Source organism: Apteryx mantelli, chromosome 2 (genome assembly GCF_036417845.1).
Source record: "Apteryx mantelli isolate bAptMan1 chromosome 2, bAptMan1.hap1, whole genome shotgun sequence".
Lineage (NCBI taxonomy): Eukaryota > Metazoa > Chordata > Aves > Apterygiformes > Apterygidae > Apteryx > Apteryx mantelli.
Genome location: NC_089979.1, coordinates 120,295,977 through 120,439,156, shown reverse-complemented (window position 1 = coordinate 120,439,156; position 143,180 = coordinate 120,295,977). Strand labels below are relative to the sequence as shown.

The 143,180-nt window shown below is 43.2% G+C and overlaps 5 protein-coding genes and 1 non-coding gene across 10 annotated transcripts; 3 read left to right on the top strand and 3 right to left on the bottom strand.

Moving 5' to 3' along the window:
- The first annotated feature begins 20,510 nt into the window (after positions 1-20,510).
- Positions 20,511-31,521, top strand: LZTFL1 (leucine zipper transcription factor like 1). 2 transcript variants are annotated; one of them, XM_013950720.2, is made up of 10 exons: positions 20,511-20,613; positions 22,310-22,434; positions 22,932-23,126; positions 23,623-23,683; positions 24,536-24,604; positions 26,026-26,091; positions 26,214-26,291; positions 28,987-29,160; positions 29,651-29,754; positions 30,554-31,521. In XM_013950720.2, the coding sequence occupies exons 1-10, from the start codon at positions 20,611-20,613 to the stop codon at positions 30,570-30,572; spliced, it is 894 nt and encodes a 297-aa protein (XP_013806174.2). In that variant the 5' UTR covers positions 20,511-20,610; the 3' UTR covers positions 30,573-31,521. The 2 variants fall into 2 exon arrangements, with proteins under 2 accessions (XP_013806174.2, XP_067148556.1); XM_067292455.1 differs by lacking the exon at positions 20,511-20,613 and adding an exon at positions 20,719-20,723.
- Positions 31,522-38,428: 6,907 nt separating this feature from the next.
- On the top strand, positions 38,429-51,498 carry SLC6A20 (solute carrier family 6 member 20). The gene is made up of 11 exons (XM_067292454.1): positions 38,429-38,549; positions 41,838-41,978; positions 42,434-42,525; positions 43,098-43,325; positions 44,599-44,709; positions 44,923-45,164; positions 45,711-45,873; positions 46,954-47,158; positions 48,405-48,564; positions 49,938-50,103; positions 51,204-51,498. The coding sequence occupies exons 1-11, from the start codon at positions 38,429-38,431 to the stop codon at positions 51,351-51,353; spliced, it is 1,779 nt and encodes a 592-aa protein (XP_067148555.1). The 3' UTR covers positions 51,354-51,498.
- A 1,068-nt stretch (positions 51,499-52,566) lies between these two features.
- SNRPD1 (small nuclear ribonucleoprotein D1 polypeptide) lies at positions 52,567-59,214 on the bottom strand. The gene is made up of 4 exons (XM_067291377.1): positions 59,024-59,214; positions 58,474-58,550; positions 55,229-55,420; positions 52,567-52,743 (listed from the first exon to the last, which is right to left on the bottom strand). Exons 1-4 carry the CDS (start codon positions 59,035-59,037, stop codon positions 52,667-52,669), a joined length of 360 nt encoding a protein of 119 aa, XP_067147478.1. The 5' UTR covers positions 59,038-59,214; the 3' UTR covers positions 52,567-52,666.
- Positions 59,215-60,741: 1,527 nt separating this feature from the next.
- SACM1L (SAC1 like phosphatidylinositide phosphatase) lies at positions 60,742-93,803 on the bottom strand. 4 transcript variants are annotated; one of them, XR_010883453.1, is made up of 21 exons: positions 93,632-93,768; positions 85,766-85,863; positions 84,000-84,074; positions 81,190-81,317; positions 79,791-79,940; positions 77,049-77,108; positions 75,338-75,371; positions 71,960-72,061; positions 71,021-71,106; positions 70,720-70,806; positions 70,187-70,255; positions 70,023-70,102; positions 68,031-68,129; positions 65,587-65,725; positions 65,278-65,347; positions 65,097-65,169; positions 64,539-64,632; positions 64,365-64,457; positions 64,028-64,221; positions 63,616-63,673; positions 62,800-62,827 (listed from the first exon to the last, which is right to left on the bottom strand). XR_010883453.1 is itself a non-coding variant. In XM_067291376.1 (20 exons), exons 1-20 carry the CDS (start codon positions 93,685-93,687, stop codon positions 62,691-62,693), a joined length of 1,788 nt encoding a protein of 595 aa, XP_067147477.1. In that variant the 5' UTR covers positions 93,688-93,803; the 3' UTR covers positions 60,742-62,690. The 4 variants fall into 4 exon arrangements, 3 of the variants coding, with proteins under 3 accessions (XP_067147477.1, XP_067147475.1, XP_067147476.1); XM_067291376.1 differs by lacking the exon at positions 64,028-64,221 and having other exon boundaries at positions 60,742-62,827; positions 93,632-93,803; XM_067291375.1 differs by lacking the exon at positions 62,800-62,827 and having other exon boundaries at positions 63,643-63,673; positions 64,175-64,221.
- Positions 93,804-94,253: 450 nt separating this feature from the next.
- On the top strand, positions 94,254-94,326 carry TRNAR-ACG (transfer RNA arginine (anticodon ACG)). Its single transcript has one exon. It is a non-coding gene; the product is annotated as a tRNA-Arg (tRNA).
- Positions 94,327-95,764: 1,438 nt separating this feature from the next.
- On the bottom strand, positions 95,765-142,248 carry LIMD1 (LIM domain containing 1). Its single transcript, XM_067291372.1, has 8 exons — positions 140,553-142,248; positions 128,447-128,548; positions 113,380-113,447; positions 111,949-112,011; positions 105,944-106,074; positions 104,306-104,357; positions 103,563-103,631; positions 95,765-102,575 (listed from the first exon to the last, which is right to left on the bottom strand). The coding sequence occupies exons 1-8, from the start codon at positions 141,931-141,933 to the stop codon at positions 102,438-102,440; spliced, it is 2,004 nt and encodes a 667-aa protein (XP_067147473.1). The 5' UTR covers positions 141,934-142,248; the 3' UTR covers positions 95,765-102,437.
- Positions 142,249-143,180: the final 932 nt, after the last annotated feature.

The following is a 143,180-nucleotide window of genomic DNA, read 5'->3' as shown; positions in this document are numbered from 1 at the left end:
ATTTTTGATGCGGTGAGCTTGTATTTCAGATGTTCTAGTGAGTATCTGATTTTTTCCTACAGTGAACTTCACAGCACACTGAAAGTTGACAAGCAATAGACTGTCCCTCAAGACAAGGAGGGACAGTTAATTAATCAGAATAAATCTGATCTCTTTCTGCTTATCTTTTGGGAATGATGTGGTTTATGCAATCAGTGCACTAAGTGCATGACTCCTCCTTCTCAGCTACAAGGCAGTGTCAAACTCCATCTGCTGTAATTCGTTTGTTCAAAAATTCCTCAGCGAGTCGAAATCTCCCTTGAGAACCGTAACTGTCAGAGTTACCCTGCGACAGGCATCTCATCTCAGGTACAACAGGGCAAAAATCAGCCGCTGAAACTGAGATGTATCACATACAACTGAGTGGTGAGTGCGGCCAGCAACACGCAGTCATCGCAGTACTGATTCGCTTGATACCGATGTTATTGTAAAATCTTCTCACATGTGCAGAGCCATTTTGGGTCACTGTGGGAGCTTTGCATGTCTCCACAGTGCTTATGTTATTTTTATTTTAACTCTTCAGACCCACCTTAAATTGCAATAGAAAAAAGTCATGGTAACAGGGTGAGTTTAATGGCAAAAGAGCTATTTTTGCAAAAAAGGCAATGTGTAAGCTGGTTTTCTTTCCACTGAAGCTGCATATGGAAAAGAAACAGGGCCGCGCTTTAGGTTACGCAGAGGAGGGAAGCAGGCACTCACCGAGGAAGTCAGTCCGGCTGTCACTCCCGTGGCTGCACCGCTGCACAGGACACTGTTCTTTGCACCGCTGGTTAAGGTTTGGGCTTTTTGTAGGCTGAGGTGGGTGTGGGCTCCCAGGACCCTAGCCTAACTAAACCTGTGACAGCCTGTTTTCTCTGTGGTTTGCATGGTTTAGGTGTCTCAAACACAGATGGCAATCTTCTTTTTTTCTTTTTCTTTTCTTTTTTTTTTTCCTGGTAAACTATTTCGAGAGCAAAGGGGAGACCTCCCCTATTCGAATTTTTCTGCTCACATGCATGGGCTAGCACAGGGCAAATCAGATGCTGCTCCCAGTGTGGCCACATCCCGCTGCAACACGCTTTCACTGGGAAAAAAAATTACAGAACAAGAACGGGGTCCCTCTGGGAGCCAAAGTGTCAGCGGGGGAGGCTGAGACGGGAGCAAGGAGCAGGCCCCCTGGTCCTGCCGCCTCCGAGCTGGCCCGCAGGCATAGCCCCGCAGCTGCTGAACATGGCGATTTAATCCCACTCGCACCACCAACGCCGCGACTCCAGTGGATGTGCCTGGAGTTAGAGGGGCGGCTCTGCATGTACAGGATCGGGCGCAGGACACGCTCTGTCCCTCTACCGCCGGTTGTGGCCACAAGTGCTTGCAGGTCAGCGGAGCTGCTCGGGTCTAGAGGCTGCCGCAGGTCTCAGCCTGGCGCCAGCTGTGAGCCCTGGGGCAGCCCTGAAGCCCACAGCAGGGTCAGGAAATGCACGACCAAACCCTTACTGCACTGAAGCCTCCCCGCACAAGCAGGCTTTGGGATTGCGGTGTGGCTGTGCAATGCCCAAAAACACTAGGTGCCCTCCAAGCAATAGTAAAGCAGAGCAAGATTAACACTGCCATTGTGCTCTTAAGGGTGGTTCTGCCAGGGATGTACAACCACCAAAAAAACCCAGCAGGTCCTTCCCCCAGCAGCCAACTCCACTAAGTCCTTGTTCCAGTGGAGTTACTGCCTTTGGAGGCTTAAATTTGGCTGACCAGAGCCAGGCTACAACTTCTCCATAGTTTAAGCAAAATCAAAGTATGGCACCTTCAAGGTAAAGGGCCAGACTATTCCTGCCACAGAAACTGAGGAGAGAAAGGGCAGGACTGAAGCCAATAACTGCAAGTCTTTGCTGGTGGTACATCTCATGTGACAACCAACTGGAAGAGTGTAGCAGGAAAAATCTTGAAGTGGAAAGCAATGAGAATTTATAATAAATACATTAACTTGCACACTGTATGTCTTCTTCCTGGCAGGCTGACATGCAAATTGCAATGATTTAAATTCGCTTCTCTACAGAAAGCCAAAACATCATGTTTTTTGTGTAAGGACTGGATGCCATTCAGCTGTGACTGATGCTGGTTTGGCTCAAACGTCAACAGAATTTCAAAATCACAGTTCAGGTTCAGTTCTGATTATCAAGAAAACAATGGTTCAGACCAGGTTTTGTGTTGGGTTTGGCTGTCATTTGGCACGACGCTTCAATGCTGGTAGCGTGGTACCATGGCTTCAGGGTTCAGTGTAGCTGAGGGAAAGGAGGCAGAGTTATCTCATACAGTTTCGACATTCAACTGCAAAACCTGCTCTAAGATTTCTGCATATCTTCAATAATTACTTGTCATTCTGAAACTCTTCCTGAAAGGTGTGCAGATTTGTATGAGGTGTCTTTGCCTTGCATATAGTCTCTTATGAAATGGATTATCTTTTTCTATCTTATCTCTAGAACTGCCTCCAGAGTATTTACACCTGATACGATACTACTCTCTGGTTCTTTTATCACATGCTCATTCCCAGAAGAAAGGCACCAAGTGCAGGAAAGATGTTATTACTTTCTACCCATGCTTTAGTTTCTTTCAGTGGTGTTGCGGGGATTTGCCAGCCTTCTGTGAAGCAGAGCTGGTGGTGGAGAGGTGGATATGTACTTCTAGAAGAGGCTGAGGCCACGTTGCCATAAGCCTGTCCCCATTGCTCCTTCACTCCTGCCCACCACACCTAGCACGGGTCGGAGGCGGTGTGCAGGCCCCGGAGCGAGAGCTGGGCACAACTGTCTGTGCAGGCAGATCTTTTCACTACAGCAAATATTCCCCAATTATTGGGGGAAACCCCAAGTATCCTCCACCTCTGACAGGTGCCATCAACCCCCAAACTTTTTTTTCACTGATTTATTCTCCATGTACTTTGTTTGAACGCAGCTGGCCCTGTCCTCTCCAGTCTGCTTTTGATGCTCTCTGGAGAAATAATTTACTTCTCTCTTGGGCACTGTTCCAGAGTAAAGAAACATCCCCAAGCAGGGGTGGGCGACACGCTCTCCAAGGCACCTCCAAGCAACCCAGCCAGCCCTCCCGCGCGCCCCCCTGCTGCACAGGAGCCCTTTGCAGAGGCTGGTCTGGCCGCAGGCATCGAATGGCAACACAGAGCTCCCTGGGGAAGCAAGGAGCCCGGCCCCAAGCAAATCTCCCTCCCGCTCCCCACTGAGGCTCTCAGCTCTGCAGGTGTTTCTCTGTAGCTCCATGAGCACCTCAGTGCAGTCACCCAACCAGGGCAAGAGAGAGGAAAAGCTGGCCATGAGACCCTCCATCTCACCACAGCACTTTCACCCACATAATTTAGCCCCACATCTCTCACTCCCATGAATAATTATGTTAAATCACATATAAAAGATAACAACACTTTTACAACAGGTCCCTCCCTGAACACGGTGGCACCCACCACTCCAAAATGCTGAGAGCATGTTCTTCAGTGAGGAGCAGGAGGGAGATTTGCTCAGGGCCAGGCTCCTCGCTTCCCCAGAGAGCTGTCTTGCCAGAAAACTCCAGGTATTCCTAAATCTATCTTGCATTGTTATTACCAGATATTTTCCCTTTTTAAATGTTTTAACCACTTTCTCTGCTCATCCCATCTTTGAGTGGCAGCAGCGATTTCCAAAAGGGCTCTACTACCAGTGTTACAACTGCAATTGACTTCAAAGCAAAGGGAAAAGCTTACACTACTCTTTGCTGCAGTTCCTACAGAGCTTTGGTTTCCATTTTGCTTTGGTTTAGAGAGTCAGAAGCCTCCTTATTAACTGCTCAGGGGCACAACCCCAGCTCCCTCAGGTCTGTGGAAACCTACTGTAATAAGGCAGGAGGGCATCCTGAAGGAGCTGACTCCGGCTGGGCAAAGCAATTTCTGCTTTTACACCCTCTGCAGAGTAACCCTGGCCACTTCAACCATATCCAGACTCAGCTCTGGGATTAACTGGTTCCTCCAGGCTTTTGACGAAGCACTACAAAAAATCAGCCATCTGCATCCTGAGGATAGCTGCAGTTCCCAGCTGAAACCTAGGGCGAGCATAGCTGTAAAAGCACACGTGTAGCCTCTGGGCTCAGGCACATGTTACTGTGGGCTAGCAAATGACTGCCTGCCAGCTGATCCGTGGTAATGATCCCTAATTCAAGTTCGCTTGGCCCTTAGTGTAAGGCAAGGTAATTCAGAATTAGGAGAACTAAATTAACTGTGGCAGTGTAAAGGCATGCCCATGGACAAATCCTCTGATACAAAGTATCTTGACATCCTGTGATATCTTGTTAATGAATCGTGGCCCTCAGGTTCCGAATTTAAATGACCTTAACTAGATTTAGCTTAATTCTTCTTAGAAGCAAAGTAGTGAGCACAATTTAACCCACCCACTTTGCATAGTCAGTTCCATCTTCCAAAGTGTCCCCAGGCAGACGAACCTCTAGAGTAGAACATGGGTGGTTGTTAATCCTGTTAATTACTTTTCTGCCATATGCCATTTATTAGGTGAGTGTCATTGATAACAATGGCATTTTTGCCCACATCAGTGGGAACAGAAGCAGGATCACAGTGTGAATATTACAAATCTTCTTGACAAATTACTGCCTGAAAAACTGTTCCCTGTTTGCATCCATGCTTAATACAGTCCATGGTTAATTAATTTCAAACCAAAACGAAGACTACAGTGTGGTCAGCTCTTGGGATTCTATCACGCATTGTGCAATAACTTATGATTTCCCTCCAGCTCAAATAATTATGAAATTGAGTCTCTCCTTTCCTTCCAAATATATTTCTTTCATGCTCACTAAGAGAACTTGAAAGTATAAAACTTATAGGTTTAATGCAAGTAGGAAAATAAAATAAACTATCATTTCTTATGCCTTTTTTTTAACATCAGGGTGTTTAATCTAACACACAACTTAGAGATGATTTTTTGAACTCCTCACTTAGTCCATGTACTAATGACAGAGATGTACTTGCTTTGATGCACTAATCAGGTGCTGGAAATATTTTGCCAAAATAGAGCAAAATCTAGGGTTACACCCTCTTCTGCAGCTGACCTAGAAGTTTCGTTTTTTTACAGTGAAAACTGCACTGTGCTTGTACTAAACGTGACTTAAAATATACCCCCTCCGGAAAAAATACTTATTTTCCCCTCCACAAGTAAAAGACAACATTAATCTGCTTCTCTCTGAGCAGGCTGTTTTTGCAGATTTAACAATGCCTTATTTGGCCTGCTTTGGAGAGGATGCGACTGCGATTGGTTTGCTGTCCTCTATGAAGAAGATATTTGCAATCTGTGAGATCAATGTCCTATTGTATGTGACCAAATTATGTCATCTAGGAACAGCAGATATCTGCTGTATGGATTAAAATACATGAGGCAAGTCATAGAAGTGTAGGACTGGAAAGAGGCAAAAAAAACCATCTTGGCCATTCTCTTATTCCCCAAAAGTGAGACAAGACTACTCCTGGTGAGTGTTCTTCTATCTTGTTCTCCATTGAATAGGGTCTTATATCTGAAAGCAGGGAAAGGATGACTATGTAATATCATTCCCATCCTAGATATTCCCAAACACTTGGGAGTTCCCCAAAGCATGGTTTTCAGCATTTCCTATTCCCCCAATAATGCAACTTCAGTCAGATTACTTGTTTGTGCATACTGTGCGCTAAGGTATTGGCCTGGATCACAGAATCTAATCCCAGGATTTACTTCTTTCACCAAAATCCATAATTAATCATTCAGATTAATTATGCCAAGGGAGAGCAAGAGGGAAAGAGATCTAATGAATAATGAGTTGTATTAGGAGTCCGGAGTCCTGGATTCTGTGCTATTCATTGTGCCTTTAATTTTCTGTTTGATCTTAGGAAAGTCTCTTCATTTTCATGTGCCTCAGTTGCCCCTGCCTCTGTAATGCAAGAAGTATACCTTTTCGTCTGAGCACTGTGTCTTGTTCATAGCACACACGCTCCAAACCCAGAGCTGAAAACAGCAGTGACTTTGCAAATGTTTCCTGGGATGTCCATACCAAGCAAACAAAAGGGCATTGTTATTCCCATTTTTCAGCTGGTGTACAGAGTACTGAAAATGATCAAAAATGTTTGTGAGTTCAGACATAAATTTGGAGATGTTTAAGACTTGCTTGATTCTTTTTTAAGGGTACATCGTGTTTTTGTAACCCCTCCCCCTCCAAACCAATTGCAGGGGGAAGTGCACACAGCATGTCTGTAAATCTGATTCTAGATATCACATGCTGAGTCTCTAGAAAACAAGGTATGTGCAACCAGAAATCACCTGCAAACACACTGGTTTGACTCCCTCCCTAATGTCCCATGAGGCTGCTATGATAGACATGAGGTTAGACTCTCCTGGGGACAGCTGAGCTGCCCTGCTCGCAAGGTGCTGTTTCTCTCTCTGCAAGCCAGCATTCGTTTCCAATTTTTACCACAGATGAGGCAAGCACCTTCCCGTCAGGGCCAGCTCAAGGCTTCTCAGCAGGCTAGGTGGAGCTGAGTATTTTCTAACCAAGACTGAGGAGGAAACAACAATAGCAGCAGGCTATCTTAGCCCCACAGTATCTTCCACTCCTTGCCGGCGCTGAGAAAATGTGCTAAGCCAAGGCTGCCCTGTGAAATGGAGGGAGAGGAAAGGATGGGAAGGACAGGCTGTCTTTACCCACTCACTGTTCAGCCAGTGACCTGCATGTCCTTCCTCTACTTGCTCCCCCAGGACACCCTCTGCCCTGTCTGACACAACAACCTTGACACAACCTGACACAAGTCAACCTCAGCACCTTCACCTGCCAACTTCACACACTGCCCAGCTCAGTCCCTCATATGCACTGAATAAGGCAGAGTCTTAGGGGAGGCAGAAATAGAGTATTTCATCCAACTTTGTTCTGAGCTCAGCCAGTACCTTTTTAAATAGAGCAAGTTGAAGATTCAATGCGGAAAGCCATCTCAAAGTGTTACTGAAATGTCCAAAAGAAACCCCTTGGATAGTTCAGAACTGTATTTTCACCAAAAAAAAAAGTCAGTCAAGAAATGTACCCTGACTGAGACTTTCCCTGGGGAAGGTTTTGGTTTAATCTGAGCTTTACTCTGAGCACTGCCATAACATGCAAATATGCAAGAGTAGGTTTGTCCTCCCTCTATTGTATATCAGATCTGGCCAGTGTCACTGTGTCACTGGATCCTAGTTTGTACGGTTGTTTTGTAGGTAATGATCCAGACCTGGTCATATCTTTCAAAGCAAGGCTGTAGAGAGGCATAAATTTTGCAAACAGCTGTGCTATCTCCAGCTGTTGCTCACCACCCCTCTCGCCTCACCATGATTTTACTTCTGGAAGAGCAGTCCCTAATCCATTTCAGGCCAAGACAGCCAGTTTAGATTAAGGTGCAACTGCAGGCAATGTGAGCTAGCTGACTTTTCCTGAAGTTAAAGATCACTTTTACCCTTCTTTATCACTCTTGCCATCCTTACACCATTACGGCTGTGTGGAAATAACACCTGGGCTGTGGCTGTCAACAGACAGCTCTACTATCATCCCCAACCTTCAATGCTGTCACCAGAAAACAATATTTGCCTATGACTTAAAAGTCTCTACCTTCTTTATTTTTGCTTTTTAACACAAAAATGTGGGACTCCTTGGCTGAGAACTAAGTTCTAGAAGCCACTTGATGACTCACTTCTGTTGTTACCACTTTTCCTAACGCTTAGTCAGAACTGTATTCCTCTGCCTCTGCCTGTGCTTTTGACCCCTGAAGAAGTGTTTCCTAGGAGTTCGGACTACTATTATGTCAACAACATTTTTCAGATGAACTTTGTCTGAAAAAATAAGTCAGGTCTCAGAGAAGTCCAATGTGCAGAGACACAGAAAAGCATACATGGTCAGAGACAACTTTGGCGGTGTCAAATGATACAATAGGAGCAGCAAGAGGGACAGATATGGGTGAAATCTCGGTGATCTAACATACAAGTAAAGGCTACCTCTAACTTAATACACACCCTAATCCAAATTGATATTTGGTGTGTCAGAAGGTTGCTAGGGCTCTATTCTGAGGAAAAGCAATTTTGGGGGTTGAGGCCCTAAAAAAGGGTCCAGGGTTAAAGCAGGGAAGACATTGTCCCTCTATCACTCTGGCCCTGATATGTTACCATCAGCATGAGGAGCTTGTTATCCTGGGAAAGAGTCAAAAGAAACCTCTTTTTAGCAAAACAGCCACTTCACCACAGTGCTGGTGGTGCCCTGAGTGAAGAGGTCAGTGCAGTCCTCTTTAGGAGTTACGAAGCATCACAAAACCATTCCTCTTAGCGGGACCGCGGCAAACCTCTTGGAAGATGTGGTGGTGAACAAAATAGTCTGACTGGAGGCTTGTGATAGGATCCCCAAGGAAAGACTCAACCCTGTCTCACTGATCTGCATCTCACAACAGTTTTATGAAGGGTCTTTCAATCAGTACAATACTGAGGTAGATGGAGAATGCCCCATGCAACATTTAAGCTGGGAGCTATTTCCAGGAGAGAAATTGTTTGGCCTGTAAGAGAGAGCATCTAGCAGCAAAGCAGGCACTGCAGTCACCAACACACCACTTTGTAGGATGCTGTGGGTCACAGCACGTCTGTGCTTTCCTGCAGTCAGGAGTATGAATAACCAGAATTATGAGGTGGTTTCTTGTTCACACTCGCAGCCATTTAAGATCTAATATCCAGGAGGGAGAGACATCAAAATACAGATTTGGGATTTTTTTCTGATCTATCCCTTAGAGCAGTTACTTTCACTGGGACAGAATACAGGCCTTTGGTTTTCCTCATTGATAAGCCATATCATTTAGCCTTCATGCAAGACTTTGGGAAGGTGTAGCAGGCAGGGTGTACCTGAAGGGGGCTTTATCCTAAATTTAATGGCCCTGTCACACTGTGAACAATGAGCTACTCATTTTCTGAAGGGCCTCATCTCAACACACTAATGCTCAGACTGTGATACAGTTTGGCAAGGAGCTCATAGAGTCGTCTAGGAAAAGTTATCCTCTAGATTAGAAAATACATCAAAATACAGGACCAAAAGCCTTTTGAACCCCAAAGAGAGAAAAAAAGGAATCACCAGAAAATGCTATTAAAGTAGCTAGTATTATGAATGCAAAGAACAGCATGTTTGCTTCAGCTGGCTGAAACCCGGGGTGTAAATTGGGTCAGCTCATGCTTTACACCCTTGGCTGCTGGCTCCCACTTCCATGCCACAGATGCCCCCTTGTTTCTTTTTCAGAGAAGCTGATGCTATAATCCAGATCACCAAAATAACCCATTATTTTTCTTCTTGTAGTGTTGCTTTTATGAGAGGTCATCACCTTCTCTTCTACCCACAGAAAGAAGTAATTGAAGCGCTTGGGAACTCCCAGATAAAAGGACTGAACAGTATCGAGAGCAAAGTTTGATCCGTGGCTGCAAATGGCTGTAAGGGCCAGCTCATTTTGCAATTCATCACAGGTTCTTCTATATCCTCCGCCTGATACAATAAGCCACGCTGCGGTTACAAAATACAAAGCTTGTGAAACTCCCTGTGTTACAGGAGGGAGAGGATGGGGGTGGGAGGAAGAGCCCCTTAACAGACAAAGTGCTGCTTGCTCTGTTCACACCATGCCACAGAACCCCAGTGTATAAAAATGACATTTTGCTTCACAACACAGAAATCTTACCAAAAGCTTCTCTGCCAGCAGCACCCTGAAAGGTGCGATTGCAACCCAAGGAAACAGGCTTTTCTTCTTAGGGTCCCCATGAATTTGCAGGGCAAGCAGTATGGCTTCCCAGGTACGTCTACACATGTATCTACTTGTGTCCATAAACATTCTTTGGTGTGCAAAAATTAGCTTGCAAATTATAGAGGCAAACCAAAAAGCCAGGTGAGACTGGACTGAGAAGCGAGCTCTCCTTAGGCTATATATGTAGGCTTGTTGCCATTCTTTTTAACATATTTAAGTCAGGCTAAAACGGTATAGTAGGACTGCTTCCATCTAGGAGTGGAATCAAATTTGGCATCCTATGTCAGCCCACCAAACTCACTGTAGTGTCATGGGAGCAATTTGGCCCTCTACACCACAGATGGTTGTGAAGAAGTTTCCAGTGGAAAGCCAGTGAGAAAATGAGCAACATTTTCCCAGTACTAGAAATAAGTGGTACCATTTTGACTTCAATCTTTTAGCAAGCAATACTTTCGCAAAAGGCAAAGCTATTTTGAGCTCTGAAATAGAAAGAGAAATCTACCAAAGAAAACTTGCTGCTTCTCAGCCAGACTGGGTTTTTTTCCTCATATGGAATTATGTGACCACAGAACTATACAGAAAGACTTAAGCCTGAATACGACTTGCAGCAGTGTTGGGCTAAATGCAACACGGTTGATTAAGGCTGGGAAAAGCTCAGCAGATTGCTTCTGCTTGGTTTACAAGAATAGATCATGTCTTCTGGTAGCTTTTCATCATTTGCATTGGCTGTGCTTGTAGCTGAATCAAATATGGAGACAAATGCTTCTGAAAGAATGTACTGTGGGTATTGTTAGGCAAGTGATTAATCGGGGTGGGGGTTGCAGGTTTTTTCTTTTTTCAGCTTGTATTGTTCCACTAAAACTGTTTACTGGCTTTTAAAAAGGAAGCTTAAGGTGGTGATGTGTTTTACAGGTCACAGAACATTAGTGTGGGATGTGGACTGTTCAGAGTGATCTGTGCAGTGCAGCTAGCTACCTCAGAGACCTCTTGTCACGTCCTTTTCCAGCCGATCCTAGTCCAGACCTCTGCACATGCTGACATTGGACAGAGCCAACTGCTGGCATGCGGACAATGTTTCTGCCACCTGCGTGTGAAATTGAGGGTGGTCAGGAATGGCTCAGTTCAGGCTAAATCTCCTAGCAGTAGCTGACCGATAGAGACACAAGCTGTTGAAAGTGCTGTGGCCTGGGGCAGTGTAGATCTGGTCTGAGTGGACTGTATACTTCCAGCACAGAGACAGACAGGCACTGTTCAGTACTAAAACCTCCTGCTCCAATCATTTTTTTACCAGACCCCTCTGCCAACTGGCTTTCTAGTGTTTGTCTGTAGCAGAAGAGCCAGCGCAACCCTTCCCCATTTCCTCCCATCTCCAGGCTAAAGAAGGAATACACCTATCCTACTACTACCAGGTAAAACACAACTCCCAGGAGACTCTTAAGAAGACTACACTCTCCAGCTAAGTATTTTTACAGTATCAATAGAATGCTGTAGCTGTAAATAATATTCCCACAGTTCACAGAAACATTCAGCTTGCTCTGAATGTTTTAAGCTTCTCATCTCAATAGCATTTTATAGCAATGAGATCAGTGGGCAATTTTATATAAGAAAAGCTTTTCCACTTATCAGCTTTAGATTTGCTGCCTCTGATTACATATAGTATCCCCATAGTTCTATATTGTGAATGCTTGATTCATTTTTCTCTACCTTTTGTTATTTAATGTGCCCCTAATATGTTTCATTTATTATTCATTTATTTCTTTATCAAGTGCTCGTTATAGGTAAACGCGACAAATTGACAACCACTCGGGCCGGGTTGCATAAATTCCAATTTATAAAATAATTGAGCAAGTCACAAGCAAAACAGCGCTGGGCGGCCGGGGAGTCTCCTGCTCCACCAACGGCGCGCGCAATCCCCCCGCTCACAGTCCCCTTATATGCCTGTAACTTCTGTGGTTGCGCCGGCTGTTGCTGGGGGGGTCGGGATGAAAGCTGGGGTCTTCCTCTGCGTTGTACGTGGTGCCCTTCAGGTCGCGCGCATACATTTCACAATGCAATATCGCTCTGCTGGCTCAGTACAATCATTGTGGTGATAGCCGGTACTTAGCGCCTAGTTTCATGGTAAAATCACTTCACGAGTTGATAGCCCGTACTTAGTGCCTAGTTTCATGGTAAAATCACTTCCCGAGTTGATGAAACAAATTATCACCTATCACAATCCCCCCTTTTTGTTTTGGTCCTTTTTAATTTGTTCATCAAATCGAACAACAGCCTCCTGTGCCAGGGGGAGCATCTTTCTTTATGAAAATTAATCCACCTCTATCGGTCCCGGACTCCCAGTAACGGACTCCCCAGGTCTTTCCCAAAAACCATCCCGGATCCTCCGGATGGGTGATATTAAATGTTTACAAGTTCCCGGGGGGGTATAGTGGGGATTTCCCCGATACCCCAGCTGGAGATCCTCTTTAGGGGGGGGGGGTACACCCAGAAGGCCCCCATTTTACTGATAAAAACTTATCTAACCCTGCTTCTGGAGTCCAATCAGAGGCTATAGTTTCACATCCCCAATAAGCACAATAATAAGAGTTTGGGTAGTTACAGCCCAGGATTAGAACTAGGACAAAAGTAAAAACCCCATATGATTTAGACATGGTTCAATAGGCACCAACTCACAAAAAGTAGCTGTAAATGTAGGACTCCCAGGTACACTTTGTACTTGGATCACTGTTTGATCCTCCCACCTTATTAATGACCACTTAAAGGGTTGGTGTATATTATGTTCCCCTTTGATTCGTCTTCCAGAGGAGTAGTGGACCCATGGCTTGGCTAACGGATATTTTACGAACCCTTAATGCCTTGGAGGGGCGATCCGTGATGCCAAGTGTCTCTGGGACTTTAAAGAGTCTGGGCCTTACAATTTTGGGTATCCCTGCTTAGGAGGTGGCTTATCGGCCTCAATCCCCACAGTTTCCATACGTCTCTGTCTCCTCTGCCTACTCTTTTGCTCAGAGCAGCAGGGTGTACCGTCTTCTCGACAGCAGCCGTATTCTTCAGGGGAACCTCCTGTATGAGCTTTTTGGATTTTTAAAGGCTTCCCAGTTCTCCAGAGTGACACTCAACATGCGGAACGGTCCACCTACAATTGGTGTTTTCAATTTTGGCCTTATGTGATCGGGGTGGTTGGCGTAGGTACAACCTTTCTCTGGTTGTACCTCTTTAGCAAAAGCTTCCCACCATTCCACCGATCTTTTCTTGAGATCCCTTTTAATGTCAAATAGGTCAATTTTCCATAACAAAGGCGACAACTGCCGCTAGGGAGGTACCCGTACTACCAATGAGTCCACTACTTCTCTTTACAAATCCTATATTTATAACACACGAAGGGATAACAAATACAATGTGAGGTTTTACAAAATGTGGTCTTACTTATCGAGGTTTCTAGGTTTCTTCTTAAAGGTTACTTTTAAATGGTCCGGGTTTCCAAAGGCTTCCCACGATGATTCTGAGATCGGCCCTTTAATTCTGCTGGCATGTGTCCATCCTCGCTCTGCGGTGCGAATAGCAGTGTCTGTGGTAAGCAAAACAAGGAAAGGTCCCTCCCAGTGGGGAGTCAAAGACGAGTCTTTCCAGGTTTTAATTAAAACCTTGTCTCCAGGGTTAACTCGGTGAATGGAACCTGGTAATTGTTCTTTTGTTCATTTCTCTTAAATCTTATGGCATCCCATATAACATTTCAAAAGGGGAGACTCCTGTGTCAGTTCTGGGCTGAGTTCGTATATTCAACAAGGCTAAGGGTAAACACTTGATCCAATTCATCTGGGTTTCTATCATTAGCTTCCTCTTTCTTCCCATATTTTCCCAAATGTATGTACTACTCCATAAGCATATTTAGAGTCGGTGTATATAGTCCCTATTTTGCCTTTTAAAATTTCTAAGGCTCTAAAAACCGCATACAATTCACAAGCCTGGGCCGACCAAGTTTTGTCTAGGGGCCCTGATTCTATTAACTAACCATCATATCTCGGCCCAGTAAATTATATTCAGCTTCGGGAACTAATAAAAAGGATCCCACACTTAATCGAGAGTCTGATTCTATTTTCACATTTTTAATTACTGGGACCTTAAAGGGTTCTCCCTTAGCTCCTATCACTTGTAATTTCTCTGGGGATGGTTTACACCCCCAGGGTACCGTTTGGACAGTAGATCTTTCTGCCCCAGAATCCACAAGGAATTCTACTTCTTGTCGCTGGGGACCCAATTTCAGTTTTATCAAGGGCTCGGTTCCTTTATGAGTCCCCAGCAGATAGAGCCCCTGACCCCCCTAATCTTCTTGGAACATTTGCTCATCCTGCATTCGCTTCCTGCAATTCCTCTTCAGATGCCCTTTCTTCTGGCAATAAAAACACTCAACCTGCCTCAAGTCCCTCGTCACGACTTCTCTGGGTTGTCCTTCTTGGTGAGGTGGCTTTCTTTTAGGTCCGTTATACGACCTAGGGGGTTGCGCCTGGATCCCTCTCTGTCCTTCTCGGACTGCTGCCACCAGAATCTTTGCCTGCCGCCGATGAGTTTCCTCTTCCCTTCGCACATGCACTTTCTGAGCTTCCCTCAGCAATTCGGCCAGTCCTCTATTTTGCCAATCATCTAACTTCTCTAACTTCCTTCCGATATCTGGAAAGGCCTTTGCTACAAACTGTGTTTTCAATAGAGCCTGTCCCACAGGGGTACTGGGGTCTACCCCGGAATAAAGTTGCAGGTTTTTCCTAAGTCTCTCAAGCCATTCTGTTGGTGTCTCGTCCCTTTTTTGTTGTTCCATGAAGGCCTTATTAATATTTTGCCCCCTGGGAACAGATTCCCTGATTCCCTGAACTATTATGGTTCCTAGATCGGACATATGTGTCCGATGCTCAGCATTCTGATTGTCCCAGTCTGGCCGTTGGGTGGGCCATTTGATATCTGCTGCGGGACCTTGTTGGTGCTGTTGATCCCAAATCCGCATCCCGGCCCTACGGATAATTTCCCTTTCTTCCACTGTAAATAATATGCTCAGGATGGATTGTAATTCCTCCCATGTATAAAGGCTAGGACCTAAGAACTGATCTAATTTTTCAGCTACCCCTAAAGGGTCTTCTAATAAATTCCCCATTTCTTTCTTGAAATCCCGTACGTCCCCTGAACTCAGGGGCATGGACACAAATCCCATCCCTGGTTGCGGTCCTCCCATGGGGAGTTCTCGCAAGGGGTACAGCTGATCAGGTCGCCCACCTCCCCTCGTTTGACTCCTCGTGACCCTTCGGGTTTCTTCTGGAGAACTAGGAGGGTCTAGATCCCAGTCCGGGGTCGTTGGGGGGGGCTATGAGGAGGGGCTGGTATTGGGTTTTGAGCTGGAGCTGAGGGAATATAGGGGGGAGGAGAAACGGGAAGTTCCTCCAATATTTTGCTTTTCTTCCTCGAACCCTTCTCTTTCAGGGTAAATATCATGGTCCGAGTATCTGGTCTTATCCATAAACTAGCATACTCACTCTCTTCTAAACTAAAGGGCTCCTTTGAATTCACATATATATTTAGGGCCTGACATATCCAATTTTCGAAAGACCCGTATATTGGCCAATAAAGGGGGTCTCTTCTAATCTGCTTCCCACCCCATACTTGCATGCAGTAATGTACCATTTTCTCTCGACTTTTGCCTTTTTGGGAGGGCCAGTCGTTCCAATACTTAATCATTAATCCTAAAGGGCTATCGGGCGGTATATCTGGTAACCGTACTGTAAAGCCCTCTATGGGATCAGAAGACTTGCTCTTTTTCTGTCCCATCTTCCGGAGCACACACGCACACACGCTCAATCGCTCCCCTAGGTCGTGGCCCACGCCCTCGCGGACAATGGGAACCACACTACTGTAGGGTCTGCACTCGCTTCGTCCCTTGGGGACATCTCACTCAGACGTGCTCCGGGGATCCCACCCCAACCGAACGGAACCACATACATATACTCACTCAGTCCTGAGTCTTCGTTCGGATCTTCGTGCACAAAGTTTATGGGGTACTGCAGTTCTTTTGCTTACTTGTCCTGATTTAGGGTTCGGAAATACAGGTTCTGGTAGGGGAACTACCCACTCAAGGGCCATCCGAAGATGGGGCGCCTCCCCTGAGTCAGAGTCCCGAAACCAGGGAAGCCTGCATCCGAGTCACGGCACCAAATTGTTATAGGTAAACGCGACAAATTGACAACCACTCGGGCCGGGTTGCATAAATTCCAATTTATAAAATAATTGAGCAAGTCACAAGTAAGCAAAACAGCGCTGGGCGGCCGGGGAGTCTCCTGCTCCACCAACGGCGCGCGCAATCCCCCGCTCACAGTCCCCTTATATGCCTGTAACTTCTGTGGTTGCGCCGGCTGTTGCTGGGGGGGTCGGGATGAAAGCTGGGGTCTTCCTCTGCGTTGTACGTGGTGCCCTTCAGGTCGCGCGCATACATTTCACAATGCAATATCGCTCTGCTGGCTCAGTACAATCATTGTGGTGATAGCCGGTACTTAGCGCCTAGTTTCATGGTAAAATCACTTCACGAGTTGATAGCCCGTACTTAGTGCCTAGTTTCATGGTAAAATCACTTCACGAGTTGATGTAACAAATTATCACCTATCACAGCTCTTTTTAAGTCTCTCTTCATATGGAAGCAGTACCATGGTTATAATAATTTTTATTGCCCATGTCTGGATTTCAAGTGTAACTTATTTCAGATGGGCTGACCAAATCTGGATTAGATAGACTAAGCAAGGATACACCAATGTTCTGTATAGCAGAACTAAGGTATTTTCCTTGGTGTTCTCTATTTCCTTTTTAAAAAGTATATATGGTATTTTTTAGCAACTGCTCTACTTCGAGAAGATGTTTCATTGAATCCGTAAGAAGGTCTATAGCTTTTTCTGGAATAATTAAAGCTGCTGTAGAATTACGCATTTTACATTCTTTCTTCTGCTCCTGGTTATCCAGCAATCCTCTCTGAATTCTGTCTCATGTTATGTTGCCCAGCCAAGTTTTGCTTGTTTTTTTCTAAAATTACTCACATTCCTTTATAACAATGAGTAACGGAAGTAATTTCATGTTATGCAGAAAGCTTGCCCCTTTACTTTTCACTCATTCTTCCTGGGTACTAATGAAAGTACTGATGTGTCAGAAATCTTCACTATCTTCTATATTGCAATTGAGAACTTGAAACTTATACAGAAGCAGTTCAAGGCTAATATTAGAAGAATTATCTTAAAAGCAAACAGAACACCAAAGGGACCTAAGTGAGGAACAGACTTACAGCGATGGACTGATATCATATAAATATATTATTGGTTATATGGGTCAGGCTTTGTCAACTCCCAGGAACAACACTAGTGAAAATGCACGTAGCCTGGTGTAAACCATCCATATCCTCACTCTACGCAGCATAGGCTGCCCTTTGGCACCATGTCTATCCACACATCCTAAAGGCGTGGCTGCAAGGTCCTCTGCCCTAAACTCAACTCATATGTAGTAGACACATGATGTGACACTGCTACACAATCCCATAACAGCATGGCCATGTCCTGACTGGGGCATTACCCACCTCCAAGGTTCAGCCTGCCTGACTGCCAGCTGGCTAGCTCTTCTCCTTCCACATCAGGCTGCGGGCACAGGACACATCACCTTGCCTCCTGCTCTCCCTCCATTAGCTCCTCACCATCTGACCAACAGCCTGGACACATTTTCCCAGACAGAGCCTGGAGGCTTGGTGCAAAATAGAGAAATGGATCATGAGAATAAGAGAACAATTTAACTATGATGTGGATTTTCATAGCCAACTGCTAGCCAACTTAAAAGTTGGAAAATAAAAAGTGGAAAATAAAAATGAAGAAAATGTATAGAAGCTGAGAAAGGGAGTTTTAAACTGTGTTTATGTAAGAAGTCATCAGTACAAAAGCTTCTTTAATCAGCATGCTTATTCCTTCTGTTATTCCGAGACAGTGGGCTCTGGCAGTTGCTTTTGCTGCACTCTCTGAGGGCAGCTATATTCCTCTGCTGCCAGCAAGGCACCTATTGCTGAAATAAGCTTGCCATTTCAGCCCAGAACTACAAAGTTATCTGTAGAAATTCCTTTGCAGCACAGAAAGGAAGCCAAACTTCCCAATTATATCAAAATTGTAATATACAAAGGTAGAAATCTCCATAGTAGCACTTTACTATTGATGAATCATAAAATGCTTTGCATATACAAAGTGCTTTTGATCCAAGAATCTCAAAGCATTCTTGTGAATTCAGTGAGTTTCCAAACAACACCTCTCTTGAGTATCTGAACAGAATCATGCCTATTTTACAGATAAAAAAAATGAGGCAGAGTAATTTGTTCAAGCTGGCACAGCAGACAATTAACAGATAAAAGTATATGAGTAAAGATTCCTCACTTTTAGTTTTGAATAGGGGTGTCAACAGCACATGGGAACAGAAACTCTCTGGCACTTTATGTAGTCTTCAGCAGGTATTTATTCTGTAAGTATCTTAATTGCTTGATCATAAAACTAAAACAGATTAAAAGTACAATCACATCAGCAGACCAGTGAATTCATGATTATAATGTATTTTGAAGATAAAACTATTGTAATAATTGCAAAGGGCACTCAGATGAATCTAGTAAATTTTACATGCAACTAACAAGCATTGGTAATAGGCATACTATAAACAAATAGGCTAGATGATATAATATCTAATTTCTACCATGTTTACAAAAAAAAGTAAAAGTTGCATTTTTCACAGCTTCAGTGAAAAGACATTAAAAAAGGTATTATCTAACAGATTATCACCTGTAAATAAAGCCCATTAAAGTTGATTTTTAAAGCCCTAATATAAATAAGAATCTGATCCGACTTCTTTTATGTTTTTTAAAATGTTTCAAACAGTATTAACTTCACACTTCAGTCTCCATGCACATGTTGTTGCTGGGAAAATACAGCATTTGCTTTAAGATTGTATTTTACATCTGGTTTTAAAGATAAATATCACTGGTATTTCTGTTTGCTGATTTGGTTTTGTGTGTTTGCTTTATGGAACACAATCTAAACTAACCTTAGGAGTGTCCAGGTTTCAGTTTTATTAAGCACTAACCAAAATGCATGCATCTGTCCAACACTAAAACACCATAAACACTGTAACACTATAAAGCACTATGCACAAAGATCCTTAACAGTTTCAGGTTCTTTCAAATACGTGCTATTAATCCACAGCTGTCTGAGCAAAGAATTCATTGTGGCATCTATCAGAAGATACTCCAACGCATCTCATTCTTGTTACACCAGAGTGAAATCAGAACATTATGCTAGAGAATCAGAGGTATTAGGCTTCAATGAGATTACTTCAGTAATGTGAACCACATCAGATCAAACCTTCGTAACCTGTCATGCAGTAGCACTGACCACAATAATCTCAGTGCAGAACAGGGCTCTTAAACAAAACTGGTTTACCAATTATCAAGGTCACAAATGCTCACCTGCTTACCTTTGTTATTACAATTTTAAGAGGCCCCCATTCATTTTACTCACTTCCATCCAATTGCCAGCATTTCTGTCCCCAGTATGCTTGCACAGTTGATCTGGCATTCAGCACAGTGGAGGTTATTGATACTAGTTAGAGATGAAATAGAGAGGATGGAGGGTAGAGGCAGTGGCAAAACGGTACACGGCCAAATGGAAGAGCTAGACAGGAGAGAAACTTGGCAACAGGTCAACCTTCTTGCTAACAGCCTCCTGTAGCCAGTTCCCGCTGCCTATGAAGGTTCTGCCCTTCTTAGCTGTGTGCTTTAACCGAGATTAAAATCCTCCTCCAGGAAGATCGAAATGATAACCATTTTCGCAAACCTCATCCCCAAATGTGCTTATTGGGCAAGATAAGCAGCTCTGCCTCAGATTCGTGCGTGCCGGGGACCAAGCTGCTGTTTTCTTCCTTCCGGCAGGAACGTGCCTAGAGCATGGGCCACTGAGCTCCTCGGACACAGCGCTGCCGGCAGAGAGCCCCCAGGGCGCTTGGGGCTCGGGAAGGCTTTCTACCCGGCCAGCCCCCCTGCCCCCCTGCGGTTTGAGACAAATGGAGCAACCTTTATATATTGCTCGCCAAGACAGCAGAACATTGAGGCGATTGACAGCTTAAAGAAAAACAAACAAAAACCACAAAAAACACCAGACGTTGCAAAAAAAAGAAAAAAAAAAACACACTCGCACAGCCTCCCACCCCTGTTTACTCCGGTCTCTGCCTGCCCCCATTTCCAATGGGGTGAACGAAGAGCAGAGGAAAACCAACCCGACCCCCAGCGGCTGCAGACCAGGACCCCGGCAGCCCTGCTCTCCACAGCAGGCAGAAAGGCGCTCGGGCTGCCCGCCGCCCCCCTCGGGAAGGAGTATGTTAAATTCCCCACAGAAGAACCCCCAAACCAGCCCGCGCCGCCCCGCCCCCGGGCACACGCGCCGAGCCGGGCGGCGTGGCGGCGAAGTGCGCATCCGCAGCCGTTGGAGCCGTTGGAGGGCGTGAGTCCCTGCCGTGAAGGGGGGGGGGGGTGTCAACGGCGGTTGCCCTGGGAAACGGCCGCTGCCACCAGCCGAGGCGGAGGGGCGCCAGGGACGCGGCTGCGCAACGCCGAGGGGGAGACCAGCGCGAGGCACGTGAGCGCGTCCCCGCCAATAGGAGCGCAGCGAGGACGCTCGCGAGGCTTCGTTCTCTATGGCAACCGTCACCCCGTAGTCAACCGTTGGCTCCTGTCGCCCCAACCGTCCCCTCGGCACCGGCGAGGGGCCGCCATGGTGAGTAACGGAGCTGCCTTTGGACCGGCAGGTCCTCAGGGCGGAGGGTGGCGCCTCTCCCTTTGCTGGCCTTGCTCCACACGGCGGGCCTCTTCAGCTCGGGACACAGGGTACCGGCGCTGGCGGCCGCCGTCCCGGGTGAAAGTGGGCTCCTCACGACGGCGAGGGACAGAATCCCGCTGAGCAGCGCCGTAGTCCTGAGGAGACCCTCCTTGTTTGTCGCCTCTGGAGCTGGGGCAGGGAGGGCAGCCCGCCTAAGCCCTGTAGGGGGGGTGCAGCCCTTTGTCGTGCAAGGGCCGCTCGGGAGAGTTGCTGCTGCTCGCGGTTCTGGGCGTCTGTCTCATCCCTGCTGGGTTCTGCGGAGACTGGCGGTGTTTGAGCTTTTTGCAGGATCCGATGCCGCAGTTACTTAACTGGAGATCAGCGTAACTGATCTAGAGATCACGAATGGCTTTGGCTTGACTTTATTTATTTATCGGTTTAATTTGCCTTTGTAGCCGCTTTCTGGATTCTGAGGTTTCAGCACTGGTGTTAGCATATTTCTTTCTTTCTTTCCTAACTGTAATGAAGAGAAACTTTTCATCTAAAGAAAACCGAGCAGCAACAGAACATAAATTGGGCTTCTCAGGTGATCTCATTTGCAAGTACTGGGACTTTGTGGGAGATGCCAGATTTGCAGCCACATTGTGAGAGTTTGCTTTATTAACGGCTATTGGCCTTTCCTAGACTGCCTTTAATTTCCAAGAGGTCTGGATTTGTGCTCACATTTTCAGTATTATTCATCCAGGTATTGCAGTATTGCATTTATACTTGAGCTACACTGTGCAGTTGTATTAATAAGGATTAAGCGATCAGATTACTTGTTTTGACTGAGTGGCTGTCTTGCTGCCTCCAGCATCAGCAGTGCTAGCCCAGTACGTTGGAGTCAATAAAATAGACTTCACCTTTGGTTGCACCAGCTTGCCAGGGACTGTGATTATAAACTCCCATTCATGCCTTGTGAAGGTCGTGCCTCTTTGTGACTGATGCTACCTGCACTAGCAAGATTTAATCTAACATAATTTGCCATGCAATACTCCTTCATCTGAAATGCAGACATACATGGAAGTGCTAATTAGCTAGATCTAAAAAAACAATTCTTTCTTAATTTGCCCTAAAAATCTTTGTTTCTGGGCAGTAGGCTGATAAGAAACAAATCTGGGTTATCACTTAAGATTACATGGGAAATCTCATGATTTTACATATAAACTAACAGGGCAACATAACTTACCTTCCTGTGTATTTCTTTTATTGCATCTTTAAAAGATAAATATATAGTTCAGCTGGATTATACACGTGTACATATAATACAAAGAAAACTTTATCCAAGAGCTTCCTCTCCCCTACAGTCCTTCTGATTCTTTATAGCCTTTTCCAGATTGTCTCTGCTGCTGATTTTGTATGACTTTTCTGAGGGTATTGGTTATTTGAGGATTTATTTTGAAGTACTGGTACTTTTAAAGGGGTAGCACTTATGTGAGATATGCAGGGGTTACACATGTGAAAATATGCTTGTTTTCTAACATACTAGTAAACATGATAACCCTTTATAAAAAGCAAGCATGGAAACTAGTTGGAGGGCAAGTCTTTGCAATACTAATGTTCCCTTTCACTTATTTCAATGTGTGAATCTTTATGCTTATCTCCTTGTCTACAGGCAGAGCTAGGCCTTAATGAGCACCACCAGAATGAAGTGATCAACTATATGCGCTTTGCTCGTTCCAAGCGTGGCCTACGTCTAAAAACAGTGGATTCTTGTTTTCAGGACCTTAAGGACAGCAGGTAGCATGAGGAGGATACTGTAGTAAGCTAAAAATTGCAGGGAGCCAGAATTGAGCAAAATATGTTAGTGACAGTTGTAGGTTTAATGCTTGATGGGGTGACTTTCTTCAGACAGTTTATATATTCGTACTGAGCAAGAAAGACCCCATAATTTTTCTGAATATTACAAGTCAAGCCCTTTTAAAACTGTTGTTTAAATCCTTAGGAATTAGCATAGAAATAACAGCATGACATTGATTTACGTCTTACTTCTTATGTCTAAATTTGATACGAGACTCTAAATGGAAGTTATATTTCTGTTTGTAGTGTTTCCAAGATAAAATGTAAATGGATTAACAAAATTACTTGTGGCATTGTCATCTAATAATTATTGATAGCAGATGGTTTTAGAAGGACATTGTGTTATTTATAAGTGATACTTGGTGTAGTGAGGTCTCTTATAACAATGCAGAATTGTTATCTTTATCATATATGGCCTGTGTGACTTTTCTGTTTAGACTTGTTGAGGAGACCTTCACAGTTGATGAGGTGACGGACATGCTGGATGGATTGCAGACTGTTGTACACAGTGAAGTGGAATCAGAACTCATAAATACAGCTTACACCAATGTTTTACTTCTACGCCAGCTCTTTTCACAGGCTGAAAAATGGTACCTTAAGTTACAGACAGACATCTCTGAGTTGGAGAATCGGTAACATATATTGGACTATAGAGAACCTCTTTCAATAATAAGAAAACTTCTGAGTGTTGCTTACTTATATTCTTTTCCTAACCTTAGAAAGTTATTCTTTTCCTATTGTACCAATGATAGATTAGTTTCAAATCTTCTGTCTATAAAGTAGCGAGATAAATGATACTTTCAGATTTGTCATGGAAAATGTTTTATTTGTGAGTAATATTATTACTTAAATTAATCAGTTAAGAGTGAGTGATAGGATTTGATTAATAATTTGATTATAAGTAGCTTATTTAGAGTCTTTGATTTAAATATCTTACAATTTTAATACATATACCGTACTACTGCATGACATTGTCCATTGTGTTTATTGTATTTGCATGGAGTTTCATCCTGTACTTCTAACAAGAATCTTATACTCAATAAGGAGCATAGCATGAGCCTGGTAGAATGTGTTTCATGACATAGCTCATTCAGTAAATGAATGCCTCCCTTTATTTTTCTCTTCAAGAGAATTGTTGGAACAGGTTGCTGATTTTGAAAAGTCAGAATTTACATCTTCAAACAAGAAGGTAGAGTTTTATTTTAAAATATCATAATTAAATGCCATGTGGAGTCAGGAGTGGTGTTTAAAATAATTACTTAGTACTGCCTCTTTGTGTTTTAAGAGAAAAAAGTATTTGCTCAATGTAACCTTTAAAGGTCTTCAAAAAGTAGCAGTTTACAATTCAGCAGCAAGTCTCACACTGACTTGCCTTGGCTATTTCTAGTTTAGGGATTCTGCACGCTCTGGACATGCCTCCTAAGCCTGATCCCAAAGTCAGCCAGACCAGGGATGTGTTGGAGCATCTGCTCCCGGGTTCCCTTCCCCTGGAAGCTGTGGTAAAACGCGCACAGGCTCATGGCCAGGCTTTGTCCCAACATGAAGCTGAGAAGATCCCACAATACAGATATAGCTCTAGCTTATCTTGTATGAATAACATTGAATCTTATTTGTTTTGTAACATAAATGTATATTTAATTAATACAGATAATATTTGAGTACTTAAATTTTAAATTATTTTGAACTAGGTACATTTTTTTGACTTACAATCACTTTTTTTTTTTTCCCCCTAACTCTTCTGTCTTCTAGTAGCTGCAGCATCAGTGGTCTTTTATTAATTTGAATTTTCTGTTTGTGTGCAGTACTTCTGTTTAAACTTTAGCTGAAAGTGAATTATATAATGTGGCTATATATAATTTTAGGGCCAGGCTACCAGTAAAAATGAACTCAGAATAAAAGATCATTCATTTGCTTTCCAAAAGAAAGCAGAATTGACTGCCATTAGTTATTTTACAGCCTGAAAGAATACTTTTCTTCCTCTGAACAATCTGTATCATTCTTTTTTTTTTCTTTTTTTTTTTAACCTTTATCATCACTTTAGCCCAGTGCTGATCTCATTAAGCCGAAACTGGCTCCATTAAATGAAGGTGGGTCAGAGCTGCTAAACAAGGTAAGAATTTGTCTCTTGATGCAGCTGTAATTGATGACTGTTTTGCATATTCAGCTGAACTGGAAAGCTGTACAGTAATATTTGTATAATGTATCTTTCACTATTCAGCAGTGAATGTTATATACAACGGAATGCAAAGTAAAATGCTAATATATTAATAAATATTCTGAAGTACCTTTTATTTACTGTTTGGTTATGGCCTCTAGCATTTATTGCAATATTAAACTCCCTTTTGCAAAGACACTTTGGCTTTTGTAATTTTTTACTTTTCCATTTAATGACTAAAGTTAGTAGAAACTACTATTCAGCTGTGTTTCATGAAGCTGGACTTCCTACAAGGAAGTAAATTAAAATATGTAGCTGGCTGAAATGATTAGGATATCGGGAATTTTCTGTATTGCTTGAAGTCAGTCCTATTAAATTCCATCTTTTGGGGTTTTTTTTGTAGCTTAAATTTCTCCTAAAGAAACAAGAACTTAAGAAAGAACTTGAATTTTACTAAATTTGAAAATGCCTAATTTCCCACTTGTTAAAAATGTTCATAGTTGTAAAACATGTTCTAATACTTAATATTAGCAACAGTTTTTATTACAGATTGAACTTATTTGGCTATTTAAAAATGCCACACATCTTACAATACGTTTTTAAAGCACGAGGAACCAAGAAGCTATTCAATGAAGAGTTGCATTTTCTGTCTTCCAGGCTGCATTACCAAAGGGGCCTGTCAAGAACAGTGTCTCAGTCATGATTGTTATTACCTTTTAAGATAATTAAAACATTCGTACTTCTGTTTTACTTATAGCTCAATGTAATTATTTCTTAAAAGTAAATTCAGAATCTGTTTCACAACAGGTTTAGTTAACTATGTGCATCTGATATCTTTTTGTCTCAAAAATAATTCAAAGTTTAAATAGTAAATTTACCATGACTGGTTTAAAACATGGTTATTTCCTGTGACACAGAACATTATAAGCAGTAGCCTGATATTTCTCTTTTAGGTAGGAACTGTGAATAAATTATTACCTGCCTGTTAATTGAAAATATAAGTGATAAACAGCAATGAGATTTGTATCTCTAACATGCAATTTTGTTATCATGAACCATTATACTGCAAGATGATAAACTTATTGACCCTGATTCAGTAAAACAAATGTTAAATTTAAGTGAGAGGTCTTATAGATTACAGTATAACTGCTCATATATATTTAATTCCTTGCTATCTGAGGCAGAAGATGCAATAACTTGCACGTCAGGCTTATGAAGTCAGTAATCCTTATCAGCAAGGCCATCTTTACAAGCATTTACAAGCATTCTTGCTTTCTTGAACTGTTAGGCTTATTTTCTTACTTGAAATATTTGGAAAACTGAAAATAGCACAAGAGTGTTCACACGCGAACTATTTCTTGTTTATTTACCCAAAGGAAATTGCTAGACTTCAAGAAGAAAATGAAAAATTGAAGACCAGACTCAAGACAATAGAAACACAGGTAAATTCACTGCGAGCTTGGATACTTAATGTTATTTAAATATTAAAACTATTCAAATAAGAATATAATTGTTGTTATTGTCATGTTTTCAATGAAAATATGCTTATGAGGTTTTTTTGCAGGCTACAACTGCACTAGATGAAAAGGCCAAACTAGAGAAGTCACTGAAAGATTTACAGATGATCCAGGGAGATCAAAAGGTAATGTAATTGTCAGGGTTTTTTCCCCAGTATTTATCACTACTATGCCATTAATTGGTCTGTGTGGTATGTTTCCTTTCTGGCAAATATAAAGGTTCAGCTTAGTATTGTCATGTTCCTGCTGACGTTGTCGTGTTTCTGCTGGTCTGTCAGTCAGCAGATAACCTAGTATGTTAGTTTATTTTATGACATATTTTGTGTCACATAGACCATGATAAGATACTATCAGAAAGTATTACTTCAGAGTTCATATTTTCAAGGGCAATATTTATTTTAACAAAGGTAAGTTTACGTCTGTTTCCTCCTTTTTGCTAATAAAACAATGACATCTAATCTGTTTTTTATAGCAACAATAAAACTCTTATTTTTTCCAGCATTTATCACAGTTGCTTGATAAAGACATGCACAAGCCAGACTTGCTTCTTCTTGATTCAGATTTTAAAAACCTAAATGCATGCATGTATGTCCCGATCGTATATTCCTAAACATCAGTTGAAGTTTTGCCACAAACGTCAATGAGCGTGGGTCAGATGGCAAATGTTTAATTTTAAATAATTCTACCCATATCAACGTACTATCAAAAATGGTTCACCAGGTATTTTTACTACACAAAGTTTTGAATCTTTTCTGTAAATGTTGGATTCAGACACGATTAGTTGTTGCTACAGAAAAAAACATTAAAAGGTAGTGCTCCTATAGACTGACATAGGAAAATCTGTTCACGTCACTTTAGTATTTTTCTTTAAGCCTGTACCTTTATTTTGTTAATAATAAGGATTTTCTCAAGTTTATTCATATTTGATTTTTTGTCTTAAATTTAAAATATTTTAGTTCAAACTTTTAGCAAAATTAGAACACTTTAATCCCATTCTTTTGAGAAACTGATGTTTTTAATTCCTGCAGTATTTTCAGATTTGAAGCAAGCTTTCAAGTTCACTATTTCCACTTCAATTTTCATGTTTTAATCATGATTTCTTTTTATTTTGCTTTCTAACTGGGGGTTTATGGTATGTACTTGGCTTTCTTCTCTAATTTTGTCTAGTAACTTTCAAAATCTGTATTCAGTACAGTATTATTTAGGGAATTTATCAGTCATGGCAAATATTTTCTTTAATAATTTAAGGTTTAATAAAATAGATAAAGGTTTAATATTAAAGAGTTGTATTAAATCCTGGATTGTAGTTTGAAAAGACTGGAACCAAATCTCATCCTTCTTTTGGGGTTAAACATGAACTGGCCTGAATGTCAGGGCTGCTGACTATCTGCAGCTTTCACGTCCTAATTTCTTCTCTATAATCTATCACCTTCCTCACTTGCTCTTATATTATTTATTTATGGGCATATATAGGCAGTTAAAACTAGCTAGTAGATATAGTATTGAAATATACCATTTTATTTAATCACTGAATATATTAGTTGTTTGGAGAAAATTCTACATTTCTTCTAGTTTCACTCCACGTTTTTTTAAGATGGATGTTGATAATGTGCATCTGGGTTCATATGATTTTAAGCAGTAGTTTTCAAACTCTTTGGACAAACAAATGGCTGCTAAACTACAACAGTTTTTTTAAGGAACAATTCTTATCTCAGTAATTTCTAATTATTTTTCTTTATAGCTTAAATATGATTCCACAAAACAAATGTGGACCACAGTTTGGGAGGAACTGCTTGATGTATTGGTTTAACTTGAGGATTTAGAATTTTAATGTAGTTTTAACTTGGGGATTTAGAATGTTAATGTAGTTAACTCTTTCAGTGTCACAGTTCAGAACAGACAGTGACCGTTTTTCTAATCTGAAACAAATTATACTCTGTGGTGTTTTTCAGCAGTGCAGTTTTGGACTAGGTATCAAAATTCAAAATAAGCTTTCCTTCTACGTAGGAATACAATTGATAATAGTGCCTACACTCACCACCTCCCACACAGAAAATGAAGCAAAGCTTCCTTAGTTTTAGGGGTTTGTTCTTTTTAAGGTGCTGGTAGTTCAGCCTCATCCTGGGTCATTATGCTTTTGAGAGCCCTTTTGTTTGGGGGAGGGGGGTTGTTTGGGTTTTTTGTTTTTTTTTTGTTTTTTTTTTTGAAAACCACAGAACAGTTACATGAATATAGCAGCCCAGGGCTGATGGTAAAAAGAGGTCAGGTTGTTTCCTCTCACAGTTATGGAAGTTGCCTCACAAGCAACTGTGGAGATGGGTTTTTTTATGTCTCATCAGAAAACAGTGCAACATCAGTGCCTGATTGATAATATGATCCTTAACACTGTCATCCTTTCCTACAATGTATTACACTAATGACTTTTAAAACGGCTGTGATAATGGCTTTAAAAATGTGACATAGATATTCTGATCTTAAACTGTAATATACTATTTCCATATGCTAAATAACTTCTTGTGTTACGCTTCATTACATAGTTTCACCTAATTCTTATAAAGAAGCGAAGAACAAGAACTTGATATCTCAACTTGGCAGAAAAAATGCTCCAATCATCTTTAAAATGCATTTATTAACAATTTTTAAATCTAGAAGTGTATTTTTTTTCAGTATTCTCTAATGTGTGGAATTTCTTACTTTAGTTAGTTAAAGCACTTTTAGGTTGGGTTTTACAATAGTGAAGACATAAGTCATAAAAATTAACACATACCCATTTTATATGGAATTTTGCATTTGACATTTTAAATATTTCTTCTTTTGAAGGCTAATGTAAACCAGGATATAACTGAACTGGAAAATAAAGTGGCAGCTTTGAAATGTCAGTTTGAGAAGACCCTGAATGACTCTACTGCAAATCAAAAATCCTTGGAAGAGAACTTGGTGACAACAAAGCATGACTTGCTTAAGGTTCAAGATCAACTATCCACAGCTGAAAAGGTCAGCTTTTTGTAATGTAAAGATGGGCTCCTTGCTCACTTTTTAACTGATTAAGAATTTAACAAGCATGCACCAGAGTGCAAGGACCACAAGTTTACTAGAGTCACATTGGTGCAAGCATATTTTTGTCTGTGGAAAAACATGGTTATATGTAAAATAGCAAATACACAGCTCACTGCGTGAATATAACTAGATGAATGCTTAAATATTGCCCATTCATATGCATATAATTACAGGAATGCAAACTGTATTCCCAATCTTCAGAAGATTTTTTAGCCTGACTTCCTTAGAAAATAAAGCCTGTCTTTCTGTCTTTCTCTCCTGATAATAACATTTTAATCTATTAGCTGACTTCAGCTAAATTTGAATAGGGAATTGTTAGAGAAACCAGTGTTCTGAAACCTAAGGAGGAAAAAAGTCATCTTTAAAAAGCATATTACCCTAGTTTTAATATATAAGTAAACAATATTTTGGTGTTATTGCTATGTAGGAATTAGAGAAGAAATTTCAGCAAACAGCTGCCTACTGCAACATGAAAGAGATTCTTATAAAGAAGAATGAACAGATAAAGGATCTACGTAAAAAGCTTTCTAAGTAAGTGGTACTGTTCTGACTGTCCAAACAAGATGCATGATCTACTCCCATTTTATTTGTATAACTGTGAAAGTATCTAAAACAGATTCTAAAATTTCCTTTGAAAAGATTTTCTACTAAGCTGTTTCCTGACTTTTGATAGGCCAGTCCTTTTAATGGATGCTAGGTGAATAAGACTGATGTGTGCAACAGCAGCTATTGCCTAGCAAATAATGAGAATATGTAGTATCCTGAAGGGAAGCTCAATATCCATGGTATGGTAGTTAAGACCTCAAATGCTACACACATAGATACAGAAGGGAGAAGTACCTGCTGCTTTGGCATTATCTTATTTCTTACACATTTGTTTATAAGAGTGAGAAGTACCCAGTATGTAAGCAGGGTTAGGCCTGTATTGAGTAATAAAGATACACCCTGGCCCTTAAATTAAGTAGAAGACTATCATTCTGTAAATGGCAAGTGATCTTTGGCAACACTGATTCCTTAGACCTATGCTGTGCGAGGGCAGGGGTGGAAATTCAAAGAGCTGTTTAAACTTTTCTGCCAGTATTCCAGGATTTGTGGGTGGGCTCCTGTTCATTCCCTCATTCTACTGTTTTGTAAACTGGCCAATTGCAAAAGGAGAAAATAGTCTAAAAATTACATATATTTGTCTGTGACCTAAGTCATATAGTGAATGTTGACATGAACATACTGCAAACAGCAGTAATTCTTTGAGTTTTATATTTTCTTTAGAAACAAATTGTCTTTTAGGTATTTTCTACTCTGTTTTGATTTTTTTTTTTTTTTTTATCCTCAGATATGAGCCAGAGGACTAAATTACAAAGAACATCTGATCTATCAGAAGCTGCCATAGAAAGAAAATGTAGACTTGGTGTTATTTTTATAGTATTTTTGTTTTGATTGGTTTACTTTCTGCTTCTAGTGCTTAAAATAACTTTTTATTAATACTAATAAGATGCTGAAACTTCTACCTTACTTCCTTCTAAACTTAAGTCATGGATATTAGTTTCTGTAGTAATGTCTTTAATTGTTATCTTTGCACATTCCCTGAGAAACAGCAAACAGTAGTTTATTGAAGAACTGAGACAATTCTTTACAAAGAATGTTTATTTTTATTAAGAAAAGAAAAAAAGATAAAATAAGTATTAGTTTTTTCTTAGATGTCTCTGAGGTGAAAACTCCAGTTGTTACTTTCATTCACATAGCCATGATGTGGCATTATCTCTGAAAATTACATCAGTGGAAGAAAAGAGCAGGAGGGAAAAAAGACACTAGTTCTGTAGTATTATTATTCACTCTGGATGTCTGATCCCTCAGCAAAATTTGATCAGTAACATTTTGCTAGAGGTTGTTCTTGAGATAATGAGGTAAATATACTGCATAGGGGAAACATCTGGCAGTCTTAAATAAAGCCATTAATTGCAGTTATGCTATTGCCCTTGAATTTATTTGAAACAAATCTGAACATTGGAATTCTGATTCTTCCCAATATTCCTAGTGTTAAGATGACAATCTGAAAAAGCCTAAGTTGCTAATGAAGCAGCTTTCTCAGGAGATAAGTTATTTTAGATGTTTTCACCTCCTTTCCTATTGCAGCCTCACTGAAAAGAGTTTTGTTTTTTTTTCTCTCACATCTTGTACTTGAAATCCTTTGCCCTGGATTCATCTGGCAGCCTATTTATAGTGCTTTTTACTTGTTCATCTTTCCCTGTTGATATGTTGTATATTACTCCAAATAAAACCATTATGTTTTCAAAAATTTCATCTTTAAGGAGCTGTTTCTTTACGGGGAACACTTTATTTAGCTGTTTTCTTATACCTGTAGGAAATAGTGGCAGATCAATAAAGGATATTGCTAGAAATAATACAAACATGTAAATTATAAACTCATGCCAAGGGCTGCACCACATCAACCAGCTGTAAGAAAGCACACCAGTGCTTGGGCTGGGAAAAGGTTTGTGTGTGTGCTGGAGGCTGCAGAAACTGGCATCTACAACAGAAGCTTGTCTCTGGAGCTGCTTGGGACCATTTTTGCTCTCTCTCTCTTTCAAAAGGGCATAGCTGTTAAAATTGTCGTATTTTCTGCAGTCTTTTTTTGTGCTTTTTCCCCCATTAATTAAACAGGATTGGGTTGGATAAAGCTCTGCATCTGTAGCAACTTATTATTGCTGTAGCACGATAGTAGGGCTTTGTGGGATTACATACTCCACATGCAGCATTAAGTTAAATTCATGAAAAGGTTTTGTGTGTGTGTGTGGTTTTTTTTTTTTCCTTTGTCTCTTGTACAGTCACTAAAATATTAAGTTCTGAACACAGATGTATCAAAGAGCTTTCTGGCCTGCATTTGCTCAGAGTCGTTATGCTGACATTAACAGGACTACTTGTCTGGATGAATGTTGCAAGTGTTTTTCACTGTAATGGAACTCACTTTAAGAAGATCAGTTACTATTGTTAAAATGTCAGGTGAACAGTTTAAGAAAGGCAGAGAATCTCATGATTTCTGCTATTTTTCTCTTTTATGACAAATTCTTGGCTTCTGACTTAGCTAGAATATTGAATCTCTGATAGGCCTTCATCATCTGCTTAGACAGCGTTTCAGCAGGGAAGTACACTCTCAACTTCAGCATATGCATAGGTCTCAGTGAAGTAAGTTCATCGTAGAAAGTGGTTACAGACCTTATCAAATGTGTAAGGCCAGTCCTATAGAGAGCTCTAAAGTGCAAAATTTAAACACTGACTTTGACTGATTATCTGTTTTGCAGGTTGCTAGTGAGGAGAATATGAGGTTAGTGTGATGCTCTTCTTGGTTTGTATTGATGAATGGTTACGGTAAATGTGTTTTGATGGAGCTTTTGATAAAAATACATTGTCTCTTTGCCTCTCAAAAAAGATCTGTGGCATTATACGATCGCAATTCTCCTTTTTTTGAGATAGGTACAATATTTAGGAGATAGAGATGACATTTGAATCTCCTGATCACGTGTGGTTTTTTTGTTTTGTTTTTTTTTTAACTGCACTTCTCTCTCTGAAGTGTAAGTTCTAATACAGTATCTACTAGCCTTTGATCATTGGAAGTTCATTACACTGCTCAAATAAGCACCATCCATTTCTTCCACTTGAGCTGTTAACTCTCTAGTTATGCCTGAAGGAAACAGAATTTCTCCATAACTGGCTGATCTGCAGGAATCAAATCTCTTTCAAGCTGTGCTTTTGCTTGCAAAGTGAAGGATATTTTCCTGCAGGAATGAAATCTAGGCAGCTCAGCTTCACTAGTATTGACTCTGACAGCCAAAAAACACCCCTTCACTGTAACAATTACTAGAGTTCAACAGTTGGTCATTAATAGATAAGCCAGTAGTACTGCTGCCTTCTTAATGAGACCATATATTCCCTAATGCTCTTTAACTCTTCAGTCTCTTTTCCTCTTATGAATAATAGCCATTTTCTTTAAATGTCATAAAATGAATACCCAATCCATAACCCTTAGACTGCAAGTGATCCTCTTTCATTTGATAGACCTATGTAAAGACAGCTGGAATTTGGACATTTCCTATATACCTTGACTTCTGGGAATATACAGTCATCTATGACGCACTTACATTTGGATCCAACCAAAAAGTTGTTGAAATTTCTCAGTTCATTTCTTTGCAGCTTCATCAAGGACTACTGTTGGTTTGTGTGTGACACCAAATGCTGTCAAACACAGACAAATGATTCTTACTGCCGCAGGAAACGACACGAATCATTTTGTGGTGCCAGGTGGCTGAAATGATCAAGCTCAAAGTTCAAGCTGCTCTAGGAAGACAGGCCTTTTAAAACTTATTAAGAACAAATTTAATATAATTTGAAGGTAAGTTTGTATGTGAGCAGGTAAGAATTACTGCTGTAAATGTTTTTAACTGGCTTTGAGTAGGGAATGTGCCCAGAGGGATCAACCTATGATTGTTAATTTTGACAATGGCACAGTGAAAGCACTGGCCTAGAATTTCTGCCCTGTTCTGGCCACCTACGAAATTCTCCCCGAAGGCCCTCTGATCTGCTCTCCTTCTCAAATACTCCAGGAAAAAAATCTGCTTTCCAAGTCTTACTACATCCACACAGATGTATCCTGAAACATTAGGCAGCATTTTGGGTAATATTTGGGATCCACTGTCCTGCAAATAAAGGTGGGTAGATGCATGTCAGTCTGTCTTAGCAGTCTTAGTATCTTAATAGATTAATATCTATTGGTATCTTAGTATCTTTCTTTTTTTCTTTTTTTTTTGGTAGGAACCAGTTAATAGTATCTCAGCATATTTGTTACAAGTAGATGGTGGTTGGTATTGAGTAGATTGATGCCATCTTTAACCAGGTGGAGACAGCTGCTAAGTGGATGGGAAAGGAGGTAGAGTAGCCTTTAGACTGCTTCTTTAGCTAATAACCAGGAGCCTGTGGCAATGGCAGGCAGCACTCGCAAGGCATTAGTTCTCTGTTTAGCCCCATTTCAATCCACCAGTAGCCAGGGCTCTGAAAGGGGAGCTCAGGGCTGACAGCTTCTGGTAAGCAGAAGCAGCCCAGAGACAAAGCCTGAACTGGCATCCATTGGCAAGCAGAGGACTGACTGAACAGACCAAGTATCCTTTCACTTTTAGTTATATGCCAGGTTGGGGTTCTTTGGTTTTACACCAGCTGGTTCTGAGGTCTGGGTGAAATAGGTGCGATTCTCTGAGCTGTATTGAGTGCACCTGTGTGGAAGGAGTACCCTAAAAAGGACCACAGCCCAAAGATGACTAGAGCTCTGGTGCTTAAGAAAGGCAAGGAGAGTGAAAAGAGGGACTCTTTCCAGGCATGTTTTCTTAGGGATAAGGCCTCCATAAGGATGCCTTATATTATTAATTGATCACTGGAGATTGAGGTAGTGCAGAACAGTTTTAGGGTCATTAAGGGGCTGAATATAAGAGTTCAGAGTACAGACCTCAGGGGCATCATCTACAGTTTGGAACCAAGTGGCAAGTGGCAGCAATGAGCTAGAAGGAATAACTGCATTCCTGTAATAACTGCCAATAACTGCTTAAAGGAGAAACCATAATCTCCAACTACACATGGAGCAATCACCCTACAGTTGCCATGGCTTATGGGTTGTCTAAGGTCTGGAAATCCATCTGGGTTCTCTCTGTCTCCTAAAGTAAGGAAATATGGAGCTTAAAGCAGTGACTGTGAACAGTAAATCCAAACAGAAAAACACTGTGGCATCTACTACCATACAAGGGGAGCTGGAGCTGCTACCTTGATTGTATATCTGCTTTCCTTGATAGCTTCACTAAACTTTTGTAGGGGCTTTAAAGACTCTTCCATCACTTCCCTTTGGCAATTCAACATGCCAACAGCTGGCATGTTTCTGTCTGGAAGGGAGTGCCTCCAGGAATGGCAGTTACTAAACACTAGAGCTGGCTCCTGCTGACACTTTGTCTCTCTCCCACATGCCTGGCTCATCAAGGAAAGCGCACCACAAGACCTTTTCTTAAATGTAGGGATCATAGCCCTAAAAACTGGATGTAGCTTAATAAAGTCCAGGGTACCTAGTAGAATAATCTAGGAGTTGTCTAGACCAGCCATCCTCCACTGCCGCCTACTACTCCTTCCTCCCTCATTTCCATCTCTTTCAGTGACAGAGTTCTTAAGCTTCTCCCTCACCCTCCAGACGTAGCCCCCAACCTGTTGTTAGGACCCCAGACTCCCTTTCTGATGTGTTTTAAGTAGCTGGGAGAAGTGCTTGGCATCTTACTGTCCAGGTGTCAAGAGACAAGCCCAGGATTTTCAGTTGGTACCTTCACCTAAGTACTTCCAGTTCTACTTGAGTGAGAAATGGGATTCCCTGCTTTGGATACCTACTTCTGGTTAGGTTTACACAGAGCAGTTCTCATTCTGTGCTGTCATTCCCTGGCCTGCTATGGAAAAGATGAACCCCTAGTCTTTCCCACCCACTCTCCCAACCCCACACTCTAGAATTTGGTAAGTAGGGGGGGAAAAATTTCTTCTTAATCCCCATTTAAAATGACCAGTGTAATGGTCCTTGTGTCTGGAAGCTTATCTTTGCCCCTCCACATGAAGCCCAAGTCTTCACCCAACCCAAAGGAAGTGAAATTCTTAAAGGAGATACAAATCTTGAGTTGCATCAGGAAAAGCATATCTGAAGTGTGTGTGTGGAAAGTCTTATAGCAGGGATCACTGGGTGTTAGATGTTTAAATACCTTTAAGGGTATTTAGAGCCCATCTCTTAAGGCGGATGATACCCGGATGACAGGCACTGTACTAGGTGCCTGTGTGCATGACTGCCTTTAAAAAGAGACAGCGATTTATGATCCAGCTGTTTATAAGGCTGACATTTATGAGAGAGATAGTGATTCATTTCACTGCATCTGAACTTCCTGATCTGGCCTGACCTGCTCCAAGTGTACCACACCTCCTTGCCTGCACAGTCTCCCCAGTCCATTAGTAAACAAGTTTGAAATGTAATGGGAAGGAGGTATAGAGCCAAGGAAATGTTTAACTTGATTACACTCATCAGTAGGAGTAATCTATTCACACAGAAGCATGACCATTATCCCAAGTGCTAGCTATGTGCTATCTATTTTTAAGGCTCTCTTGTCTGTGACTTATTAAATGCTGTAAGCTACTTATAAGCATTTTTAATAAATCCCACAGACAGTGATGGATATTTAACTTAATAATTTGCAAAAGTTTTCATGATATGGGACAGTTAACCATATCAGTAGCTTCTCAATATGTATGTCCTTCAGGTTAATAGCATATGGCCCTAAAATTGTCATTGGATTTTTCCTTCCAGCAGAATTCAGGGTTCTCCATGTGACATATTTCCAGGGGTAGCTGGCATGTTGCAGTTCTGCTGGCAAGATGGGAATGGATGTGAGCTCCCTCAAAGTTGTACTATTGGAAGGTCTGGCTACCTGTGATGTTATCGAATGTCAATCTCCATTTCCAGCAGCACTAAAACATTGCCTTGAAGACTGATTTCACTTATACAAGATGCATAAAGCTCTACAATCACCTTTTCCAGCCTGCAAAGCAGGGGCTACCTCTGTCCCACTTTGTGACCTTGCTACTGCGCATGGCTGGTCAGCAAGTCACAGGTGCAGGCAACTGTCTACACCCAGCACGGTGGGGTGGGAGATTGCATGGAGAGCCTCTCAGGGAAATTTAACCAGGAGTTGTTCTGCTGGTCTCAGCAACACTGCCCAACGTATTCAGTAGTTTGGGCTTGTTTCCAAAGATCTTCTGGTAGGGGCTCTCGCTCGTGCATGCTGCTGGACACTCACCTCAGCCCTGCCAGTGTATGACAGGATGTTGGATGCTGGAGCAGCACACGCAGTGCTGGCAGGGAGCAAATCACTGGTGCTGGAGGTGTGAGGCTGACGGCAGCTGAGCGAGTCTCTTCCACAAAAAGGACCTGAAAGGTGCCCAGTCCTGACCTGAAAGGAGCCATAGTTAGACAGAGGAAGGAAGCTGAGTCCTTGGACTCATTAAGTCCCTTTTTGTTGCTACAGACACTGCTGGTAGCCTCCTTCCCTGAGAGACCTGTCTGAAGTGGTTGATGTCAAAATGTGCCTTGGCAGGGGCCCAAGCACACCGAGTTCACATCCATATTTGACATCTTGGTGTGCATTCAGACAACCCAAAGGCCTTCTAGGTCCTTCTGCCTCCACACTGGGCTGCAGACACAGCTTCCTGATGGCCTTAGTATATATTTGATCCCTGAAACTTAAAAATATTTTAAAACAGCAGCTCCTCAAAAAGTTCATCTGCAGCATTGGGGATGAGCATGAAGGTTAAGTGCAGGGAGATGTGGTTATTTGCTGCAAGGTGGGTCAGCCCTCCCTGAGCCCTGCATGCATCACACACATGCACACTGCATGGAGGGCTAAGACTTTGGTCTTGAATGCATGCCTGGTATTTCTGAAGGCTCATACTCGGGTGTTGGACTCAAGGCTGAAGCAGGCTGGGGATGTATACGGGTGATAGGAGCTGTTTTAAGGCCATTTTTGGAATGGGGGAGCATGCTGGGCTGTTGGGGGGGGGGGGGAGCATGGCTGCAGGTTACCACATCAGAGTGGACGTGTCAGGATGCCTGAGGACTGGCTTAGGGCAAGGGATGTTCAAAATACAAGCCAGCTCTGACAACCCCTAAACCCAGTCCTAATGGTGTGGAAACCTCTTCTTTCTGTTACCAAGTCCAAGCTGATGCCTCATTCACAGAAATGCAACTCCTAGAGGAGAGCACCCTGTGTAGAAGGATTTTCTAGTTTCCAAAACCTAACTGTTGCCCCAGTGTTATCTCCTTCCAACATCAAGCCAGCATGTGAGCAGAGAAAAATCCCTAGGTTCACATCCTTCCCAGAAATGCCAGTCAAAACCCAAGCAGCTATTCACCCAAAGTACCAATTTTATAGTTCTGTGTGTGCGTTTCTATAATCTATTTACCAGCATTCCTACTTCAGTATGTGCCTGTTAATAAGATTAGTAATTAAAAAGCTTGATAGGAATTGGCAAGCATACCTCCTCCTTTCCCTCCCCTCCAAGCCAGGTTGGTGTGGCATCTGAGGCAGGGCTTGCAGAGTACCTGCAGGAGGGAAGGCAGGAAGGCTCTGCTGAAATCCGCGCGTGCAAGTAGGAAATGGAGAAATCCCGGCCGCTATGGGACAATCCCTTACAGTTTGTTTTCGCTTGCATTTCTTATGCCGTGGGGCTGGGAAATGTATGGAGGTTTCCATATTTATGTCAGATGTATGGAGGAGGTAAGTGAGGTTTATGTTTCTTGCTTCCCTCTAGGGAGGAGTGTTGCAAGCTTTAAGCCCCAAAGCATGTTGTCCGTGATAACACCCTGTCCACCTACCAGGGTCCAGGGCAGAGCGGGAGGTCAGATTTGTGTCTGTATGTGTCGGGAGGAAAGTTCTTTATACCATGCCGGCAAGAGACATAAAATAAATACACCCAGCTCTAGCTATAAATCTCTCATCTCTTATGTTGCTGTTTTATTTCACATATTCCTCAGCATAAGGTTTTTACCTGACAGCTGCCCCAAAACAGTAACACTCATTTCCCAGAAGTGCGATGAAACAGTGGGAGGACCCACTTGCAAAAGGGCTGGAGGTGGTTGGGGGGGGGTGTAGGTCCATATGGTATTGATTTATTACGTTTTTCCTCCTGTTGAAACACTCTGAAGGCATCAGAAACTAGTTCAGTTTTGTGTAGGTTCACATATGGGGATTTGAATATATTAAGGAGAAGGGGAGATGTTTACACTGATTTATTTAAAAGATTAGCCATAGCCATTCAAGCTGCTGTCATGAATGTATGACTTTTTTATACCAAAAAAATTTTAGGAGGTGATAACTTGGCTGCAAATCTGCCTTGAAGTTGGCTGAAACTCCTTAATTAACAGGAGTTCCACAGCTAAAGCCTCACAGGAAGCTTTGAACATGGGGATTAAATTGGTTTGGGCTCAAAGAGTGCTCTTTGAAAGTCTCTCCCCTGTCCAAACTAGAGAAAAACGATGTCTGTACCATATACCTGCCACTGCCACAGACATTCTTCCTTAGAAATCAAGTCAGTTAACTAGGTTAATTAAAAAAAAAAAAAAAATATCTCTTCTAGTACACAGCTAACATCATTGGCTAATGACCATCTTTTAAAGAATCCTTATAAAGAGCTCCTCCAAGACATCTCAGCTTTATTCTGCTTCTTACGCTGCATCTATTGTCATGATGTTGAATTAAGTGATATGTTTAGCCTCTGCCTCATTTAATTCTTGCCTGCTTCTGCCTTTTCTTCTTTTCAGGAGAAAATACACACCGAGATGTTTAAGTGCTTTTTGCTTGTTTGGTGCAATGGACATTGGCTTGTAGTTTACTTTTAAACCCGCGTGTTGTAGGGATCAGTGCGTGCTGGCTGTGGAGAGGCCAGCTCAGAGCTGGGACCGCATCAGAGCTACCCTGCAGCATCGGGTCAGAAAAACCCAGAGAATACAGTGGGTGAAACCACAATAGAAACTAGATACTACCATGGCTGAAACTTTTTCAGACATTTCAGAGAGCAGAAGTGGTAGTTCAAGGTGCTTCATTTATTGGTGTATATCCTTCTCTGCAGATGCTTCTGAGGGTGAAGACTTCGTGTCTGATACTGAACTCTAGCACAAAGCCTATAACGTAAATGTTTCTGTATGCAATATCTGCAGGCGATTAGTTCACTATCAGTCATTTGTGTCTTGGCAGACATCCTGAAGGACAGCAAAGTCAAACACTGGGGTTTTTTGCATGGTATCTCCTGCCATATTCTTCTTATCAGGCATCATTAGTGTAGTAGATAGTGTGAATATAACCAAATGAATGACTCTGAATATAACCAAAAATGACTGATTACCAAAAATGATTAAAATAAAATGAAAAGCATATTTAAACAGGAATAGTTTCTCCGCTGTTTCTGTACCCCATTAAATTTCTCTGTGGAGAGGCAGCTCTCCCTATTGTGAATCTAAAATTCCTGACAGCAGGCTTTGCTTTTCTATTATCTTTCAAAGCCCTCAGAAAAAGTACTTAATGGCTTTCCAAGGGTCTGCAAAACCCACACTGACAAAACATTGTTTTGGGAGCTTAAAAGCTGGCTATGACAGGCCCAGGGCTTAGGGGGCATGCCAGCAACCGCTCGCTGGCACCCTCCTTGCAGAAAAGCAAAAGCCAGTCCCTGTCCTGCCTGGCAGCGCAGTACAGCCCTTATTGCAGGTAAGTCTAACAAACAAGATATCCACAGACTTTAAAACCTGCTGTCTCTCCATTACCAGCGTATTGCCTCCTTCTCCGCAGCTCTCGCCATGTGGGACCCAGCTGCAGGAGTTCTTAAACCTCCAGCAGCTCCCATTCAGCATAGGAAGTTACCTAACAGGTTAACAAAGGCGTTGTTAATGAAGCTATAGTGGGAGGCAGGAAATTAATTCCCAAAAGAAACCGGATTATTTCTCAGCATTGGTTTGCAGCCCTTGGCCTTGGTTCCTGCGCAGAATGCATTCCTCCGTGGCGCTGCACAGAGCCCTCTGCGAGGAATGTTAATGCCACAGATTAAATCCTAAATAAGAGATATTTACATAAATATTTTTGGAGTGCTGTAAAAAGGGAACTGGGAAAGCCTTCACAAAACCCCAGCTTTTGACTCAGTCAGCAGCTCTTTTAAAGCAAGCCCAAAGTGGAGGACAAGGATTTTTTTCCAGAAGAAATTCAAGCCGAGCTGCATCTTGGCTGTCCAGGGAGGAGGCCATTTCCCTTCCCTCCCCCCGTCCCTCATGGCCCGCCGGGGTCTCTGCTGCTCCGCTTTGTTGGGTTCCTGTGGGTTTCGCATGGCCAGGAAAGCCGGCGGCAGCTGCATGGCTGCTCTCACCTCTCTCGCGGTGCAAAGCCCCCCGGTTTTGTTGCACCGATGAAATCTCAGCCAAGCTAGCCCAGGGTGTTTTGTTTTGTTTTATAAGCCATGCCAGATTTTGATATGTTACTTAATGCTCTATATTCAATGTGGACATTGCTGTTACTTCTTGATTGAACACTTGCGCTCTGCCAGTGAAAAATTTACATGAAGTAAATCTTTCCCTTGGCCTCTTTCTTTCATTAGCTTTTGAAAGCTTTGGCTCGCAGTTAGTTACCCTTTAACAGCCCTGGCCCTGTACATTGCTCACGCCGACTCCCACATCCCTGGGCAGCTCCGCGGCGCCCGGCTCGCCACCAGCACATTTTAACGCAGGAAATCCCAGCGCTGCCAAGGGCCACGGCGATTTCCCTGGCAGGACCAGGGCTGCTGGATGGCCCGTCCGCTTTGCACCTGCTCCCCTGTGGGGTTCACTCAGGGACGACGAGCCCAGGAATCTGGGAAAACCCAAACGAAACCCGGTGAGATGTTGCTTGGGGTTTTGCCATGTCCCGGTGAGCGACCAGCCCCAGCAACCTCCCGGTTTCAGGACGTGGTTTGGCCGCTTTGAGGGCAATACGGCATCTGCACGCTGCAGGTTCACTGAACAGCCTCCTCTTTGCTCTCGCTTGCAGGAGGCTTTTTGATCCCCTATTTCGTCATGTTGATCGTGGAGGGGATGCCGCTGCTGTACCTGGAGCTGGCCGTGGGGCAGCGCATGCGGCGAGGCAGCATCGGTGCTTGGAGAACAATAAGTCCCTACCTCTGCGGGGTCGGTATGTCCTCGGCTGGGTTATTTAAGTGCGCGGGATGGTGGATGATTTTGGGTAGAGCAAGCGCTTTGTTGTTCAGAGGAGGAAACGGCTGGGCTGTGCCTGATCTGAGCTACGTTAGGAAGTTATTAAATTACCCAAATCATCTCCAATTTGCTTACACACATTAAAAAAAAAAAAACAATAAATTGAATATTCAACCTCCGGGGGCTAAAGCATAAAACTCAGTTTGGTCCTGGGAGATGGCATCCCAGCGGCAGGGGTTGCTCCTCACACCAGAGCAGCAGAGGGGCGCAGCACCGGGTGGAAAGGCGTTGCTTCCTGCGGCCCGGCCCAGCCCGGCCGGGCGCCTCCGAGCTTAAAGCCCTTGGAAACCCAAGGGGCAACATCATGGCGTGGGCTGGGGGGGGGGGAGGCCACGCGGGGGTCTCGGCGAGCGCCTCTCTCCTCGCCCGCAGGCGTTGCCAGTGTCGTGGTGTCCTTCTTCCTCTCCATGTACTACAACGTCATCAATGCCTGGGCCTTCTGGTACCTCTTCCACTCCTTCCAGGTGGGTGGCGGGGAGAGGGTCATGCCAGGGGAGAGGGTCGGTCCCAGGGGAGAGGGACGTCCCGGGGGAGAGGGTTAGTCTCAGGAGGGAGAGGCTTGGCAGTCCCAGGGGAGAGGGTCCTCCCACAGGGAAAGGGTCGTCCCGGGGGAGAGGGTCAGTCCTGGGCGGAGAGGGTTAGTCTCAGGGGAGAGAGGCTGGGCAGTCCCAGGGGCAGAGGGCTGACCCCAGGGGAGAGGGTCAGTCCTAGGGGAGAGGGTTGGCCTGGGAGGAGAGGGTTGGCAGTTTTGAGGGAGAGGCTCAGCCCCGGCAGAGAGGGTCAATCCTGGGGGGGGGAGAGGGTTGGCCTTAGGGGAGAGAGGTCAGCCTTGGGGGAGATGGTTGGCGGTGCCAGGGGAGAGGGTCAGCCCTGGGGGAGCAGGTCAGTGCCAAGGCAGAGGATTGGCCCCAGGGGAGTGAGGTCGGCCCCGGGGGAGAGGGTTGGCCCTGGGGCCAGGTGCCGCAGAGCCCGGCTAAGGGAGCCGCCGTCGCCTCCGTTCCCTCCTCCGCGCCGGGCGCCCCGTCGCTGCCGCCAGGACCCGCTGCCGTGGGCCAGCTGCCCGCTGAACAGCAACCACACGGGCTACGAGGCCGAGTGCGAGCGGACGTCGCCCACGCAGTACTTCTGGTACCGGCGGACCCTCAACATCGCACCGTCGCTGGAGGCGAGCGGGGGGCTGCAGTGGGAGCAGGCGCTGTGCCTGACGCTCGCCTGGCTCGTGGTCTACCTCTGCATCCTCCGCGGCACCGAGTCCACCGGCAAGGTGTGCCCCGGCGCGAACGGCTTCGGCTGGCGCCGACAGGGAAAAAGCAAACGGGGAAAGGCAGAGGGCCTCAGGACCCCCTGCCCGGGTGGATAAAAGACATCCCCGTCTTCCATAGCACGCGCTTGGCCCAGAGAGCCCGCTGCCCTTCGACGGTGTTGAGAAGCAGCAGTCTACCAGGGTTATTTTATTCTAAAAAATGGCTATTTGCACAAATAACGTGAACTCCCAGGCCTGCCGGTGAGATCCGTTGTTCCTGCTGGCCGAGAGGAGGCAGCAGGAGCTGCCTCAGCCCTGGGCCTGTGAACACTGGAAGCACCTGGAAAAATTCCCCATGGGGCGCATTAGCGTGCTGGTGCTGGTGCTGGTGCTGGTGCAAGGGCTTACTGCATCTGCCCCTGTGCAGCTACGCCCAGTGTCTCTGCAACCTGGTGGGCAGCTGCTGTGCTGCAACTAAAGGAAGCTCAACTAAAAGAGCAAGTGATACTAATTTTGCAATTAATTAATTAATTTGCATAATTCAGAAGAGCCCTTAAATGCAGCAGCCTGTGCTCATGTGGCTAAACTGCCCTGTGAGCAGCCATCTATTACAGCAGAGCCAAACTGTCTCCACTGAAGCAATGTCAGGAGATGTCTATGCTTTCTTTGCAACAAAAAAAATACAGCTGAGGTCTACTGGGTGTTTTTGCTTTCTTTTTATGCACAACAGAAGTTGGGGGGGGGGGGGGAATCTCCCAGCTGAACCTGCCCTAGGAACAAAGCCAAGGGCTATAAGCCCTTGTCGGGGGCTCCCCGGGCATGTCCCGGCAGGGTCTCGCCCTGGCACCCTGCGCAGTCCGTGCAAGGGTCAGATGAGCTTTGCTTTGAACAGATGGTGAAACTTGACTAATTAATTCTTTACAGACAGTTTCAAACCAATTTTACTCCACTAGATGCTGCTGAATGTAGGTTGTAAATGCTGTGAGCATTTGAAATTATTATTTTTCAAATCAAAGAGAAGACCCTGAGAGCTTTAGCACAGGTTTTTAGTATTAATAAAACTTGTTTCTCTAAAACTGGAATCTAAACTTAAACAGAAATCTTAATTTATCTGAAAATATGTGTTTAAAGGTTAATGTAAGATAGCAAGCAGAATATGCTGATGTTTTAGGCATAGTAAATGAAAACAGAGAGATATAGGTAGAAGACATATAGCTATAGATGCTCTCAGGTATTCTTTACATCAGCGTATAGTCTGACAATTTGTCTTCAGCATCCACCTTGCTTTCTACAGGTTGTCTATGTGACCGCTTCCTTGCCGTACTGCGTTCTTATCATATACCTAATAAGAGGATTAACACTTCATGGGGCTGTGAACGGACTCATTTATATGTTTACACCGAAGGTACAGAAAAACTTAACAAAACTGTCGTAGTTACTGAACGCGTGGGTCTTTAAAAAAATAGCAGTGATGCTGTACATTAAGTTTTCGCAGTGGTAGCTTAGGGCAGGCATCCAAATGCGCCCCTCGCGGCAGGTTGCTGGAAGCCGGGAGCAAGCGGGTGCGTGGGAGCAAGCGGCCGGGCTCGTGGCATCACGGGCCTGCGTGGCTTTGCAGCTGGAGCAGCTGGCGAACCCCAAAGCCTGGATCAGCGCGGCCACGCAGATCTTCTTCTCGCTGGGCCTGGGCTTCGGGAGCCTCATCGCCTTCGCCAGCTACAACGAGCCGAGCAACAACTGCGAGCGGCACGCCATCGTCGTCTCGCTGATCAACAGCGCCACGTCGATATTCGCCAGCATCGTGACTTTCTCCATCTACGGCTTTAAGGCGACGTTTAATTACGAAAGCTGCATAAACAAGTAAGAGCTGGGATTTAACTCGCTTTTTTTCCCCCATAAGCTGTTGCGAGTGAGATAAGCGGAGGGGAGGAGGCAGGTAAATAGATAACAGCAGGCAGCACCGCGAGCAGTGCCCTGCGCCCCGGTATCGCTCTGATAAAGATAATGGTGCTGTTAAAGGCGACGAGGGCTGAGCTGGCTCTCAACACCCAGGTATTGCTGCCAAGGCATGGCAGCGCCTCGCCGGTGCTGGCGGCGCGAAGGTTAGCCGTGGGGGGAGAAATAAAACGCAGCAATGCTCCGAGCCTCCTCCTCCTCCTCCTCCTCCTCCTCTGTGGATATAAGCCATCAATTTGAACAGTTTTGAGCAAAGCTATGGTTGAATCTCTGGCTAAGGCAGTAACGCCTGTCCCTGTCCCCCCCCGCCAAGCGCCATCACTGAACGTGCTCGCTGCCTTGGGCGCTGCTGCCCCGGCGGCGCTCGCCTGCCCCTCGCTGCCCCCAGCGGCGCCTTCTGCCGCCCCCCACCCGCCGAGAGAGGCGTTACGCTCCCTCGCTTTTCCCCAGGGTGATACTGCTGCTGACGAACGCCTTTGACCTGGAAGAGGGCTCTTTAACAGCGGACAACCTCAGCGCCGTGCAGGCCCACCTCGCGGCTGCCCACCCGCACGCGTACGCAGAGCTGCTGCCGCAGCTCAAAAACTGCAGCCTGGAAGCGGAGCTGGACACAGTGAGTTGCTGCGTCGCACCAGCGCTGTGGTGTCGCCCCCCCCTCGCCTTGCCCTCGGCTCCATTCGCGGATCACGCAGCCATGTGGGCTCCTCCTGCACCCCAGGAAACATCTGGCCAGGGCCTGCCGTGCAGACACATTTACACACATCTGGCTGGGTCGGGTGCCGCTGGCTTAGCTGACGACAGGCTTTCCTGGTGCGGGCTGTGCCAGGTGCCCCGCGCTCACAGCTTGCGCTGCTGGTTTGTCCCTGCTGCAGCGAGCCCGGTGGCTGGCGGGGGATTTCGGGAGGGTGGTAGGTGGCTTATTTAGATGAGGAGTAGGATGGGCGCCGCGTGCAAGGGAGAGGTTGCCCCATGGCTGCGTATGCCTGATGCACGCCGGATCTGCCAGTTTGCAGGCGGGTTGGTGGAGCAGCAGTCTGCGCGTTTCACTTCAGCTGCCGCACTGTCCCCGCGTGTCTCCTGACCAAGTCCCCGTGGGGTTTCCACCGGCGAAACTGGGACTCGCTGCAGCCCCCTGCTGTTGAGTCCCCAGAGCGAGTAAAAGGCCGAGATCAGATCCTGCAGCAGCTGGATTACTGAATCCAGCTGCAGGTCAGGGAAGGTCACAGGGGTTTTGGGCCGACGTTTTTGCTACAAGCAAACCTGTGTCGGCTTCTGTATATTTTGAATAAACCAGCAAAGACCTCAGCTTACTCTGTTGTGCTGAACTACCAGAGCATATTTGTTTTCCCATGATGGAGGATCAGTCTCTTATGTCCCTATTCAAGCTGAGGAAAACTTTAGTCCCTGAACAGCCCCACTGAAATCCATAGACCTCCTCGAAGAGCAGGCTCCTAGTCAACAAGAGAAAAAAAAGGTGGCCTTGATTTTGCTAAAACTGTCAGCTATTAATGCCCTGCCAAGCACAAATATTGCAATAAGCAAGAGAGATTGAAATCTCCCCAACTAAAAGGGATTGAAATTAGGAAGAATTTCAGTCTCCTCTGTAGAAATGATTCCTTAGCTTAAAATCATGGGTGATCCAGTGAAGGACTGACCGTAACGCTCTCCTTTGTTCTCTTCTCCTTGCTGGCAGGCTGTGCAGGGGACAGGACTAGCGTTTATAGTCTATTCTGAAGCAATCAAAAACATGGAGGTGTCGCAGCTGTATTCGGTGCTCTACTTCAGCATGCTGTTGATGCTGGGCATAGGGAGCATGCTGGGAAACACGGCCGCTATCCTCACGCCACTGACTGATAGCAAGTTCATTGCCACCCACTTACCCAAGGAGGTGATCTCAGGTGAGCAGGTGCCACTTAGTAACACAGGCCAGGCAAGGTGAGAACATACACGTAAAAGCTCTGGTGTCCCACCATCTTTGAATGTTCCTCTTTGTCCTCAAGCAGAGCAGGGGCTATCTAATATGTTGCCAGAAGTGTTTTCCTGCTCTTGAGAAATGATGTCTGTAGGCAGCAGTTTCCATCGAGAGATCTCAAAGCATTAGGACAAGAGCGGCTATGTATTTACAGGGCTTCCCAGCACACATCAGACTGGTATCTACTGAATCAAATGGCCAAGAGAAATGTCAGGATGTCTGTAGCCAGGGACACTTCTGTTTTGCACTCGCACCAGCTGTTTTACCACTGTTACCAGTATGCAAAATTCAAAGGGTCCTTCATGCAGAGAAAAGAGTGCAGAAAAAGCATTTCGAGTCTTTCTTTGCACCCGTCAGCCAGAGAACAAGGCATGTTCTGTATGGGCACGCGCTTTAGTAAGTGAGTAATTCAGTAATATGCACACGAACCACATGCCCTGAAGCAGCAATAGCTCACAACTTAGTAGCCCAGCAATAGTGGCTAGTGGCTGCGCATACACTTTACAAAGCTCTAGCTAGGACTCAGTTTTCGGGACTGTGTCATGAGGATGTACTATGATGATGCCGCTCTAAGATCATGGGTGTGGTTACCAGTTCAGGGATACACCAGGATATACACAAACACACAGAGCCAGTTCTTTGCCAAGGGGCAAAAAAATAATCTTCCTTCTCCCCAGTGGTTTTGCACCCCTTGCTCCTTGGCTCTTTGGGGAGATCTTTAACAGGAACAAACTATGATGTCATGCATGTTGCCCTGTGGCTAAATACTAAAATACAGTGCTGAAATATGATTTACTGGGTATGTCTCAGACTCTGACCTAACCCCCCAGACCCCACCTGAATGCTGGCTGAGCTACGCAGGGAACTATCACACACAGCAGCAATTCCTTAAACATGGCCGTGAGCGAGATGCGAGATAATTTCCAGGGTTTCAGGGTGTCAGTTGCATGCAGTACTGACACTTAATGCAGAGCTGCTCCAAAGGCCCTTTCTCCAGCCTGGCTGCTTCTACAGCAGCCATTGCGCCAGGATCTTCATTAATAACTGTAACTATTACCCTGGTAGAAAGCAGTAGAAGTCTCACTATCTTTTTAGTCTCAATAATATGACATTTTACATACACGCACTGTCCAGGCATAACGATAGCATCTCTCGCTATTTTATCCATGCAGGCCTTGTGTGTTTAATTAACTGCGTCATTGGCCTGACTTTCACCATGGAGGCCGGAAATTACTGGTTTGACATATTCAATGACTACGCAGCCACCCTCTCGCTGCTGCTTATTGTGCTGGTGGAAACCATTGCGGTGTGTTACGCTTACGGGATAAGAAGGTAAAAGCTTGAAACCTCCTTTCTCCATAGCGTGATTGTAAGCAGGATAGAGGGGATGTGACCATAGGCCAAGACGAGCAGTGCCAAGAGTAAAAATAACCACCTTGGACTAAATTTTTCTCCTATACTATGATATCAGCCAGACGATCAAGGTCACCCCTGGCCTGCAGGCCCTTCCTGGGGTTTTGGGTACATGGGGAGGCAAGGCCCAGGCTGGGTGGCCTGGGCACCTCCTGCCCCAGCAGCAGCTCCCAAGCCTCCCCCCCTGCACTGCAACGCCCTGGCCTCACAGCTCTGCTCCCGTCTTTACATCCAGTAAATGGGTTTACGCCCATGTGAAATTAGGCCCTTTTCCTGACAATGTGGATGCCCCCAAGGGGCACTACCTCCACGGCTCTGAATTTAGAGGTTATCTGTCCTTAATACAGGGGAAAAAGCTGTAGGCTGCTAGCTTTGGTACTGTTATTTCTAATTTGCCCTCCGCAAATACTTTCTCTGCAGGCAGGGAAGCACTAATGAGCTGTACACGCTGTTCCCTGCTCACTCGCTTTCTTGTCTTTGGTCTAAAGAGCATCTTCTGCCAAAACTCTGCTTCTCCTTTCACAGTAATTCAGCACAAGCACAGGAGCACTGCCAGGCTGCTGCCAGCCAGCCTGGTGGCAAGGGTGCTGCCCTTGCGTGTTGCTGCTCTTGCAGTCACCCCAGGTGCCCTCAGGGGAGCAACCACCAGGCCAACGCTTGCGGGTAAAAGCGAGTGCCGGCATCAGGAACAGTTTTACACAGCACAGAGAGGTGTTTGCACTCAGGGCATTTAAAGAAAGGAAGTTTTAATATTTGCTTTGTTAGTCTGCTAACAATGCGCAGGTGCAGCCACCTACGTTGTTATTGCATCCTTGACACATTCAAAGCCTTCAAATCGCGTCCAGGTTTGCTGTGTGATCAGGACTTCCTCAAAGACAGCCCAAAGGCGGTGATGAGACTGCCTCGACTCCGCAAAGACAAGCAGTGTGATTTCTCCATGCCACTGAAGCATAATCTCTTTTCTTTGTCAGCCTACAGAACTAATGCTCTGAACTTATTTAAGGAGAAATCTATGGAGGCTTTTTTCTGCTATATATAATTCTAGCTATAGAATATGTATTTTGGGATCCTGTTGTAAGCCCTGCTATCTTTTCACTCGCTTTCAGCCTCACTGTATGATCCAGGTGAGCCAGTTTTTCAGACAATACCTCTTTCTGCTCACTTCTGGTCAAATACACTCTCTGCCTGCATTATTTAACCCTATAGGTGGATGTAAAGTAACTCACGTCAAGGTACTGATTGAACAAATGGAGCTGTTCTCAAGAATACTTTTTTTTTTTTTTTAAACACAGATTTGAGAAAGATCTTCACATAATGATTGGACATAAGCCAAGCTGGTATTGGAAAATTATGTGGGCTTTTGCTAGTCCTTTGCTAATTATAAGCCTATTTATATTTTACATCACCGACTATATCCTCACAGGAACACTGCAATACCAAGCATGGGATGCCACACAGGTAAAACAGCTTTTTTTTTTTTTTTTTTTTTTTTTTTTTTTTTTTTTAACTTTTACAAAACCCTGCAAGGACACAGAATGTTCCTTCCTAACTACATTGTTCCACCAAACTGTCTTTTCAAAGTTTGCAGCTGGAACTAATGTCATTTTTTAATTCTGTGGTAATGTAAAATAGGGAAAAACCTGACCTTTTTGCAGCAACATGATGGTTCTATAAAATGGACTAATTTCCCTCTAAAATTCTTATAAATTGATGTCTTCAAACAAAAAATGTTATTAGTGTTGATTGAAAAAAATCAAAATATTATCTTAAAAAGTATCCTTTAACCAAAAGCATTTACTTTCAAATAGTAGTATTTTGAATAAAATCAGCGATATTTTAGCACAACAAAACTGCTGCTGGAATAAAGTAAACTGTTTTCATGAACCACTTCTGTTTTCAAAACTTCCAGCTACATTTTTATTCATGGCCAAAATAATTTTGCAAAAGTGCTGAACTGCTTATTTTTTGCAGAGCAATTACTACTGGATAAGTAATTACTAGTTTCATAATCTTTAGTGGAAATGTTTCTTGCATGTAGAAAAAAATAAAAGTACATTGTTTGCATGTCACCACTAATTTGGGTGCCTGTAAATGGCCTGGCTTGACGACTGCGTACCAGCAGGAGCCCACAGGTTCCAGGAAAGGAAGGAGAAGACCTTACAGAGAGGTCAGTGCTGAGTGGTCTCATTAAGGAAAGACAGGCAAGCCAAAATCTGTTCTCTTGGAATAGACCAAAACTTCAGGAAAAAAAGTTCCCAGTATTTGCATCATGTAAATTTACCTAGAGCAAGGTACTGTGTCAACAAGAACAGAGCTACTGTAACAAAGCTTATGCTGGTGAGGTTGGACTGAAAAAAAACTTCAAGGACAGTCATGAGCTGCTCCAGCCCACAAAGCACAAATGTTTCTCGCTTTCTTTTTAAATATGCACACAGAGCTTTGCTAGAGCCCTGCCTGACTGCAGGGCATCAAAACCTGAAGAGGCAACACTGCAGGCCAGGCGGGTTCAGCGGGTCCATGCAAACTCACCTGCGCTAATAGTCTCGTTTCGCCTGCAGGGGCAGCTGGTGACGAAGGATTACCCTGGCTATGCCCTGGCTGTGATTGGGCTGCTGGTGGCAGCATCCACCATGTGCATCCCCCTGGGGGCTCTGGTAACTTTTATCAGCAGGAGGCTGAAGAGGGAAAACATTTCCACAGTTGCATGAACGCAGAGCCCTGGACTCATGAAGACCTTTCCCACAGGGCCAGTGACTGGGCACTTCTGGAAGACCACAGCAACCTGTATTTGTAGCAGCTGATTATAGATTTGAGAACCTCGGGTGCTATATTTACCAAAGTGCTCTTGGGAGGTCCCACAACAGTTCAGAAAAAACAGAAAAAAGCTCTTCTGTAACAGATGAAGCTTTAAGAAGGCCTCTGTAAAGGGGGGGGGGGGGGACAGAACAGCAGCTCACAAAATGCTACTTAGCACAAATTAACCAGCATATTGGCTAATTAGGTAACATTTAGTTGTTCTTTTCCAGCCTGTAGCACGAGCAACGAACTAGGTATGTTCTTTCACTGAAGTACTGGTATCCTTACCCTTCAGAAGAGTCAAACTTAACATGCAGGCTATTTGAAATGACATCTATATTTAATCTTTTGAAGTTTTATGTTGTGAATGTAATAATTCCTTTTCTACAAAAGAAAAATCAGTATCTGAGGTATCTGAGATAAATACAGCCAATATTGTTTCTTTTATATTTGTGCCCAGCAAAGCATTTTATATATAAGCTGCAGAAATTCTCTTATTTCCAAAAGAAGTGAACATCTAATTCCAGTATGTAATTACGTACTGTGCCATTCATTTTTTCAAGGGATGCACTACACACTGGAAGATATCTGTGATATAGCTTAAGAGTATCATGCCACATAATCAGCTTTAGCAAAGTTCTCCTCCAAGGATGTTTTAATTTTAACCATGGAGAGGCAGCAGTCCAGCAGTTCTATAGTACTGATTAATTTCCTTATGTGAATGTTTTATAAAGAAAATAACATGGTAAATTTTTGAGCTTCACTGAATAGAAAACAGCAAAATTCTATCTATGAACTTTAAAGAGGTCACTCTGAAAAACAACATTAAAGACACATTCACAGGATACTGGTTCTTAATATAGTGTCTTAATTATGTAATTAGAAGATGGCAGTTGCCTTATAAAATAGGGATTCATTTCAAACAAACATTATTACAGCACACCAACACAAGTATCCCAGCTTGGGGCAAAGAGCAACAGAGAGTTTTACAGCACTTGGGGGTGGGTAGGATCTTGACAGGGATAACCAACACCAACAAGACATGCTTAGTCTGCAACAGCCTCTAGGAATAAAACATGTCCCCCTCCCCCCCCCTCCAGGCTTACCTAACAAAAGAAAGACAACTTTTTCACATTTCAGTTTATTAAAAATGGACACCGTAAACAAGACCTGTACAAAAACTATCCAAAATTGCCCAGAATTTGGTAACAGTTGTGGTGAAAAGTTATCGTCTTGGACCTCCTCTTCCTCTTCCACGACCTCTGCCTCTCCCACGGCCTCGGCCACGGCCTCTTCCAGCAACTGTGCAAATAAAACAAAAAGGATGAATCAAATGAGACCTAGAAACATTTGAATTTTGACTAAAACATTCTGTATCAAGCACAAACAACATTATGTCTCATCGCATGTAAGCAATAAGTCAGATATGAACTCTGGTAATTCTCAGTATATTCCAGACAGTATTTTCATATTTCGTATTAGATTTTTCAGCATACAACTTCCATGGACAACAGTTTATGTTTGGCTTCACTCAAGATAACAAGGGGATATAGTGGCACAGCTGGCCATTTCCAAATGTTATGATAGTTTGACGGAGTCCTGATTCCTCTTTTCTTTCTTTTGATAGAAGTCTAGTTTTTCAGAAAACAGAAGCAGAATATGTAAGACATTCCTGCACTTGGTCTACTATTCATCACAACACAGCAGGTTTATTACCACAGCTCATATTGTGTGTTTTATTTTTTGTTTGTTTGTTTTTTAGCACACTGGGAAAGGGAGGTGCCCATTTTAATACACTGTAAGATTCTCAAGTGCACTCTCTTTCATTTAGCCATGTGAAATGGCTGCATTTCTAAAGGATCCCAGCACCAAACAGTTCCTACTATTTTCAACAATGCCTCTACCAATTTTGTATACGATTATCCGACCAACATCCTGGCTCTGTGCTCCTTCCTTTTAAATACTACTATTTCATGGCATGGTAAAAGGAAAACAGATTCACAGAATAATTTAGGTTGCAAGGGACTGCTGGAGGTCATATGTTCCATGTGATGATAAAGTGTCATTTTACCCCAAATTCCTAAGGAAATAAGTCCTGTTCCATCAGGTTGCCAGGTCCCTCTAAAAACTTCTGAAATTACTGCTTAATTTCAGACAAACTTGTCAGTGTAGGGTTTGCAAAGGTATCAAGACACTTAAAATTTTGTGGAAGTGGGTGGTTAGGTAAGAGATGCACCCTACCGCCCACATTTAAGAAACAGGCCTTAACAGTTATTCTGTTCCATCTGACAGCATGTAGGTTAGAAACATGGTAAAGAAATGAAGGAGCAGAGAGACAGGACAAAAGTCTCTAAGAATCAAGACTTCATTTGTTTTGCCGATAACAGACTGACCCTTTGTAAAATACACTGAAGTATCAAAAGCCTGACTAAATGATTACAGCATCCACATGCACCAGTAGACAATTATGTCCACTGAGAAGCACCAGCACACTCAGGCCCACTGTGAAAGTGTCACACACCTCTCAGCCAGCATTCCTGCCTCCCATCAACATTTTCATTTGCCAAGGAGAGACCACGCATTAAAACTTTTGACACCCAAAGCATTTACAGATTAAGGTAAAGTGCAATGCAATACAGCTGAGAGAGCTTCAGCACAGTCAAGGTGCAAAAAGCGAGGTTCAGAAAAAAGCAATCCAACCATGTTCCAACTTCACCATGTGGTCGGTTTATTTTTAATGGATGCAAGTGGAGCAAAACCCTTCCAGGAGCTTCATACTCGCTCTCAATGAAGACTGCAGCCACAACAATTTGCGCTTTGGAAAGTACAGACCTGAGGGTGCCTCATACCATTTCAATAAGGTAAACACACTACCTCTGACCAATTATAACGTACACATGGGTCAAAGACTGCAGATCCAAATACTCAAACACCAATTACAGGAGAAATGAAAAGACATTATTTCAGAGCATAATTAAGCTTTCACTTAAAAAAATTATTTAAAAAACACCAAGATCAAGCATTGTGCAAAATTGTTATTGCCTGAACACACACCTACAGATTTCCTGGAGTTTATTAAATGTTAAATTTTAATAGCATGGACTAAAACTGAAGTATTCGCTATACTGTTAGGTTTGTAAGGAAAGGTTTTTGCTCAACAGCCTTTCGAGAAAAACTAAATACAATTCCCGGGAAGACCACATACAGTGGAACACTGGAAAACTACTCATGGGAATACAGTGTAGACTCACTGCGATTCCAAATTCCCTCAAATTCAGTTCTCCTACAGTTTATTTTTACCCACTACCAAGCAATATTTCAGCTAAGTATCCAGCACTGTTCAAGAGGCCATTCTGTACTTTCTTATTAGGCTATATGAAGTTCCCCATACAAAGTGGAGAAACACAGCAGACATTTTGAGAAGAGGAAATGTAAGCCTTTTCGGTGTCACCTCTGAAAATGTGATAGGTTAATATTTCTTCAAGCTTAGAAATATTTGCATTTTTTACACGGACATATGATGAGCTATATACATCATTTCACACGAAAGGAGATCTTACAGATGCTAAGAAGGAGGCAAGGCAGACTTGCAATATCAGTATCAAACCATCAAACAAAGATGAAAGAACTAGCTGCCAAATGCAGAAATTAAGATATTCTAATCAGATGTTTTACAGGATGACTGCAGAGTCAAAGTACTAAAACGCATACACTGACCCAAAGCCAGCCAAAACCATTGTTGCGTAGCGTAGAACAAAGAAAGGGGACTGGGAAATCACAAACTAACCTGCTTCTCTTTTCTTGGATTTGACTTTGGGTTCAACATCCACTAGCAAGGTATCCAGCGGCAAACTGTCTGGCAGAATGAAGTAGCGAATGTTATTCCCTCGAATACTCAGGGTCTCCAGCTGTACAGGCTCTCTGTTCTTCAGCGTCATTTTCACTGCTTTGAGGTGCGTATTCATACTGACATCCACTCCTGAAACAATAAAAGTCTTATTTCAGGGATGAAGGCGTACAAGATGGTCACTTTTGGCACAATGGGCCATTTTTTAAGTATACACCTGCTTCTAGATGTATGCTGTTCATTAACACTCGCTTCTGGATCTATGCCATTCACTAATTAAGCCTCCAAGTGAACATAAACACGTCTTTTGTCTCTTAATTTATGCTGGATCATTCATTAGTAACTGTCCTCAACAACTTACCGTACATTTTTTGATGGAAGATCCATTTACTACTATCTGTACAATACTATCAGAGATCTTCATCTAGATCTAAGACAGGCATAGCAATTTTGTAAATGATTAAAATGGTTCCTTTGAGCAATAAATAAACTACCACTTATTACAGAAGTTCAATACTAGCTTTTTTACTTTAAAAAAAGCAAGAATACCTCTGAGGAGGAAGAAACTGATCATTTCCTCTTTCTGTAAGCTTTGAAGAAGTCCAGCTGTCAAAGCAGCATTCATTTTCTGATAAAATACATCTTATAGTAGTTTACTGTCTTCTTTAAAAGTACATAAAATACATTACGGTAAGGGACAATCATTGCTGTTACTAACTCAGTGCTGAACAGCTGACCCACAACAGCTCTTTGCTCCCCCATGGAACCGTTACTGTATCCACTGTGCACAGTAATATGCACACTCCAAAACAATCTCAGCTGGGTGCATATACTGAGTAACAGCCATAAGAAGTGTCATCATTCAATCCCTATATTAATTTTGTTTTTGAACATCACAAGCCTTGCATGGGATTTGATCTCTAACTACAAAGATCAAAGTGAGATTAATTTTTCCAGAACGAAAAATTTAGACAAAAGATAGAAATTATAATTTACAAATATCCACTAATTCAGTGACGGGGCACCCACACAAGCAAAATTTTTAGTGTATTCAAAGTGTGTGTACAAACAACTCTGTGAGCTGAAAGCAATTATTGTCTCATTTCACAAATATGGAAAGACAAACTGGAAGACAAGTGTTTCACCAAGGCAATAATATAAATGAACACTCGACCAGAACCGGAATCACTGTGCTGTGCCTTTAAAGGTGTTTCATACTTTTATGAATTCAGCCTAACCACCAAAGGAGCTTAGCAGAGCTCCAAAGTTCACAGCAAACGCACTTGTGACCTCCAAGTATTTCTTCTATCCCCCCACACCAATTCTAGATCTAGACTTAAAGAAAACAGTTCTCCAACGTCTGTAACCCACCTGATCCGTCTCCTTATTTGTGTAAGGTATGTGTAACATAAACCCTGCCCCTTCAGCGTGCCTGCTCTGGCCAGCTGATACACTGGGAGGAACAGGAGATTTTGCAGATGTCACAGCAAATATTAACACGGCTTATGCACCAGTGTAAAGGGAAAAGTGTCACTTCAAAAATATGGGTTCCACCCCAAGCTTTTACAGACTCTTAGCAGGACACAAGGCTTTGGTCAATAACTCGGCCTGCAAGAGCACCAAGGTCAGCAGGAGACATTGTTTGCCTCCCACCTAGTTGTGTTTGATAGAGCATGCTGCAATCAGATACCAGGGTGGTGCATTCAGGTACTAACCAAAGCTGATGGACCTGGCTTGCAGAATAATGCCACATTCAACAGTTTTTAACCCTGCCAAATCTAAACAGATTGCTACTGGCCAAAAAAGAACTTCAGCAATTGCCAGAAATACAACTCTGCAAACTGCCAAATTTGAACTTTGCTACAAACAACGTCAGGGCAGAAGAGCTTCTAAAAGCAGTCTGGAGTAGGGGAAGGAAAGGCGACCAAGTTCATCAACTTATCCACAAGAGTTTGCTTTATTAACAACAGCATAACCCACACATATACACCTGACTGTCCCTGAAGTAATTCTAACATGAATATTCTCAGAGCAATACCAGTCTCTGACATTATGAAAGCAAAAAAAAAGTCCACATATATTTAAAAATATGAAAAACTGATATTGATAATGAACCATAAAGGCTTACCCCATAGCTTTCAGTTCAGTGATATAAAGGTGCACACTCATTTTATAATTAGCACAATTTATAGATTATGCCCCTCCCTAGACATTAAAACACAAATTTAGGTGATTACATGATAAACCTCTGACAACAGCTGGGAACCAGATTCTTGACACCAGGATTCCTTTTTGCCCAGTATCCATCATCAAGCTACATGTTTTCAAACCAGTTTCATGAAATTAATGCAAGTTTATGTAAAGATACATTCCTATACCAAGTCACCTTAAACAGAGCAAAGATACACTCAAAAGAAATAATTCTCTTTTAGATTAAAATCATCTACAGCCTATGTGAACATTTAACATTTGCCATTTATCTGTCTACCACAGACAGAAAAAAATCCTCTGTGGGTGGCTCTACTATAAAGTTCTTATATGACTATAGCTTACAACAATTTTACAAATCAAAATCAGATGTACTGAAACGTCTTACAGAGATTTAACTGCATACCACTGCCAGCTTGATATGGTGGTAAAACTAGCTTACCAACATTATCATGCTGCTAAAATTCTGGGAGTAGATCATGCTTACTTCAGATTTGCTAACAAAACAGTTTGCAAAAGTTTACTTCATTTTTCCCTAAGCTTATTTGTAAACAAAGCCCAAGAGACCATCTGACTCAGAGGCTCCCAGCAAGTACTACAATCAATCCACTGTCTCCCAGCAGCGCTTTATGAACAGAAAGTGTATTACAAAAATATATCAACAGCGTAAGTTTGACCACAGGTGAACTGGCCCTGCTACCAGGCCAAAGATGATGATTGTCTGCAGAAAGCTGGCTGGTCAAAGTTCTTCGCTGTATTTCTAGTAGCTCCTGCAAATGTCCGGACTCTTCTGCCAAAAACACACCTGATACTTGTAAAAGGATACAAGCTAGAAGGATCATCATCTGTTTCTACCAGAGAAGGTCCCCACAACAAAGAGTACGAAACAAAAAAGCTCAAACCAAACCACAATTGCCAATTATCAGCAGAAAAGGAACAGCCGATACGCTGCCACAGTCTTTGCCGTCAGGCCATACCTGTGATAGTTCCATGCACCTGTGTCCCATTCTTCAGTTCGATGGTCACAGTCTCATGACTGAGTTTCATTAAAAACCTAGAAATTAAAAAAGGTTTCTTTTTTTACTCCCACATGAAGCCTGAGCACGCAACATCAAAGAATACCCAATATTAGAGAAAACCGAGGCACGTAAGCGCCCGCACCTCTCACGTTTACAAAGAGAACGCTTCCAGATCTCGCGTTTAGTTAACGCAGTGCGCGAGAGCACGATGACACAACCCCCCCCCCCCCCCCCCCCCAAACGGCGGATCCTGCCCCGCGGCCGCAGTGGGCAGACTGGGCGGCTGCTACTTAACCCCGCGCTCGCACCCGCGCGCTGCCCCCGCCGCGTTTCCCCAGCAAGGCCAGGCCTTTCCCCGCAGGACCCCGCCGGGCGTTTAGGCCTCAACGGCCGTCGGGGGAGGGGCGCCCGCGAGGCGACCGTTAGCGCGGGGGCGGCGCCGAGCGCGGCTCTCTTCCCCCCCGCCGCCGCCAGGCCCGGCCGCCTCCATCCGCCTCCATCCGCTCACCTGACGAGCTTCATGGCGGCGGGAGGCAGGCGCTGCGGCCCGGCGGCCTTGCGCGGGGAGCGGCGGCGGCGGCCCCAGCGGGCAGAGGAGACCTGGGGCGGGCGGAGGCCTCCGGCGAGCAGGCCGCGCCGCCACTGGCGCCAGGAAGCGGCAGCCGCCGAGCAGAATGAATGGGCGGAAGCGGCGCCGCGCAGACGCCGGAAGGGGCGGCCCCGCCCCCCAGCAGCGCGAGGGGAGGGCGAGGGGAGGGCGAGGGGAGGGCGAGGGGAGGGCGAGGGGAGGGCGAGGGGAGGGCGAGGGGAGGGCGAGCTTAAAAAAAAACTCACTCTCTATATATGTATTTTTTTGTCATTAAAGTACGCCAGGATAAATAGGGCCAGGTAGAATAACCAATAATAGGACTCCAGTCACAGCTCGGAGTTAGTTTTTCCTTTATGTAGTACCCACTGCCACCATCAAAAAAAAAAAAATCCCTGAGGTAAAAATCGTTGATATAAACAGTTTGTCTCATAAAATGACTGTTTCTGACATATGAGATGACCTAGGCCCTAAGGATCAATTGGGGATGGTGAAAAGCCACCCCCTATCCCCCACCCCTCCGAGATTATGATGGGTGGTGGGATTTGACCACAGGGGAGCAGGGAAAGAGTAAGTGCCTTCCCCCCACCCTTTTTCTTGGATTTCCTTTTTTGCCTAAAAGTTTAATGAGAGGAAGAGAAAAGAAACAAGACACAGGAGAGAGAGCGCATGCACTTAAATATGAAAAGAATCCAAAAAAAAAAGGAAAAAAAAAGGGCTTCAAGTGGAAGTAGATTCACAAACAAATGCTACTGCACTTCATTTCCTATTTGTAATGTAGGGAGTTCTGCAGCTACATTTGCCTTACATTTCAGGCACATATTTCAATATCTTTCCAAGATGTTTCCTAGTAAAGTTGCTCTAAAGTTTAAAGTTTACTCCCCCCCAAAAAGATGACAAAGTTTAAAGAACTATTTGCCCCTTTTTAAACTAATGGCTTCAGGACAAATTTGTTCTACCAGTATAAAATTTTACTAGCAAACATTGTGTATGAATGTGCACATCCAGTCATCTAAATTTTAAATAGGGTCAAGCTCCACTAAATACTAGTCTAGACTATTATTTCCTTAGTAATTCAGAAACAGCCTGTTCAGAGCCTCTGCCTTTAGACAAGTGCATTTCTCAAGGATTTCACAGCTTCCAATAAACCCATGGGTTTGTCTAACATACTGCAACACAAGAATGGAAAAAATACAAGAAAAACCCTGAGGCCTATCTGCAGTAAGGGAGGGAAAAAAGATAGTGACTTGAATTTTCATCTCGAGTGCCTATTACTGTGACTGAAAAAACAACAAAAAAAACCCCCCCACACACATCCAAAATTAGTCTTGTAAGGGAAGAGAGAGGGAAAGCCTTGAAAAGTGAGAAGAGGTGAGGCTTGCAATTAATCCTAAGAAAAACCCACCCACAACAGTTCTCTGAAATTTAAGATACAGAATTGGCAAAGAAGAACAGAACATGATGCTAATGAAAACACTTGGTGTTGGGTGCAAGATCATCAATATTTAAGCACTGAAACAGCAGAATCTTTATATGCTATGAACTGCAACAAAATGGAAGCATCCTTCTTGGTGAGAAATGGTTCTTAAGGAACAACTTGGAAAAAGTCCACTCCGAAACACTAAATGCAATTGACAGTATATAGAAAAGTTGGACATTTTATTGTCATTTATGAGTACACCGTTTGTGATTTTAGAAATACAGACTCTTTGCAAAGCACTGAAATACAGATGCCCTTCGACTTTGAAAACCTACATTATTCTATGTCTTACAACATGTTTATACTAGCAATTCAAGTTTGGTCTTTGTTGCAAGAAGTTCTTCACCAAAGACGCAAATATCTAGTTACAGACTGCAAGACAATTGAAGCAAGTTTCAAATGCCACCTGCCAGTGAGCCATAAACCCCCAGTACTTTAAGATATTTAGTCTATGATGTTCTTATACTTTATATCCATTATGGAGTTCATGTCGGAAAATTTTAAGTTAGAGGATTTTCCAGTTAACTGTTTCAACTGGTATTTCCATTACAGCATCTAAAAGCAAACAGATACTTTGCAATTACTAGTGCTTATGAACAGATTATGTTTAAACAAAACCCAGAGAGGCCTCCAGAAACATTCAAGGTTAAAATGAACAGTTAACAATTGCAAAAATCTGTACATATTTTCAGTTATAACACAACGAAACACTGCAGTATCAGTGTTTTTGTGTTCTAGCTTCAATAGTAACAACTGTGCTAGCCCTAGTATTCTACATGTTTCTCCCTTCTCCCCATTTAAACTTTATAATTGCAATCTGAATATACAGCTGTACTTACAGGAAATATTAAACAATGCACAGCGCCTTAAGCAGGTTTCATGTCTGGTTTTGAACAAACCATATAAAATAAGTGACAAAATAGTTTAAAATTGGTCCTTGATTAGGATTACTTATTTTTATACAGCTTGGAAGCACTAAGTTTAAAGACACACATTTATTGTTAATCAGCACAAATTATTTTGTAGCTTAGTTTTGTTTTGTTTTTAAAGAGTGTGTTACAACATCATGCATGAAAAGCAAGCTATTGCTCCCAAGTGCAAACATGGCGTTTAGCCTAACACTTTCTCCTCAGGTTGTTACTCCTTCTTCCATAAATTATTCTAACATAACCAAAAAAAAATACAGAAGCAGCTGACTAGCAAAACAATATGAAGTTCATCTTTTATCTTGTGACCATTCTTAAAATAGTGGTGTACTTTGGACCTTTAGCATAAGGAGGGTTCAATAAACACTGCAAAGGAGTTTACATTCTTTGATTTCATTTACATCTTTAGAAAGAAGATTCTATATCTTAACTCTCTAACTAATGAATCGTCATCTAAAGACTGCAGTATTGAAACAGTGCAAGACATTTGCAACTTCAGAAGCATCCAAAAACATTGTCCTTTCACCCAAACAATGATTAGTAGAATATTGCATCAGTCCTAGATAACACAGGACGCAAAGCTCATTTTAGAAGAGAAGCATTAGGATTCAACAATCCTTTATATTTAGTGAAAAATACATAAAAATGCACAAAGGACTCCTTAACATGGACTTTAATTACAACAAATATAATCCAGCTGTAAATCTAAGAACAAGTTATTGGCATGAAGCCATATTTGCTCAAAGAACATGATCAGACCCCTCTTTTATTAATACTTCAACATCTGGGTATGTTGACACATGAACAGAATCAGAGCTCTCTCCTGTCAAACTAGAGATCAAAAATTTAGCTGAATCTACCCAGGTGGACTGTGAACTTATCCAGCCCATTTGTAGCTTATAACATTCCAGATATCACAAAGCTGACTTTTATCTTTGAATTATCTTGGTGCGGGTGGAGCCTCCTCCGCTAATGCAATATTCCAAAGACCATTGCAACTAAGACTGTAGAATCAGATCTCAGCTGAAAGCTACCACCACCAAAGACAACATTTACTTTCTCCCTGTGCTGCCAAGGATGAGCATTAAAAAGACCACTATTCGGTGTGGAAAGCAGGTCAGTAGAGACTCCAGCTGTGGCTCAAGGAATCCTCTGTACCAAGCCGCTTTCCACACACACAAATTCAGTCCATCTTCTCTTTCTGGACCAGTTTGGGTGCATCTACAAAATCCTTGCCGTTGTAAAGGATGATAGCAAAAGTTCCAAAGCTTGCACTTCCCCAGAACAGCACATAGGCCAGTGTCTCAGTCCATGTATCACCTGAGAAGAGTTGATAAACAGTTCAGTTTGTTACCTCTCATTACCAATGAGAGTATTCTAGTACAACAGCAAAATAGTCCAAGCCCTCCCACAGAGATCTGCCATCAAATGAAGTTGAAAGCATTTCCGCAGGTACTAGGGGCTTTTGTTAAACCATTTTTATAACTCCTTCCACAGAAGCTGACAAGCCACGGCTATTTGTTCTTAAGCTAGCATTCTGCTGTTTGCCACACAGAACTCCAAGAGCACTTGAAACACACAGCTACAGAGGTCATGGAGTCAAGTACTCCGCTGGCACTCATGTTACAAAATTCAAGGCAAAGGCAAAATGCAAGAACTGCACGATTTGCAACACAGATTTAGATTAAGGGGGACATCTGTCAGAGCAAGTCTATGCCTGCATCTGACTTATCTGGATTGCCTTTCTGCCCAGAATTAGGTAGGCATTTGTAAAGGGATTCATCCAGCCTATAATAAAACTAGATGTCCAACTTAGGTGCAACTGACTCGGTGTTTGGGCAATTAAATCACACCTAAATGACTTCTAAAGTTTTGGCTTTATTTTCTATAGTACCTCAGTTTTTCCACATTAATGATGTAGTGCTGACCCTCAGTCTCCAGAGCCATGCTCAGATACATTTTAGTATGACTGAGAAACAAGCAAATATATACTAAATTGTTTGTTTATTAAATGGCTGTTAGAAACTAACAAAGGAAAAAAGAAAAAAAAAAGAAACCCAACACACAAGCAAGATAATTTTGTGAAGTTACACTAAATAGTGACTTACCAGCCATTAGCAAGCAAATAATGCACATAGAGAAAGCAACCACCATAATAATAGGCAACTAAGGAAAGAAAAAAAGAATAATTACATGATATAATAGAACATACATTACTTAATATCCTTTAAGATTGGTGGTACTGCAAAGCTATTTACTTGTCTTGCAATAAGGTTGTTTCAATTATTGATGAAGTACAAGTGTAAAATTTTGGATGGCTCTAAATTCGTAAAGGTGTGTTCAATAATAAGTTGAGAATTCAAAATTTATCTTCTACTATATTAGAAGAGGGGCGAACTTTTTTTTTTTTAAACACGTATACATGAACCACCAATTAAACCTCTAATATCCCCACCCCATTTCACTGCATGATATACACGGGGGAGGATGGCAAAAAAAATTAAGATTTCTTTATGTTACATTCTACGCTTCTGTATGAAGTATGAGATGAGATCTTCACAAGCTTCTTCTACTAGTCACCATCAATGACTGTTTCCTTCTGCAGAATTTCTCCCTTTCCACTTGATGAAGCAGATTAAAAAAAAAAAGCAAGCTGTTTTTCAATACCTCAAGGACACTCCATTTTCTGTCAAGGGAACAGTCTGGGTTTAGTCCTATAAGCAGGCATCATAGAAACATAACCAGATTATAGGGACACTCCATTATTAAACAGACAATTTCTACTTAGTCTTACTGAAGCAAGTGACTAAAAGGTTACATCTGTTTCTCCAAGCATGAATCAAATCTCCATACTTACAGCTAAGAACTTCCAATCTTTCTTGACATGTAGAGGACTCGCAGGTTCTACTTCATCCACGGAATAATTACCAAGAAAGAGATCAATAGCATCCTGGAAAAAAAGAGAGCAAGAATTACAATGCATAGCAGTGTTTATTAAATATATTTCCCTATAGTTAAAAGCCCAACTTACTTGTCTAAATCCATCAGAAAAGTTATTTTTGTAGTAACGTATTAATGAGTTCCAACCATCCATAATTAAGCCCCACTGAGTTCTTTTCCCAGTTCTGTAAAAAGAAGTTTTGAAAAATATATTTATAATATAATTATAAATTCAAGCAGAATTTCAGATTTAGTCTTTCATTATTCAAAAGTATACTAAGTTTAATGCATACCTGCATGAAAATACAATTATCCAGTGCTGCCTTGGCACTATTACCATACAGACTTAGAACAAACGTTATCTGAAGTTAAAGTTACACTTCTCTCCCTCCCACAACACAAATGTATTTTGAATAGGCCCTACTTTCCTGATTTTATTTCCAGATTGTCTTTTTTTTTTTTTTTTTTAATTACGGTGAATAATAATGCTCTTCTGTAGATTTTAGTCTCACATTTTACCAGCTGAACTGCTGCAAAACTAATTAACAGTCTGAGTCCAAAATAGATCTGTTCAGATACGAAGACTTGAAAGAAATCCCCAAACATGTACAAAAACCCAGAAAGCCTCTACAGGAAAAGTCTGACTTGCCTTGTGTAATCTGTCTTTAAGGCACCAGTTCCAGCATATTGTTTGGCACAAGCATTAGCATTATCAGCCCATGCTGTGAACAGGAAGAATTAAGAAAAGATTAAGGAAGTAATGTACTCTATTTCAAAAGAAAAGGGGGGGAAAAAAAAAAAAGACTGTTTAAACTCTATAAACAGCCTACCATTTTTGTAGATTTTCTCAAAGTCTGCTTGCTCTTCAATTCTCTGTCCAACATGCAGAACACCTAGTCTCTAAAACAGAAAGCATACTGCAGCTCACTAGAAATTCATTAGAAAAATTAAGATTTGCTTTCAAGAAGAGTTATATTCATTGAACTACAATCTGGCCAATGGATTTCAAATAAGACTATGTACTACAGCAACTCAAGTATGCAAGCTCTTACTGAGGCGCTAAATTACATTTCAATTCCAAACAGAAAGCCTCCCTCCTCTTACAAGTTGCTAACCAAACAGCAGAGTCAAATACTGACCTGAAGCTGGGCTTGAAGAGATCGGCGTGCTAACAAGCTCTGAATCACATTAGTCCGATCAAGGCAGTCCATGCAATTACTACGGAATATTCCTTCCTGCTGAGTCACAATTTTACCATCGGAATCAACTAGAAAATAACTAACACATACAATCCATCTAAGTATTTACAGATAACAGTACATATAAAGTGCACATTTTCACAAGTATATGCTCTAGCAGCCAGAAGATGCAGTTCTCTTGAGTGTATGATGAGTTATTTGCCATGTCTTTGAACTATGATGCCTCCCCGAATTCTTTCTCTATCACTCTTTTCCTCAAAGGTACTGAAAAGCAGCATCAGGATGCAAATGTTTAGTTATCTCAAAGCTACTCACTATTTAGATAGCCAGCCAGCCAAATTGAACTACGTGTCACTAGGAAGAAAGGCAGCCTCTCCTGCAACATCAGTGACTTATATTTATGGTTTTCAGCACGGTTATCAAGATCAGAGTGTAGCAGCAGAAGTAACCAGATATATACCTGGTCACCAGCTTCAGTCCAGTCACCCCTATATATAGCCATACAACTTGTTAGTCATGTTTCCTCCAGAAAGGTATTCAAATCTTGTAGGACAATCTGTTATTGTCACTTTTTAATCATTTTTCTCTCTGATATATGAACATCTGGGGGAAACAGATATTCCCCCTGCCCTTGCAACTGCATATGCTCATCACCACCTCAACCTTTTTAATCAGCTAAACCAGGCATTTCTCCAGTGACACTAAAAATAGCTTGAATTTTAAATACTGAGTTGCATGCAAATATTCTGATACCTGAGCTAGTAAAACAAATAGCGAGATCAAGTTATTAGTTGACTATGCAAATGGGACAGAACTGTACTAGTCCTTCTACCATAGCATTAAACTTAAGAGTTCCAGTTGCCTAAAGATTTACAGATCATACTCTAGAATAAATTACTCCATTATGTAGTTACAAACTCTGAATTTGGTCTAGCACATTATCCACTGCCATTGTATAGCATTTTAAAATAAAAAAAAAGTCCTGCTAAGAAGTTGTGCCATATTAGATCAAGAGCCTTACAACAGCATATGCACTTTGATTAAACTTGTGTTAACAGGACCTGGTCTCATTCTTGGAAAATGAGTTTTGTTAAACCATGTTTTATGTGGTTAAATGATTAAAGGAGACAATAACACCAGTGGAAACTTGATTTTCCCTTCTCTCCCAAGTTTTGCCTAGAACTGATATTAGGACAACATGTAGCTGACAAGTGGCAATTTCTGGTTAATAACCTAGCTTATGTGACCAATCTCCTATAATTCCTCTAAAACAAATTAAATTGAATTTAAAAAAAATAAGAAAACCAGCAAGCCAGCTATCCTTTCTGCCATATCTTTTATACTTGGATTCAATCTTTAGCAAATAAGGCTGTTCAACTGTCTCAGGGCTGCAGAGCTCTTTTCAGACTTTCCTGTTCTTATTTAAGTAATGGCCACCCTAAACAAAACAAGGCAAAGTATAGCCAACTTAATCTTGAAAAGGAACCTTTGCTTTTGTATCTTGTTTTGACAAACCTCTAATTTTCATTTCAAGAAAACTTGGTTCTGTTGCAAGTTTACAATGGCAGTAAACAAGTGAGATGGTTCTCAGTATTCATTCCAAGAATAAAGGATCCTTGCCATATAGGAAACCTAAAAACTTATGTCTCCTTCTTTGAAGTGCTCACAAATCAGTTTATCCTTCTGCTTTTGGAATGTTTTGGGGCTCCTTTTGGTGGTGGGGGAGACCGTATTCACTATTCACAAGTAGCAAAGACCAAGAAGTGCTTAAAGCAACTCACAGGACTAAGCAAAAACTTAGGCTGATATGGACATTTAGTCTGCTTTTATATGACATAAACAAACATAGGAATTTGGTTCTTTGTGGATTACTTATGTCAACAAGGACTAACAATTACTGCTAGTGCTAAGGTTTGGCACCACAAACGAATGGGCATTAGAGACCTGAAATTGTTTGGCACCACACTGCAGAACAGTATATTGCCACCAACATATGGAATTACTCTTGGATGAAAAACTATCACCTAAAGAGACATGCAGTTTTTATAGCTTCAGTTGTATGCACACTTCTTTCTTCATCTAAGTTTTTACTGAAAGATTCAAAGTCAGTTCTTGAGTCGCAACATGGGGTTGCTATGATTCTCAGAACCATTTTATTATAACATGAAGAGGGCTCGACATTGCAAGGTTAGAGACCTGGTTGTGGCTGATATTAGCAAGAGATCATAGATATGCAAGTACTAAGGCATACGAATATTTACTTTGTGAAAGATTAAGGGTCCGTTTTAGTGTGCTTTAACTCAAGACAACAGAAGCTGTAAGAAAGTGGTCTCATTTTAATAGTACAGAACTACTTGAGATCTACTGAGCATCAACCATCTTACCTAAATTCATCTTGCTGCTCTGCCAATTGATCCATCAAAATTTGAAGTCGATCCCACCTCATTCGACTGCACTCTTTATGGAAGTCAAATGCTATATATCTATTCGGAAAGAGAAGCATCTTTTAAAACCATAGACATATTGCAGTGAAGGTCTCAAAAAAACCCCCAAAAAACCGCAAAACCCACACAACACACCCACAAAACAAAACAAAAAAACCCCACCACACAAACAACAAAGCAAGCCCCCAGGGAAGAGCAGGCAGTGACAGAGAAATTCTTTTTTTCTTCCTTAGAGAGGGCTTCCAGCAGATATCAGTGGGTTTTCTCAGCGCTCTGTAATTTTCCTGAGATTGCGCACTTAGTGTGCATGGTGACAGCTTTTACATTTCTTTACAAGATGCCACTAGTCTGGGGAAGCAGCCATTCAGTTCCAAGTTATTAATTCTAAGTTCTGGCTAGTATTTTTCTCCCCACCAGAGAAGCACAGAGGGGAAAAAAACACATCCAATTTCATCTCTGCTTTTTCACCAGGATTCTTCCACCCTCCCCTCCTCTGAGTAACTGCATCTTGGACTTGTCAGTTCTCTTTCAGAGAGACTCAGGTGTTAAAATGCAACATTCTTCTCTGGCATGCAGCATAGCTCCGTTTGATGGCTCTCTAGAAACTTGACACAAGTTCTGTTTGAACAACTAAACTACTGTGCCATAAGAAAATCCAACAGCTACTGACAGGGAACAAGATTTTAACAGCCAATTCATTTCTGGTAAAAATTGCTTTAGAAGAATGGTGTCTGATTCAGGTTTTGCAAATACATATGCTCTGCAATTCACAGCAAATGAAGTTCCTGCCCTGAAGTATTTATAACCCAAAAGTTATTATTTGCCAAGCTTTCAAGACTATTTGTCTGAGGAAAGGTGGCATATATGCATTGAAGACCCAAATACCTCATTTAGCCTGGCAGGCAGATGCCATCAAAATTAACCACACACCCCACCCCACTCCCCAAAAACAATAAAGAAAAGGACTTTGGCAGCATTAACAAAAGTGTCAGTCCCATTTTAACATATACAGAGCAGCAAACATCACTTATAAAAAACCCACACCCTAACAGAATTTTAACATCTGTTTCTACTAGATGACTTTATAGCAGTATCAGAGATGCATATAATCCCACAAGCTCTGTGCATCTTTAAGATCTCAATACCAGCCTAGAGGTAAGGGTGGTGAAAGAACTCTCCTCAAAAGTGGTCGTATATTTAAAAAACGACCAACCATACACACCACATGCCTTTATGCTTAAGTGTAGGATTTTGTCCTTGGACACATAGGAGATCAGTAATACTACCATACAGCAAATTCAAGGAAAAGACAAAGAGATATGGATCTGTGGGAGTTTAACCCTCCCTATGGAAATTCGGCAAAGCAAGCACAGATTGGTTGTAAATTGTGTACGACACCCAAGATTCCCATGAAGAGATGGGATTTCTCTTAAGTGCATTCCCCACTCTCTCTTGGCCCAGTTACTCTGAGGCCCACACATTTAAGTTACATGCTTCCCGCCTCTATCTCCAATAGAATTTGCCCACACTTAGCATTCCCTTACAAGTCAGCAGTGAAACCAACCCCTTCTACCAGAAGGTGGTTCTGTGGGGCCCCAATTTCTCTTTCCAAAATACAGAAGATGGCCACAGTTTTCACAGCATACTATTATTCCAGGACTACATGGCATCATCGTGACCCTTGACATCCCTTCTTTATTCTGCCTGGCTCTTCTCTTTGCCCCATATTCTCTTCACAGGCTTACTTCTGTTTAGAATGGAAACTCTAAGGTAGGGGCATTGGTCATATGCAGGTTACTTCATAAAAAATAAAATTCTGAAACAAATCAGGTATTTGTTCAAGGCCCCAAAGCACTGCGATCAGTTTTTGTAGGTCTCAGAGGCAACTCCCAACTTTTAACATAGCAATGTATCATTTCACTTCACACACACCTGACCATTCCATTTGCCATGCTGTTCACCATTTTCGCAAATGTTTGTTCTAGAGGCTTCTCTGAACCCTTCTGGTTCACCTGCAAGGTAAAAAATGGATAGTATTACTTGCAAGCCTGCTTGAGAAAGCTGTTGTTCTTTCAAGAAAAACATATGAAGCATACCAAGTTAACAATCATTTGCTTTCCATAACTAATTATTTGTGAGTCAAAATGTCTTTGGAAACCATCCATCTAGAAAAAGAAAAAAAAAAGAAGGTGTTGACACATTTATGCTACTAGTAAGAACTGTGATTTATGAAAAACCTGTGTAATCATCCTTTTGATGAAATAGCACAGGCACTTTTATAGCCAAGAAAGCGTTTATTGTTCTTTAGTGTGCTAATACATTTCTACTTTTATCCCCAAGTCCATTCAGCTCTCCTTAAACAATCTACATATGCTGAATATTGTGCAGCTACAAAAACCTACTACAAACAAGAACCAGAGAGAAACTACACTCATTCACACTTGGATTTTTTTCAGAATCCAAACTCAAGTCTCAAGGAATACAAGGCTTCTTGTTACTACTGTTTAACAATAAAACTCAATTTAGTACTGCTAACTTTTATTCTTCTGATTACAGATTGTCACCCCTTCACATCCACATGAGCCCACAAATATATTAAATCTCCAAAATGCAATGAACAGTCACATACATGATTTACCGACTTGCTGATCTGTGGCTTTGGTTTATACTTGAGGTTTGGTCTTTGAGACCAGAAAAAAGGAATCGATCCACGGGTCTGCAAGAGAACAAAAATAGCTTAAGACAGTAAGTCTTACAAACAGCACTTGCCAATTAAAAAAATAAAACAGGCTCATTTAGTTGGTATGCTCCCTTTCTGAACATACTCCAACCTGACCAATTGTGGCTCAGCACAGCATTGCAAGGCAAAAGACAGCCAACCAACTAACCAAAGACTTAAGCCAGTCACCAGTTCGTTATACTGATCTTACCTGAACAAATGATGCTTTGCTCCCCTTGTAATGCACAATTTGTTCCGTTTCAACAAAATTAGCTGCATGCCCTTCTGAATCAATACCTAAGTAGGTAAAGGAAAAAGAAAAAAAGAAAAAAGAAAAGAAAACACCTTCTCATTAACCAGCTCACAGACTGGCCGCAGGACAACAACAGGACGTCAGCAAAAGGCTTCCCATCCCTCCTTTCCAAGTACTCAAAGAAAGCAAGAAAATACCACGGAGCTGTCAGAAGATGGTAAATTAAACAAGACTTTGGCAGAAGTTTATCATGATCTGCACCAAATTTAACTTGCTGAAGAAGCACAGTTGTGCTCAGCAAAGACTATAAATTCAAGAACACTTTGATAATTATAGGCCTTGAAATTGAGTTGTTTCAATGCAAAATAAAACAAGTTTTTTGACACTGAAGTACCCACATTTCAGCAGCAATGGTACTGGAGAAACAGACCACTATTGTCAAAAGCGTGCATGCTGGGGCTAATACACACACAAAAAAAGTCAAATCATTTCCTTATTCAGTTCCCAACCTGAAACAATTAGAGAAGACGCTTTCACAGTTTCCTCTCCCCCCAGCCCCAATAAAACTCATAGCTGAATTTACTGCTGGTCCAAAAGGCCTGCTAGACATTTGCGATCAACTCCAATCAAAATCGTAAAGCAATACAAATGCCAGCCAACAAAACCTTTTCACTTCTCTCTAGGAGGAATAAAGAGGAGCCAGTTTAATAAATACCAGAACGTGCTTCAGTTCATCATACAGGTTGCTAGTATTTTCTTTGAAGTGAGGACCTCTTGACACAAACTACTGTTGCAAGTATTTTCTGTTGAAATCATTATATCAGGAACTCCTCTTAAAGATAAGCCACATATATGGATGGAATTTGCATTATTTTTAAATTAAATCAATTTGCTTACCTCTTACATAGTAGCGTACACCAGCTCTGAAACAGCTTCTTCTGGAAACAAGCAGCCAGTCAAAACACTTTCCATTAATAGAACAAGAGTGCATAGTGATAACTGATGAATAATATGCTAAGGAAAAAAAAATCAAGTTTTTCTTAGTTTTTTTTTAAATATATGTAAAAATAAAAAACAAAGAGGTAAAAAAGATCAAAGAACCATATGACCACATTCAAAGAAAACTGTAAACATTTACCACATCAATACAGTTAAGAGAAAACAACTTAATATTAGGATCAGTATGTGCAACACAAAAGACAAGGTACAGGGTCTGTCACTGACCACAAAAATAAAATTGCTACAATTTTGACAAAACAGGACTCTACAGAATATTAATCTGGTTTCAGGCTCCTATGCATTTCTTTAAAAGGACTGATTTCTGAAGTTCTGTTCAGTGCTACATCCATCTCGTTTATAATTTTAATCAAACTACCTTAGTGGCTTCTTGCCCCCACTGCTTTTTATAAAAAGATCACTTTTTTCTCTAGGCTTTCAGAAGAGTGAATATCTTGTACTGTCGAAACTTTGCTCTTAAGCACAACTACATCACATTTATAGATTCCAGGACTAGTAGTAACGCAGACTGGGTTTCAAATCCTTACCCTAAAGGCAAGAACATGCCTGAAGCTGGTTTTGGACCTCTTCTGCATGCTTTCCTTGCTTCCTCAAGGCCTATTATTTGCTTATCTCAAAACACAAACATCTCATATATGCTCCTAAAAGGAATCTCTAATTTCTGTAGATCAAGTTCAGCCTCTGTGTATGCAGCCTCCTTAGAAGTCACCAGTGGTAGCTTTTTATCCAAGTATGCTTTTCTGCTCAGACTAGGTACCCAAAATGGTGGATACACCATAATCTGGGACTAAGTTTAATCAATGAACAAACAGAAGTCATTAACAACTGTTTTCATTTTTTAAACCTTGTTCTGTCCTGCTTAAAATTGCCTTAAACAAAAAAAGGCATTTCTCAAGAATAACTTCTTCAGATAGATTCATAGACTTTCATCCTTTGGCACTAACAGCCTAAACCCACAACTTTTAAATAAGCACAAGATTGAAATGAGTAATTTTGCAAGTTGCAGTATTGGCATGCTGCACTCTGTTCTATTCTTTGGGAAGTCAAGATACTTATTGTCCTATGGTTGGCTACAGAAAATACATTTTGTTTGCTTTTAAGTGGCACATTTTACAGGAAAATCTAGATTCTGCATTTTCTGTCAAGGATTCAAAAGGATATAAAGCTGCTAAGCTACACATGAAAGCATCTAAGCTATGTTAAAGAACCCACTGACCGCGTACATGGAACATCCTGCTTTATTTCTGCATTTGCACCACTGTTTGCAAATAATTCCAAAAACTAAGAATTTGCCAAGGAAAAAATACATGTTAGCCCTACATAATCGAAAGTGTTCTCAGAATTCATAAATTAGGATATTCTGCTTAAATGATTAAAAAGAATCTTAAAGGATTCTTCTGCTTTCCTGGAAAGTTACTGTCAAGGCCGACACCCTTTAACCTAACACACTTGTACAGCCAGTAATTTCCTGTCAGAACGGTTACTGCTAAACTCAGCTGCTTAGCAGCATTCTCCTCAACCTACAGTCTGAGCAGTTTCCTGCAGAATATTTAAGAATAAGATTTTGTAGCTAGACACCACTCTTTAGTTTCCTCCTATGTCAAGGAAGAAAGGAGAGGAGACGAGACCTTCATTTTGGGATCAATCACTAGAATCTCAAGCTCACTAGAATAAGGAAGAATAATGGAAGAAAGGAAAGCTACCAAAAAAGCCCAAACAATTGTAAATATTAGTTTCTTCCCCCTCCTAAGCATTCAACTTCAAGACTGCAAGGCAATAGTTGGAAAACCCATTTTATGGGTCTGTAATCTCTCTCCTAACTTAAATGGCAGCTTGCTATTGACTATTTTCCATGCAAGAAAAAGACTTTCTTTGAAACAAGGGAAGTGTTAAACCTAGTGTAGTCTTTAGTTGGTGAAAGTCTCAGTCATCCAAAAAAGTCCATTATTTCTCATCACTGCAAGACCAGGACCCCAGACCAGATAGTTGAACAAAATATATTTAAGTTTAAAGAGAAGGAAAAAGGAAAAAAAGTTTGATTTTACTGAAATAACTGCCAGTGGCACTACTGCAGTGCTGCTTAGGGCTCTTCAGCTCTAGCAGCTTCATCACTAGAAATCCAGTCTCTTAGAATTCTTGTGAATGAGTTTCTAAGGCACTTGGTTAGTATTTGAATTACAGTAACACATACATTACTCAAACTAATTATTTGTGTAGTGAAATTAGGACAGAGGAAGGTATTAACTGCAGTCTGCCAATTGCAATCCACCCAGCCTCTTCCCCACAAGACTTGCAGAGGCAGGATAAGGATTGGGTTGTTTTGACAGTTCCCTTTTCCCACCTTTACTTGCTTCTCCACCTACTCCCACTGCGCTTTCCATTATACGCGACCACAGGAAGGACTGGAGGTCTGCCAGTGATAATAGCCCTACCAGAACAACTGGTCCAGTCTGCACGCCAGTCCCTGACCATACCTGAGTGGCCTTTGTGATGGAGCAGCTAAGAGTGCCGCGCGAGTTACTCTGACCAGTATTAGCCACCCCTTTTCATACTCCAAATTCAGGAGCACCTGGGAGTGACTTTTCCTCAATCACTACACAAACAGTAATGCTTCCAGGGAGCATTAGACCTACTGACAAGCACACACCCCTTTGCAAAAATAAACTCATGAATGCTTTGCTAAAAATGCTGTTACCCAAAGTGAAGTGTTGGTGTAGCAAAAGCAACTTGCTAGGAGAAGTGTCCAAGGAGCCTTCAGCAGAACTCCTCATCTTTCTATGCATCAACAGGAACATCCACAAGCACTCCTTCAAGTCTTAACTATTCTCCCTTATTTTAAATCCAAAGACCGTGGTAATAATTGTTTGATTTACTTACTTAGTGGTTAGTTAGTACAGGTCACTGTATCTACTTAGAAATTAGAAAATGCTTACTGAGGGTATCCTTATAGCAAGAGGAAAAAAAATAAGGCTGATGTAAGTGTTCGCCATACTCATCTTTGTTTTTACCCCCTTGAAAGAATCATGCAAATCATGTTTATAAGATTAAACAAGTTAAGGCTTAAGAGTAGTAAAACATTCAAATGAGTTAGCATGAAATGTTCATAGCTCACTTGCATGTTTTTCCTATATGTGAACAAACTACAACCTAACTCTGACTATTCTCTGTTATAGTTGCCAATATAGTTTACTCCCATCAGCAAGCTTTTTGCATTAGACTACTAAATTCAGCACTGAGCTTTACAACATAAAAGGATACATCCATGCATCACTGGTGTAGCAAACCTATGGATCTGAAACAAAGACATAGAACAGTACAATTAAAATATTAAACACTAGTAGCCAAAGAAAATATACATAATGTAATTATGGAATTTTTGGGTAGTTTTATATACTTGATATCCTTCTTCGTTTAAGATGCAGTAATTTTCTCAGAGAAAATTAAGTTCTCAACAAAACCAGAGTAGTATATGTAACCCTTATTGGAAGGGAAGGAGAACAGTGAAATTCTGTTATCATTAAGTGACCTTAGCAAAAAACAGGCTGCTTTGTCCTAAACAAGGCATTTATTCTTCTACAAACACACTAATTATAAACCAGTACACATTGAAAACCTTTTGGTATGGATTTGCTGTATCATCTCAACAGTACAATGTAAGCTGAGATAGTAGTTAGCAACACAAGTCTTCAGTAGAAAGAATTCTATGTGAATAATCCTTGAAATGCTTGTTCTACAGTTTCTACCATCCTGCCACAACTGAACAATTTGGTCTTTCAATAAAGCTTAAAATTAAGATTTTGCAATACTAGAAGTCAGAAGTTCCAAATCTGGTCATCTACAACTGTTACTATAGCAAGCTACCTTTAGTCAATATTAGGTCAGGCTTCCCCTCATATATCAGTTATCTCCCTTTTCAGCTTCTATGTTTTGCCTCCTACTACTGTTTTTACTAACCAACCACACTTGACTTTATCTTTGCTCTTCCCACCACTGGTTCTTTATCTCCCCAGCATAGTTTGTGTAGCACCATCCAAACCATCTACTCAGTCAGCCCCAAGGCTTCCTTCCTCCCTCCAGAGCAGGCACAACAGCCCTTTGTTAATTCATATCATCACATTTCAAAACAAAACAAAATAAAAAAAAATCAACACTCTACAATCCAGCATTTTGGAACAGTGCTATCTAATGTAAAAGCATGTCTCCTCAGGTTACTGAGACAGAAATAGAAACTGTGTATAATTCACTTGGATAAATGGGCAGTACCGATAAAGAAAAAAGGTTGCTGTAGTGAGGACAACTTAAAAAGTTTAACATGCTTCTAAAGTCTCTGGTACGAAGGAGCTTAAATCAGCCTGGCCAATGACATACTATACTCGTGGCTCATGGTCATACATTTTGAATTCACTCCATCCAGCAAATATAAGCAAACATTGTATGAGCGTACATTTCAAATAAACCAAAAGAATCTAAAAATCAGTCTCGCTCTTAATATCAGCTCCACAACCTATTCACTAGACAAATGGATTTTAAAATTGCACTCATGGAGAAAGATGATTTGAAACTATTAAGAAGTGACAAACTGAACTCTGCAAATACTAGAGATAAACAAGTAGTTAGACTAAAAAAGCTTGAGAAGCATGTGGCATGCAGTATAACTTCCCCTTGAGTTAATATTTCTCAGCATGGTATCAGCACAGTACCTTCAAATGCAGGCACTTGCAAAGAGTCAGCTTAACCATGTACTATTGAGGGCACTGGAGTATAGTTGGAAGTTGGAAAGCAAAAGGCTGTCACACTGAATCGTTTTTAACTTACACACACAGTACTTTTGCTAATCTAGAAGACGAATAACAAGTTATGCCAGATTCTGGCTGCCTGAAATAAGACAGAGAATTATAGGAGAATGTTGTACACTTTTAGTACCAAGTGTATTCATTGTGTAGCAATATAATCACTGCACAGAGATTACCTCTGGTTGAGCAGCAAATTCTCTAAGAAGATGCCCATTCCACACAAACCGTGGATCTGCCTGCAAGAAAAAAAAAAAAGAAGAAGAAGAGCTCTTAGAGGCTTTAAGCTCTGTTTAATTCAATATAAAGAAAGATTTATAGCACCCACGCACTAACACAAGTCTAGGTGAACAGATGTACTTTAAGATGGAGCACCCTTTCATCTTATCATTCATATAGCCTCAAGTAGAAAGCTAAAAAAGAAATTAAACTGTTAAAAGAAAAAAGGATAATTCCCTCTAATTTTTGAGGGAGCTGCTTGACCTCAGACATGCTAAGCCATTAACAATTCAGCTGCAATATCAGCAGTGCATTCAAGTATCTGCCCTAAGTAAACAAGGCTTGACAAGATTATCAAAAGTTTCAAGAACAATAGCAAGGTAACATTCCTAAAATGGGCAGAAGGTAAAAACGCAAGGAGTTTTGTAAGTAATAATCAACAATTAAGAACTGAAAGTTAAACAATATTCATAGTTGAAGAGGAAAAAGAAGAAGTTCTTTAACAGCAACACAAAACATCCTCTTTAACTTTGCATATTTCCTATTCCCAATTCACCTTAAAAATGCCTTGAGCAAGGATCTGAGCACATTCCAAAGAGCTACCAGGTTAGTCAGAAAGTGACAATCCCTGCAGAGTGCAGTGAAAGCTATGGAGAGGTGGCATAGGTCTCATGACATGAGGCAGGAGGACAAAGCATTCATTCTGAGGAGGAGGTTAATTCAAGCTCAGTGTTGGAGCAGTCCTAAGTACAATCGTCTGCTAGAAGTCAATCACATACTAGATCTTTTAGTAAAACATCCCCCCGCCCCCCCCCCCCCCAAAAAAAAACTGGAATAGAGCTGCCTGTCATATGGATGAGTCTATGCTAACAGAAATATGAACTTTCGTGCCTCATGTCCTGAGGAGCACTTATTACCTTGGATAATGGATTGTCCTAAAAACAGCTTTTAGACCTAGTAGTCTGGGTCTGTTTACATGCTTCTTTATAGGCAAATCATACTGCAAGTAGGATTTGAACTAGTGAAAAAACCTCACATGACACTTTAGTACACTTATAGTAGCACTGTTTCCTTCTACCACACCCATTAAGAACAAACTATAGACGAAATTTCTCTTGTATTGATGGAGATACCCAAAATTACCATCAACCTTTTGTTATGCCATTATACCGCTACCACAGGAACATGAAGTTACATTAAAATGGTTCTAACTAACAAACATCTCTATCTACTTAAAAATGATCCTCCTTTTTACTATGCTTTGCCTTTCAAACAGCACTCTGAAGTGCCACAATTTTAAGGCAAACCAATCCTTCTATGTCAGCAACTGCTCTCCCCAGCAATAGTACTGCAAGTGTGTTTGATAATGCAAAATAGTCCCCCAACAGACTAAAAACAAACAAAAAAACACAAACAACCCACAGCTTAGAAGAAAAACTGCGCTGCCTCCTTAGTTTAGTAAGAGACAAAGTCTTGCGACTTCACTGTCATCTCTTTTGCAAAGGAACAAAGACTGCTGTTCACTTCCAGGGTTTCAATATTTCAGTGTCTAGGCAGTTCAAACCTTGTTCATGTTTCAGTGTTCAGTAATTTACCAGGACAAGGATTCTGGAGCTCTGAAGCATAGGAGAGGTTTTTATTAAGCTGAATTTGAGTTTGGCTGTGTGGTTCTGTTGTCTAAGACATAAGGAACAAGCACAGTTTAGAATGCAACATTTGAGGGCCAAAACCCATAAACCCACAGTTCTGTTCCACATTATTTTGAAAGAGAATATGAACAGACTCAAGAGATTTACTCCACCTCAAGAAAAAGCAGGCCATTCCTGAATTTGGGGGGGGGGGGGGGGGGGGGAAGGGCAGGAGGTTTCTCTCTAGTTCTTGTTGCAATTAGAAATGTTGAATATTCAAGTCAGAGGCAAGATATTTTTTCCTTCCTCTTCAACTTCAACTAAGGCAGACCTTTTAGAAAGGCGTTCTGATCTGCCTGATCTAAAATTTGCAGTCACTTCTAAACAGATTTCTAAAGCTTGTCATTGCTAATAGACTATGAAACTGAGGAAGGGTGGGCTAGTATGCTCAGCCACAATCCCTAACACTTTAGGCAGGGAACTGCAGCACTGAATACATTTCTGTGCTGGAGCATTACAGACCAGCTAGTTCCAACCTTATTCTAAGCACATAAGGAAGCAAACTCGAACAGTAACTTGACTCAGTCTACTTTGCACACTTGCTTGGTTGCTTCCTTTTCTTCTTGCGACCACCTCCTTTTTTCAGAGAACTGCCCCACTACAATTGGATTGACAAGATCACAGAGATGGTATAATTACACAGTTCAGAAACACAATGCTACTTTTATTATAATGATTTGCATCTAAGCAACAAATGTAAATCCATTTCACTAATTTAACTTAATGATTAAAACAGCAAAACCATTTTTAGTTTAATAGAGGACTACAAACTCTTTAGTATACTAAATTGTTACGGATGGTATTAACTGTAAAAAAAGTAGAAGGTTTAAGCTGAAGTGTACTAGGAGCGCAGCTTTCAGCAATATCATTCTAAACCTTGTACGAAGCTTCCTTTAGTTTGTGATCATTTGTTTTGACACCATTTAAACACCAGCTGCATAAACTAAACTTGTACCACAGAGAACTGAACGACAGTGAGTTAGACAAGGATACAAAGCAAAATGAAATCCTTACCCTCTCTAGGAGGCTCATTTCCTGGAACTCTGGGCTGGTGTTAGCTAACCGTTGCAGAGTGTGTGTTAGGTCATACGTTGTTGAGAAGTAAAATCCATCCACACTCAAGACATGACTAATCATTGATAAAAATACCTTATTGTCCTGCAACTGTTGGGAAGAAAAGGGGGGGGGGTGGGAAGAAACAGCTCATTTATTAATGTCAAATTATCTTATTCTTAAAAGCTACCTCTACTTTTTGAAGCGATGATCCGAACTTTGCTAGTACTCTAGAAGCAGATGAGAGTATCCAGAGAACAAGAAAGAAAGCAAGAGACTGCAATTTTAATACCAGTGTACTGATAACTTGTGGCTACCATACTATAACAGAGTTCAGCAAGTATGGTAGACAGCAGAAAACAGTACTCCTGAGATATTTAATCTGAGGTAACTTACTAGAGCTACTGAGATTAAACTGACATTAGTGACTTCCAAGCAAAAAGGAAGCCATCATTTTCCCTGAAAGTCATTCAGTCAAAAAAAAGAGACTGAATGGTAACAAAGGATAAAACTTACTGTCAAGATTATGCCAATAACTAGGAAGTGTTCTGGTTCAAGTTTTGATTAACCTCATTCTTCTGAAAGACCATCAAGATTTGCCTTTAGCTTCACTGGTCAGACACCCTTGCCTGCTCTGTATCAAACCTACAACATACTCGTTTTAAAATAAACTTCATCCTATTCCTCCCACTCAAAATTTAATTTGTCCCTGCTTGGTAAGTATATAATAGAATAATTCCATGAATTAAGCAAGACAGATAACTAAACACCAAAAAGACAGTTTATTGTAGGGGCTATCAGAACAGTAAAGCCATGAGAAAAATTAACAGGAAGAGGGGTAGTGATTTTGTGGACTGGCTCAGGAAGACTGCTCTGTAACAGACTGTGCAGCAGGCAATACTAGAACACCTCTAAAGTACACTAGGCAAGCAAGGCCTTGATTAAGGCCCTCAGAGGAGAAAAGATGGTACTGGATTTCAGGACAAGAACAGAGATACAGCAAGACAGTCTCCTCCCTCCCTCACTGCATCATCCTAAATAGGGGGAAGCATACAACATGCACTTCAAACTCAGTGCGGCCAATATTCTAAGTTGCACGATATTGATCTGTTATTTTGAATGATGTAACTTTTTTTTTTTTAAACACACACATTTATACCTGAATATTATGTCAATTACAGTAGTGTGAACAAATCAGAGAGGAAAATATAGTTCACACCGCTTCTTAACAAAAAAAGACCCCCCCCAAACATAGTTTCATCATCAAATTAGGTCCAACTGTAACAAAGATTAACATAAGAAACCAGAAGAAAAGAAGTCAAGTGAAATCTCCCCACCCTGCAAATCAATCCACTCTTACCTGAATATCAGTTAAATGCAGCATGGTCTTTTTGTAGGAGAGGATGTCAAAGTCTGTAGCTTTCCAGATCACATGACTGAAAATCTCACCTACTTTTTTCTTTTTTGTTATTACAATGAGATATGTGCCTGTAAAACAGAAAGATTAAAGTTAAAAAAATATATATATACACACATATTAAGAAAAGTAGCCTAAAACCATCCCAGAAAACTCAAAATGATAGGAAATGGAGAGGTTTCTTCAAGTTCCATTCTCCATGGGTTTCTAAGGAAAAGAGGTTGAAGGAAAGTAGGTTGCTTAAACGCACAGGAAAAAAGTCCTAAGTGTTGATACTCTTTATGTTGTTTATAGCAATGGTATTTCCGTTTCTTTTCCAGCCCCTGATGCTAAGCCACCCACATCTCTCTATACTCACAGATCATGAACTATTGATAAACACCCCAAGTTTCAGAGAAATTCACAATGTTAGGAAAAAGGGTGTCAGCTGCTGCTACTACAGAGCAGAGACAGTCTAAAAGTCTTTAGGGTTGCTAATATAGAAAGAGGCCAGCGACTTTGGTCCAGTTCAGACAGTACAGAGCAAGTCAGCAACATACACAAGGAAGTATGCTTCAGAATCCAAATGCCCTATTTATCTTATCCTGAAAAAGTATTTGTCCCAATAGGTTCAAAACAGAGTGGGGGGTGTATTCGTTTTTAAATAATTTAGGAGGGGAGGTTTGTTGTTTTCCTGATGCATAAGTAAAAGCAAAAGAAATTAATGAGAGTTCAGTCAAAGTAAATTTACTTTCTTGGGGGGGAGGGGATGACAACACAGACTCATTTCTAAGCCTATCTTATTTCATAGTCAACTTTTGGGAGGGGGTTGTTTGTCTTTTTCAAGAGAGATTACTTTATGAAATTGGACACTGATGGAAAAATCTTGCTACTGACTATCTTCCACACATCTCAAAACCATCAAAAGCTTAAAGAAGTACAAAAGTATCAATCAAGTACACTTATTAGAAGAATACAAATGCTAAGGCAGAAATACTTCACATTGTGTGCAGTTAAGTTAATTTTCCCATTATCTGTATTAACTACTATTTATACTTGGATATATACCAAGTTTTATAGACAGGTCAATCGTTACATTAGGTATCTAGTCCATGCAGTTAGTCAAAGGACATTTGACAACTACAACCTCACTCTCCCCTCCTTCCCCTTTTTTTTAATTTTAAGTTCTGGTTTTGTAGCATTTACTTGGGTAGAATATTCAAGCACTTAAAACTTGAGATGGAAACATGATAAAGCATTCTTAAGTATTGCTCTTTGTTGGTAAGCACAAGCAATCAGACACCTTATAGACAGACAGCACATTATTTCATAAAGATGTTGCACAAATAACTATATTTAATCAGATGTGATTTTTCAATATTGTCTTTTCCTATTTGGGTACATGACACTTGGTTTGAGATTCCAGACACTGAAGATATTACTTCAGCATTTTTTTTTCCTAATACTGTAATAGGAAAACAGTATTCATGCTTTTTAAATATGCTGCTTTACTAGATATGCAACCAGTTTTATCGTTAACAGACAGCAGTGAAATGTTGAGCTAACATTGCTCAGCTCAACATTTACTTAATTGCTATTATCTTTAGTTGACAACTATACATTAAAAAAAATAGTGCAAGGCTTTTGGAGTGGGGGGTTGGGGGAAGGGGGAAGGGGGAGGAAGAGACAGGACACTGAAGAAGTTACATACTTTGGTACTATATTCAGTCACATGAAAGGAAGCCATTACCAAATCTACAAGCTGTGAAAAATCCCAATTCAGAGCAATGCATTTTTAAAACAACCAAGACTTGTCAATTGCTCAAAATAAAGATGTCTGTTACATTGCTTTTGCTCTGCAAGATCTAAAATTCCTGTTTAGGATATGAGCATATAAATTCTGATAATTTAAGACCCTGTCAGAAGTCATTGAATTTAACACAGTGGCACTTTGCTTTAGTTTAGTACATTTCAAAGAGTAACTGAACTTAAATCCTTCCTATGTATGGAGACTTTTATTCAGTATGTATGTTCCTATTGCATCAGTTTCCAGACTACATTAGTCTCAAACTCTAAAGTCTACCCACAGATATCTTTTATTTATTTATATTTAAATAGCAACACTTAGAGTCTAAGAATCCATGACAGTATGTATCAGGTTTATCTGTGGCAGTGCCTACTCATATCCATTTCAAAAATCACTATGAGATTTTTTTAAAAAGCAGACAGCTTGTTCTTACCTTGTTCTGTAACTCCCTAAAAATTTTGAATTGTTCTGGTTTGTCTTTTTTCAAGCGTTGAATTTCCTCCATATTGGGAGAATAGTTCTAACACAGCCATTACTTAAACAGCTGCATCCACTAGTCTATCACCCTGTTCCTCCCAGCTATTTGTGTACCAACATTATTGATCTGAGGTCAAACTTCAAAAAACTATACTTCACTGTTACATCAAATCCTGCAGCTATGATGAACACAGTTAAAGAATAAGTAGATGAAGTTCTTTGCATGCATTTAAAATACATTCTTTAAAACCTAGCAAGCTGACAATTAACCCTACCTTTGAACAGCTACAGGCTTAAGAGGGACATGAACATCCCTGATTAACTATGTTTTGATACCTCCATCCTGTAGCAACCACAAGGAAAGCCCATAAAATGATCATGCTGAACACAGTGCAATCTCAGATGCCCTGCAAAGACTACTTTTGGTTTTAAAGGCTCTTTAGCAACATGCTTTACCTAAGTATTTTTAAAGAGCAGTTGTTTACCTTACCTGCCACCAATCGGATTGTTCCCAAAATGCCATATATAGGCCTTGTAACAGCTGAAGGGGGAATATCTTTCTTAACTGAAAAGCAGGAGAAAAAACAAAACAAAGAAGTGTCAGAATGTTTCTTTCATGACTGTCACAAAACTATTACACTGTGAGTTGGTCAAAGCTTCTTGGTCAAACCCCAGGTTTTGCTAGAGTCACAAATTTTAGAAGTAATGCATCAGAAATTCAAAGCCCGAATGGGGGCAGAGGGAGGGGGAAATGTGGAAGCATTCTAACTCAATTTCTTATCTTGCTTAATCAAAACTATCATCCTATAGAAAAAAAAATCCAAGTTCATTTACATGATAGTCTGGCTGGGGGACTCCTCAGTAATGCACTGTCCTGACAGCATCCAGAAGCTTTTTGTTTTGAAATCAAGACACCAAGGACAACACATCACAAATGCTTGGGCCTCCCACTTTTGATTGCTTCTTAGCCTCAGTCTACTTCTGTTCCAATAACCCAAGTTTGCTTTTCAGCCCATCTTTGCAAAGCTACCAAGCACAGTACAGACATGCTAAAGAATACAATATTCCAAGCAACATACCAAGAGATCCAAACAGTGTCCAAATACCAATTGCAAGTGCTAACATGTTAAATCTTCTTCTATCCACAGACTTCTAGAATAGCAGAAGGGAAACTAATGACAAGTTTAAAAAACGCAGTTGGGCATCTTCCCCAACCTCTAGTTGAATTAGGAGAACAGAGAAAGTTGGGGCTTGATTTTTCCTTTGCTTTAAACACCTCTGTAAAGATACAAAGTTGCCAACCAAGCATATTGATCTAGCAGCTGCAGGTTCATCTGATGAAACACCAGAGATGGGAACAGATGGTAGACTAATAGAAGCCTGGGGATAGTCATCCTTACAGTTTTGAAGGGGCAACTTTGAAGGAGAAATTGAAATACTATACCACAGCACCAAGAATAGCAGTGGGATGAGCACACTGTTCTTATATGAGGTACAGAACAGGTCTGATAGAAGGTCTTTTTATATTAATGTTGCTAGTTTCTAAACAGACAGGAGTACCACAGTAATGCTAAGGTACAAACTCCTGAAGTATCAAGAAGGAATTCATCCTTGCCTGAATTCAAGTCATCATAAGTTCTTTGATTTTTTTTAATGCACTGAATTCATATTCTTTAAAAAGACCTATTAAAAAAAAATTAAAACTTTGAAGACCTCAGTGTCAGCATGATTAGAACTACTTGCACTGACTTCCCAATCCAGATTGGCAACACAGAGCTAACAACTGCCAGTAAGGGTTTTTTTGCTGTTGTTGTTTTAAGGCTTTATGAAAACTCATGTTTCAGTACTAAATTAAAAACAAAACAAAAACACAGCATTGAGACAAGTCAGCAAAAGCTGCAGAAGCCCAGGTTTCAACTTTTCCCATGACTGACCTTGGACTCGCAGCATCAGTCCCAACTAGTTTGGAGAAGTCAGTTTTTACTGTTGTGATAGAGAGTTTTTACCAAAAACAGGCAAGCATAATCCCCCTTGTTACCCACAACATCAATTCCACAGTGAAAAGCATTAAAAATAAAGTCTTTGCCACATAAAATACAAAGCACTGTTTTAAAAACAAACAAACAACAATTCAAGATAACAAGTTATCTCAATACCAATTTAAGCTTTTGAAGATCCTCTGGGACTGCCTGGAGCAAAATAGTAGACCAAGGGACTAAACAGGCCTATCTTGAGAAGTACTGGTGAGGAGAGTACCTGTAAGAGTGACTTCAGTGGAGACTCTATCAATAGCAAGCACATCATCAGCTCCATCATCACAAGCTTCCACATAGAATTTCTCCGGTGTTACATGCCTTTAACAGAATGGATAGGAAAGAAAGGAATTCGTTTAATGACACTGTTACTTTGGATTTATTGCTTTATATTTAGGCTCTGCACCTCCTGTAGATAAAGCAATCAATTTTAAACCTCATTTTGGCTGCAAGAACAAATAAAATTCTCACTGGATTCCTACCCCACAGCCACTGATGCAGACAGTGCATAATAGAACCAATCAAACTGTAATCGGTTACTGCAAAATCCATGGCTTCTTTAATAATCCTAATCCTTGTTTAAAATACTGGAAGAAAGATATGACACTGAGTTCACATACAGACTATTTCCTTTAAAATAAGAGCTATTTAATGATGCAGTGAAGTATACTGGTCCACTGTATAATTCATGTAAACTTGAAACATGTTACTTCATAAATCCAATAATCCAAAACCAAATTATAGCATGGAGGGTTTTTTTTTTTTAAGTAAACTTTAATACATCAGAAATTAAGAATCACATTCCAGATGCAAGTTTAGAAAAAATTGACACTCAAAGTGATGAGAACACCTGCTTCACTTTAGAGAGTGTTCTAACCACTGTAAAAATCCACCAGAAATGACTCAGACAAAAAAACACCCAAAACAGTTAAAGTCACACACAAGTTTATTGAAACATATGCCTCAACATTACCATTCCCCAGCATTGTTAGCTAGGTCTGTCCACATTATCTAATACATTAGACAATCAAACACTGACATCCTGTTCAGACTTCATACCTATCTGTCTTCAGAAAAGCAGTGCAACATTAGCCATAAAATAAAGCAGTTTTCAGAAATGTTCTTAAAAATATGCTGTTTGAGATACTAGCAAGAATCTGGACAAGTCATACTTGTGCAACAATACACTTGTGATACAGAACTGGTTTGTTACTGTACATATGAAATGCTAAACAAAAAACCCCCAAACATTCTTGAACTAATGCTCTCAACTAACCAGTGATTTTCCTCACTTTAAGGCTTGACTAGACTAGGGGTCAAGTAACAGTTTTAGACATGTTATTCTGGAAAATTTTGTACAGGAGAGTAGATATTTTTAGGCTCCTTCTCCTTATATAGATCTTGCATTTTTTAAACATTTTTGTATTTTTCTCTAATTCAGCTCACTGAAGTAGAATCACTGAACAATTTAGGTCAGAAGGGACCTCTGAAAGATCTAGAAGACCTCTTTTAACAGGTCTAGCCTCCTCCCCCCTTCCCCCTCACCCCCAAAAGCAGGGCCAACTTCAAAGCTAAATCCAACTTGAAAGTTAAATCATGTTTCTCAAGGTAGGTTTTGACCTTCCCCAAGGATGAGGATTTTACAACCTCTCTGGGCAACTAGAGAAAAGCCAGAGAAGACCAAGTGTTTAACTGGTGAAAAACAAAACAAAACCATAGAACAATCTATGAGGTATCTGAGGAACAGTTACCCAACTTCTTTATAGGAAGATTAGTCTACCAATCCTAAAATGGACAATACATACCAATGGTATGCACCTTGTACAGCATCCTTCTAGGCACTTCATACATATACATGAAAGATTAAGGAGTCCCTTATCTTCTAAACTAAAAACACTGGAGTAAGAAACAAACATGCAGTTGCTTGAATGCTGAAGCCTTAAAAATACATAATTCTCCTACTTCACTTCCATTGCATCTGGTTTTGATAAAGTGCAGAAATCGGGGTGCCAGTCTACAAAGCTGAAGGAATTTAAACAAGTACTTCTAAGTTGGAATCACAATGAAAAATTGCCTAAATACCACTTCACAACACACCAAGCTGAAAAGCCCCAAATCTTGCAAAAGAGTTAAATCCTTGCTTCAGAAGAATGGAATAGTGCTCTTTAAAGATTTCTCTAGCCCTTGCTTCATTTAGTTACCTAAAAGTTTTCTAAAATAAATTTTAGTTGAAGAAGAGGTCAAGAATGCAGGCAGCTTCAGCTCAAAAGCTGATTGACAGACTTATGAATTACAAAACTAAGCTTGTAGTCTCATTTCAGTTGAGACGACCCTTCCAATGTTAAGTTTGCTTTAATTAAGATGATCACCTCCTATTTCTCTTTCAAGAGGGAAGCTGAACATTCCATGCAAGAAAGCTGTTCTTCATGGATTCCACTCAGAACCGAGTACGTATGCCTATCCCAAGCGTATAAAAATACAACACGTGCTTATTTTACTGAGCTGAGAATAAGATATTAAACTGCTGAAAGAGGGATCATTCACAATGATCAGGAATTTGTGGTCAAAGTGATTCTGTTCTTTTAATGGAATAGGAAACAGATGAAAATCCAAATGCTAGATTATATCAAATACAAAACCACTTCAGAGTTTTCTAGAAGCCTATACTCTCTGTAACTGCTTTTGAAATCAGTTCTCATATACCAAGCTGTACTCAACTTTTGTATAACTTTCATATTTCATATTCAAACCTGCATTCTCCTCAGCTACACTGTTACTGCTGCCTGTAACCAACCAAACATTCAGAATTCTTACCAGTGATACCTTGCTTCCATCACAGCTTAACAGCACACAAAACCTGCACAGAATTTGAGTTCCTCTCATTTAGTTATGTTAAATAAAGAAACCGATCATCATTATCATCGGCTATTTCTCAGTGTTGCTGAAGAGAGAGTGTTAAATGAAGATATCTGACATCAATAGCATAACTTATGATACTCAAGAAAAGGAAAGGCACTGGGAGCGTCACAACCAGCAAATTCGTGTTTCATGTACTACTAAAGGTGACTTGCATTTCACTTAAAAAATTTCTCTCCACTTTAGAAACCTGTGTAGATTCTTGCCAAGAGATAAAGCAACTCATTCAGTAGATTTAATTCTTACAGTTCAAAGCTGAGGAGTAAGTATCTGCAAGTGATTTAAAGAAGAGCTAGAAGGAAATGAAGGTACAGTTAGACATCTGGCATTAGTGTGAACTATATATATCTTTTTTAAAATAGGTTCTTTTTCATTATTTCAGCTTATGTTTCTGAAGAAGCAGTCAAAAGGAGAACCTATATAAAGAGAGTGCACAGAGGCTACAATTAGAAAGTGCTTTCAATAGTCTTGCCTTTAAGAGGCAAAAAGAATATTAAGCAAAATTGCTACTAAAATTAGGCTTTTTAGTTTATTCCTCTAGTTCAAGCACTACCCCTCTTGTGAAATCATTCTGGGCATTGACATAAATGAGTACATCTAGTGCTGTAATAAGACAGGAAAAAGCTAAATGGCTCCACTGAAGTTACAGTCCCTATACTCTCCAAAAATTAGCCAAGCACTGCTTTGCAACATAAACTTCTTGATGCAGGAGGCATTTCTACTGTCCAGCTGAGAGACCATTCTGCACAGGCACCGGGTGGGGGGGAGGGGTAAGCATCTATGATCACTTAGAAACTGAATGCGAGAGTTAACTACTTATCTCTTATTTCTGTAGTAATTTTAGTGGGTCCCAAGTCCTGCTTTGAATACATTTGAAGACATTTCTAGCATTTTTAGTGAGTATGGCATGTCTGTATAACGTAGGTCTTATGTCAAGAGCACCTTCTCCCCAAAACTTTGTGGAAGTTCCTACTAAAACAAAGATGCTTTGAAATTAAAGAAGGGAGTTTCACAGCTTTTGCATTTGGTTTTCTTAGTAGCTATTTGTACTACAAAAGATTCCCTATCCTTCCTCATCAAATTCAGGTTTTTCTATATTCCTGTGCTTCAGTAAAAGTGAACACAGGAGGTCATCCTCTCTCAAAACCCTTGTATTATAACTTATGATTTTCTAACAAAAACGTGTTCTGTTTTGTTTTGTTTTTTTAAACGGCTGTTTTCATGGATCTCTTTTCCTTTTAAATGACTAACCAAAACAGCTAGAGTTATTACATTTAATAATTCAAGTCACAAGATCTCTTTACCAAAAAGAAGAAAAAAAGAAAGAAAAAGTGTTGATTCCTGACATAACTGAAAACCAGGATGGACAAAGAAAAACACTGCTTGCTTAGACCAATTATAAAGTTAGCTTCATTTAAAGTTAAGTGAGATACTCTTTTTAGTTTGTGTATTTGTTTTAAAGTTTCACTTGCTTTAGTTATAAAGTAGCATTGCACATTATGAAGATGAAGCAGAGCTGCATCCCACGCTTTAATTACAAAAAAAAAAATCCTATTTTCAGATACAGCATGAAAGAGAACCCATCATGCTCTAATAGCAACTAAAGATAGTACTTCACTCAATATCACTTAAGGCTTCTAGACCTCAACAGCCAAACCTTACTTCAGTAATTGATTATTTCATCATAAATACTTAACATTACTCTAATGCAGGAAACTCTTAGATGTCAGCCTCTAAACGCTGTAATAAAGCAAACCAAAAACCACATACTGTACTGCACAGCAATGTATTTGCTGAACTCAAGATACCAAAGTGGTCTGGAGTGAGATATAGGAAAGATGTTAGTATATGTACACAGCCCCAACTGTGTGTTAAGTAACAGTGCTAACACCGAGTTTCAACGCTCCAGAGATTCCAGATTTTCTAGGTGAGCAGGTGTTCTAATTTTACATCTGCAATAAATATTACTCCTTGAGCTGAAAGAGCTCAAGGAACTGGAATATTTCCCATGAAGTAATAGTTATTGTAGGGAGGAAAAAGGGATTATAATCCCAGGTTAACTAAAATAAAAATCCTAATGGAAATATCATTTGAAAAAAAAATCATGAAAGGCATACCTTATTAATAAGTATTTCCAGTTACATTTCACTAAGATGGCAAATGATTTACTGCATAAATTATGCCCTCTTCAGCCAAAGGGCCTGACTTCATCATGGCAGGCACTTAGATTAAGCAGAAAAGAGATGCATTGGGGGTCTTTCTAGAAATATTGCCCAAACCCTGAGAACTTGGGGTGTGTGTGTGTGTATATATATGTATATTGCACACTTTTATACTGACCCCCAATTACAGACAGCTGGAAGGCAGTGTGTTTACATTTAGTAGCTACTAATGACTGATCTGTACTTTCTCAGAATGTGTAAGCGTAACAATAGGAGATAGGAGTTAAATTTGAAACACAGCTAGTGTCAGAGGCCCACATGATAGTCAGAAGGCTATGGTATCAGCAAGATAAGGTCTTCTGCACCCAAGTAAGAAATAAAAATAATTTCTAGTGAGCAAAAACAACAGCCAAGTTTCTCTCTATTCTGCAGACAGCTTTGACAATCAATTTTTACCGATTAATTGGATTGGTTAACTTCACTACCATCCACTAGCTCATTAACTATTTGCAATAGTGACATTAATTTTACAATTAGTTAACTTTCTCAGGTAGCTTCAGAAAGAAAGTACAGCAGTGACCTAGATGACACAACTAAGCATAGCAGTTTTCAGGTTAATAATTTTCCTCCAATGTTGGTATAACTCAAGTAGTTACAATGGTAGCATAGATGCTAGACACTAGTATTTTTATTGGTATCATTTGAGCCTGACTGATGACACTGTAGTCAAAATACAAAGGTTTTGCATCGCTATTTTTGATAACATGAGACACAGCAAGATGTTTGCATTTAAAGCTAGAACCTACAATTAGATACAAAATGAGATCCTGGAGAGCACACTAAAATCCGTGAAGCTCTATACAGGACCACTGGACCACCTAGAACAGGCACAGTTAAAAATCTGGGCTTTTCATAGCTGAGAAGAAGAAATCAGTTAAAACAAAACAAGAACTATTACCACTAAAACTCTGAATTGAAGTGCGGCCTAGATTTCTCGAAAGACCATTCTGCCTTGACCTTGCCAAGCTAGTAAGTTTAACTCATCAACCAAGTTATGGTCCTATCTTTTAAAGTGTTTGGTAGGAAGTCTGCAGGCACTACCACAGCTTTTTGCAGTAACAGAAAAATAAAACTGTCAGAACAGAAAATAACTCTATTTTCAAGTTTATAAAAGAACTTCACATTAAATTTTTCTTAACACAGCCTTGTTCTAGAAAGGTCAAAGCCTCCTTTTTAGTTAAGATTAAAGTTTAACTGAGACAATTCTTTACTACCCTGTATCTAAAGGAAAGTTTTTGTTTTTTTTTTTTTTTTTGGTAAAAGCAAAAAAGAATTCTCTGTAAGAAGGACTGCATACTGCTTACTACAAGTCACACAACCTCTGCACTCTCACAACTCACCTTTTCTCCTTTCTGCAGGCAAAAAGATCACAAGTTCAGCTTAAAGAAAGACAGATACGGTTTAAGTGACAAGAAAGAAAAAAGCTTTCTGCCAAATAAGCAAGAATCTCTCAACCATCACTGACTACCTTAGCCTTCAGTAATACTTAATTATGTCTGTAATAATGTCTGTATACCCTTTCATAGCTGCTAATCAAAATAAGGAAAGAAGCCCAGTGATTGTTAAACAGATAACAGCATTATGACAAACTGTTTATACAGATATCTAAAGAGAAATCGATGTGTTTGCTCTGAATCCAAAAACGAGTGTCAAATTACATTTAACACAGCACTAGTGACAGTCAAATCAGGCTTAAAAACCACTCTCCGATACTGATGGCTCCAAATGGCATCAGTAAGTCAATTACAGAGTTTCATGCTACTATTTGGGGGTGAAAAGCACAGGGACACCTTTAGGACACACAAGGACATTTCACCTTTGGCTTAGAATAACCATGAACAACTTGAAGAGTTTCATGCTCAGAGTAACTTTTTCAGGAGTTTGAACCATCCAGTGTGAGGGCTTGTAAGGGAAACGTCTTTTCAGTTTTAACCTAGTATTGTGTTGGTTATGTAATTTCTTTTGCAGTATAAAAAGCACCAAGCAATATCTGGGATATGCAAGTTCAAAGAGTTGAGTTCTCTCCTAAAACCTTTGTTTTTATGAAAAAAGATACACCAGGAGGTTAGAAGAGTTTATGGAAGAGTCATGCTAGGCACTATGCAAGAGAGTCCCAACGGGTATTTATGTTGATGAAATTCTGATTAACTGGCATCAAAATTACTACAAAACACTGATAGGCAAGTATCCTTAAAAACCTTCTGCTGGCAAGTAGCATTGCAACATACAAAGCAATTTTCAAAGCTTTACTCTAAGCATCACACTACTCGATTTTCTAAGAAAGTTAGTTATAAAAACCCAGAACATAGCCTAGGGGTTGCCCCCCCCCCATGCACCACTTCCTCTTTACAGACACAGCAGTTACATCAAAATTTTGAGGGCAGAGAAGCCAATCATTCAGCAACACAACTCTCCTACCAGGACAAGGCAGGCACCGCAGAAGAACTGCGCCCATTAGTCCTTTTGTATATGCAAATGGGAAAGAGAGGCAGACACAGCAACAACTAGAAGCAATTCTAGCTAGACCTACGGCATAAGAAGAAAGACCAGAAGCGATCGGAACTGCATCCACGGCACCCGGAGCCAAAGTCCTCCTCCCTCTCGCCCCCGGGCTGGCGCACGCAGCTGCTCCGGCCCAGCCCTCCGCGCTGACCCGGGAAGCGGGGAGCGAGGCGAGGCGGCGCAGCCCCGCGCAGCCCCCTCGACAGCCCGGCGGGGACGGAGCGGTTCGCCGGGGAAACACCGGCAAGCGGCGGCGAGCCGCGGCCGCCCGGGCGGCTCCACGCTCCGCGCATCGCGGCGGGACCCCGAGGGGCTCCGGCGGGGGGGGGGGGGAGGGGCGGCGCGAGACGCGCCGCTTCAACGGCCGCCGCCTCCCCTCAAGCAGGGCCGGTAACGGCAGGTGACAGAGCCGCGCCGCGCCCCACCCCCCTCCTCAGCAGGTCACTCACAGCTTGAGGCTCGCGTAGGCCGCCGCTGCCGCCGCCGCCGCTGCTGCCGCCGCCATCCGTCCCCCTCCGGCTACCTCCAGCCGTTGCCGGCGCCGCTCCGCGTTTCTCTCGCCCCCTCTGACCCTGCCGCTCCCTCCCTGCCAGACTGACGCGTCCCCCCGGCCTTGAGGGACGGCTCCCTGCACGGGACAAAACTACTCAAGCACATTAAGCGCGAGCGGTCGCGAGAAGGCCGGGCATCGCCTATGGAGGAGGGGGAAGCGCCTGGGCTGACTTGCCAGCTCCGCCATTGGTTGGGCGCCCGCGCTCGGACCCCGCCCCCACGGCGCCGCGGGGCACGACGGCACGGCGGAACGGTGACGCGCAACCCGGACCGAGAGGGGAGGGGATTTCAAACGAAGCCGAAGGTGATTGGCCAGAGCGGAGGCGGGGGGGGGGGAAACTACTGCTAAACCCCGCCCCCAAAGGAATGGCTGGGTAGGCGTGTTGGCGGAGAGGTTCGAGCGGGCGTTGGATTGGCTGCCCTCCGTTGGCCCCGCCTCTAGCTCCACCCCCACACCAGTGCGCTGCGGGCGGAGAGAGACAGTAAAGAGGGTGCGAGAAAACAAAGTGTTGCGGAGCAGGGCCAGTGGCGCAATGGATAACGCGTCTGACTACGGATCAGAAGATTCTAGGTTCGACTCCTGGCTGGCTCGGCTGCTCACTTCCATTTTTCTCAGTTTCCCCTCTTGCTTATCCCCTTTCCAGAGTCCGAATGAATAGTGTTCCCTGTATCTCCTCCAGCGTCCCCCCAGAGCTGACAGCACCTTCCACACCATTTTCGTGCACAAACGCCACCTTGCCACCATGCCCTCTGCACCAGCCTCCCCCACGAGGGAGGTCTGCCAGGGTGCCAAATGCAAAAGCCTCAAGAAGCCCCTCTGATCTCCGTGTTTGCTCAGGACTGCACGAGCTTGCGCTCTTCTCCCACTGCACCCCAGCTTTGTGGTACTCTGGGGTACTTTGGGGGTTTCTGCTGGTGACAGTCACAGAATTTCATGGGAGGGACGGATTCAAGGACTAGCCCCAACTGCCCCAAATTTTCCCCGGGTTCGCCTGCCACGCCATGACGCGCACTGTTCTCAGCAGCCCCAAGCACCCAGGGAAGGGGCTGCCGCAGGGGGGCTCGTCTCTATCTGTGCCCAAGCGGCCCTGGCACCCCACTGCTGCCCCCAGCCCACTCCCATCCTCAGCCTGGCCAGGCAGGTGCTGAGGGGTGGGAGCAGCCCCTTCCCAGGTCCCCTTTCCTGCCTCGCTGCCCTTTCTGGGATACCACTGGTGTGCCCAGACATGGCATCAACACAGCCCATCCCTCTGCAAGCCCAGGTCTCTCTCTATATATATTTCCCCGTTTCTTGCAGTTTATTGTGTCCTTGACATCATCCTGCCGTGAGCTTGGCTGCCTGGGAAGAGGAGTGCTGGCCTCTGTCACCCCATGCCTTTGGCTTGCTCCAGTTTGCTCCATAGATCTAGGATGCAGGGAGGAAAAAAAGATGCTCATTACCCTTCACCCCTTCCCTGTTTGTCCCCACCGAGCTAGGACCAGAGCAGTGGGAACCGAGCAGCTATTTCTATCCTCTGCCGAAGATTCAAGGGCTAACCGCCCTCGTGGGGCGGATGCTGGATGAGGCAAACCGGCTGGGGGTTCAGTATGGCAGTGCTTGCGCTTGCAGCCAGCTTTGCACAACGAAAGGTATGGCGATTTTGCAAATGCTTCAGGGCAGGGCTTCAAAAAAATTTTTGACCTGAACGGGGAGGGGCAGCTCTAAAGTGTAATTAAAGGTAATCCTATAGAGAGGTTTTTTGCTTTATTTGAGCTGACAGCTCTGTGCTTCATGCTGCTGTGGTGCTGCTCAGCCTTTCCCACCAGCATTGCCCAGAAAATGCCCCCATACAGCATCGTCCCCCTGCCCATGTCACTGCTCTGCAGCGGGACCTGCCCCAGGGCCCTCCGCAGTGGGTCCAAGGAGCCGGCACTGCTGCTCGTGGCTTGCCTGCTCCTCCGGGAAGGCTGTCCCCCGAGGGTGGTAAGGACACCGGAGACGACTGAGGTAGTCATCATCACTTGAGGAAAGACTTTACACTCAGAACCGCTTTACTGTATTGTCTTTAATCACAGAAATCACAGCAGGCCAGGTGCATTGCCATCGCTACAGGCTGTCATTCTTTATAAATATTTAAGAACACAGGAGAAAAGAGGGTTGTATTCACATGTGGCTATGGTTAGTTACACCAGCAGAAATTCTAAAATACTCTTTTCCAGAGTCGAGTTCTTAAGGAAACAACAAATAAAAATTAGTACCATTGAGTATTGTTAGTCGGCTCTGGGTGTGCTTTCCGGACGCAGAAAGCCACAGCTTGCAGGTTCGTGCGTGCCTGAGCCCCCGCGTGACCGCATAGCGCAGACCTGCTGCGCTGGGGACAAGGGTCAGCGTTGTCACTGTCTGCAAACCGCAGCCTGGTTATCCATTCACCAGGGCACTGGGACTGCGAGCAACACCAGGGCTGCAGGGCATCCCTATCATCTGCCTTCACATGACTCTACCTCACACTTATTCACAGGGGTGTAATTTCTTCCCATCTCTCGTCACGCCTTAGCAGGCCAACGCAAACTTCTGGCTGCCCTGTAAGAAAGCAGGGCGAGGGGTTTTATCGCTGAGGAACCCTGAATTTGCTTCTCTTTGAACACAGTGAGCGGCTCTGGGATGGGTCTCACCGGTCACCACAAGAAGCCTGCCCTATTGGCTTCATTAAGTACACGTAATACCACTGTATAGCTAGAACTGACGATTAGCAGGATGCAGGAACAGAAAAGAAAAATGAATGTACAAGATGCTCTGTAATGAGAGAAGCAAAATCCCTCTGGTCTTCTCTCAGTGACTCGGTCTTAGAAGAAAAGGAGGAAGGGACATGTATTTGACCACATCTCTTCCCAGGCCATGGGTGCTCACTTCAGAGAGATTTCAGAGCCACAAAGCCAGACCACTGTCAGCCAGGGGTGACTTTTTCTCACTTTCATTCACAAAACGCATCTAAAACGACTTCATGTCAGCACAGTAGCATCTCAGTGGCAGAGAAGGCAGCTCAGCCGCACGCAGCATGTGTCACACATCTACAATCACCTCCTTCCTCTCTTTGCCCTAAAATCACTGTATTTTTTAAATCATATCATTCTTTCCCTAAGTGCCCCCACTGTTTTAACACATAAGTGTTTATTGAACAAAAAGTCATCAGTCCGTTTTAGTGATGATTTCACAGTAACTATTACACTGCAGCAGATTTATCCCCACGTATATCTTGTCTGTAATAAAACCAGCTCCGACCTTGATCCAGCGCTGACTTGCGCACATATTTACTTTCATCTATGTGCACGGCTTGATTGGCTTCAATGGGGCTGCTCATGCACTTGAAGTGAAACGCAGAGAGTCCTGCATGTGATTTTCTTAGCAAGAGGAGCAATCCCAGAGTGCAGAACTGCTGCTAAATTGACCAAGAACGGGCTGTTATTCAGGTAATTTCAAAGATCGAGTCAACATGTTCAAGCAAAGATGTACGTGTAATTTTTCTTTAAGCAAGGACCCAGTTTTGCTGTTGCTGAAATAATAAAGTGACAAAATTTCCAGGGAAGTGCTGAAGTGCAAAACAGGGACTAAATTTGTTAAATTAAGAAGAAAGAGCCTCCAATTCTCCCCCAGGGCTGGAAACTCATAGGAGGGAGAGGCAGAGGTCTCACCAGCTATTAGAAACAGACCCAAAAGACAGTAAATACTGAAATTGATTGAATGCTGATGCCAAATATTTGCCTGGTGCTAAAATCAGCACAAGAAAAAAGGACAGGAAAATATTTACTCTCTTCTCTTGACAGCCAAAGAGACTCCTTTCTTTCAAACAGCTAACCTAACCCTTACCAGTTTAGCTTCTCCCTTTCAAGTCTGCCATAACAAACCTGACTGCTGATGTAACTCCAGAGTTTCCAGACCCAGGAGCTATTCACTTTGTAAAAAAATACTGGCAAAAATCATTTAAACACTGAAAGACTGGGAAAACATTTAAAACCCCCCCAAATGACTTAGAAACTGAAGAGCTGTAAGACCCTTGGCTCATCAAACACTCCTCCCCTAGGTGTTTTAAGAAGCTACTGTGTTTAACATCAAAGCAGTTTTGTGAAAATGTTGTGACCCCAGCCACTTTGTATACTTGAAAATACACAAAAAAATCTGCTTCTCGTATAGCTGGAGTTTTTCTTCTGGCTTTTAAAGCAAAAACCCCTATTTAAATGAGCTCCCATATTCTAAGCAACAGAAATTTTATATCATGATCTGAGCCAAAAATCTATTAAACTCTGGTTCCTGAAAGCAAGCTTCAGGGAACTCATTTCAGTAACTATTTGCACATGAGTTACTAATTACCACCACAGTGGGACTTCCAAGCATCCCTTACCCTAAAACAACTCAAAAGAGCAAGCTGGTTTAGGAATTAAAGACTAGACTAACTTTTCAGAGCAGCTGACAGTTTTTCATATCTCAATAAATAAAAGACAACAAGGTTCATGTGAATAGCAGAAAGCAACCTGTATAAGGTAGGTGATGGGCAGAATTTGACACACATTTCCTGAAGTTCTTCTGTAGAAGCAGCTTTAAACTGGAACTGTTCGGAATTGCCCAGTTAAGCCTTCATCTTACTCTCTGGCCAAAATGAGCATGGCAGAAACCCCAGCAGTCTCTGAAGCTGAACATGAGAAGGGCTGGCTCTGGCTTGACACTTCACAGCGCTGAGAAGTGGGAGCGGGCTCACTCACAGCCTTGCACGTTCCCCTTCACAGTCACCTCCACATTTGTAAGGGAATAAGTCAGTTAGGGATAGAAAACAGACATCAGATATTAAAGCAGATGAGGAGCCACCTGTCTGCAAAGGACAGGAATAATGAGCTTAAATTAATTCAAACTCCCAAAGATAAAAGCTGTACAAGTTAAAACACACAGGCAAGGTGACGCATAGGTGAGCAAAGCAGTATATGCTTTAGCTTAAAAATGATGAACTCAAACACTCCATTTTCAAGAGCTCCACACTGTCATTTCCAGCTCTTAGTAAATATACCGAAAGGAGAGCATTTGCACTGCCTTAATAATTTATCCAGGACATCAAAACTGAAAGTAGGACAGCCCTTCATTTCCTCAGTGCTGAGGAATACAGTTTGGCTGATAGGAGTAATAAGACACCGTGTGAAAACAGAGGCCACACTTTCCATTGATTCAAAGGAGTCTCCTGCAAGACAGCTCTGAGCAAACTGGCTAGTTGAGGCTTTCCACAAAGGAAAAAGCTCAGCCTCCCTCTCCCCTTTCTTTCCTGCTTATTTGGGTGGGGGGAGTCTGTAAGAGTGAAACAGTAGTCTAAACCCCCAATGTTAAAAGCTGGTATCTAGAGATTAAGCAGTGCTGTACTTGGATGTCACTGGAAAGTTTTCCATGCGCATTCATAAACTATTATGAGTACACTTCTTGTAAGAGCATTTCTCTTTTAGCCCTGTTGTTGCTCCTACATTAGACATTGCCCTAAAGCAATGGAGATCATCTTGTTTAAAAGAGCATCAGTCCTGTTAGTGTTTTCCAGTATTCCCCAAATGAAGGCCAGAACACATGTGCATACAGGGTGCTCTCAAAGAGCTAGCAAAAGCTTTAGCCATGTAGTAGCCAACCTTTCAAGGACAGAACAACCCACCAAGACTGGTGTTTCAAGCTCGCTTCCAGAAGCCACTTTCATATCATACTCATGCGTTGTCTTTGCTGCCAAAGAAAGTTCAGGGAGGAACCATCTACCAAGGATTAGCTGAATTATTTACTAGGTAACATTCAGCTGGCGTTATTTCCCACCTCAGCACCTTGAGACAGTCCTAAGATCACAGTCAGGTCTTAAACCCCTCCTGGGCCTAGCTGCAGACGCAGGAGACAAGCGCTAGGTCCTCACTCAGGTGTCATGCTGAGATGAGCGCACTCAGCACCTTGCACAATCGGCCCTGTGTATCTTGTTGCACCTGATTCATGCTGCCTAGATATAGCACCCATTATATGCTATGTCAGGTCCCGTCCTTTTGCTATTCATCATATGGAGGCCCAATTAAAGGCTATAGGGAGCTCACACATTTGGGTGAATTCTACCTCCTCTGAAGTCATGAGTAAAACCCTCCATAGTTACATGTGCCTCAGAGCCATGTATACTGCAGAGGGATATTCCCCTCCATGTGACTGCTAACTCCTGATCCTCAGTAGTGTTTTGCGGGGTTGCAAGTCACATGCAGAAGCAGCATTTCAGAGCCAAGCTACACCAAAGTCAACGCTCTTGCCTGTTTGCCCTTCAGTAACGCCATCTGGCCTCGTGCCAGCGTCGCCATCCCAAAAAGCGGCAGAAACAGGGGCAGAGGTGCTCACAGATGGAGGGGGCAGCAGACTAGATCATCTGCTGACCTGACCAAACTGCACACCAAAACCACTGAACTTGGGAGTCCTGAGCAGTTTTAGGCCAAAGCAGGGTGTTTGCATTTCAGTCACAACAAGCTGACACAGACATGCAGAAGGCTGCTAGCAGGCCACTGTCCCCCATCCATTCTAAAGCAGATGCTTGTGCCTCTGTTCAAGTCTTAGCATAGCAACTCGCCCCACACAAAACAGAGAGCCGTGACATTTATTAGCGTCACAAGAGACAGGCTGCTTGTAGCACCTTGCACTTGCAGTAAGGAGAAGGCAAAAGGTTTGCTGAGGTGGCTGGAAATGCCATTAGTTTGGCAAGGAAAAGGCAAGCTACTGCTTATTGGGTCAAAATGCCTTATCATAACAGATGTAAAAAACAAGGCCGAGTCCGGGCCCTGCTCCAGCTGAGAGAGGATGAAGCAACTCACAGGGCATGCTTTGCAAGACGGGGCCCTTTCTGTCCTGCAATGGCAATGCTGAGTGGAAAAAAAGAGAGAGAGGGAGTATAGAGAAGTACTACCCATATTAGTCTTCAAGTGTGGGCCAGACTTTACCACTTCACAGTAAATAACATCACAAGTCTACCATTCAGCCCTGAAGGACTGCTTTGAGAATTAAAGGTGCTCTATGCGAGTATATGAGATGGAATTGACTACGTGGTATGAAGTTCAATCATCTCCCCAGCTACATTCATACTACAGGGAAAGACGTTTGGTTGAACCATGGTGGGTACTCAGCTTATGCTCATTTCTGGTGTGTAAATGCCACTGCTCAACTAATTTACTGTAGTTTCCTCACTAAAAGGATCTTCAGGAACGTTACTCAGTCCACTATCCATCAGAACTGAATTGAAATTTTTAGCATGGACACAAGAGCATTTAACTAGTTTTCCACAAAATACGTGCTGAAAAGGGCAGATAAGACCTCATATTGCATCTGAGACTTTAAAATAAGAACTTTTTCTTAAACAAAAACTTGGTACCTGTATATGAGGGTCTGCATAGCACTGATACAGAACAAGGACTGCAGGTACATCTACCGTATATGTAACACATACTGGGGGAGCAGATTTCTCCGACTATAAAGCAAGGGGGTTCAAACTGGGAAATAATCTGCCTTTCTGCTTTCCTCAACAGAATAGAAAATAAGGGCCAAACTCCCCAACCCTTTGCTCAGATAAGCTGTTATTGTTCATGTGAGCAAATCTGTTTATACCAATGACTGGACTCATTTGAGTACAGGTTGTGGAGCTGGGCTCTAAATCCCTGTATAACAAAGCCTTCATCACAATCTCAAGTTTGTTCCCAGAACTCTAAATAAGCACCGTTACAAAATGGCTTTGTGCTGGGTAAACACTCTGGAAAGGAGCGGCCAGGCTGGGGACTTAGTTGTGGGGATAAACTGGGAAAAGCTCAGGCAAATGTCTGTGTGCAGAGAGCTTTTTTCCAAAGTGATTTCTGCAAGCAACAACAGGAATGGATTTCCCCAGTGTTCACTCTTCCAGCAACCAGGCCTTTCCAAATATAATCCGCTATTCAGACTCCAATAGAGCAGACTGGCCCCCGCATATCATGCTGATGCACAAGCCCAGGCCCAACATCACCACGGTAGCTTAGGCTAGCTTGTTCCAGTTTTTTGTTCTGTTTGAAATGGGATGTCAGCCTCCAGCTGCCAGTCAGCATGCCTGGTTTGTGCTTGGAGAGTTGGTGCCTTTTAAAGCCAGACTGGTATCAGAGTTCTGGGAATTAACCGGAAGGTCTGAGCAGGCTATTTTGAACAGAGCTCTTTCTTTTCTTTTCCTAAAGAATTAAAAAGAGAGAGAGAGACTGCCTAAGAATTGGTATTAATAAGTTGATATCCTTGGGGGAATCTGATGAAACATGCTTGTCGGAAAACACTTAGTAGACTGAAGGAACATTCCCAGCAGGCAGGCAGGCTAGCCTCTGGCTTTTTAATTGTGCATAGCATGATCTGAGTTCATAGACATGATAGCAAATTGTGCTTTTACTGAAGAGTCTTTCAAAATGAGCCCAAAGGAACCTCCAGAGAGCAGAGAAAGGCACATAAAAGTAAACTGATCAGTTTGGATAACATGCCACATTCTTGGTCAAGTAGACATAGTTTGATACAGCTGGAACTCACAAGCACCATACTCTGGGAATCCAAGTAAAAAATCTCCTCTATCCTTTTACAGGAAAACCGTTGATTGGAGAAAAACACGCACAAGAAATCAACTGAGGGTGGGGAGAGGGAGATCATGTAACAGGTCTTCTGTCCAGGCTTTCAGAAATCGGCCACGCTGGCTAGTAGTGATGCTGGTACACAGCTGCTGGGGTTGTGCCGTTCTCTATGTGTTTCAGATGACAGGAGTGACATAGCAAATGTTCATCTAGCGGGTAGCAGCGATGCCCGTCTTCGTCATTGAGTTCCATCCCACAGTCCTGCAAAGAGAAGCCATGCAAATTATTAGAATATGGCTTTACCTTTCAGTGTCAGCTGAGGTCTGGTTCCCAGGAGGATGATTCTGTGACAAGGAGAGAAGACACCTAGCCAACAGCTCTTTCCTAGTAAGTCCTGAGTACTTGTACTTGTCCTGAGAAGGAAAGCATCTGCCATAGGCATTTTGAAGGGCTGCCTTGTATGAATTTGTTTTAAGTAGTTTTAATTAGTAAGTTTTATCTCACAGTGAGTTGCATCCCTGTGTATTTTAAACGTGTTCATGTTTTCTTTTACTTTCAGGTAGAATTCATCACTTCACATTAAATTAATTGCAGCTGTACTGATGTGAAACTGGCCTGCTGAGTCAGGGCCTCCTTCCACTGCACTGTGAGCGCAGTGATGGAAGACATCTATTTATTTTAACTCACAGGGCAGAAATATGAAGGCTCTCTGGAAAACCCTGCGTAGAGACCAACTGAAGGTTTAAAAGCTGGCATTTCTTGGGATTTTCTCAGCAGACACAACCCCCCCTCCTCCTGCCCACACATAAATTTCCATGAGCGTGAGGAAACTTACACCGGATAGGATCAGTCATTACCTTAGCATTTTTGAACAATCTGACTTGGAAATCAGATACATTAATGTGATCTGGAGCTCAAGGTTTCTAAAAAGCAGCAATAGAATCCTACCAATTCACTACATTTCCTTCATTAACAAATAAATTGCCAAGTTTTAAAAGCAGTAATTAATTCTTTGCCCATAACGTTATGGACAGCAAATGAAATCACAGTTTAGACACACTCTGGAAAAACTTTTGTCCTCAAACTGGAAATTTCTCAAGCACTGATAACAGGCGGTAAGGATCTCACAATGCAAGCTCTGAATTGCTCAGCTACTGTCATTGGGCAAAAGGGGATTTACTTTCATTTCTAAAATTACACTAGTTATGGTTATTAAGTGCCCATTCCCTTAGAAAGCGGCTGACCTACCTCGCAGTGGTAACATTCCACGTGGTAATCCTTGTCCATAGACACAACCCGAATGGTCTCATCAGACCCCTGTGAGCATTCAAGCAGAAGAGAAATTACAAAGCCAGAGGATTACAGAAGGATCAGACTCTGTAGATTGCTTCCTGCAATAATGTGAATGTTGAACAAATGCATTTGGGCTGCTGGCTGGAAACCACAAATAAATCCTGCCACCTGCAGTTATTTTTACAGTAAAGCTTCATCATCGACTGACTGCAGATACCCTCTACAGTTTAACATCAGAAATGTCACATCTATCCCAGATTACTCATTAATGATTTGGTAATTTCAATACATCAAGTTGCTCAGCATTTTAAATTGGTTTTGCCAAAGATGCATCTCCTCCAAGTATTAAAATGAGTCGGTTACAGAGGGGTCACAAAAGGTCACTCACGAGCACCACCAGCTTTTATTGCCATGAAGGAAAGGTATTCCAACGTAACACTAAAAGCAGCATAATCTTGCAGAAGATGAAGAAAAGTAGCCTGGCTCAGGGGGAATAAGCTGCATTACTGAGCAAAGGAAGGGTCATGCCTCCAGCACAGTGTACAACCCTAGGCCAAATGGTTGCAGTCTGGAGGAAGTCGTCATCTCTCTTCAACCACAAGGACCTACATCTTGACACAGGGTCAAGTGTGAAGGAGAACGAGACCTTAGACACAACTCTCCCCGCCCACAGGGAGTAAGAAATAAAAGGCTCTCACCTCAGAGGGCAGAATGGGAAGTCCACATGCTGCACATTTTGGAGCTAAAACTCTAGAAAAGCAATGAGAAATAGAAGGCAAGTTACAGATCAACATTAAAGAAAAAGCTCACATGTTCTTGGTGATAAGATGAAAAGTTGCATCTGTAAATAACTTATCTACAGGAAAGCTTTTCATCCCCAAAACACAATTTTATTTTAGGATTGATCGAACATCACCATATTCATCTCCAATTAGTCCTCTGGGTTGTTAGTGTGGGGGAGAAATAAAGGAACAGGGGCATACACACAGGGACAGATAGAGGCACACAAAAGATGACTCTGCAGGCCTTGTGTTTCCTAAGGAAATCAGACCGGAAAAAAAAGATTCCAGGGCTGCCTTGATGATTTCTAATTCATCAGTGCAATAGCATTCTATTTACAAATGTATATTATATTTGATCCATGACTAATTGCTTTTTACATATTCCTGTGACTGACACAGAATTGACTACTGGTCAATAAACCCAAACCTTTCCGAATGGCTCCTGCACCAGTCTTGCAAACAGCTCGCTCTGTCACTATAAACCTATAAAAGATCTGTTTTTTCCCACGTAACTAACGCTTAACACAGATTGTTAGTCAGGCAAAAATAGATTTTACATTGAAGTAGTCTCAGAAAAAGAAAATCACTGTAAAATTCTTGGCTGTTACTAAGCAAAAATGACTTGATGATCTAGAAGACAGAATGGGGAGAAACTGAGCAGGACTGTCCCTCCAATAAACACATTAAAAGAACTGATTAACTGGTTCCCCTGCACTGAGGCAGGATCATGCTGAGAGAAAACACTAAGGCACTGTAAGGCTCCTTAAGGTCTTTTTAATATCATAAAAATAAGACAGTATAATTGATAAATATTAAATGAAATTACAAGGAAACGTGTATCCTTTCAGAACAACGTTGACACACAAATGGAATTAAAATTTTAGCACAATACAGAACAATTCCAGGGAGTGCTTGAGCAACATTTCAATGTTCTGCCTGCTCAGAAAATGAGGCAAGGAGCACAGCAAGCCAAATAGACACTCAAAATGTATGCAGCTCTAATATCATAACTACCAGCTAAGAGCACGGTCCTTTTATTTTTCTGTGTAAAGGACAAGTGATTTTCAAGTGGATTTATCAGTTGTTTAATTTAGAGCTGGATAAAAATTTTGCTTTGTACTCAGCAATGATTTATAATAACCTTCTTGGCTCTTTAGAAGTCAAACTCAGTCCTGCAACTTCTCAAAAACAACTCGCATTGATTTCAGAAGGGATTCACAGTCTTTACTTCAGAGTGGACTAATTTCTTACCTCACTGAACGCTTTATGAGCACTATTTGACTATCTCAGTTTCCCTGTGAGACCAGTGAACACTATCGCCACTTTGCAGAAGGGGTAGCTGAAGCCTGGGGATAAGTGACTTCCTCATAGTTATACAGGAAGCTGATGGCATGGCAAGGAGAGACATCAGGAATTTCTAGGGTCTAGTGCCATCCTCAGGCTTCCGGCTTCTAGTCCTGTCTCTATTTTACTAATCCATACATCGTAATTATCTGAAACATTAAACTAGAGGCTTGTTGATTGGATTCACTCTGCTGGTTGTTTTGTCCTTACTTGTGGTAATCCCTGACACAGTAGATTTTGTTTTCAGCATCTACAGTGAATGGCACGCCATCCAGACACTCGTTGCAGACCACACATCGGAAGCAGCCTGGATGATATGATTTCCCTAGAGCCTGCAGGATCTGCAATAAACCAAGAGACAGGAAAAGAATGCATGAATGGGCATTAAAGGTGAAAATAATATACTCAGAGTATTACATCAGACAGTGCTGCACAGTCGTCAGCAGTGCTGTGCGTTTTCTCAGGCACCTCATCGACAGAATGAGTTAACAGGGACACAAAGGGCAGCTGGAATCAATATGTAACACCTGGTTCCAAAGACAGAATTTTTAGCATGGTAAGAAAACAATTTACAGAGTCTCAGACAAGGTATTTAGCATTACAAAGGATAGAAGTGACAGAATTTAAGGGGGAAAATAATTTCTGAAGCCAACAGGTGGAGATTCAGAATCACAGAATCACAGAATGGTTGAGGTTGGAAGGGACCTCTGGAGATCATCTAGCCCAACCCCCCTGCGCAAGCAGGGTCACCTAGAGCACGTTGCACAGGATCGCGTCCAGGCGGGGTTTGAATATCTCCAGAGAAGGAGACTCCACAACCTCTCTGGGCAACCTGTTCCAGTGCTCTGTCACCCTCACAGTGAAGAAGTTTTTCCTCATGTTCAGATGGAAGTGTCTGTGTTTCAGTTTGTGCCCGTTGCCTCGCGTCCTGTCGCTGGGCACCACTGAAAAGAGTCTGGCTCCATCCTCTTGACACCCTCCCTTCAGATACTTGTACACATTGGTAAGATCCCCTCTCAGCCTTCTCTTCTCCAAGCTAAACAGGCCCAGCTCTCTCAGCCTTTCCTCATAAGAGAGATGCTCCAGTCCCCTAATCATCTTTGTAGCCCTTCACTGGACTTGCTCCAGTAGTGCCACATCCCTCTTGTACTGGGGAGCCCAGAACTGGACGCAGTACTCCAGATGTGGCCTCACCAGGGCTGAGTAGAGGGGGAGAATCACTTCCCTCGACCTGCTGGCAACACTCTTCCTGATGCACCCCAGGATACCATTGGCCTTCTTGGCCACAAGGGCACATTGCTGCCTCATGCTTAACTTGGTGTCCACCAGCACTCCCAGGTCCTTCTCGGCAGAGCTGCTTTCCAGCAGGTCAGCCTCCAACCTGTCCTGGTGCAGGGGGTTATTCCTCCCTAGGTGCAGGACCCTGCACTTGCCTTTGTTGAACTTCATGAGGTTCCTCTCTGCCCACCTCTCCAGCCTGTCCAGGTCTCTCTGAATGGCAGCACAGCCCTCTGGGGTATCAGCCACTCCTCCCAGTTTTGTATCATCAGCAAACTTGCTGAGGGTGCACTCTGTCCCTTCATCCAGGTCACTGATGAAGAAGTTGAACAAGACTGGACCCAGTACTGACCCCTGGGGGACACCGCTAGCTACAGGCCTCCAACTAGACTCTGCACCACTGATCACAACCCTCTGAGTTCTGCCATTCAGCCAGTTCTCAGTCCACCTCACTGTCCACTCATCTAGCCCACACTTCCTGAGCTTACCTACGAGGATGTTATGGGAGACAGTGTCAAAAGCCTTGCTGAAGTCAAAGTAGACAACATCCACTGCTCTCCCCTCATCTGCCCAGCCAGTCATTCCATCAGAGAAGGCTATCAGATTGGTTAAGCATGATTTCCCCTTGGTGAAGTCATGCTGACTACTCCTGATCACTTTCTTGTCCTCCACATGCTTGGAGATGGCCTCCACGATGAGCTGCTCCATCACCTTTCCAGGGATGCAGGTGAGGCTGACTGGCCTGCAGTTCCCTGGGTCCTCCTTCTTGCCCTTTTTGAAGACTGGGGTGACACTGGCTTTCTTCCAGTCCTCAGGCACCTCTCCTGTTCTCTGTGACCTTTCAAAGATGATGGAGAGTGGCCTAGCAATGACGTCCGCCAGCTCCCTCAGCACTCGTGGGTGCATCCCATCAGGGCCCATGGATTTGTGTGTGTCAAGTTTGCTTAAGTGATCTCTAACCCGATCCTCCTTGACCAAGGGAAAGTCTTCCTTTCTCCAGACTCTCTCCCTTGTCTCCAGGGTCTGGGATTCCTGAGGGCTGGCCTGACCAGTAAAGACTGAAGCAAAGAAGGCATTCAGTAACTCTGCCTTCTCTGCATCCTTCATCACCAGGGAACCCCCCTGTTCAGCAAAGGGCCCACATTTTCCCTAGTCTTCCTCTTGCTACTGATGTATTTGAAGAAGCCCTTCTTGTTGTCCTTGACATCTCTTGCCAGATTTAATTCCAAACAGGCCTTAGCCTTCCTCAGCGCATGCCTGCATACTCTGACAACGTTCCTATATTCCTCCCGAGTGGCCTGTCCCCCTTTCCACTTTCTGTAGACTTCCTTCTTCTGGTTGAGTTTTGCCAGGAGCTCCTTGCTCATCCATGCAGGTCTCCTACCTCCTTTGCTTGACTTCCTACTCATAGAGATGCACCACTCTTGAGCCTGGAGGAGGTGATGTTTGAATATTAACCAGCTCTCTTGAACACCCCTTCCTTCTAGGGCCTTCACCCATGGGATTCCTCCAAGTAGGTCCCAGAAGAGGCCAAAGTTTGCTCTCCTGAAGTCCAGGATTGCGATCCTACTTGGTGCCCTGCTGCCTCCTCGCAGGATCCTGAACTCCACCATCTCATGGTCACTGCAGCCAAGGCTGCCCCCGACCTTCACATCTTCAACCAGTCCTTCTTTGTTTGTTAGTACGAGGTCCAGCAGCACACCTCTCCTTGTTGGCTCCTCCACCACCTGTGTCAAGAAGTTGTCACCAATGCTCTGCAGGAACCTCCAGGACTGTTTGTGCCTAGCTGTGTTGTCTTTCCAGCAGATATCAGGGTGGTTGAAGTCCCCCATGAGAACCAGGGCCTGGGATCGTGAGGCTACTTCCAGCTGTCTGTAGAAGGCCTCATCCACTTCCTCTTCCTGATCAGGTGGCCTGTAGTAAACACCCACAACAGTGTCACCCATGCTAGCCTGCCCTTTAATCCTTACCCATAAGCTCTCGACTCGCTCTTCATCCACCCCTAGGCACAGCTCAATACATTCCAGTTGCTCTCTCACATAAAGAGCAACTCCGCCACCTCGCTTGCCTGGCCTGTCTTTCCTAAAAAGCACGTAGCCATCCATGACGGCACTCCAGTCACGCGAGCTATCCCACCATGTCTCTGTAATGGCAATGAGATCATGGCCCTGCGACCGCACACAGATCTCTAGCTCTTCTTGTTTGTTCCCCATGCTGCGTGCATTGGTGTACAGGCATTTCAGAGAGGTGATCGAGCATGCAGGTCTCCCAGGAGGGATATAAGAGGATCCTCCATAGCCACATCCCATGTGCACTTCCCTGGCTGCATTCACCTGCTGGAGGTGTCCTGACTTGAGCTCTCTTTTGCCAACTACCCTGGCACTATAACTCTCCCCTTTCCTCGTCTTTCCTAGTTTAAAGCCCTCCTTACCAGGTTGGCCAACCTGTTGGCAAAGACACGTGTGCCCAGCTTAGTGAGGCGGATCCCATCTCTCCCCAGCAGTTGTCGATCTTCAAACAGGGTCCCATGGTCGTAGAAACCAAAACCCTGTTGCCAACACCAGCGGCGCAGCCAGTCGTTAACTTGGAAAGTCTGTCTCCTCCTCCTCTCATCCATCCCCCTCACTGGCAGGATTGAGGAGAAGATGACCTGGGCTCCCAGACCCTTGACCACCATCCCCAGAGCTCTGAAATCCTGCTTGATGGTCTCCAGTTTGCCCTTGGTGTCATTAGCACCCACATGGAAGAGCAGCAGTGGGTAATAGTCCGAAGCATGGACAAGCCTTGGCAGTCTTTCCATGACGTCTCGCACGCAAGCCCCTGGCAGGCCACAAACCTCTCTAGACATGAGGTCAGGTCAGCAGATAGATGCCTCCATCCCTTGCAGCAGAGAGTCCCCCACGACAATCACCCGCTGCTTCTCCCGGGCGTTCCAGCAAGGCACAGGGTCTGTTGTCCCAGTTAACTTCCCCTGCAGCCATGCCCATCTCCTCCTCATCCTGGAGGGCACTAAACCTGTTCTTCAGCTGCAAGTCTTCAGGAGGAGTAGGAGCCTTTCTCCTCCCACGAGCAGTGACCAGTTTCCAGCCTTCTTCTACGGTGTCATGATGTACCGTTTCACACGGCACAGAGCCCTCTGGCAACTCCACTGCTGTGGGGGGTTGGGACTCCCGAAGCTGCACAGTCTCCAAGAATACCCTGTCTATCTCTTGCTCTGCTTCTCGGATGCTGCGCAGCCTACTGACCTCCTCCCGTAACTCCCTTACCTGACGACACAACTCGCCAACAGCAGCACACCTCCTGCAGGAGAGCTGACTGCCAGCCCAGGCCTCCCGGAGAGGTCCCAAGCACTCCCTGCAGCCTGAGACCTGCAGAGCTGCATCTACTGTCAGAGGGTCGGTCTGGGTCGCAGCCTCTGACACAGCAACTCCAACAGCCACTGGGGAACGCGCTCTGCGGCGTGTCACAACCATACTTGAGGAAGCGTACACCACAGGGAACAGAAACAAAGGTCCCTTCGCGCGCCCTTCTGCACAAACTGCTGCCTCTGCTCGCTCCACTCTAGGCCTAGCTCTTATATAGGCCTCTCCCTAGCACTGACTCCCAGGGTGCTTGACCCGCCCTAATCAAGGGCCACCGGGATCAAAGGCCCCAACTCTCTCTGGTCAGGGGCAACCAAGAGAGCTCGAGAGCTCGTTAGCAGCAGCCACTCCTAGCTAGAGCTTTTCCCAGGAGAAGTCAAGGCCTCCTGCAGTTGTCCTTGCTTGTTGTCTCACACTAAGATTACTTAGCATAATCAGAAAGCAAGACATACCACACCAACAAAAGGAAATAAATCTTTACATTCTCCATGAGAGGCTGAAACAAATATTTTAGCTAGTTTTCATAACTTCTTAGACTTCTAGGAGCTTTGTGCTCAGTAGCCTGGCTTTCTAATTAACACAGACTATGGTAATTGTATTGAACTCAACAACTGTAATTCACTGTTAGCTTTGGAGCAGCAAGTAACGGGTAGAATTACATGGCCTGTTAGCCTTGTGATCAGACTTCTGAATATGAAATAACTTTTCCAATTTTAATGCTTTCTAGCGTAACCAGGCAAGCTAAGATAATTAACGGTAAGCATTAGAAACCCTTGGATGGAGTGTGGTGAACTGATCACCTAGAAATTCATCACTTCTTTGCCTCAGCCATAGTTTTACACCATCAACTACATGATTATGAATTTGTCTCCCTCTGAATGACCCACACCTGAATACCGCCTGATGCTGGAAAAAGGACCAGATGATGCTTTGAGATGTGACCCACTCAGTGCAAACCCTGAGCACATACCTGTTGTAGGTTAATGAGAATTGCCTGCTTTGGCAGGATGTCCACAGATCTTTTGAGCAGTTTTCAAGGACCTGGACAGATCTGAGCCTCAAATCACATACGCTGGGTCAAACCCATTCCCCAGAATATCAGTCCAGTGCCTTCCAGCACACACAAAAAGCAGCAACAAGGCAGTAGCTTCATTCATAAGCTACATGGGAACCCACAGCTTGACTAGAGGGAAGACAGGCTCAGCAAGGGAGTACTGTTGTCCCACAAGCAAGGAAGTACCGCAGAACCACTGCACTTTTGAGCAGGAAGTACACACAGGATTATGAATGCACTGTCCAGGGAATCCCCAAGGGGGATGAAGGAGCTGAAGGCTCTGCTTTTCAGCTTGCACCGAAAACAGGAAGAGCAAGGGCTCTGTACCACACAGCTGGGTGCCAGCTTCACTTCCTTGCAAGGATGAACAAACGGCTTAGCAGATTTTCTTTCTCCCACCAATCTCGCACTAAGCAGACTAACATGAAAACAGATAGTACTGGATATGAATATATTTTGCTTTTGATGCATTCTTCTAAAAAGCTAGGGGATTTTTTTTTCCTAATGCAACTATCACTTACCATGTCCATTATCAAGTGACCACAAATGAAACACCTGTCAGCTGACTGCTGGAAACCAGAATACTGCAAGGACAAGAAAGAATTGGCTTAAAATTTCACAAGGTTAGTAGAACATAAACAGCGCATTGTGGGGAGTTATTTGTTTGGTCTTTTTCTGTTCTCCTTACACAAACTGTATTTCCTATTGTTTTGTCAGTATATGAAGCTATAGATGAGGCAGGCCCCAGAGGATACTCTATAAAGATACCAAATATTCAGTGTTCAGAAGAAGTATTAGTTCCTGTAACTTTCAAGTCCTAAATTTAAGTACAATTAATTATCTAAGTAAATAACATAAACGCATATGCAAATAAGGCATTTACTAGTACGGCTTGCATGTTTATTTGACCATGTGAATCTACAAGCCATGAATTTACTTGTGTTTATCACATATTCATATCATGACACTTGTATCTATAGGCTTGAAAAGCCAAATTCTACCTTTGGTTACACTGTTATAGGTCTACTGAAACTTGTCTGAGATTAGGGTATTGTCTCAGCTCTCTTCTAGTTTGGCCTAGATCACCTTTTGGTTGCTATTGCTAAGATCTAATAGTAAGGAATTGACTGTCATATATGCAGTGTACACCTCAGGCACAACACATAATCTGTCCAATGTTTCAAATCCTGTCCAAATAGTGGAAATACAAACTGGAAAAATGAAATATTTTAGATGCATTTAACCAGATGTTTCCATTTTCAGGCTGTGCAGAATATACTGGCAAGAAAAAGAAGACAATTGACTTCTCTCTGATAGAAATCACTAGACCTCCCCAGTAAATGGGCAAATAAAACTGTTCAAGTCTCAGCAAAGTCTTAGTCTGTGAAAGCTCTGTAGGGGCTATACAGCTTTTTGCAATTTTTGTAGTATCAGGGTAGTCATGAGTTTCTCCACCAGCCACAGAGAGGACTGAGGGGTTGCTCCATGCTCCATGCTCAGGTACATTCACACAAAACCCACTGAGGGCAATGGAAAGACATCCATGAAGGTGCCCAAGCAAAAAAAGCTAACTGGAAAGGGAAATTCACTCAATCTTCTCTAGCCATTCATCTTGCTCTTACCTCCATGGCATTTCTACAAAGACCCATTTTGAAGGAGCCATCACAAGTGGCTACAACTTCAAGTACAAGCTCTGTACTGCAAAATCATGGCTTCTCACTCTGCTACTTCCACTACCACACGTGGGCAGCCACCAGATCACAAACCCAGCCAACTTGCTGAGTCTAGTACGTGGATTAACAGAGGATGTCAAGGGCCAGGGAATCGTACTAGAAACACATGAAACACGGGCAAAGCTGCAGCAAAGGGTGTGAGTCTCCTGTGGAGTCTGAGATGTGATGGCTCTGTGGGAGCCACACTGCCAAAGGCACAAGGGTCAGCTGTGTGCTCACCAGGAAATCTTCTTCACAGAACACCTTTCCATTGACAAAATAAAAAGCTTTTCCTCTCAGCTTCCGACCTAAGGAAAAAAACACAGGGAGAAGAGAAAGGTCAGTAGAGAGTGGGGGGAAAATTATGAGCAAAAACTGGCTGCTGGAGATGCCTTTGGACACAGATCACTTAACCATGCAGCAGAACAGCATCACAAATAACTGAGGTGATCCACAACAAGGACATCAAAGCACCATAGCCAGACTACTGAAGACCAGCATCCACCTCAAGCACAGGCCTTCCCAACCTCCAGCATGTTTTCTCTGTCACGGACAGTCCTCGGTGACTGCTGAAGGCTGATCGCTGGATCCTAACAACAAGAGTCTCACCTCTGGGCAGCGAGATGGTAGGTTGATGAGCCTGGATCACCTCCTGGCAGATTTAGCACAGCATGAAATAACCTCGCAAGAGAGGGCCCAGCAGTAACTGTGGGCATCCTGCTGAGAGAAGAAAGGGTGTGCAGAGGATAATGCACACTAGCTCTTGTTCCTTAACAATTTCACACCAGTGCTGTACCACTGCAAGGTGCTTTGCCTACTACCAGCAGCTGCCAGATAAGATACTGTAATATCTTATCATTCTTATTTTCTGATCTGTTGTGAGTAAAGTTCAGGGCTGGAGTGCCAAACACGCTTATCTCTGTTCTGTACCAGCACATCCATCATTGTGCCGACAAGGTTTAAAAGTTTGAATGTGCTTTGTGTTTTTTTTCAACCCAAAATGTCCCAACAGAGACAAGATGACATAGCTCTCCAAGAAACAGCTTTACATGTGGGGAAGATTTATATTTATGACAGTTTTTGTATTTATGCCTCACATTTACTCTGTTTCCAGTTCCACATAACTATGGCAACACGTGCTTACACTGCCTCTGCTTTTTCTAAATGGCCTATCATCCTTCTGGAAAAAAGGACTATAATTTGTCTACTTATAAAATGCTTCTTCTGGTGCTTCGCAGCCTGTTTTCCCTGCTAAATCAAGGTTTTGAAACTACTAACACCACAGTGGACACATTAAGAAACCCCCAGGTGCTTGCCAGCAGTGGACGTGCCATGGGCTGGTTTCAGGGACCTGCCAGGGACCTTGGGAAGGAGGTCTGAACCTGGACACCTGACACTTGATACACCACACGTGGTAAATATTGTTAAAAAAATTCTCAGCAATGTTGGTTTATAAACAGGCAAGACACAAGTGACAGGTCCAGAGCTCACCTCCGGGTGTTTTATGTCATTTATCTATTTGGTAGCCTTCAACAAATAATCACGCTGGCTGGAAAGAATTAAGAAAAGGAGGAAGCCAAGTAAAGCCAATTCAATAAATGAAAATCTTTATTATCTCGTGTGTACACCAGAGGGCACTCTCAGGCTAGAAAACAACACATGCTGCTTCTCAGGGAAATGAAAGGCTCCAGCGAAGCTCAAAAACTTTGCCAGTAAATTCAGTCAGGCCAACATTTCACCATTCGTCCGTAGAGCTCAATCTAATTTCTAGCCATCAGGGCAAGCAAAGAATGTGGTAGCTGTGTTTCTTGAAAAATAAGCCCTGGTTTGTATATGCAGCAACTTCTTGGATAAGCTGTATGTGTTACTCAGCTGAGGGTTTACTGGACTACATATGAGTCAGAGGACCACTCTGACATGCTTTCCATCTCCATTTCCCTTTTAATCTCCACTGGGGACAACTGCATGACCATTAGATGAGAGATGATCTAAATACAGCGAGCTGCCAGGGTTAGACTGAGGCCTTGGCCCTCACTCTGTTCGACAAGGTCAAATAGTTTCAGCAAGTCCACCATGTGAAAAGAGAGACTGGACTGGAGGAAAACCAGAGAAATCAAAAGTATCACAGTGTAGCAGCCCACTGCTTACTGCTGCTCAGTATATTTGATGTACATTCTTGCAAGGAGACCCAGATTTCCATTTCTGATCCACGGAGAACTCGCCATGGCCACCCCCAAGGCCAACTCAGCCAGCCGGGCTGCGCAAACCCAGCGGCAGGGACAACACACATACACACATCGGCAGCACCACGGCGGGTGCCCCAGACATTGCTGCTAGCTCCATCACCCACCACCCATCACTCACCATCCCCCCCAGCTCTCCTTCCCCCCCCCAACCTTGGGGATGTCCCCATGGATGCTGGGAGCAGCATCCCTGAGGGAGTACGGTGCCTGTGGCCTCATGCCCTACCTACCCGTGCAATGAGCAGCCCTTTCAAGGCATTCTCAGGGAGGTACAGATCCTGCTAGGCAAAAGTATCCAAGGAACAACATACGCCAGGGATGCAGGTTTCCACGCTTTCACAAACCTAACCAAAGCACAACCCATATGACAGGCAGGCAGTGCTGCACGACGGCCTTTCTGTACACAGACTGACACCACAGATAACAGAAGGAAATGTAATTTGCCCTGTGTGTTTATTTTAGTGTTTGCTCCCAGGAGGATACTCATTTTAGGCTAAAACATTCTGCCCTGCTTTATCTCACGCTGATATTCTGCCAAGGTTACTGACACCAAAACAGGGCCCTGAGCCCAAAATAAAAATATCTAATCTCGGGGTTGTTAGCTTTTTGGCCAAATAATCCAAGGTGCGTGTTCACATGATAAATCCTCCTGCCTTTCCATACAGATAAGCCTGACGTTCTCCAGCATTAGCAGGGAGCTCAGGTCCCTGGGGAGGGGCAGGCACGACAGCAGGATGCACCGGGGGATTTGCAATGCAGTTGTTGAGGTTAAGGCAAGAGGGTTACCAACAGGCCTAAGGCAGCAAGCAATACTCAGGCAAATCTCCCACCAATTTATATACAGCCCTGGGATTTGGCGCTATTAAAAATGAAGAAACGAAACATTAAATTTTTATTTTAAGTTACAAGGTAACACATGCTCTAGTTCAGTGAAATACCCAGCTGCCCAAGTGACTTTCCATCCCTATGCGATGTCCTTAAAGACAAGCTGGCAATGGTGAGGAAAAACACACGCACCATAAAATTAGGACATTCTTTTGGACAAAGGCCCTGACCAGTGTGTGAGCAGTACCTGTTCCAGCAGAGAGGGTCAGGCTTGGAGGGTTGCCACCAAGCCATTCTTCTACAGTGACCAAAAAAATCCTCCACCAGGTATATTTTTAACCCCCTGACATTAGCAGGTCAAGATTGATTGCAACAGCCCTTCAGAGGACTGTCACAGCTAGTACTCTGTGTCTAGGGTTTTGCTGTAAGCTCCTTTAGCAGGAGAATAAACCCCTTTAAAAAGGATTTATAATTTGGCTGTTGATTTTATGTGGGCACATGAAGAAGAGGTGCTAATACCAAGAGTACTTTGAAGAGGGAAGAGGGGAATGATTTAATTATTTTCTTTAGGGAACAGGTGGTCATTTTGACTATTTTTAGCTCCACACCTCTCCACGACTTTCTTTTCTTAAAGCATTTGGCAGAAACATAAAAGGAAATTCATCAGAAAAATGAGTAACTGAGTGGCACTGAGGAAAAGCCCATGCAGTTGCTGAGGGAATAAAGTCCAAATCAGGGAATGGTGCCTGCAAACAAAGCAGATTTCTGTGTTTGTCCTTCTCAGCCTCTCCCTCCACACACGTGGATGGATTTCTTACACCATCCCTCTGAGGTAAGGAAACGTCTCCTCATCTTGCACATGGGAAACCAAGATACAGGAAAAGCTCACTTCCCCGTGGCTGAACTGGGGACTGTCCCAGTGGAGCTGGGGAACGGATGTTCTGGCACGTCCACACCAGTAAAACAAACAAGGCTGGGATTGCTTCATAGCGCCGAGCAGAGCAGTGTGGCAATGGCTCGTGTCCCTCCCAGGATGGCGTAGCCTCATCCATACCGCCGACTGGAATCAGCCCCTGGCTTGCGTTATCTCCCAAACCTGGCACTGTCTGGGAGATGCTAGCCAGCATGGCAAAAACCATGCTAGTAAATAAGCAACATGAGTGTGACTGGGACAGTGCCCAAGCCTCTGAGCCAGCCCTGTTTTGTTTGCTAGCACAGAGGTAGCCACTGGTCCCAGCTCTGTGGCCAACGCACAGGGCTGGCCTCTGACCCAGCGACTTGCGTTTGCACATGCAAAGGCAAGGTTCTGGGGACCAAAACACGTGCTTATTTCCCAGGCTCATCAGAAATGGAGAGATCCAACAGCAGAAACTGGTGCTATTTACTTTTACAAATGTGACCTCCACTTCTTAGAAAGTGCCGATTTTCTTTTCCAGTGTCAACGGCCAGCAGATCCTGTGCTGGGCTTTGCTAAGTAGTGAGAATGCTACACATACTTTAAATTAACCAAGTCCCCCTCACAGTGATACTTCTGACCCTGGGCCGGCAGAGGCTGGCACAGATTTTGTCTGGGCACAGACATGCTGTCATAATTTCACCAACAGGAAGCATCAGGAACTCAGACTACATCTAAGGAATCACAGATTGATCACTGCTTAGTTTAAATATGCATCACTTTGAGATGACCGCAGAGATGACACCCTTTGATAAACCTAAGAATGTTAATGCATGACTTGCCACTTTCAGGACCAATTGCTCTAACACGCTTCTTAAAATGCTGGCTCCTGACCATATTTTACTTTTCCTTCACCCTGAATTTACCTCTTATCTGCAAAAATTCAGACAATTAAAATTCTTTGGCATTTCAACCCTATCATCTTCACTTGTTATTACAAGATTTCATGTTCCTTTCCCTGACAGGAGGTTTGATCCTCGTGCTTTTATGTACTGCTCATCCTTTACATGTCTGTCTAATCCATTTAGCTGTGGGACCTTCAGGATGACCTCAAGGTCATTTAAGCACCGATTTCAGAATATTTCAAGCTTAGTCAGTAGTGCCTTTGTGCTAAAATAAACACTCTTTGCCTAGCAGCTGATAATAGGCATACCACCAGGCTGCACTCCCAGGATGCTGGTGCTTTTGTCTGTATCATTTTCTCAAATGACAGCTCTCTCCTTTTGAAGTTTATACAGGAGAGAGGTTTACTGGGCACTTGCAATGGCTCAAGGAGGATGTCGGGAGCTCTGTCATTTACTTGCTGGGGAGTTGGACCAAACTCGCTCTTTTGAAGTTGCTTTTCCATTATTTATTAAAAGGAGGATGGGGTCACAAAGCCATGTTCAAAGGCAGGAGGTTACTCGCAATGCATATCATTGTACAGGGCCATCTTCAGACCTCAGGGCCCCATGGGGATGTATGACCAAGAGCTCTGCATTGCGGGGGGGCGGGCAGGGACTCTACCTTACCTGCCTAAGCACCACGGACTTCCCTGCAGTATCTGCACAGCAGATAGGCCAGAATCACTGCATGCCAGCAGCTGCTTCTGGGGTCCCTTTTGGGCTGAGAGTCCTGGGCCTCTGTCATTAAAAAATCAGTTCTTAGAGTAGTGCCACAGCTGTAAGATGAATCTGGACATGTGATTACTAATGACAGATTAAAAAAAATTTTTTTTTCAGTTTCTGGAGTCAGTGGGTATAACCTCCTGACACGGTCAGGAGACAGCAGGCTGGAAACACCAACCTGCTAGGCACTAAGGATCAAATAAAGCTCCTCCTCAATCCTGGATGGCTCTAGCTCAAGCTGCAGTCCTTCCCCTGTTTCTTATTCTCCCCATGTAAGGCTGTGAGGAGGTTCAGATCCAGGTTTGCTCACAGCCTGTAGGCACCACAACAGATACATGCAGGGCCCAGAAACCTCAGCCCCCCCCCCCCAGTCCCTATACAAAATTTCCTGCTGCCCACCATTAAGCAGCACTTGAGACCAACCAGTGCCCAGCCGGCAAATGCTTTTTTTGGAGCCCTCTGTGCATACTGACTTCACTGATCTGCAGCACGGGGTCCTGCTGTGCACGGCAGCCTGGGCACAGCATCAGAGGACTCTAATTGATTTCTGGTTTTTGTCCCATTTCTGCTGTCAACCATTAAAGTTGGATGCAGCAGAGAATGTGATGCAAAAGTGTTAATATTTCCAATCCACTCTTAAACTGGGGCTGCACGAAAGAGTCACTTAGGTGTCTGAACATACCCCAGATCAGGTATATTCAGACTACGATTAATAGGCAGATACGTCAGTTCAGATCAAAGTCTTGGTGAAACAACGGCAGAAGGATAGGGTATCTCTTAAAAGCAACTGCTCTAAGATACAGCAGCTCCATTAACATGTGAATTGTTCAGCCTCTCTCACTTGACTATAGCAGTTGTACTGTAAAATTGCAAAATGCCCTCCACGGTCTTACAAAACATTCAAGGAGGCAAAAACAAAGCTCTGAGAAAGATCTGAGGCCAGAGAGCCCAAAGCAAGCTCTGGCTGCACTGCACGTGCCACAAATGGCCAGCCATGCTGAACAGCAAAGCAACCACAGGTGAGGGCAGAAAGGGCTCTAAAAAAGGAACATTGCAAAAACACAGTAAGCCACACCACTGAGCAACATCTCTCCTGTGCTAATGGTAAACCATTGCAAAAACCTCCCCAGTAAATTTGAGTATTTTTATTTTTGAGGGAACTGTGCACCAGGCACCCCAGGAGCTTTGACACTGAGAGATGAGATAAACTCAGCCTGGGACAAGGCAGAGTCGCAATCGGTGAATCCCTGCTGAGGCGTCCCATTTTGACCCAGTGCTCTGTCTCCCTCCGTGCTGTTACAGGGATAGTGGCTCTGCTTTCCCATGCTGAATGCTCTGCACTCCCAAACCTGAATGCAATCTGGGATTGCTCTGAAGACGGAGAAAGTCATGCTGACGCCATCACCTACCTGACTGCCCCTGATCCCGGAAAGGCTCTTGCTTTCAGAGGAAATGGGAGGGGGAGGTAAGCTTTGCTTCCCCCAAAGTGCTCTCTGAGAAATGCAGCCAGATAAGAAATGCTTAGGGAAAGTTTGAAGTTGTAATTGGATGAGGTTTGGAGAAGGAAAACTTCAAAGCGTTCCCTTACTTTCTGCTGTTGCTGCCTTCAACACGAAGAGCAGCAGCAGCAAACTTTCCAGAGTGGTTAAAAATACTGCTTCTCACTCTGGCCCTACAACTAGCTTTGAATGGAAACTACAAGAGAGATCAATTTTTAAATTTCTCCAGCTGTGGAAAGCTTCAAGCTAGTCCCTAGAAAACTATTCGCAGATATCACTTAAAACTTTGTTAGGTAACTCCTACAGTTCCTACAGCAGAATTAATCTTATACCTGCTCTTAACAAAAGCAGCATTCTGAAGATTACATTAAAAAACAAACAGACCAGAAAGACTGGATATGTATCCCCTACAGGTTTCAACTTTTGTTCTCATTTTGCCCTGACTCTCGCGCAGCACAAACCCACATGCAACTGATACAATGCATCCACACAAAACACCAGGCATATCCATAAACCCTGACTGCTTCTGCTACCAACCAGCTGCAGACTTGCACCTTTCCAGCAGGGATTTCTATTGAGGACACTTGGACCATGCCAAAGCTCCTTCACCTCAGACCCCAAAGCAACCTCAAACTTGTCTTTTCCTGCCCTGGCCAGAAGAGGAACAAGCAGTGTCATCCTACAACGAAAGCTGCCCTGCCCTGATGTTTTTCCACACACAGCAACCACTTCCTGTGGCAGAGTGGGGATTTCTCACCAGCGTGCTGAGCGACTGAAGACAAAAAGTCAGTAAGAACACGGCAGCAATTTAGACGGGAGCTGAAACATCCATGGATGCCTTCCTTGTCTCCAAACTGTCTGTAATGCCAGGATGTCCAAATCTTTACTGGGACTGCTTTTGCTGAAAATACATTGTTTATTACACTCTTGCATGTTAATTTTATTAAAGGGATGCTGTGGTATGACTATTAGCTAACACTTAACACTGCCCACTTTGAAGATCTGTATATTTTTCACACATGCAGATCAACTTAGTGGTTTTATATACAGAGTTTGCACGAGCCAATTACAAGAAATAAATCCTGCCTCCACTAGTGTAGCTGCTATTTTTCGCATCTGAAGATAATGGCACACATACCTGTGCCTAACAGGTTGCTGAGGGGAAATTCACTGCCCAAGGCTGTCTGTTCTTCTCTCTGGAATTAAGCTGCGCTTGCACAATAAGGTAACTTTCTGCCTGTAGTGTAATTTAGCAGTATCAATAAAGACCATGGCCTTGTTTTTCTCTGGGTTATATACCAATACGGGGCACGTTTACACAACATTAGGCCAGAGATACCAAAAGCTGCATAGCTGTAAGTAGCCATGCTTTCTAATCACAGCAGCAAGGCTAATTAGCCCAGTCAGAGGGCTACGCTAACAGTTACGCTGCTTTGTACCTTAGCTACCTTGTTTAGTAAACGACATTTGATACCTCTAAACACCACTACCTTGTGAAATGTAAAAAACTCCCTCAGAGTAGCAAAACAGCCAACCCGTGTTATTTCAAACCCTACCACTGGCACAGCAGCCTGTTACCCTTACACACACGTCAACATTAATCTGAGCTTTAGGAAAAAAAAAGAGTAATGAAGACATGTCGAAGGTTGAATTCTGTACTTTGGCAAACATACAGGATTCCTGCTTCTTGGCAATACGGGATCAAAATCTATTCCTTGCCTCAGATTTTCTGCTTTAGTTTAACATCTAAGCCTCCTTCATAACACCTTGCAATCAGTTCTTTCTCTCCAGCTTCCTTCCTCGCCTACTAATTTCCTTCATAGTCATCTCTGACACCTCCCTTGCACTTTTTTGGCTTTCAGATTTCCTCCGAGGACCCAGTGGCTCAAGTACAAGAGCCGTCTCCTCTAAAGTGCAGTGCTGGCACAGCTAACAGGGTCTATTTCCCAGACAACCTGCAGCAGTCAGATACACGCCTGGCTGAGTCCTAGAGAAAAATGCTGAAACAATACAGCAGGTTAGATAGATATCTATCATTTAGAAGGTCTCCTTACTAGTGAAATAATATCAACACCTGAAAATATCTGCATTTTTTTGTGTTCTGAGGACATATCATAAACTAAATGAGCTCTGATTATTTTTCAGATAAATGAGAATACCTGTGATTTCATAACAACCTAAAAGGTTAATGTGTAACAGTCTATTTGTTAACTAAAAATGTTTGTCCAGCAAACTGAAAAAAAACAAGAAAAAAAAAAACAAGCAGCAAACAGATACCTTGAGTTGGCAGGAAAAGCTGTATGTTTTTGAGGGTTCTTTTTTAATTCATTTCCATAGCCTTCATTTGAGGCAAGTATTTTTACTGAAACAGCAGAAACAGCTCAAAGTTTCTTTTTTCCTCTTACCCTCTACAAAAAGCTACCCTGTTTGTATGTCTGCTTTGTAACAAACAAGAAGATAAATGAGATATTTATGTCAAAGTAATCATTCTAAATCTGTTGTTTTGGCCTCTATGCCATATTTTCTCCATTGCATACCAGTGGCTCAGATAAAACAGTAAATTATTTTTCCTGGCAACTCAAGCCCATACCGTATGCATAGCTCTGCTCAACAAATTGCTCTCATCCATCATTTATCTCTGAACATATGTATATCAGAAAACAGAGGATGTAGAAAATTCAGCTCCATGAGGTATCACTCCCCCCCCCCCCACCTCGGTAGACCCTCTCAGCTTTCTGTATCTGGGAAACCAAAGCAGCATTTGGATGCAAATCCAACTACGAACAAAATTAGAAATTCTTACGAAAATGAAAATGGCAAGACAGCAGACAAAAATATCTGCAGGACAATATGCTTTACCTTAATAGGTAATTTTGTATATTTTATTTATTGGAGTGCAGATATTCAGTGTTTGTTCCACCAGCGCAGAAATTTTAGGATTGAAATCACAAGCAACCTTGACTTCTCAAAGACAGTTTGTACTGGATGGTGTCCAAGATGAACTCCTCTTGACCTTAAAAACACAGTCTAACTACTCACTTTTCAGAAAGAGTCTCCACATATGCTGCTCAAGACATGCTTTGCAGCTAGGCAGACAATACTGTCCAGGCAAATATTTGTTTTTCTGGCAGTTAAAAGTCTCCTCGTATTTACCCCAGTGGTATCATGGTACGGATCCCAGAAGGCCTCCAAAAAGGCGCGTGCTCCCTGTGCTAATGACAGACCTGAATGCACTTCATCTGCATTGCGGTCAATGTCCTGGAAGAGAGAAATAACCTAAATCTGTAAAGGAGGGGGGGGAGATTCTTCCTAGGTACATTCCCTCCACTACCTCAGGGCAGAACAGTTTGTGCCATCCCAGACATCAATTAAGCAGCTGAAATCCAGCCTGTTTAATCAGAAAGTCAACTCAGCTACGCCTTTACAAACACAGCAAGCCAAGCCGCAAAGTACACTGTTGGAAGGGAAAAATGCAAACACACGCCCTACAACTCCTAAGCACCTTAAGAAAGCTACTCGTGCATTATATCGCTACAGACTGCACGGGGAATACAGGAAACTGCCCCTTTAAGCGAGGATTTCTTCCAAGCAGGATTTGCTGGCAGCCTTGCCATTCATAGATGTATGCATACGCGAGGAAAAACACACCTACGATGAGGCCTCATTCCAGTGCCACTTTCCTTCAAATACAAGGAAGTCCTGCAACACCAACGCACACCCTCCTCCGGATCCACCTGAACTGTCCTTGCAGCCCCAGCCATGTGCATCTGTGGGAGCAGTGAGATGGGCATCCCCGGTCCCCATCCCCAGCGGCCTCTGTCACTGTACTGTAGCTCCCACCTGCACAACCTGGCCTTCTTTCGCCACTGAATATATGAGAACTATTCCTGATGTTAGTGCAAAACACGGGCACAGGCAATGACACGACTCTTTCTGCTTGGGTCTTACTCTAAGGTGGAGTTAGGACACGGTTTGGTCCAAACACCTACCTGGAGCAAGGAGGTAAAAAGTGCTTGTGTTCCTTAGCACGGACAGGCCACCACACAAATAGGAAGGACTTGAGCTTTCTTAACTAGCCTCCTGTATATAATAAGCCAAATTATGCTCTCATTTATACTCCTGTAAGCCCAAGTGAAACCTGTGGCTTGCCTCCAGGTTTACAGGCAGTTTTCTGGGGGCAGTGCATTTAAGTCGGCCTCTCTGGAAGTCACAGGGAGCTTTGCCTTGAAATGTTACTGGGAGGAGAAATGGGCCAACACTGAGTTTCTAAAACAGGCTGAAACGTAGCATTGACATTTACTGCTAGCAATGTAAAGTCTTTTTCTTGATTCTAATATGATTAGGAATGATTCGCAAGAGATGCTAAAAAGCTAGTCTAAACATCAAGCCAACAAGTAAACAACCGTACTAATATTGTTGGACTGCAGTGACGGCTAGGGCCGGAAAGAGAATGGAACAGCGCTCCCAGAAACGTGCAACATCTGAAGTATGTTTCCTTTTCTCTTTTACCAGCAAATCGCCTGGGAGCAGAGAGGGAAGGGGAGAAGTCATTTCCTTGATCTGCATAGTATGGTGCTTTTTGTCATTGTTCGCTTGCCAGTGATCGGATTGAAAAGGAAAGAAGCTAACACATCCTGGAAGGTATCATATGCTTATTCTGAGCAATCAGAAGAGATGCTCTGGGAGGAGGGGAAGGAAAACCAAAACCCAACATCCCCCAACAGGGCTCTACTGAAACCCACTGCAACGTGGCCACTGGGAGGAAAAAGAGCCAGATTTACCCTGAGCCCTGGGAAATGCGGGACATGCGCAGCGGCTTGCTAAGCACCTTGCCTCCTGCCTTTGCCTGCTGCAGAGCCCAGTCAAGTGGGGAGGCTGTATGTTGTAGCATCGCTGCCAGCACACGTTCCCCGAGAAATGGGTTGGCTTAACGCTTCAAATCTGCTAACTGGCTCCCCTCCATTTCCTCTGCAAGATGTTGGCATTTAACTTATTCCAGCAGAGTCCCTGGCATCACTATTTTTCTCTTTTTCAACATGGCCCACCTTCCAACAGCCTGTACCTTCGGGGATGGCAATGAACCGAGACCCATGTCGGGTAAAAGGATAAAATCATCCCTATTCCATGAAGGGAATGTCACTGAGTCTCACTCCTGGCAGCGGGACCTGTGTACAAACACACATGCCTGAACTGGCCACAGCCATGATCCCCTCCTGGGGCAGGATGTGTCCCAGCACCGTTTGAGGGAGGCACAGCCCCAGCAAGGCTCAGGCCAGCCAGTGCACACCGCACAGCCATGTGTCAGCCATCTAAACCACTGCCCCAGAGCACCAGCAGAATTGGCCACAGCAAGGGTAAGGCAAAGCCAGCCTAGTGTGTGTCTCACTGCAAATGAGTGGATTTTTGGAAATCTGCTTCTCTCTGGTTTTCTGACAGTAGTTAAAATTTGTTTTCTACCACAATGTTTGAGGGATTTGAGAAAAAGTAAGATTTCTGTCCATCCACTGCTGCAGACAACTTGCCTATATATATTGAATACATGTAAAATGGTAGACTTAAACTGATGGCTTCCATTCCCCTTTTCCTCTCTCATAGTGAAATACAGTATTTTCTATCATTACTCCCTTTTTTTTTTAACCAGCAGCATTCCCTTTGAAATCCTTTGCCCCAGAACATCTCCAGAGAGAGTCTTCAGTTACTACCTGAGTAACAGGGAAAATCAGCTTCACCTTGCTAAACTAAGCTTCTTTCCCTTTTTTCAGTCTCATCTAAAAGACAAACTATTTTGTCCTGCATTGGAAAACTTTGGAAAGGGTTGCCTTTTAGAATAAGCAGCTAATAGCTGCTGTTTCAGCTCTCACCAATCTACCTCATTAGAAAGGGATTAAGCTGTCTCAACCAAACACATATAAACATAAATGGAAGTAAATACTTACACCTCTGTAGTGTTGGTCTCCAAATAAAGAAGGTAAAATCAGTTCTAAAATGAGGATCTAAAGCGTTTATTTCTAAAGCACCAGTTGTGCAGTAGTAATTTTAAAAATTTAAGGCAGCTTGAACTTATTTTTAACAGGAGGTTGGTGTGGAAGGGCAATTTGGAGGCTTCCTGAACACAAAGGGTAAAAAGTTCCTGAAGCAAAGCCCTGGGATGGAGCCACAAACTATCTCTGCGGGAAAAGGTCTCAAATTAATTTAGAGGAGACAAAGAGCAAGCTGCTGACTTCTGAGCCTCTAGGAAACTGCCATCATCTGCAAACACCCCTTTTCTTTCAGTTTTCCTGTCTTCAATCAGATGACAGGGAAATGCTCTACTGAAAACATAGGTGAGGGAAGCCAGTCATTGCTGGACAGCTGGGAAGCAAGCAGAGTTCAAGGTTCAAGTATCATTAAATAGCACATACACCTTTCTATATTTGTTCCCACTTTACAGCTCCAAATAAAACACATTCCCTTGCAGTCCTGATGAGTTTACAATTCTAAATGCAACACAGAAAAGAAAAAAAAAAAGTTCATCTTGGAAAATCAAACTGCTATATACAAATCACCAGATGGATTATTATTATTTTTACTGCTGCCATATATATAGCTACATTTCTAAAAATATGCTACTAGCTCCAGAGTTAACACAACAGAATACAAAAAACACTGTGTTACAAATACAGCCAGGATTGGCATCAAGAGACCAGGGTGCTCACTCTAGCTCTATCACAGACTTCCTTGAAAAGCCACTTAGGAGAATTCATACACTGGAGCACGCTATAAGCTTCAGTAAGCTTCAGACTATGTCTTGGGTATGAAAAGCAGCATGAAGATTTGCCAGGCTTGTTTAACTATTTAGTAGGCTTTGTAGGCAGATTTTGCAGAGCTTGCCACCCCTGCTCCTATTCTGATACCACTAGCACAATAACCAGCTGAAAATAAGCAGGCAGAGACATGTTGTTGGTCTCCCCGTGGCTCAGTGCCTCTGTCTGTGCAGCTTACAGAACACAAAGCAAGGTGTGTAACGTGGCTCATTCATGCTAGCAAATGCTCTGACAGGAAGTCCCTCAGAAGGACAAAGCCATTACAGCTAGTAAAAATCACATACGTAGTAAAAACAGAGTGATGAAAAACCATAGCGCTTCAGGGGCAGCAAGGTGGGGAGGGTCGGTAGCACGTGAGCAATGTCTATAAATAAAACAATTGTCATTCTCCCCTTTCACCATGCCCTCATTTTTGGCACCCAGCGGGACAGCCAGCCATTGCAGCAACCAACACATTTTGCCAGGCAATTTCTCTAGAGATGGTGTTACAGAGATACAGTTCAGACCCTCCTGTCTGCACCACATGCTGCACATACAACAGGACCAACATGATATGCATGCTGGACACATGAAGCAGGATCAACCTCACCTATGCCAGCTAGCAAATAGGCATTTGGTCTGAGCTGCCTGTCCAGACTCCCTTTGGGGAGAAGGAGCCACATCCTAAAACCGATGCCTAAGGCAGGCAGATGAACCACTCTCTGGACAGGGCTCTCAGGCCAGACTGCACACTAGACTAGGCAGCAACTTTTCAGGTTAAACTAGCTGAGCTGGCTGCCACCCCACAGTGACTCAGCTGAAACAGGAGAAGTGAAAGTGAGAGGAAAACTGTCTCCCCTCACAAAAAGGTGTATCTTACTTTCACAGAGCTGCTGCCACACACATCAGGCAAGCCCACACAGACAAGCAAGGTGTTCAAAGTGGTGTCCCTCTTTTGGATTCACAGATTGCAAGGGCTTTAAAGTCTGACTTGCTAAATAACAAAAACTAAACCTACATGCCAGTTAAGGCATATTTACTGCCACATTAAAAAAATATTCTCACAAATAAGGAGATGTGGCTACACTGAGACACAAAGGAATGAAAATAACTGCCCCCCATACCAGAAAGCTGATGGCAGGCATAATTCAAAATATCTTTTCTAAATGCCTTGCAAGAATCTATACAAAAACAAACAGTGAACACCACCACAAAGACATACAGCTGAAACAAACTCCATCTGGCAGATAACTGAATAACCGCATCTTTTTTTTTTTCCTTTTTTCTTTTTCTTCTTCTTTTTTTTTTTAACAGAAAAATGTTGATCCAGAAGAATTTGTCACAGAGCTCTATTCAAACGTGGCAGCAGAGGCAACCCGGGCAAGGCAGTACTTACTGCAGGCTCCACAGGTGAAACAGCCATCATGGTAGAGATTGCCCATGGCCTGGCAAGCCTGGTTGGCTCCATACACACCTTTGTTGCACTTCACGCAGGTTCCTAGAAGAGACAAGAGACAACGGAGGTCAGCAGTGGGATTTAGCAACACGGCTGGTTCACACGGAGGAAGAGGTGAGCTGGCTGCATGAGTAATCACACCTGCAACTCAGACTGAATTTAGGACCAGACAATCCAATGTAGCCACAAGATGTAGGTGACATCAGTGTTACTTACCCTGAGAACTGCTGTTAACAGCAGACCTTCACAGTAAAAGCCCTTTGCAAACAAAGCAACTAGCACAACAGGCTCAGAGCCCTATTTGGCTACAATTACATCCCCTTCTTTCTCCTGTCCATTTCCAAAACTTTCATACACATTCAGAAAAAAATTAACAACCCTTCCAGAAGCCTGGGTGGTAGTAAATGGTGTTCAGGACTTTTCACTGACAAATAGTTTCTACTCCTTAATGCATAATATACTTAATTCATAATATAAGCTTGTCGGTGGCAACCAACAAGAGGAAAATACAATTCTTTACTTAGTCCCTTTAAATCTTTTCATATTTCAGATTTCTGACCCTTCTGCTGAAGACTCCAAGTCTCTAAAGATTTCTCACTAAACTAGAATGGGATTGACTACGTGAAAATCTACCTCTCTTCCCTCTCCCAACCATGTTGGAAAAGAGAGCTCTAACACAAATGCTACCTACAGATAACATGTCCTGCTCCAGATGTTCTCCTAGCTCCTTGCAAGATAACAAAAGAAACAAATCAGTTTTAAAGAGCATGTATTTGCCAGCAGCAGCAGTGCAAGCTAACATGGGCCTGGTTCTCAGACAGCCCATGGGATGAAGGAGGGCCAGGGCAGGCCCATGAGGATCAACTTTTGGAGTCACGACCCCACCTGCAGCTTATCTCTGATGGAGGCGATTGTGAACGCAGCTCAGAGCTGCGGCAGCCACCCAACAGCCCTATTACCCTGCTAGGGAAACACAACATGGAGATGGGATTCTCTTACTTAGGAGTGGCAGGGGAAAAGTTTGCCAAATGCAGTGGCCAGGGTGGGGAGAGGGGTGAAATAAGCCATAAATAAATAAATAAATAAATAAATACATTTCACCCATGGTGATATAAGCCATGCCCTTTCCAAGGCTGCCGTGACCTCCTCTCCTCCAGGAGAAAGCTCAGGCAGCAGACAGCTGAAGCACAGCACAGCACTGCTACACTGCCTCCCTGGACACATTGCAACCCTGCTAAAAAAAACAAAAAAAAAACAAAAAAAAACACATATTTTTGAAGAATGCTTCTGTACAAACAGCACCACGGCTGCTGCGTACAGACAACGATCATGTCACAGCCCTGTTCTAAGGCACCTGCCTGTAGGAAGCCCAGTCTCTTGGCACAGTCAATACCTCTTCCTGCAGCACCCATTCCATGCGTGGGGCTCAAACCCATAACCCACGTCAGCAGCATGGACAGAGAGCACCAGGAGCATAGGGCACAGCATTTTTAAGCCTGATTTGCACCTCACCAAGTAGCCTCTGGGACTATCCAGGTATAGAGCTGCCAATTAGATGCAACAGGGTGGATGCATGGCAGGGGCAGAGGGACAGGAGGAGCAAAGCTGCAGCAGTGATGGTTGGCTGCAGCCTGGTGGTTGGATCTGGCCTCGTCCCTCGAGAGAGAAACAGGCACTGCTTAACAGGTAACAAGGAAAAACCTACAATGGATTTATTATGCCGTTCTTCTGCACTTACAGAATAAGGCTAGCTGGAACCACATTTAATGACTAGAGACCAGATTTGGTTTATGTGACCCTATTTCACTTCCAAGAAAACCTCTTCTGATAACAAAGTAAGAAATGACAGTAGAAAATCACTTCATTGAAGGCATCTAGAAACCAGACTTGCCCCTTCCACTCTTCAGGGAAGAGCACAGCAGCCAAACAGGCTGGCAGCTCCACACCCAAACAGGACTGTCTCCCAGAGAGGCACCACTATGTCCTCTGCGCCAGGCATACTGGCAACATGGTGGGCAAGCTGGGGGGTGACCCCCAGTCATTCAACGCCAGGGAGGAGAAAATCATTGCTATCAAGTTCTCCAGCAGCTTCAGAGCCAACACCCTTCTCTCTGCACTCAGACCACACAGAGGAGAGGCAGAGAGGGCTGCTGGAAACCACCACTAGTGGCTGAGCAGAGGAAATCCTTGTCCAAGTAAAAGGACAAGTAAAAGCTAGTTTATTTACCTCAGGCATCACCATGTGATTGTGACAGATCAGTTTTAAAGCAGAATCACCCTTTAACTATCTCTAAATTAGCAACTGACATTTGCTTTAATCCGTGTTTACTTCAGCTGTCTCTATTTTACCCAAGATGGGCAGCATGAAGAGCAGATACAAAGATTGTCTTCTCTTGCTATTCCACAGCAAACTTTTGGATGTAACTTCACCTTCTGGTCTCTCCTTCCACTGTTGGTCAGCCTGATTTACTTTGACTACTTGGAGCACAGGGATTGTAAGTCACATCTTGCTTGTACTGGCCCAACACAAGGGAGAGGCTGATCTGACTGGAGATCCTTAGTCATGCTGTGGTTAACAAAACTTCACTTCTTTCAGGGTACCGCAAGCTCCAGAGTAATCAGAAAGGTCTGGTCCATGTTAGAAAAAAAAACAATGTACTTAAGACAGCACTGAAAAGTAATGCCCAGTTCTGGCAGAACCATGCTGTCAGTTGAAGTCCGAGAACAATTTCCTCCTGTTGCTAATGCCTATGATAGTCAGTTTTCACACTACAGTGATAAAAATGCTCAAGACCCATCTACAGTAGCACATAGATGGTTGCTGAAAAGCAGATACTTAATTTTCCGAGTGCAGACATGCCTTTCTTTAGTGCAGCTGTATATGTGCATTCAACCAGAACACTGAGAACTGTCACTAATGCAGCTCCAAGCTCCACTGCACTCAGAGCCAGCGCCCAAACTGACAAAAACCCGAAGAGAAGGATTAAAAGAAATAAGCAGTTGTCTATTTTGTCCAAAACAGACCTGAACTGACATACGAGCTTGGCTGCAGGCCCACCCCAACACACAGATTGGCACAAAGTTCGCAAAACTAGCTGGTTCTTTTCAGATCAAGCAGATTTAACTCAGTTATTCATTGAAACAAACTTTTGAAGAAAGCAAATGCGTTCAAGAATTAAGTTATGCAGGCATTTCAAAAAAAAAAAAGGCGAAGATAATAAAATTTGACTTTTCAAATGCATGTGTTCTCTCACAAATGTGTGTGTTCTGCTCCAGCCCAATATATTGTGCAATCATCTGACACAAAAACTAAAGGCTGGCTCGCAAAATTGCCTATCGACTGCAACAATGCACAGTGGAAAGTTCTGAGAGCAGAAAAACTGCAGATTTTGCTGCTTAAAATCTTCTTTCCATGTCATTCCCGAGGCTTTCCACAGAAACTATGTATTTATTGTACTGAAAGTGCCTACATTTTTCCCTTCTCCGTGCCAATAAGCGGCTGCTCCAGAAAATCAACAGCGCGCTCCAATTTCCTCCTTTCCAGAAAGCACCCAGCAGAGCGACGATACTGAATATGTATGAGTAGTAACATGAATTAAGAGGCAGAAGACACAACCACTGAAGCCTGCATGCCTTTCTCCTTCATGTCACTGGCACGTCTCCGTGAAAGGGGCACTAACCCAGCAGAGCGCTGGCACACAACATACCCCAGCAGCAGGTCCGTTTTCTGCAAAAGCCTGGCTCTAGCCAAAACAAGAGCAAGAGAAGAGAAGGCGCCTTTCTCTGTCCTCCATCTCAGAAAAACGCAAATGCCAGATGACCTGTCTTGGGAGGAATATTAGAACGCCACCGTGATTTGAGCACTCAGAGCGTCAGACACCGCGCTGTAAACAGGAAGAGCTCAGCAGCTGACGACAGCCATTCATTCAGGTGTCCCAGCGTAGGCAGACCGGGCCAGCACCCCAGCCGGCACCAAAGCCAGTGCACAAACACCGGTGCCCTACAGCTGCAAACCTGCTGGCAGGCATCACAAGCCACTTTAAAAACACTGTAATGCGAATCCCATGGAGAGCAGAAATTACCTCTGTCTATCCTCTATCTATCCTGGCAAAATCCTTCATTCAGGAGTCAGAGTGTAGGGACTGTCCATGTGTTTCCCCCAAGGGGCTACTCCTGCTGGATGCTGTAGGAGCTACCCCAAAGGCTCCCTCGGCTCTCAGAGCCATAATCGTCCTTTCCTAAACCTCCGGACCCCTCTATTGCCCCATCATTCCTTCTCCCTCCCTTTATCTCACAGTCTATGTCCTATTCCATTTCCTGCTTAACCCTTTTATTTGTTTCTTTAAATATTTCAGCCCCTAAAATAGGGAAAATAGAAAAAGTCATAAAATGAAAAGGCTTTCAAAATAAATTGATGTTGTCCGTAAAGATGCAACACATTAAATTACTTTACTATGTACTAACCAACCACACTATAAATATTTAAAAATGTCTTATGGCAAGGTTATGAATGACGGGTTGACAAACGAAAAATGGCGTTAGGACAAGTCCATGTACTGTTTGTTATATTTTTTTCCTTACATCTGCTAAATCTTATTTAAAAGCCAATTAAACCTTGCTAGCAATTGGCATTACTCTAGAAAGTCTTTGCTTCTTCCAATTTTAATACTCCACAGTATTCTTAGCAACATACTTGAGCCTTCATCTCTGACTCTTAGCCCACCCCAGCCTGAAAGCAGAAAAAAGGTGATTTTTATTGATTTTTCCTTTCCACTTTTTTGCAGCTCACTCCCTGCTGCCACAATGATCCTGTTCTTTCAGTTCAGGCTTTGCACGGAAAAAGAAATACCTGTTGCAGAAGCCAGCCAGTTGCTGAGCTCAGCAACATGTGTGCTATGCCAGCCTGATCAAAGGCAGACCAGCAAAAGCAATAACCAACCCCAGTCCATTTCAAAACTGTGTTTATGCCCTGCTCCATGTCAACTCTAACTACGATTTTCTGAAACAGTGCTGAGCATGCTTTCTACTAGCAAGTGCTTAGAGTTGAAATGTCATCAACATCAATACAGCCGTACATGCCACTGATGCTAGTCAGCAGCTCTGGGTAATTTTCTTGGCATAGCATAACTTTTAGTCAAAACTTCTATCCTCAGCTTGCAGCAGATGAATTCTGAATGTGCACGCCTCAGCCAGCTGCCCAATTCCTGCAGTTGGTTGCTTTGTCACACAAAATGAGCACTTATGCAAGGGCCAATTTGAGCAGATACCCCATCTAAAAAATAAGGCCTTTAACCTCACATAGCGTGTTAAAATGTGGGGAGAAATGAAAGGTTTCTCTTTCATCAACATTATGACAAGCCTGAAAAACTGCACATGCGCAGCATTGGTAAATTCACACTTGAGCGCACTGGCAGAATGGTAGCCAGATTTGGAAAAGGAAAGGGATGTAAACTGCTGATTTCAGTTCAATTTCTGCTGGTAGGGCAGCTTGGCCCCGGACAACAAAGAAATCTCTGTTCATTTAGCATCATGTGGCATCATGTGGAAAGCAACTGCCCAAGTTACATCTGAGCTTCTGAACAATAGGACCTTTGGGGCACAGCTGGGGCTGAAAACATGCCTTGTAAGCTGTGTCCCAACTCCTATCATACTGGATTTCATCACTGTAAATCACAAGAAACACTGCCACCGGAAATAGCCTCAGCTCACAAGATCAAACAGGTCAGAAGCAGACTTCGAGCGCTGTCAGAACTGAAATCTAATCCATCCTTCAATCTGAAATGTCAGTCCCACCCTCAAAATTCAACAGCTGGATTTCTATTTACCACAGGTTCAAAGGCTCAAAAGACATTTTTTCCTCTAAGTGTTGTATTTCACATTCACTGGAAGGGGTTATTTACTTATTGTACACCTCTTGCTAGGATTTCAATGCAAAGAATGGTGAACAGCATTTTCTAGGACTGGCTGGTATGATTTCCTTCTACACGCCAAACATCATCTATTTACAAACCAAGAACACAGTTTCTTCATTCCCCTCTTCTTAGCAGAGTCCAGAACAGCCAAACTTTTCTACATGTGTTCCTAGTTGGGTTTCCTAAGACCACCACTTAAGCTTAGAGGACCAAATGTGATGGTATGAATACTTTAATGTCAATGACAGGCCAGATTTCCTTGTTACCTCAATCCAGTCTTCAATAAGAGGAATGCACTGGCAGGATGAAGGGTATATTCTGGTGGTATGTGTCTGTGTACACAGATAATCCAGAAATGGCACTTAGAAGAATAAATCTGTCCTACTCCTTTTACTTATTCCATGAAAGACACACATTCCTGTAATCAGTTTGATTCTCCTCCAGCAGATGTAACTGCAATAACTTCTACGATTACATACCTGATGATTTTGAAAGGTTTTGACCCCTCCATACTTGAGACTGGATTTACCCTGAAGAACACCCAGTTGCACGTGGAAGAAACCCCCACAGTGTTTGCACGTAAATACCTCCAGTATCATCTTTCCTATCTGCCCAGACATGCACACAGCTAATCTAGAAGTATACCCTGCTGCCTCTGGGCTGTAACCCAGCTTTTATCTTGCCTTGTTCCTATTTCATGCTCTGACAAGGAAGACATGCATGAAGCTACTCTTGAAGACCCACCTATTCCATGAAAACCTAGTCCTCAAAAAGACTGTCCACTTAAAATGACTTCATCATGTCATACCTAACATGATGTTTAGTTATTTCATTTTTACTTCAGACCTTCCCTAAAATCTGATGTAATCTCCTTGTGGCTCACCTTAAAAAAGTCACTTCTATATTAAACTGTAAATTCAGTGTGGCAGGGACATGGCCTTCCTACATACTGTGTACCTTGGTGAGCTGTTGTCCATCACTGTGCAATCACACTTCCAAACAGTTGATTTCAAGTAGATCTGGATGCCTGTGTGAACATCTAGTGCCTGGAAAACATGGCAGTCTGACTTCCATTCATCACTCAATCTCATCATTCATATCAACCCCATATCATGACTCAATGGTAGCAAAGATGTGCAGGTACTTCTCTGCCCAAAGAATTAAGAGTTGATATGTGCAATTTTTCTGTACTGTTTTTTGTGTGAAACATTCTTGACCCCTCAACTTTGCTGCATTGCAGACTGTCATGTACACAGTGCCAGTGAAGTGTAAAATGCCATCAGGCTCACGTCAGTGACATTTTAAGTACCTTATAATGATAAAAGAGATTATGTTAACTCCAGTGCAAAATGAGTCAGGTTCCTTATTACTTTCAGTCTCCACTGCAACAGTCTTCTGCCTGAAAGACCTATTGATCCCCTGGCTGCACTCCTTTCTTTTTCTCTCCTTTTAGAATGGATTTTTTTCTTAACTTGCAAATCCAGCTGAGCCTCCAAGAGCCCCAAGGGGAAGAGAAGCATATGCTGCTTTAATCTTAAAGAGCCATATCCCAGACAAATATTTACTTGCTTGCTTCCTTGCAGTGAGATAAGCTTTGCATTCTGTACACACGCACTAACCCATGTGCTGTGATCCTTCCAGCTTTCCCCACTACACCATGACTCCCCTCTCTCTGCCTCCCTCCTCTCCACTGCACACAGGTCTCCTTCCGGCTGCTGCATTCTCCCAACAGCAGGCAAAGAGCAATGTGTTCACTTGTTCCCAATGGAAAAGATGCTGTTAGAGAACAAACCTCAGAAAAAACTCTAATTTCGACCAGAAAATTCTCCACTCTGCAGTTCTGAAATTACTCTTTGGTGCATGGTCATCAGTTGGGTTTGGTAAAGTCCGCAAGCATGTATAGCCTTAAAGTTAAATCGACTGCTGTTTCAGCAGTGGTAACACGCTCACTTCCCTATGTGTAAGACTGAAAAGGTGTCACCGGCCTTCGAGCTAATTATATCCATTCATACGTGCTAGGGTTCCTTGTCTCCACTGGGGTTAAATGATCCACCCGCAGTTCTGCTCCTGTGAAGGGGGAAAAGAAATCTGCAAACTTTCTGAAATCTTCTCTGTTTGACTGCTAGGAAGCATCCTGGCATTTAGCTGCAAAACAAGATGCCTGGGGCCCTCCTAAAGTACCTGCAGCTTATCAGCTCTACTCTAAGTGTAAAGGAAGGAAGCCAGAACTTAACACCTAACAAATATTTATAACAAGAAACACATTTATGAAAATTGTTTTAAAAAGCTCCTGGTAACAGTGTAGTTAGTCTTTATCAGACTGAGATTTGCATCTGTCTATATGAAAGAAGCACTAGTAAAAACATGATTCTGTAAGTTACACCTGTAAAACTTTCAATCTGTGCCTGCAGATCAAAGAATTATATTGTACCACAGGGTTTATCCTGTTCTACAAAAGTGAATGGTAAAATTTCTATAGCCCTCACTGCCTCCCAGTCAGGCCTGCATGGGCATGAGCCACATTCCCGTATCAGGTTACTTCTATGCAGCCCAAGCTGAACGCTCAATTTAGTTGTGCACCTGCTCAATTCTCACCTGAAAACTAGTCCTTCGCTAGTCCTTGGGATGGGACCACTTCACCTAACTGGAAACATGTGCATTGCACTGGGTGGTGCTGGTGCAGGACTGACAACTCCCCCAGACACTCCTATTTAATTAATCTTCCCATTCACCACATGGAAATTAAGACTGGTATATCCAAAGGAGCATAAGGAATTCAGGCAACCATGGAAAATCAGTGGGATTCAGACACCTCATTCCTGGATGTTCCCTAGAAACTGTACACCAAAAACTTGAATACAATCAAAGCTGGTTTCCAGAGGCACCTCCCAGGGATCTGGGGCCCTTTCTCTGCTGCACTGGGAACGTGCCTCGTCAGAGAGAGATTTAAGAACTTCCCTCCCCAAGCATAAAAACCTGGGTAGTACCTGACACTCACTACGTCCACCTCCAAAAGCCCACATAAATCAAGACAGCACTTCAAAAACATTCTTGGAGAACCCAAATTCCTTTAGAGACACATGTAGGTTTGATTTATCCCATATTGCTCACACATATGCCGTTATTAAAAAAACAGAAAATTCTTGGCTTTGTTTGCTTCTTTCCTTTCACTTATCATACACACTCTGAGCAGACAAATGTACTGTGTACAGTGAGCTTGTGCTGGCAGCCAGACTGTCTGTTATTCTTCAGCAGAACATCCTACCTACGTTATGTTTAGTCCCTAGCTTATCCTTTTTTAGATTTTCATTTACACACATTTGTTTTCACATAGCAAAGGAAAAAACAGCTCCTTTACTGGGTTCAGAATTGTTCAGGATTAATATCTAGTCCAAACAGAGACTGAATGAAAGACTAGACCTTCCTAAGATAGATCTATCTTAAAAAATTTGTCACAAGAACAGCCCCCAAGATTAGGAGAGCTGAAAGCATTTTAGATAAAACAGTTTGGTCATTTGCACTTCAATCCTAGTTTCACTTCCTGGCTCTGATGCACTGCAAAGCTGCCGCATTAAAGTTCACAGAAATGTGGGAGGAATGTCTGCAAAAAAAACAACTGGTGATCCTTTTTATTTCTATCACATAAAGATATTTATTTTCCATGTTGAAGTTTAGTAACTTGAAGGTATAGCTTAGCAAACATAGATGCAAAAGACCAACTTGGTCCTTTCTTCTATCAAAGGAAGTAAATTGGAGTAACAGTGAAAAACTGAAAATAAAAGATAGAAAGAAGGGGGGAGGGGCACAGAATTAAAATACCTCTGAACTATCCCTTTCTTTTTCCTTAGTCGTCCACAGGGTTTCTGCTAAGTCTTCTTCCATAGAGCTGAGACTCCACCAAACTTTATTTCTTCCTTTATCATGACTGCATTTTTTCATTTTTCACTCTCCCTGCCCTTCTTCACTCTCCTTCTTTCCACACATTGCTGCACAGCAGCTGTACTAAACACATATGAGTATAAAACCTCCTGCCAGGAATATGTCAGAAGATCTCATGAGGAATTAGGCGGCCTCCATTTCTTCTCCCTCCCCAGGTTTCTGATTCAGGTAATTCAGAGGGCTGACCAGCAAGACTTTCCATGTTGCCAGAATTACTACTACCTCATTGCAGACTTCCTGAGAGATAAAAGCATCTCCCTGCTGCTACCACTTATTTTGTGACAAAAATGTAAAAATAATCTAACCACCAATTACATCCTGCCTGCTTTTTCACCTCATTCCCATGTACACTTTTTACTAGGGACTGAAGGGTTGAAGGGGGGGTTATACAGTTGAAGGGACTCCTGAAACCTATCCAGTGGAGTAGAAGGCTGCCTACAGCAAAATATTCAGATTTTGAACACTATCTCCCCAAACTCATGTTCCTAATCAGCTCCTTTTCAAAAGAGTTCAGCATCTCTTGGGGTGAGGTTCTCTGAGCTCATTCAAGCTGCATGCTCCCTGAACAGTACATAAAGCATCAAAACACATTCCCAGGCTGAAATGATCCAAGTAAAGCAACTTTTCAGGTCGCTGTTCTGCAACAAGTAAAACCATACCTGCCCTGGTACAAGGTTAAATTCAATCTCAAATATTAAGCTAAATAGTCACAGCAAAGCCATCTGCAGGGGAATATCACAACTATAGAGGTAGCCAGAAACACCTTTTACTATGGAATTTGCAACTAATTACTTAGAGGTCCTTTCAACCACATTAGTGAAGCATAATGTAAAGTTCAAGGTAGCAACACAGTTTCTAAGGGTCACTGGTGTATGTACAGGCCACCGCTGCATTACTCGGCAATCACAGCGGACAGGAAGCAAACTGACTATATGCAATGGGACCTATGCAGTCTGAGATGCAAACTGTTTCTCTGTATTAGGCTAAAGAGTTTAATCTATTCCTGCTTCTACTTTTGTCACCATAGATCTAAAATCATGAGGAAAATATATACTGGACCTGCTGCTGTCATTAGTTAAACTAGCAGCAGAATTCTCACCCTTCCTAGCAAAAGCAACACCAGGTTTCCTGCTTCCAGAGAACTGAATGGCTGAACTACCTCCTCTGCTGTTACACTACAAGGTGGCCACGAGAGACAGGGAAAGAAAACACCCCATTTGCCATTGACTTTTTGCCATTCTGTGATACTAAATCAGTTTAAGCCAGCAGGGCATTTAATTTTCTCATTCAGAAATCCTCCCATGTAAGCAGGCTCTTTTCATCACAAAATACCAAAGTAATATCTGGTGGTGGTCTGGATTACTTGTGGACCTGAGATTTAGGGTAAAGTGTATCTATTGCCTGTTTTCCAGAAGTATTCAGGATCCGCTCACCCACTCAGAGTTGATGGGAACTGACTCTTGGGAAAAAGAAAATCCCCATCAGTTTGAAAAAGGAACAACCTTTACATCCTCAGTCAACTTCTTTTCAAGAAAATTCACAACCACACATGGTCAGATCCTCAGAACCTACTCAAGCTGCAATTTCTGTGCAAGTCACAAAACCCTGGTCACCACAGCATTTTCATTACACCCGCTGCACATGGAGCGCGCTGCACGTTCAACCATGACGGCCTCCGTGGTGTCTACTGTCAAGTGAAGTCCACCACAGCTTCCTCTGAGCTGAACTGCGCTCTCCAGTCCGTAGGTCCTTATGTAGGGTTTGACACCATCCAGTTCTTCAGCAGTCTAGAAAGCTATCTTTCTATTCAAACATGGTCGTGTAACAAACTTCTATGAGACTGAGAATCATGAATATTGTTAAGAAAAGTTAAGTGCCTCCCAGTCAGTAAAGAAGGATAACTTCAAAAGATGGTGTCTGTTCCAGCTTGTCCTCAGCACTTTCCTCCCCAAAGCTGTCACACCAGGTCTGCTTTAAAATTTAAGGAGCTGGATTAAAAATAAAATTTCATAGGAAAAAGAGCACCAGTCCTTGTGATAAATAACAGTTAAATAAAAACACGTGAGCAACTGAAAAAGGATAACCAAATAAAAGTACCAGGGAAATGCAACCCTGAAGGTGTGAACCCTGCAACATTTAGTCATGAACTATATTCATAACAATTTTTAATTATGCCTTTCTGCAATTACACTTACCAAAGTAATCAGCCTTTGGACAAGCATCCATCTCCTGCTCCAGACGCTGGGTGAGTGCTTCTAATTTTAATTCAGCAGCAGATGGCCCTTGCTCCTGTGGTGGAAGGAGGGTCTGGCAAGGTAATTTTACTTTTGTCGCCCCGGAGTTTTCCTGGTGTCCAGAGGCGGACTGCAGAGCACTTAGACCCTCTCTGAAAGGTGGCTTGGGAGCATCTGAAGTCATCGGGCCATGTGAAGCCGCGTTGGAGGTACTCTGCTCAGGGTTTGCACCGCTGCTGTTGGGCCTGTGATTCTGCCCATGAGTGACGAAGTGGCTGGCAGCACTGGGACAAGCGCTGGCTTGCTGACAGTCCACGCTCAGGGGCACGGGTGCCGGAGCTGAGCCGGGAGAGAAGGATGGAGGACTGTCGTGGTACCACCGCTGGCCGCCATCCCTGGTTTTGTCTGTGGCTGGGATATCCACTCCAGCACTCAGACCATGTGAGTCGGAGAGGCCCGAAAACCCCGGGGCAGGCGGTGTGGATGGGGCTGAGAAGGATGACGACCGCTGCTGCGAGAGACCCGCTTGCACTCCCTCCTCAAACCCAGTGGAGGAGGCCGGGAGGCTCTGCGCTTGCGAGAAGGAGGAGGACCGCTGCCCTGCTGGTTTGTGCTCATGGCCCTGGCTGCTCCTCTGGCCCTCGCTCCCGTTTTCCCAGCTCCTGCGGCCACCCTCCGAAGACCAGTGCTGGTGCAGCTGAGGCTCGCCATGGGCTTTTGTGGGACTTCGAGGCAGCTGATTGCCAGGATGGATGTTTGGCCGCCAATTCCCTGCAGCAGGTCTGGGCATGGCAAACCCATCCAGATCCCCATCCCAGCTCTGGAGCGTGGCTGGGCCCCCTGGGGCAAGGCAGCACCCGAGGGCGGCAGGCGGGAAGGGCCTGGGGGTGGCCCCGTGGCATCCGTGTGCCCCCAGGATGCTATCCCCGCAGCCGTACCCGGCCGGGTTTGGGGGCTGGCCAGGGAAAGCCAAGGAGTGCGGGAGGCCAGCAGGGCCGGCCGCAGTGCAGGCCAGGGGCGGCTTGGCCACGCTGCCACCTGCCTGGGCCCGGCCACCCTGCGGCTCACCCCAGGGCCCTGGCACACTTGGCCGTGGGACACCAAAACTGGCGCTGCCGTTGAGGGAGCCCGAGGCAGCCATCAGCAGCTCCTCTTGCTGCTGCTGCTGCTGGAGGTGGATTTTGGTCATTTTAGTAGCAAAAACCCTCCTGGTCTCCTCAAACTCAGGGTTGTTGCCGGGGGCTCTGTCCACCCGAAAGAGACCGTCTTTGGAGGCTTCGTACATGTTGAGGTCTTCAATGAACTTACTGGCCTCCAGGCCCAGGTCGTCATATTTATCCATCGCTGCCAGGTCATGCGTGCCTCCCTGCCTCACCCGAAATCCAGGGTGCCGCCCGGCGAGGTGCTCAAGCCCACCACAGCATCCCCGCAGGCTCCTCGGCGAGGGGGCGCCGGGAGAAAAAGACGCGCCAAAGGAAAAAAACAAAACAAAATCAAAATTAGAGCAAGAGAAAACAGCGGCCGCTGTGCGCCATCGGGGCCGGGAGCACGAGCGGCGGCAGCGGCGCCGGGAAGTTCCCTCTCCCCTCGCCCGGCGCAGGCGGCTCCGCACGTGGCGCTGCAGCGGGCAGACACGGCAACCGGCGGCCGGGCCGGGCCGGGCCGGGCCGGGGCCGGGCACCCCCTGCCCGCGCCGGCAGCGCCGCCGGGGCCCTGCGCGGGGCCGGGGCCGGGGCCGGGGCCGGGGCCGGGGCGGACTCACCGGGCGGTGCTCAGCGGCGGGATGCCCCGCTCCGCTCCGCTCCGCGCCGCGCCGCGCCGCGCCGTGCCGCGCCGTGCCGCGCCGTGCCGTGCCTGGCTGGGCCGTCCCAGGCGGCGGCGGCGGCGGCGGCGGCGGGGCCGGGAGCGGAGGCGGGGGCGGAGTCCGGCGGCGGCCCCGCCGCTCTGCAACGTGGTGGCGGTGGCGGCCCGCCGGGAGGCGCTGCACGGCGCGGGGCGGCCGTTGGGGCGGCCGTTGGGGCGGCCCGCAGCGGGCCGGCTCCGCGGCGGGCAGAGGGGCCCGAGCCCCCCCGGAGCAGCCCCCGGTGCTGAGTTTGGGCGAAACGGGGCGGACAAGAGCTAGCCGGCGTTAGGCGGGCTGCGGGACCTCTGCAAAGCGATGCTGCGGAAAAACGCGTTTCTAGCCCCACAGCGTTAAGGGGGGGGGGGGGGGAATTCCATGAAATAGAATCGTGTTTGAAGTTAATGCTCGTTTCCCAAGATTGATGATATATGTTATTTGCTTTCTAATCATAGTCTAAAACTATTATTATAGGGCATTGTTTGTGGAGGCCTCAACATTGCCAGGACACTGCTGTGAGGGATAGACGGCAGGAATTATATAAAGGACAATAAGTAATTTTGAGAGGGGACAGAGGGGGCTGGTGGCAAAACAAGCACTGGAGAGAGTGGGGGAGCGGTCAGCTACGCTTTTTATGTAATCCCATAAGCTGCAGTGAGCAGGTACTTGGTGAAAATCAACAGCAGGTACGTGTAAAAATAATAGAAGATACTATAAAATAAACACACGTCCATGCATACAGATTCAGA

Coding starts and splice junctions, on each gene's coding strand:
- SLC6A20 (XM_067292454.1), top strand. CDS start 38,429: ATGGAGAAATCCCGGCCGCTATGGGACAATCCCTTACAGTTTGTTTTC. Junction 42,526..43,097: donor ACCTCTTCCACTCCTTCCAG/GTGGGTGGCGGG, acceptor CGCTGCCGCCAG/GACCCGCTGCCGTGGGCCAG. Junction 50,104..51,203: donor AAGCATGGGATGCCACACAG/GTAAAACAGCTT, acceptor TTTCGCCTGCAG/GGGCAGCTGGTGACGAAGGA.
- LIMD1 (XM_067291372.1), bottom strand. CDS start 141,933: ATGGATAAATATGACGACCTGGGCCTGGAGGCCAGTAAGTTCATTGAA. Junction 113,448..128,446: donor TTTCACCTGTGGAGCCTGCA/GTAAGTACTGCC, acceptor TTTTTTCCTTAG/GTCGGAAGCTGAGAGGAAAA. Junction 112,012..113,379: donor TCTGTGAAGAAGATTTCCTG/GTGAGCACACAG, acceptor TTGTCCTTGCAG/TATTCTGGTTTCCAGCAGTC.
- SNRPD1 (XM_067291377.1), bottom strand. Junction 55,421..58,473: donor GGTGCATGGAACTATCACAG/GTATGGCCTGAC, acceptor TTATTGTTTCAG/GAGTGGATGTCAGTATGAAT. Junction 52,744..55,228: donor ATCCAAGAAAAGAGAAGCAG/GTTAGTTTGTGA, acceptor TTATTTGCACAG/TTGCTGGAAGAGGCCGTGGC.
- LZTFL1 (XM_013950720.2), top strand. Junction 24,605..26,025: donor GGTCAGAGCTGCTAAACAAG/GTAAGAATTTGT, acceptor ATTTACCCAAAG/GAAATTGCTAGACTTCAAGA. Junction 26,292..28,986: donor TGATCCAGGGAGATCAAAAG/GTAATGTAATTG, acceptor CTTCTTTTGAAG/GCTAATGTAAACCAGGATAT.
- SACM1L (XM_067291376.1), bottom strand. CDS start 93,687: ATGGCGGCGGCAGCAGCGGCGGCGGCGGCAGCGGCGGCCTACGCGAGC. Junction 72,062..75,337: donor TACACCAGTGATGCATGGAT/GTATCCTTTTAT, acceptor ATTATTCATCAG/TTATCACTATGCACTCTTGT. Junction 65,348..65,586: donor CTCTTCAAGCCCAGCTTCAG/GTCAGTATTTGA, acceptor TTTCTGTTTTAG/AGACTAGGTGTTCTGCATGT.